Genomic DNA, 144,179 nt, shown 5'->3' on the forward strand with positions numbered 1-144,179 from the left:
CTGGTCCCAAGACCAGTCCCTGAGGAACTTCACTAGTAACCTCCCACCTACCTGACAGTTCACCTTTCTGTATGACCCTTTGGAGCTTCCCCTATAATCAGTTCCCTACCCACCTTTACATTCTTTTATTAATCCCCATCTTCTCCCATTTAACTAATAATTTCCCATGTGGAACTGTATCAAATGCCTTACTGACATCCAGGTAGATTAGATCGACTGCATTTCCTTTGTCTAGAAAATCAGTTATTTTCTCAAAGATTGTGCCAGGTCAACCAGGTCAACCATCTACCTTTTGTAAAACCATGTTGTATTTTATCCCAATTACTGTTTACTTCTATATCCTTAAATACTTTTTCTTTCAAAATTTGTTCTATGACCTTCCATACAACTGAAGTAAAACTAATGGGCCTGTAGTTTCCTGTATCACTTCCTGCCCCCCCCCCACCTCTTCAATATGGGTGCTATATTTCCAGTTCTCCTGTCATAGGTTACGATCCCCCAAGTTTGCAGATTCATTAACTATCCTTGCAACTGGACTTGCAATTTCCTGTGGCCAGTTCTTTTAATACTGTTGGATGGAGTTTATCTGGCCCCACAATTTGGCTCCATTATGCTGAGTTTGGCTTCCACCTCGGATGTGGTAAATTCTATTTCTATAACCTTGTTCCCATTAGCTACCATGTGATTGCCCCCAAACTCCTCATTACCCTTATTAAAAACTGAAGCAAAGTAGTGGTCTAGGTGTTGGGCCATACCTACATTATCTTTAATGTCCCCCCCATCCTCAATCCTTAGCGGTCCCACTTAAGAACATAAGAATGGCCATACCGAGTCAGACCAATGGTTCAGTTAGGACAGTATCCTGTCTTCTGACAGTGGCTGGTGCCAGCTGCACTTCTATCCTTGTTTTCTTTTTATTTATGTGGCTATAGAACCTTTTACTATTGGTTTTAGTTTCCTTGGCAACATCCAACTATGCTTGGCTTTTGGCAGGTCTCACTTTTTTCCTACACTTTAGTTTTCCTTGCTGATCCATCCCATCTTCCATTCCTTGGAGTCTTCCTGCTTTCTCTTAATCACCTGTTTGAGATGCTTGTTCATCCAGTTTGGTCTGCGATCTCTCCCTATGAATTTTTCCCCTTGCTTGGAATGCAGGCTCCAGATAGTTTCTGGGATCCCTCATGGCAGATTCCCCCGGGCTGCCTGTGCCCACTGTGATAAGATGCCCACAAGGGCCATGGGAAACATTAAGCTGATCTAGCTGGAAGCTGTCACCTACTTGGAGAAACCCACTGTGCTATTTTCTCTGGGAAATGTAAACAAAACTCAGGAGACAGAAGGACAAACAGATTCATCTGGAGTGATTGTTGGGGTACCAGCAAAATGAGGGGCACAAGCCTGCTCTAGCCACAGACACGGGCTCTGCTTTGTTAACAGCCTTCTCAGGACCCCCTCCAGTGCCTATCTGCTCTCTGGCAAAAAACAACAACAACAACAACAACTAGGCGAAGCGGTAGCAGCAGGAGAGACATGACAAACTCTCCAAGCAGGGCAGAAAAGAGATTCAGGGATTCCAAGGTCAGAAGGGACCATTGTGAACATCTAGCCTGATCTCCTGTATAATGCAGGCCAGAGGCCGGCCCCAAGACAATTCCTAGAGCAGAGCTTTGAGAAAGCCCGGAGGAATTAGTTGTTAACGCTACCTCCAAGCAGTGCCATTGGAGGGCCTGTTGCTGGGGGATGCAGAGGGAAGCTTATTTTCTGTCTGGGGAATGGTTATGAAAACAAGGTCAAACCTTCATAAAATGGTTGAATTTGACTCTCTTTCTACATTAATGTCACCTACGTAGGGTTTTTAGTATATCTCACTCTGCTGTATTGAAAATGAAAATTTCCCTTAATAATGTGCACAGCAGACGCTAATCCTAAACCTTCATTGGGTAACAAGGGAAGATGCTCATCGTGAGAGCGAGGGAGTGCCGATGCAGGCTTCATGCCTGTGGCAAAATATTATCCCCAGCCACTTGGAACATCATTGCTTGGGGGTGGCCCACTGGAAGAGCCAAGGTCAGTGTACAATTTCCTGCAGCCTCCAGCTGCCCTGCCATGCCTGCTGGGAGCACTCAGTCCCAGGCAGGGGCAGAACTGGGGCGTGGGCTGGGGGTACCTTAGGAAAGGAATAGCTAGAGCATTCTGCTCAAACCGGAATGGGCAGGAGCCGTCACTGGGTCCCAGCCAGGGTTGTGGGCTAGAGCAAGGTACTGTAGGAGGCAGCCTCTGATCCAGACTATGGCACTGCGGCACAAGGAGCACACGTCACACTGGCGTGGAGTGGCCATACAGGGGACGGGTCAGCTCTACCTCTCCCCATGCACCTGCCTGATGAGGGGGTGGGCAGGAAGGGGAGCCACCCTGGAGGACTGGGGGGGAAATCCCATCTCTGACTTACTGCAGACAGTCAGCAGTCAGCCTCAGCATTGGAGGGCAGGAATGTCACTCAGAGCAGGGACGAAGGATTGGTTGCAGGGAATGGGCTGGCACAGGAGCAGGAATACATGCTTACACCTGACCATGTTCTGGTTGCTGCATCAGCAGCTGGGAGGAGAAGGTCTGAGCACAGCCCGAACCTGTGGTAAAGGGATTGGACCAGGGTGCAGGATGGGGGCCACAGCTAGGCTGCAGGAGGAGCCCTGGAGGAACCTTAGCTAGCACAGGAATCATGGGGACCCTAAGAGCATCCCTACCAGAAGGCAAGAGGGTCCCTGGTATGTAGCAATGAGATTCTTATATTCTGTACCTAAAAGGGGTCAAGTGATCTGTCAGTGGGATAGCTCAGTGGTTTGAGCATTGGCCTGCTAAACCCAGGGATGTGAGTTCAATCCTTGAGGGGGCCATTTAGGGATCTGGGGCAAAAATTGGGGATTGGTCCTTCTTTGTGCGGGGGTTTGGACTAGATGATCTCCTGAGGTCTCTTCCAGCCCTGATATTCTATGAAGACACTACCTATGCTTATGGGAGAACATCTCCTATTGGCATAGGTACTCTACCTCCCTGAGAGGCAGGAACTGGGTCAATAGGAGACGCTCGCTTGTCGACGCAGCGCTGTCTACACCAGGGGGTAGGTCAGGATAGCTCAGGGGTGTGGATTTTTACAGTCCTGAGCAGCATAGTTATACTGGCATATGTTCCTAGCACAGACCAAGCTGAAAGCAGCACGAATAGCAGAACCCTGAGACATGAAGCTGAGAAGAAGAGGCTCATGAAGCGCATGTTTCCAGGACAGCTTTTCCAGGTCACATTGTCATGAGTGGTTGCTCTAAAAATGCAACTCTGCATTTCCCAGCTTCTAAAATCCTTCCTGGTGTCTGCAGCCCCTTCCCTGGCAACCCACACCCCACTCGTTCCATCTCTATTTCCCTCTCATAACTTCTGCCAGCAGATTATACATGTCCAAACCTACCCCTATAGTTTGAAGTTTATCTGGCCCATCCTATTTCTTCCTACCTCTTCTCCTTCCCTTGGCACCCCACTTGGGCAGTGCTTTCCCACTCAGGATCCCCAGAGTTTTTCCTTGACTGAATCCTGTGGAGAATATGGGGAAGTGGGAGGATTTGGCCCTTTGTGCTGATTAATTTTTGCCTTGGAAGATGCATCTGCATTCAGGACTGCAACATATTTGTGCACCGGGATGCAGAGCAGGCATATCTGACCCAAGAATAATAATGTAAGCAGGTCTGAATGAGCTCTCTGCTGACATCTAGTGATGAGCTGAGGAAGAGGCCTTCAGGAGCTGATCTCATTTGCATGTGCACACCCACCCTGCCTAGGTGCTCAGCATCATGGGAATGCTTGCCCAAATGATCACTTTTGGCAGATGTTGGATCCCCAATCCCCTTGTTATTGGGGCAGGGGTAATAAAAGGTTGTGGTCCTTGTTGTGTGAATCAAGGGCAGCAGAACTGTGCTTCACATACCCTGATTGAGGGACTCACCCTGAACTAAATGGCACTCGCTAGGCAGGAGACACTGTTTCCAAAGCCTAGTGTGTTGTGGTTAGTGGGTTTTGTGTAAGGGTGTTAGAGATGGATTGGGTCTCTTTTAACTGTAATAATGAAGCTAATTTAGACTCAATTGAGAGTCTTGTTAGATAGTGCAAAGCTGAAATCACTGGTGCCTAGGTTTAAGTCTTAGACCTACTTTAGGATAGTTTCTCTGATGGAAGAGATTGTCCAGTATGTACTAGTAGTGAGTTTTCCCCACTAACAGCTGAAATACTTGAGAGCTGTGTTAAGTGGTGGGACCTGATGATATCCTGGCAGATTGGTGATTGGCAGGCAGGGTGGCCAGTGGAGAGGTATGGTAATTAGCTAGCAAGGTAGCTGCCTGACAAGACTGGAATGGAGTTCTGCTGAGAGGCGTGGCCAGCAGAGAGGATGAGAGCGGAGCCTGGTGGAGAGGCGTGGCAGTTGGTTGGTGAAGAGGAGTGGCGAGTGAGTAAGGTGCCTTCTTTCCCCCACCCCCCAGGGTGGAAGGTGAACTCTGTAGATGTACCTCTGAACTCTGGGTCTGCACTGACCAAGGACAGCAAGGGACAGTGAAGGGATGGGCATGTTAAAGGGACTTTTGGTTGCTGGACTTAAGAACCTGAGGGAAAAGGACACTGCCTAACTTACTTGGGGTGGGTATTTTGCTCATGATTTATGTTTATGGACCCTGTTTGCAGTATTTTCCCAAATTAATGCCGAGTTACTTCCCCCCATTTTATTAAAAGTTTCATTTCTACACTTGGGCTCTGCTTGCGAGAGGGGAAGTATTGCCTCTTAGAGGTGCTCAGGGGGTGGTGTGTAATTGTCCCAGGTCACTGGGTCGGGGCTTGAGCCAGTTTTGTGTTGAATTGTTGAAAAGAAACCCCTGGATACTGAACTCAGCCCTTGTTGCTGCCAACTCCGACTCGCAGAAAGGTTATAATAACATTACTTTAGACCTTAATTTTAAAAGTGGTGCAGTATCCCCAAGCACTGAAGTGATGCTGTTGTGGTGCATTGGCAGAGAGCTGCACATGCATGTGTGCAGACAAGTACCAGGAGTGGAATAGCAGTGAGGCTGCATGTCCAGTTTGGAGCATACTGGCATTGCAAAGGGTGCTGCAGGTCACAGTTTAGCTGCTTGGGAGCTCAGGATTGGAGCAGCAGAGGGAACTGCACAACAGGACTGGAATGCATTGACAAAGCTCTGGATGGGCATGCTTGGGACCTGGGCAGGGGGCAGGACTGGAATTGCAGGGATGCTGTGGCTTAGGATTGATGGACTCTGGAGGGCTGAGGGCCCAGGGCTGGAATAGCGGGAGTTGCTACATTTTGGGCTCTTGCCACACCATGCCCGTGTGCTAGCACCATAGGCTGCCAATCACCCACCTCCTCAGCATATGTAGCCAGCATCCTTGCCTGGCCACTGTATGAACCTTCTGCAGCACTGGGAGTGGGGTCAAGAGAGGAGCCTTCAATCCTGCCTTCCTAACCACAACTCTCAGTGGTGCAATAAAGTAGCTGACTAGGAGGAATAGAGGCTTGAAGCTGGGATCTCTCATTATCATGCTGGCACATGCCTCTTTTCACCTGATCCTGAAGCCTGTAACCCAGTGTTGGGCAACTTGCAGCTGTCAAGGTTCCTCCCCCACTCTGAACTCTAGGGTACAGATGTGGGGACCTGAATGAAAACCTCCTAAGCTTACTTTTATCAGCTTAGGTTAAAACTTCCTCAAGGTACAAATTAATTTTATCCTTTGCCCTCGGAATATCCACTGCCACCACCAAACTCTAACTGGGTTTACTGGGAAACGTAGTTTGGACACCTCTTTCCCCCCAAAATCCTCCCAACCCTTGCACCCCACTTCCTGGGAAAGTTTTGGTAAAAATCCTCACCAATTTGCATACGTGACCACAGACCCAAACCCTTGGATCTGAGAACAATGAAAAAGCATTCAGTTTTCTTACAAGAAGACTTTTAATAGAAATAGAAGTAAATAGAAGTAAAGGAATCACCTCTGTAAAATCAGGATGGTAGATACCTTACAGGGTAATTAGATTCAAAACACAGAGAATCCCTCTAGTCAAAACCTTAAGTTACAAAAAAGACACACAGACAGGAATAGTCATTCTATTCAGTCATTCTGTTCTTTTCTCAGCCATTTAAAGAAATCATAATCTGACATGTACCTAGCTAGATTACTTACTAAAAGTTCTAAGACTCCATTCCTGTTCTATCCCCGGCAAAAGCAGCATACCGACAGACACAGATCCTTTGTTTCTCTCCCTCCTCCCAGCTTTTGAAAGTATCTTGTCTCCTTGTTGGTCATTTTGGTCAGGTGCCAGCGAGGTTACCTTTAGCTTCTTAACCCTTTACAGGTGAGAGGATTTTTCCTCTGGCCAGGAGGGATTTTATAGAATCATAGAATCATAGAATATCAGGGTTGGAAGGGACCCCAGAAGGTCATCTAGTCCAACCCCCTGCTCAAAGCAGGACCAATTCCCAGTTAAATCATCCCAGCCAGGGCTTTGTCAAGCCTGACCTTAAAAACCTCTAAGGAAGGAGATTCTACCACCTCCCTAGGTAACGCATTCCAGTGTTTCACCACCCTCTTAGTGAAAAAGTTTTTCCTAATATCCAATCTAAACCTCCCCCACTGCAACTTGAAGGGGTTTTAAAGGGGTTTACCCTTCCCTTTATATTTATGACAGCAGCCCATGAGGGTAATTTGATTATGGGCCACGAGACTTTTTGCTGACGTTGACTGTCTGCAGGCATGGCCTCCTGCAGCTCCCAGTGGCCGCGTTTCACCATTCCCAGCCAATAGGAGCTGCAGAAAGTGGCAGTCAGCACGTCCCTACAGCCCCCCCCCCACACACACTTCCCGCAGCTCCCATTGGCCGGGAATGGTGAACCGTGGCCACTGGGAGCTGCAGGGGGCCATGCCTGCAGATGGTCAATGTCAGCAAAATGTCTCGTGGCCTGCAATCAGATTATCTTGATGGGCTGCAGGTTGCCCACCACTGCTGTAACCTGATGCTTCTGTGCTGCCAGAGGGACGCCACGTCTCCGAAGCGAAGAAACGAAGAGTTTCAGTCATGGAAAACAGCTCTGGGAGACTGATTTATGTCTGCGATGTTCCATTGGTAGCCACTTTGGTTGGATTTAGATGCCGGTTGAGTGCTGCTCAGGATGACATATGCGGCTGGAGAAAGGGAAAACATAAGAAGTATAACTACTGGGCAAGGAGCAGATTTCAGCAGACTGTAACCTGAGTGTGTTGACCCTTTTCCTAAGTAGCACATGGTTATTTATAGATGCAGTAGTTGGAGGGATGGGTGATGTGGCCTCCCTTGTGCTTCTTTCTGTTGGCTTTAGTCCTGAAGCATGTGTGCTGGATGGTCACCAGGATGAATGCCAGGCCAGATACACAAGCTGTGCTGCAGTTCTCCCTGGCTCTCATCCTGGGCAGTCAATGCTCATATGTGAAAAAACAAACAAACACACACACACACACTCACACTCTTTCTCTCTCTCATAGAGATAGCGGGGGTGGGAGGGAGGCAGGCAGGAGGGCCAAGCCTCGAGGAATTTGTTAAGGACATGGAACAATTCCAGACTAGTCTCGCCTCAGGATCTGCTTTTCTAAGAACACTAATTAAGGGTGACAAAGGATGACTCCAAATCAAATCATCTCCAGGACAGCCAGACCAGGAGCAAAAGGCAGGAACTTTCATAGCTGTATGGTCTCAGGAGGGAATTGCAAATGCCAATTGACCAAGCCATGGGCTTCACACCCAGCTCCTGTGGTCTAACTTGCCTCCTTGGCTGAGTGTCACTGGGCTCTGCTGAAATGAGACCCTGACTTCACAAGCACTTTCCAGACTCTCTCTTTTCCCCAGCTCCTCTCACAAGCCCTGAGGAGCCTCCACATCTTCCTCTCTTGGTTCTCCCCACACTTTAGGTCCTGCGTGGCTGCAGCAACCATCTTTCTGGCCAAGTTCTCCTTTGGCAGGTCTCAGGGGAAAGGTGGCTCTTGGGTGGCTCTCCATGTTCCCACCTTCATAAGCAGGTAGTATGAGGCTCTCCAGATCTCCCTCCTCACTCACAGCCCTGCAGAGTGCCATCAACCAGTGCAGCCTGGTGTGGGTTGCAATTACAGTTGGAATCATTGTTGCCGTGGTATTTCAAAAGGGTGAAGGCTGTCCTGGGCTGGAAGGCTGGGCAGGGATTTGAGTGGGTTCTCTGCCCAGGCAGACTGGCCAAGTGGCATCCATGATACAATGGACTGACTGGATGAGCAAGGAGGAGCCATGGCTCCTGTGGGAGTGGAACCTGCAGGACAGGACGGGCGTAGGGGGTCTCCCCTTCACCCAGAGTGTGCTACTGAATCACTGGTTTAGCCAAAGGTGCCCCCAGCAGTGTGCTAGCTCCTGAGGAATCCAGGCTGCCATTGCAGGTCCAGGAGAGAGAAACACAACAGGAGTAGGAGAGTGTAAAAGGTGTGGCTGTGTTGCTGAGGCAGCTGTTAACTCCTGGGGTTGTGATGCAGCCACATGGAACATGTGTGCAAAGAGCCAGCTTTCAGGAAAGCACCAGCCAAAGCAGTGTAGCTTCCCTCTTCCCTCTGTTGGACAAGTGGAGACACCGGGCTTCAGACTCATCAGCATCTCCTCAGCCAGCGTGAGATAATATCAGAAAAATTCAATGTGAAGGGGAAAACATAGGAAGAAACCCTCTAATTAGCCTGCTGCTGAGCATACAGGAGACAGGAAATGGGTTGTGAGGAAGGAAGAGAGACAGTCATAAACTGTGACCCATGAACCCCTCAGTGCCAACTGGCAATGGTGTTACAAGAATATCCTGATTCTGGAAAGAACATTTTGGTTCACCAAAGACTGTTGTGTGAGGTCTTCAGTGAAAGCCAGGGTCATGCTGGTGGTTAATATTGGTGTGAAATGTATGTATAGCTATTATGTAAGGCATTATGTATGTACACTCTTTATCACAGCAGAGGTAGAGAAACAGGTTTTCTGTCCGACACAACCTGTCTCTCTGTAGAATACAAATTAAGCATTGTAGCTAACACAACTGATACTCACTTGATGAAATTATCAAAGGGATGTGAAGTCAACAGGGCAGCAGCACATAGGAAAACAAGTGTGTCCTGCCATTGAGTACAGACAATGACCTTCAGGGATAGAAGGAGAAGGCAAAGAGGATACCCCATATCCTGCACCTAGGAAGTAAACAGAAGTGCGTTTACATTCATGAAAATGGGTTTCAACCAACTTTGGTTGAAAATATAGCAGAGGACGTTGGGGGTAAGTAAATTTCTTCAGACAGGAGGGCTGTTAAGTTTAATCTCTAGAAAGTGTTATGATTTTGCTTTATATGTAGCCATTATCTTTTCTCACTATCTCTTGAATCTTTGATCCTAAACTTGTCAATGTTTTCACAATAAATATATCTCAGTGCTGTGATATTAAACCAGGTGCTGAACCCGAGTTAACTCATGCAAGTGGTGTGTGCACTGTTCCCTGGGGGACAGCAGACCTGGTATTTCTGTGATTGTTCAGTGAATACGGGGCCGGACATTACAGGGGAATGCTCCAAATAGGCTGGGGGGCTGGGGTGCACCTATTGCTAACATGAAAGGCAAAGTAAGGGCTGGCTGAGCTCCGAGGAGACTGCTCGGGTAACTCACAGACACTTGCTGTCATGGAGCTGACATCCAGTTAAGCACAAGCAAGTCTCTCTCATGCTGGAGGCAGGGGGTAACAAAATGATTGTCATGATTTTGTCATAACAAAATGGTACATCAGATGGACTGAGCATGCTCAATAACATCCACTGAAGCTGCTGCCCTCACTCTGTCTCCTCTCCCGCCCCCATCCCGAGGTACTGGTTGTCTCTGTCAAGAGCCGCTGGGTGGCAACAACTGTGTGAAGGGGGATAGAGAAGCCAGTGTTTGAGGAGTAGGAGGGGTGGGAGAGAGAGAAGATTGAAACCCATGGCCTGTGTTATACAGGGCATCCCTTTGGGCCTTAATATCTGTGACTCGCTGTGGGAGTCCTGATCTCACAGAGAAAAGTTACTCCCTTCACGTGGCGCACAGCCAGGGATTGGCTGAACCACCCAGGAGATTCATACCAAAAGAATCACTCATGGAGAACTGATGATTTGAACCTGTTCCGTTTTCCCTTTCCCTTTCCTCCCATTGGAATAAGCTGCTTGGAGAACTGTGCTTGGCTCAGAAGCAATGAGTGTTCTGTGCAAGGTGGGACTCTGTGTGTCCTAACGATGAATGCCCCACACCATCTGCTCCCATGTCCCTGCCCTGAGCTACCTGGAAACAAAACATCAGTTACAGCACCAGTCTCCACATGGCTGGGCTGCGTTAGCCTCTCCCACAGCCCATTATTCTCTCTGTTCAGTGATGAAGCAGCCTCAACGCCATTCCTACTTCCTGGCTTGAAGAGAGAAACAATGGACCCTGTATGGTCTACAACGAGCCACATGAAGCAGGGAGGAGCTTGATATGACTCCTACATCTTCATCTCCAGTCACCTAGTCCACCTTTCTACCCAGGCAGGTTTGGTCTCTAGTGAGTACTTATCAGCATTTTGTCTGAGTTGACTATAATCCCCAAGCCCACCCAAAACAGAATCCAGGTGTGAACAAACCGGGCTCCCCTCCCCTCCATCAGCCCCAGCCTCCGAGTAGCACGAGAAGTGTGAAAAGCAGAGACTGACAAATTTTTAGGCTCTTGCTTACTTTACAATATTGTACTAAAAGGCTATAAAGGTGACATATATTTTCTTTGGTAAGTTACAGCTTTGCGGCTCTTGGGTGAATGACCCAGCTGAGCCAGGTGAGGGATATTCGAGCACATCGCAAATGTTTATTGGGATGTATTTCGATACGCAGCTTTTATGACTCTATTTCTGGACTGGATCTTTAGATCTCTACAGTCTCTGTTTTCTGCTGAGACTGGCAGCCATTTGGGGCCAGGTTTTCAATCGACCTCAGCACCCAACACGTTGGGCTCCTGTGAAAAGCTGGCCAATCCTTTTGGCGTCTGAATTTGAGAGGAGCACATCTGGCATTCTGACAGTTGTGTTCAGCCTGGTGTGAAGGGTCACAGGGCAGACACACACTTTTCATCAAGATTTTACTTTTGATCTTTCTTGTTTTCTTTTTCTCCATCTAAAATAACAGCTGCTTAGGCTCCAAGTTGGTTGCAGTGTGTGAACAAATGCAACCCTAATGACACAAGCTTACGCAGAGACCCAGGTAAACAAAGACTGTAGATGAGGCCTCACAAAAATGCATTCACAACCTCCAGCTCAGAAAACAAAGTGAAACTCCCCACAGGGCCACCAGTGCCTGTACCCAGGGAGGATCCCCTTTAGTTCTCAGTATTCAGAGTAACAGCCGTGTTAGTCTGTATTCGCAAAAAGAAAAGGAGTAATTGTGGCACCTTAGAGACTAACCAATTTATTTGAGCATGAGCTTTCGTGAGCTACAGCTCACTTAGTAGCAGTGCTTATATCCGCTCTTTAGCCCTCTAGCCCCTAGAGAGGAAGGACAAGCAAACAGCCTCCAGGCCTGACGTGTTCCAGCCAGCAGAGTGCAGTGGTGCTAAAATACACATGGACAGTCCATTGCATTGACCAACTGCCCCAGCTCCGCCTCTCTTCTTTGGCAATTGGCATTCACTCCTTTACATCCAGAACTCCCCACCCTCAGCCTCAGCCCCTCTGTGTAGCTGGGTTTCAAAGAGATAGATACAAAACTGAGGCCTATTGCAGCAAAGAGCTAAAGATGACCCTGGCTCTGTGCAAGCACTAGGGGCCTGGACATCATAGTCTGAAGTTACCCAGGGCAATGGTGTGAATCAAGTCATGTCCATGTTGGTGTGTGTATTCCTGCCCAAGACATCACACTCCTAGTGCAGGCCCTGCTTCACTCCTCTCAGCAATGGTCATTTTGTGGACAGGGACCCAGAGCTTTTTTTATAATGCTGCTGCAGGTCTCTGTTGGGTTTGTAGAGTCCCTTGCACACAGGACTTGCCTTTCTTCCCCAGGTACAATTCTCTCTGTCAGAAACGGGGTCAGCTTACTCAGAAATCCTGTTTTTCTCTTTCTGTTTCCCAAGAACAGCAAAAGCGCTGCAGGGCAGCATGAGGCTCCCTGCCTAAGGATGAGTCCATCCCTGGGAGAACTGGACGCTCCATGCCCAGCAATGATCTATGCTTTCCGATGTTGCAGCGTAGGAGTCAGTGCCCAAGTGAGTCTGAAGATGAGATGAGACTTTCCTGGCTCAACTGGGCTCTGATTTAAAGTTTAGTTATCCAAGGAGATATTTTGTGGATCACTTCCCCAAACTTTGAAACTTGCAAGGACTCTGAGTCTCCCTGAATCGCCTGCATTAGAATCCTTTCTCTAGATTTCAAAATGGAATCTGCCGAATCCCCTGCACAGTGCCTAAGGACGTTTACCAGCGTGACAGGTTGCTGGAGAATGAAGTCCTCTGTTTATCCCCAGGACAGATATGACATGGGCACCACAGCTGGGCAGTGCGTGTCGCCTGTGTGCCTGTCTGGAGAGCGAGCACTCTGAAGGAAAGACCCTGAATTAGGGGCAGATTCCAGAGTGCACACAACCACCAACAGCTGGAACCATTCCTGTGGGGAGTATCTTATCTCCAGCGATGGGAACAATGAAGACCAGACCACAGCAACAAGGGAGAAGAGACCATGAGCCAAGAGGAGGGATTGTGGGCTCAGCACCTGAGAGTGAATCTGCCTCTGAAACGCCGTCGGAGACCAGGGAGCCCTGAGGAATGCAGAGTGGAGAAATCATTAAGACCCCATCTGCCTGAGATCAAGGAGCCTTTGCACAGCTCCTTAACTTTAGGTCTCACACCAAGGACAATGCTTGTTGCCAATCCTATCATAAATTATATGAAGATTTATTAAACAGGGAAAGGAAATTTGAGAGTTATTTACAAGGTTAAAACAAGCAAACAGACACGTGAATGAGTTACAGTCTTAAGTTTCAAAAGGTAATAGAGGCTTCTATCATCAGCAAGCTCTATATGTTCTTTAGGGCTAACCCAGGCTAAGCAGCTGGGGATATCTTGCTTATGCCTAGAAACCCTGCGCCCCCTCTCTCCGCTGCCCAGAGTTCAAGCTGCATAGATATATCTAGTTCTTTTTATTTGTGGGTTTTATCCCCCTCCTGCCATGTGCTCTGAGTTGCAAACTCAGCTGATGGGGGGAGTCCACTTGCATGACTCATCTTCATGGGGAGGAGAGCAGAACAACTGTAAGAGTCTTTAGTCCTTTTGTTGATGATTCCTCAATCCAGATGTGGGGAGTTTCCAGGTGTAAGATCCAACCAGAATCTGTTTGGTATGGAGGGGTCTCCTCTTTTAGGAAGGGTGTACACATTTCTGTAGAAGAGCAGCGCTTTACACTAGTTAATGCCTCTCTCCTGTCTGGTGATTTACAGTCACAGAGGCTCACACTACAGCCACTCACATATTATCTTTCAATATGTTACAAATGAGATTAATGCTGGCAGCAACTCACAAACATTCAATTGAGTCTAAAACTAAACACATTCATATAATTCTAATACCTATTTTATCAATATTAGATTCCAGCTCTGTATCTGTCAGTGTCCAGCGGAGACATGGGGATCATGGCATGAGCTGGTGCCTGGCCTGCCAGCGTCACAGGAGCTCCAAGAAATGCGTCCCCGCCCCTGTCGTCCCCCGTCCCCCCCCCCCACACACATACTGTGAGCCAGTCCGAATTTTACTTCAGCTCTTAATGCTCAGAGCGCCTTACCCAAAATGCTCGGATCAGGGGATTGAACATCAAAAAGCTGAACTATAATCAGGAGAATAAAGGTCACTTTACAAGGAAACATTTGTTCTCCATCCCTGCAATTTCCTTTCTCATGTATTATGTTTTCCAGGATGAATCTCTCATGTTTGATCACTGTCCTGGCTCAGGACTGATCATCACCCTCCTGACATACACACAGTCCAGATCTGAGAGCAGGTATATCACAAAATTATACCCTCGGAAGAAAACAGTGTTTTAAGAAGGAGGGGAGAAATCTTGGAACCACTGAAATCAATGGGAATTTTGCCACTGACTTCAGTGGGGCCAGGATGTCACTCTGTGGGCTAGAAATAAACTGAGGAGAGTCCCTGGGATTATAGGTTTCAGAGTAGCGGCCGTGCTAGTCTGTATCCGCAGAAAGAACAGGAGTACGTGTGGCATCTTAGAGACTAATCAATTTATTTGAGCATAAGCTTTTGTGGGCTACTGCCCACTTCATTGGGTGCATAGAATGGAACATATAGTAAGAAGGTGTATATATATATATATATATATATATATATATATATATATATATATATATACATACATACAGAGAACATGAAAGGTGAAGTAAGAGGCTAATTAATTAAGATGAGCTATTATCAGCAGGAGAAAAAAACTTTTGCAGTGATAATCAAGATGGTCCATTTAGACAGTTGACAAGAAGGTGTGAGGATACTTAACATAGGGAAATAGATTCAATATGTGTAATGAGCAAGCCACTCCCAGTCTCTATCCAAGCCCAATCCCTCAGACAAACACCTACAAGATCTCTATCAAACATTCTTAAAACTGCAATACCCACCTGCTGAAGTGAAAAAACAGATTGACAGAGCCAGAAGAATACCCAGAAGTTACCTACTACAGGACAGGCCCAACAAAGAAAATAACAGAACGCCATTAGCCATCACCTTCAGCCCCCAACTAAAACATCTCCAATGCATCATCAAAGATCTACAACCTATCCTGAAAAATGGTCCCTCACTCTCATAGATCTTGGGAGACAGACCAGTCCTCGCTTACAGACAGCCCCCCACCCTGAAGCAAATACTCTCCAGCAACCACACACCACACAACAGAACCACTAACCAAGGAACCTATCCTTGCAACACAGCCCGATGCCAACTGTGTCCACATCTTTATTCAAGTGACACCATCACAGGGCCTAATAACATCAGCCACACTATCAGAGGCTCATTCACCTGCACATCCACCAATGTGATATATGCCATCATGGGCCAGCAATTCCCCTCTGCCATGTACATTGGCCAAACCGGACAGTCTCTACGCAAAAGAATAAATGGACACAAATTTGACATCAGGAATCATAACATTCAAAAACCGGTAGGAGAACACTTCAGTCTCTCTGGCCACTCAGTAACAGATTTAAGGGTGGCAATTTTGCAACAGAAAAGCTACAAAAACAGACTCCAGTGAGAAACTGCTGAGCTTGAATTAATATGCAAACTAGATACCATTAACTTGGGTTTGAATAGAGACTGGGAGTGGCTGGGTCATTACACATATTGAATCTATATCCCTATGTTAAGTATCCTCACACCTTCTTGTCAACTGTCTAAATGGGCCATCTTCATTATCACTACAAACGTTTTTTTTCTCTTGATGATAATAGCTCATCTTAATTAATTAGCCTCTTACTCCACCTTTTCATATTCTCTTTATGTTTGTATGTCTATCTATATATATGTTCCATTCTATGCATCCGATGAAGTGGGCTGTCGCCCACGCAAGCTTATGCTCAAATCAATTTGTTAGTCTCTAAGGTGCCACATGTACTCCTGTTCTTTTTCCTGGGATTATAGGTGACATTAACAGTGTATAGGGAAAAAACACCCCAAGGAAAGGGTCATAACTATTTAATAATAATAACATTAAATAATATTCCAACCACTAGCTGGGTATGAATTGTTTCTATATTGCAAATAAAACTACAGACTTATGAACATACTAACAAATAGTAATCAAAAGCTTCAACCCTCAGGATAACTTGGGGTACAATAAAATGAAAAATAATCACAGTTTGTGGGAAAAACATGGGAATGAAGTTCTTGATCTAAAACACTTACTACAGATTAGCCAGAGAGCCCCAGTGACTCAGTGCTCACGAAAGCTTATGTTCAAATGACAGGTTTCAGAGTAACAGCCGTGTTAGTCTGTATTCACAAAAAGAAAAGGAGGACTTGTGGCACCTTAGAGACTAACCAATTTATTTGAGCATGAGCTTTCGTGAGCTACAGCTCACTTCATCGGATGCATACCGTGGAAACTGCAGCAGACTTTATATACACACAGAGAACATGAAACAATACCTCCTCCCACCCCACTGTCCTGCTGGTAATAGCTTATCTAAAGTGATCATCAAGTTGGGCCATTTCCAGCACAAATCCAGGTTCTCTCACCCCCTCACCCCCCTCCAAAAACACACACACACAAACTCACTATCCTGCTGGTAATAGCTCATCCAAAGTGACCACAGAAAGCCTGGATTTGTGCTGGACATGGCCCACCTTGATTACCATGCACATTGTAGGGAGAGTGGTCACTTTGGATGAGCTATTACCAGCAGGAGAGTGAGTTTGTGTGTGTGTTTTTTGGAAGGGGGTGAGAGAACCTGGATTTGTGCAGGAAATGGCCCAACTTGATTATCATGCACATTGTGTAGAGAGTTGTCACTTTGGATGGGCTATTACCAGCAGGAGAGTGAGTTTGTGTGTGTGTGTTTTTGTAGGGGGGTGAGGGGGTGAGAGAACCTGGATTTGTGCTGGAAATGGCCCAACTTGATGATCACTTTAGATAAGCTATTACCAGCAGGACAGTGGGGTGGGAGGAGGTATTGTTTCATGTTCTCTGTGTGTATATAAAGTCTGCTGCAGTTTCCACGGTATGCATCCGATGAAGTGAGCTGCAGCTCACGAAAGCTCATGCTCAAATAAATTGGTTAGTCTCTAAGGTGCCACAAGTACTCCTTTTCTTTATGCTCAAATAAATCTGTTAGTCTCTAAGGTGCCACAAGTCCTCCTGTTCTTTTTACGGATACAGACTAACATGGCTGCTACTCTGAAACCAGTGACTCCTGACATGTATGTCAGTACCAGAAGACAGCAAATGCTACAAATAGAAAATATAGTCAAGGAGGGAATGAAACAGCTACATCATCTCTAGGGCCTGATTTACTGCTTGCTTTGAGCGTTAGTGTGCAGGGGGAAAGGCTTGGGATCCTCACAGATAAAGTTACCATTGTCACTAGCTTTGATGGGAACAAAACCAAAGTTTTAAACCCAAAAGAGCAAAATTCCACACTGAGAAGCAAAAGCCGCTTACCTGGAGCTTGCACACTTTTCAAAATGGCCGAAGTACATGGATTTTGTTTATTTAAGAAATCTTTCCTTGTGTAAGCAGTGTCAGGATGAGCTCCACCCTGACATCTGGTGGTGAGGTGTGGCAAGTTGTGGAAAAGAACTTCAGGGGCCGATCTCATTTGCATAGGCACACCCACCACGCCTAGAATGAGACCATAGCTGCCCAAATGGTCACTTTGGCTGCTGTGGGATCCCCAGTGTCTCTGTTATTGGGGCAGGAAGAATAAATTGCTATTACCCTGATTATGGGAACTGTGCTTGGAACTGTACGTGGCCTTTTGTTATGATGGAGGGATTCACCATCAGTACACTGGCCATTTGCAGTGGTGTTGTGCTGGCTGGCTCCGAGGTTTGGGCTTCCCAAAACTCACTGGCAGCCTGCCTTTCTTCCTCCTCTCGGACCTCTTTTATCAGCTGGGAGTAACTTGGGGGATGTTCCCGTCGTTCTCTTAGCCGGAGATGAAGTAGAATCGGGTTCTGATACTGAGTTCCTCTTACAATTTGAGCCAGTCTGGTCTGATCCATCTGCTCAGCAGTCACTGCTCCCCTCATGATAGCTCTCTGAAGCAGTCTCTCCAGTCTCTGTATGTAGGCTGAAGCCTTCTCGCCCTTTTGTTGTCGGGAATTAAGGAACTTACAGTAGCTGTCTTCAGGGCCCTCTACGCTCCCAAAGTTGTGTTCAAGGGCCTCTAGGCAGTCCTTCACACTGACCCCAGGGTCAATGAGCTTCAGGGTGCGAATCACATCTAATGCTGGGCCGCCAAGGCTCTCTATAAGGCATCTTCGCTTTTCTGCATCTGGTACGGCCCACTCTTGCAGCATTTCAGTGGTATGCTCTAACCAGGGTTCAAACTCCTCCTCCCCAGCAAATAATCTTAACTTACGACAAGAGTCTGACTCAGCATGGGGAAGCACAACCTTTTCCAATATTTGCCCCAGAGCTTTTGTCCAATCATCAGCCGAGGCTGCAGCCTCTGAGCTAGAAGCTGCTGAGCCAGGGCCCAACAAACCTGACATATTAGCCATTATACAAACAGTAATTTCCTCAAAATATAAGCACAAACAAAAAAAATATAAATTGTTTCCCAATGTAGTGGATCACTCAACAGGTGCTTGCGAGGGGTACTGACCCAGGCGATCCCGGACGAGCCCCCAAAAATGTAACCCTTCTGCCCGTCAGAGTTGGCAGCAACAAGGGCCGGGTTCAATATCTAGGGGTTCCATTCCAATAACACAATGCAAACCGGCTCGAGCCCCCACCCAGTGACCTGGGACCAATATATACCACCCCCGCTGGGCGCCTCCAAGAGGCAATACTTCCCCTCTCGCAAGCACAGAGTCTGAGTGTAGCAAAAGTCTTTTAATAACAGAGAGAAACAATGTGGCATTATGTTGGGGAAACACCACCAACAGGATTCATAACACAACCCATGAGCAAAAACAACCCCACCCCAGGCAAATTGGGGCATGCCCTTTTCCCTTTGGTTCTTGAGTCCAGCAACCCCAAATCACCCAAAGTCCCAAAAGTCCAATGCCCCAAAAGTCTCTGTCCCTGGTCAGGGCAGCCCCAGAGTTCGAAAGTTTATCGGTGGAGCTTTACCTCCCAATCTGGGTGGAAATGGGACAGGGGTAAGAGGCACCTTACGTGATCTGAAGCTGACCGCCCCATAGCTCCATAGCGGCGCTCCGCTCCGCCAGCCGCCCCACGAACTCCTTCGCTCAGCTGCGCTCCGCTCCGCCAGCCGCCCCACGAACTCCTTCGCTCAGCTGCGCTCCGCTCCGCCAGCCGCCCCACAAACTCCTTCACTCAGCTCCACGGCCCACAAGCAGCTCCTGCCATCCACACACTGCTCCGCGTCGAACTGCTTCACCAGCCGTCCCGCAAACTGCTCCACAATATATCTTCAGGCTCCCCCACTACTTAACACAACACTCAGTGATTTCAGCTCTTAGGTGAATTCAGCTTATAGTAGGGGAGCCCCAGTGCTGGTGCACTGTCAGCCCAAAGTGAGCTCAGCAGCCTATAACTAGACTTCTAATGAAATCAAAATTAGCTCTGATATTCCACAGTGGAGAGAGGAGGAAGTGCAATCAGCATGTAAGGCCCTCACCAAGGGGCCCATGCCACCAAGTATTAATACTTGTCCCCAGCCTCTCTCCATTCACACAGTTTTGGAACCCATGACCCTTGCCTAGCGAGTGCTACTTAGTTGATGGTGAATCCCTCCATCATAACAAAAGGCCACGTACAGTTCCAAGCACAGTTCCCATAATCAGGGTAATAGCAATTTATTCTTCCTGCCCCAATAACAGAGACACTGGGGGTCCCACAGCAGCCAAAGTGACCATTTGGGCAGCTATGGTCTCATTCTAGGCGTGGTGGGTGTGCCTATGCAAATGAGATCGGCCCCTGAAGTTCTTTTCCACAACTTGCCACACCTCACCACCAGATGTCAGGGTGGAGCTCATCCTGACACTGCTTACACTTGTTATTTCATTCACTGATGTAATGTAGGGGGAAAGGCTTTCACTACAAATTATGATTGCGCACGGGGCGGGGGAGGTGGTAGACTCTCTCTTGCATCATTCTGCAAGAACACGGTGGTCACATTTCCCAGTAGTTCTAATTCCCTGTGGGTTCTCTCGAATTCTCACTAATTCGGGTTCCAGCAAGAGTCTAGGGCACTGCTTCCATACTTCGAAATCAGCTAGCTTTACCCGAGTTTCTTCAATATTCTGTTCTGCTAAATCAGCCTTTTTCTCCAAATCAGATTTTCCTTCAGATACGGAAGTGAGATTTTATCACAAGTGTTTTTCTTAAAGCCCCTGGCTGCTGGAGTCCTGTGAACACTGGAGAAGATGTATCTGGCTGATGAATCTTGCCCATATGCTCAGGGTTTAGCTGATCGCCATATTTGGGGTCGGGAAGGAATTTTCCTCCAGGGCAGATTGGAAGAGGCCCTGGAGGTTTTTCGCCTTCCTCTGTAGCATGGGGCACGGGTCACTTGCTGGAGGATTCTCTGCTCCTTGAGGTCTTCAAACTACAATTTGAGGACTTCAATAGCACAGATATAGGTGTGAGGTCTTTTTTAGGAGTGGTGGGTGAAATTCTGTGGCCTGCGTTGTGCAGGAGGTCGGACTAGATGATCATAATGGTCCCTTCTGACCTAAATATCTATGAATCTATGAATCTATGAATTTCAGCTTTCATTAAAAGAAAAAAAAAGGAGCCCTGCTGCTTGTGGATTAAAGCAGGAAAATGTGAGCCAAGTGAGATCCAAGGAGTCAGAAGGGAGCAGGCAAGTAAAAGCAACGTAAAACAGGTGACTTCTCTAAAAACATCTCCCAGACTCTAAGCCGATCGCATGTGTTTTTAACATAAGGGGCTGATGCGATTTTATAACCCACGCTTGTGGGTGAAGAGCTGTGTCAGGATTGCTCTGCATTGTGGTTCTGTGCTGGGAACACGTAGCTGGCAGAGCATAAGCAGACGGACCCTCCAGGAGGTTAAATCAGTGTCGAGACCAGGCAACAAAAAGCAAATATTGTTTCAGCTGCTTTGTCTCTATTTGCCTTCCTGCTGCTTCAGTGATGAGCCTCCTCCACGGAATTCCTGACCTACTGACGCCGCCCGGCCAGGCACAGACTCCACTGGCAGGGAATTACTGACAGCGCTAGCCCTCCTCTCATTGCAGGGGAAAGAGTTAGGCTCAGCCCTCTCCGCAGAAGGGATTTGTGGATTTCCTCATCCTGGGAATTGAGGGGAAAGTTTCTCTCCCTTCAAGTGACACCCAGCTCTTGACACATGGAAACCAGCTCCTCGGCTCCCCCTTGCAATATGGAAAAGGCCTTAGCACCCCAATCTGTCTGTCCGCCAACAGCAGCCAAACACCATGGTGCCCCATAACTCAATTGCATTTCCCACGATTTCACATGCTGGGCATGGCTCCACGCAGGGAGCCCGGAGCTGCTCAGCAAAGCCGAGGTGCTGTGGCAGCCCACAACTGTGTCACACTAGCCACAGGAAGGCAGCTTGTCCAGTCCCTAACATTTAGCCTCTGAGGTGACCTCCTTTCAATACTTAAACCTTTCTTCACTACAGGGCTTTATAAGGCTTCCTGCTTCCCCCTGCCTCCTCCCTGCAGCCTCTGTTCTCCTGGGATTCCCCACCAGTGGCATTTTAAGTTTTCTTGGGGCCCTGGGCCAGAGCAAGTGGGGGGTCCCTCCCCACCCCTTCAGCCTGAGGTCCCACCCCCATTCCTCGCTCTTCCACCTATGGCCCGCCCATGACCTCACATCATTCTGCCCCTTCCCCCGTGGCCTCACCCTGCTCCACCCAGGGTCCCACCCCATTCTGCCCCCCCCCCTGCATCCCTGCAACCTGTTTACTTGTTTCTGCCTCACCCCACTGGCCCCAAGACCAGAAAAGCTCTGTCCCCACTCCCCCTGTCAGGACACTGAGCCTTAGTGGGGAGTGAGAGCTCCCCCAGCCCTGAGGCCACGGCAGGGAGCCAGAGCTCCTCCAGTCCCAGGGCCACAGCTGGGGTCCAGGCGCTAGAGCTGCTCCCACCTCCTGGCACTTCTCCCAGGGAGCAGGGTCAGGGTACGGGGGCTTCCCCCACCCACCTGGCACTTCTGCAAGGGCTCCAGTCTTCCACCACCCCATAGAGGATGTCTTCTGGGGGCGGGGTGCCCATTTTTCCAGGCACCCCCAATTGGCCAGGGACTCTGGGAACAGACTCCATCAGCCCATTGGTTAATCTGTCACTGTTCCCTAAAGAAGCAGGATCCACCGCTTGCTGCTTGGGAGCTGTGACAGGTTGCCCCCCCCCACTCCGGGGTGCCACCTAATGTACTGGGGTACCACTGAGCCTGCCAGTTCCTCCTGTCTGGGTTCCCTTACACTGCCTTGCTGAGCCAGACCCCCAAGCCTCCTCCAGCACACACGCAGGTGGGGAGCTGCCACACCCAGCTGCAGAAAGAGACAGACACTGAGATCAGCTCTGCGTGGGGAGACAGATCAGGAATTGCCCAGCACTCAAGTGCACACCCCCTCTGGAGTGTAAACCCAAAATTGTATTGTCTTGCGCTGCACAGAAAACTGTACAGCATAAGCTCATGAAATTTGCTCCCACCCTCAATGTGGAGGAAGATATGCACAGCTTTTTGGTTCCTTCCCGCCCCCCGCCTCCCCAGTTATGAATTGCACAAACTGGTCTAGAGAAAACAAACACACGTTTATTAACTACGAAAGGTAGATATTAAGTGATTATAAGGGATAGCAAACAAATCAAAGCATATTACTGAGCAAATAAAACAAAAATGGCAACTAGCATCTTCAGAGTTCTATTGTTCTCCCTAATGGCCCATCCAAGCTGATTGCTTTCTGTCTGGTGGGCATTCCCCAGGTGTAAACACAGTTGTAATTGTTACATAGTCAATATTCCTAACTTCACATAAAGAAATGATACATGCATTCAAATAGGATAATCATAGTCAGTATATCATAACCTTTCCAATGATACCTCACATGACCCATCTTGCATAAAACATATCTTAGTTATGCCATATTCCTATCATATATCATATCAAATATCATAACAATATTTCTATGAAGAATATGGGGCATAGTGTCACAGGAGCAATGCCAAGTAGCTTCATAGAATCATAGACTTTAAGGTCAGAAGGGACCATTATGATCATCTAGTCTGACCTCCTGCACAACACAGGCCACAGAATCTCACCCACCCACTCCTGTAACAAACCCCTGACCTATGTCTGAGCTATGGAAGTCCTCAAATCATGGTTTAAAGACTTCAAGGTGCAGAGAATCCTCCAGCAAGTGGCCCATGCACCACGCTGCAGAGGAAGGCAAAAAACCCCCAGGGCCTCTTCCAATCTGCCCTGGAGGAAAATTCCTTCCCGACCCCAAATATGGGCATGTGGGCAAGACTCACCAGCCAGACACCCAGGAAAGAATTCTCTGTAGTAACTCAGATCCCACCCCATCTAACATCCCATCAGAGGCCATTGGGCATATCTACTGCTAATAGTTGAAGATCAAATAATTGCCAAAATTAGGCTATCCCATCATATCATCCCTTCCATAAACTTATCAAACTTAGTCTTGAAGCCAGATATGTCTTTTGCCCCCACTGCTTCCCTTGGAAGGCTGTTCCAGAACTTCACTCCCCTGATGGTTAGAAACCTTCATCTAATTTCAAGTCTAAACTTCCTGATAGCCAGTTTATATCCATTTGTTCTTGTGTCCACATTGGTACTGAGCTTAAAAATTCTTCTCCCTCCATGGTATTTATCCCTCTGATATATTTACAGAGAGCAATCATATCTCCCCTCAGCCTTCTTTTGGTTAGGCTAAACAAGCCAAGCTCCTTGAGTCTCCTTTCATAAGACAGGTTTTCCATTCCTTGGATCATCCTAGTAGCCCTTCTCTGCACCTGTTCCAGTTTGAATTCATCTTTCTTACACATGGAAGACCAGAACTGGAAATACCTTACCTGATGCATCCCAAGACTGCATTAGCTTTTTTCACGGCCATTTCACATTGGCGGCTCATAGTCATCCTGTGATCAACCAATACTCCGAGGTCCTTCTCCTCCTCTGTTACTTCCAAGTTCTTGTTAAAAATTCTTGTTATTAATCCCTAAATGCATGACCTTGCACTTTTCACTATTAAATTTCATCTTATTACTATTACTTCAGTTTATAAGGTCATCCAGATCTTCCTGTAGGATATCCCTGTCCTTCTCTGTATTGGCAATACCTCCCAGCTTTGTATCATCTGCAAACTTTATTAGCACATTCCCACTTTTTGTGCCAAGGTCAGTAATAAAAAGATTAAATAAGATTGGTCCCAAAACCAGTCCCTGAGGAACTCCACTAGTAACCTCCTTTCAGCCTGACAGTTCACCTTTCAGTATGACCCATTGTAGTCTCCCCTTTAACCAGTTCCTTATTCACCTTTCAATTTTCATATTGATCCCCATTTTTTCCAATTTAGCTAATAATTCCCCATGTGGAACCGTATCAAATGTCTTAATGAATCTGAGGTTAATTAGATCCACTGAATGCATTCCACTGAATGCATCCGATGAAGTGAGCCCCACTAAGGAATAACTGGGAAATCGCAACCCCACCCCCGCATGAGCTGCGAAAAGCACTGCGAGAGTTTTTAGAAGACATCCATGGCTCCCCCATCAGGGTACAGCTGGCTCTCCAGCCGTGGGGGGACTTTGACCAACTCCTCCAGGCCACAAGGACCTTTATAAAGGAGGGTAGAGGGAAAGGAAGGCACGGTGCTGTGGCCTACGGGCGGGCCTGCAGCTTCCGTGACGATTTACTCATTTACGGGATGGGTCACGTATTGTTGCGTGACCTGCCAGGGGCCGCGAACATCCCTGCCAACAAGGAACCCCCACCCCCCCCAGCCCTCCACATGACGCCTCTCATTATCGCAACTTTGAACACCAGGGGCTGTAGGATGGCTCTCCGCAGGTCCCAGGTGCTCTCTTACCTTCGGGAAGGGGGGTACTCTGTGATTTTCCTGCAGGAGACCCATACGGATCCGACCGCCGAGGACAGCTGGCGGCTGGAGTGGGGGGACGGGGTCTACTTTAGCCACTTCACGATTTGACAAGCTGGAGTGGCGACCCTGTTCTCCCCCAACCTACAGCCCGAGGTGCTAGGGGTCACTGAGGCCGTGCCGGGCCACCTGCTGCATCTCCGAGTCCGTATGGAGGGGCTCGTGGTCAACCTCGTTAACATCTATGCCCCGACAACGAGCCCGAAGCGGCCGCAATTCTATCGGCGGGTGTCTGACTTCCTCGGCACCCTAGATTCTCACGAGTGCCTAGTTCTGGGAGGGGACTTTAACACCACCCTCGAGGAACAGGACTGCTCAGGGGCTGAGCTGAGCCCAGCTGCCGTGAACATTCTCCGAGGAATAGTCGAACATCACTCCCTAGTGGACGTCTGGCGTGACCACCACCCAGATGACACTTCCACGTTCACCTTTGTCTGGGTGGAGGCCCATCGGTCACACCACTCTCGGTTGGACCGTATTTATTTATCCCGTTTCCATCTTTCACAAGCCCACTCCTCCAACATTCGGCCAGCCCCATTTTCCGACCATCATCTAGCCACCATAACAGCCTCCCTCAGTGCAGAGAGGCCAGGGCCGGCCTATTGGCATTTTAACAACAGCCTGTTGGAAGATGAGGGCTTCGTGACATCCTTCCAGGAGTTTTGGCTGGCCTGGTGAGAGCCGCGGCGTGCCTTTCCCTCAGCGCGGCGATGGTGGGATCTAGGGAAGGTGTGCGCCAAGCTCCTCTGCCGTGACACCCGGGGCACCAGCCGACGGAGAAATGCAGTGATAGAGCAGTTGGAACGGGAGGTCTTAGCGATGGAGAGGCATCTGGCCAACAGCCCCAAGGACCCGTTCCTCTGCGGAGCGTGCCGGGAGAAGCGGGAGGAGCTCCGGGCCCTCGAGGACCATCGGGCCTGAGGTGCCTTTGTTCAATCCCGCATCCACCTCCTTCGGGAGATGGATCGTGGCTCTCGTTTCTTCTATGCCCTGGAGAAAATGAGGGGGGCCAAGAAACATGTCATCTGCCTTCTAGCAGAAGACGGCACCCCGCTCACGGGTCCGGTGGAGATGTCTGGGAGGGCCCGCGACTTCTACACAAGCCTTTTCTCCCCGGATCCGACCAATCCTGGCGCTTGCAGGGTGCTCTGGGAGGAACTCCCCATGGTCAGCGTGGGCGACCAAGACAGACTAGAGCTGCCTCTCACCCTGGCCGAGTTCTCGGAAGCCCTCCATCGCATGCCCACCAATAAATCTCCGGGCATGGACGGGCTGACCGTGGAGTTCTACCGCACATTCTGGGACATCCTTGGCCCAGACCTAGCCACTGTCTGGGCTGAGTCTTTGCAGGGCGGGGTCCTCCCTCTTTCGTGCAGGCGAGCGGTGCTCGCCTTGTTGCCAAAGAAGGAGGACCTCTGCAATTTACGAAATTAGTGCCCCATCTCGCTCCTTAGCACGGACTACAAAATCGTAAGGAAAGCAATCTTGCTGTGGCTAGGGTCCGTGATGGCGGATGTGATCCACCCAGACCAGACCTACACTGTCCCGGGCTGCAGCATTTTTGACAACCTATTTCCAGTCCGAGACCTTTTGGAACTCGGGCACAGAGATGGTCTGTTGTTCTCCTTGATCAGGAGAAGGCGTTCGATAGAGTGGACCATGGGTATCTCCTGGGCACTCTGCAGGGATTTGGATTCGGACCTCAGTTTGTGAGTTTTCTCCTGGTGCTGTACGCTTCCGCGGAGTGTCTGGTTAGGCTCAACTGGACCCTGACCGAACCGGTCAGCTTCAGGAGAGGAGTACGGCAGGGGTTCCCCCTCTTGGGCCAGCTGTACGCTCTGGCGATCAAGCCCTTCCTCCATCTCCTCCAAAGAAGGTTGACAGGGTTGGTGCTGCGGGAGCCGGAGCTGCGGCTGGTCCTGTCGGCGTACGCCGATGACGTGCTCCTCGTGATCCAGGACCCGGGCGACTTGGCACGGGTGGAGGCTTGCCAGCCCATCTATGCGGCAGCCTCCTCCGCCTGAGTCAACTGGGTCAAGAGCTCTGGCTTGGCGGTGGGGGACTGGCGGCAGGTGAACTCCCTCCCACCCGCGCTTCAGACCATCTGGGTCCACTGCTCTACCTAGGCATTTACCTTTCTGCCATGCACCCTTCTCCGCTGGAGAACTGGCAAAATTTAGAAGGCGGGGTGATAGAGTGGCTCTGGAAATGGACGAGGGTATTCCGATGTCTCTCCCTCCGAGGAAGAGCACTGGTGCTTAACCAACTAGTCCTGTCCACGCTCTGGTACTGGCTCAACACCCTGGTCCCGGCCCCGGGTTTCCTGACCAACCTCCAGACATCGATTCTAGAGGTCTTTTGGTCAGGAATGCACTGGGCCCCTGTTGGGGTTCTTCATCTACCCCTGAAGGAAGGAGGGCAGGGCCTGAAGTGTCTGAACACTCAGGTCCGTGTCTTCTGCCTCTAGGCCCTGCAGAGGCTCCTTTATGGTGCAGGTAGTCCGGCTCACTGTTTACCCCTTTCTCCAGATCATTTATGAATAAGTTGAATAGGATTGGTCCTAGGACTGACCCTTGGGGAACACCACTAGTTACCCCTCTCCATTCTGAAAATTTACCATTTATTCCTACCCTTTGTTCCCTGTCTTTTAACCAGTTCTCAAGCCATGAAAGGATCTTCCCTCTTATCCCATGACAACTTAATTTACATAAGAGCTTTCTGGAAATCTAAGTACACTATGTCCACTGGTTCCCCCTTGTCCAAATGTTTGTTGACCCCCTCAAAGAACTCTAATAGGTTAGTAAAACACGATCTCCCTTTACAGAAACCATGTTGACTTTTGCACAACAATTTATGTTCTTCTATGTGTCTGACAATTTTATTCTTTACTATTGTTTCAACTAATTTGCCCGGTACTGATGTTAGACTTACCAGTCTGTAATAGCCAGGATCACCTCTAGAGCCCTTCTTAAATATTGGCGTTACATTAGCTATCTTCCAATCATTGGGTACAATAGCTGATTTAAAGGTCAGGTTACAAACCATAGTTAATAGTTCCGCAATTTCACATTTGAGTTCCTTCAGAACTCTTGGGTGAATGCCATCTGGTCCTGGTGACTTGTTACTGTTAAGTTTCTCAATTAATTCCAAAACCTCCTCTCGTGACACTTCAATCTGTGACAATTCCTCAGATTTGTCACCTACAAAAGATGGCTCAGGTCTGGGAATCTCCCTAACATCCTCAGCCGTGAAGACTGAAGCAAAGAATTCATTTAGTTTCTCTGCGATGACTTTATTGTCTTTAAGTGCTCCTTTTGTATCTCGATCGTCAGGGGCCCCACTGGTTGTTTAGTAGGCTTCCTGCTTCTGATGTTATTTTTGTTTATTTTGTAATTTTTATATTATTTTGATGTTATCTTTTTGTTATTACCATTTGAGTTTTGGGCTAGCTGTTCTTCAAACTCCTTTTTGGCTTTTCTTATTACATTTTTACACTTAATTTGGCAGTGTTTATGCTCCTTTCTATTTACCTCACTAGGATTTGACTTCCACTTTTAAAAAGATGCCTTTTTATCTCTCACTGCTTCTTTTACATGGTTGTTAAGCCACAGTGGCTCTTTTTTTAGTTCTTTTACTGTGTTTTATAATTTGGGGTATGCATTTAAGTTGAGCCTCTATTATGGTGTCTTTGAAAAGTGTCCATGCAGCTTGCAGGGATTTCACTCTAGTCACTGGACCTTTTAACTTCTGTTTAACTAACCTCCTCATTTTTGCATAGTTCCCTTTTCTGAAATTAAATGCCACAGTGTTGGGCAGTTGAGGTGTTCTTTCCACCACAGGGATGTTAAATGTTATTATATTAAGGTCACTAATTCTAAGCGGTCCTGTTATAGTCCCCTCTGGGACCAGATCCTGCGCCCCACTCAGGACTGGATCGAGAGTTGCCTCTCCCCTGGTGGGTTCCTGTATCAGCTGCTCCGAGAAGCCGTCATTTAAAGGATCGAGAAATGCTGTCTCTGCATTTCGTCCTGAGGTGACATGTCCCCAGTCAACAGGGGGATAATTGAAATCCCCCGCTATTATTGAGTTCTTTATTTTGATAGCCTCGCTAATCTCCCTTAGCATTTCATCGTCACTATCACTGTCCTGGTCAGGTGGTCGATAGTAGATCCCTACTGTTACATTCTTAGTAGAGCCTGGAATTACTGTCCAGAGAGATTCTATGGAACATGTGGATTCATTTAAGATTTTTATTTCATTTGATTCTACATTTTCTTTCACATTACTTGAATCCATTACTTGAGGTTTTTCAGCACATTCTAATATGACGAGTCACAATTATTTATTAGATTAAGTAATTCTAGACTAGATCCTCAGCGAATGTTAATCGGTGACATTCTATTGGAATCAATGGAGCTATAGCTATTTGCACTACTGAAGATCTAGCCCTTTGTCTTTTTTTAGTATTATTAGTGCTTCATAATAAAGTAATTGTCAAGTCAGTACTAAATACATCACTCCTGAAAGTAATTACATTCCTGAAATCGAGAAGAGCCGACAGGCTTTTAATTTATTTTAAATTATGTAGTGAGCAGGGAAATCTATAACCCGATACAGCAAAAAGAGTACTTTCAATCCGGCAGCTCATTTCCTATGACAGATACTAGGAAATAGCTCTCTGGGTTAGAAGGACATTTAATAATAGCTGTCAGTGTTGCTGCAAAGCTCAGGATGCGATCAGTTTATGAAACATGGCCTAACTACAATGTCTCTGGGTTTCCCTAGACAGGATGCTCTGACAGCAGCACACTAGGTACTAGCCTGCTGCTCTGGGAGCTGGGTGCTGCTGCATGTCAGACACATTTATTGGTTTCGCCAGGTGCAAGGGCCACGGGTCAACAGCTCCAGTTCTGTTTAGCCTTCTCTGAGCAATGTGGATTTCTCTTATAGCCCAGCCTTGCTTCAATCAAAAACTTCCCCCAGGTACAGAATAAATCAGTGCCACCTACTAGATACTTCCCAAGCTATTTTCCTTGGTTCCACATTACTAGACTCCATTCAGTGTCTAGGTTTGCAGCCCTGCTGCAGGCGCTGCCCACCTGCTCCCTGACTCAAACCCAGATTCATCATCTGGTCGATTAAAAATGCAACAAAGCTCTAGAACAGCACAGACCGGCTCCTGAGCTGGTGTAAATCAGCACAGCCAGTCACTGACATCAGTGCAGTGACACCAGCAATGAGCTGCACTGTGAATGACTGTCTGAAAGTCGCAGATCACCTCTCCCTTGCAGAGAGTGCTAGCACACACGCCAGGAAACAAGGGAAACAAAGAAGATTGCAACAGCATGAGGCCAGTTTGCTGTTATTCTAGCGCTGGGAGGCCCCAAGGAGGACTGCAGGGAGGTGAGGTGCCCTGGCATTGCCATGCTTGTGACCGTGCACAGTGTTACTGCCGCTGCAGGATGTCTGCAAGTCCCAGCTGCCTCTCTGATCATTTCTAAGATAACTGCTCTTCTGTTGAGCTCCTCCAGATGAAGTGTTGTGCCGAGTCCTTGTTGCTAGACCTTGCTCCTGGGTTTGGTACTCTCCGATGAAGTGAGCTGTAGCTCATGAAAGCTCATGCTCAAATAAATTGGTTAGTCTCTAAGGTGCCACACGTCCTCCTTTTCTTTCTATGACCTTGGACTCCCTGCCTTGCAGCTGTCACCCCTCCAGTGACTCATCCCCCTCTCCAGCTGCTGTGAGCTCTCTGTCAGTTCCTGTTGGCGTGTCCATCTGAAGGGCTGTTCCAGAGGAATAGGGTGGTGTGCTTTGCACCTACAAGTAGTCCAGCAGCCCTGCAGTTCCTTGGCTAATTGGAACCCTTCCTCCTGCCCAGGATCCCAAACCATACTAGTGCTGTTCACCTACCTCCATGTCCGCTGCAAAGTGCTGCACTCCTCTGGGGACTTTTGTGAATTTCCTTTCACAATACTTGGCTGGGCAGCTGAAGGGCTTTTCCGTTCACAGAGCTACGCAGTGTTTCTGGGTAGCTTGTCTCGTATATTGCAGTGGCGCCTGAAATTGAAATAAGAGCAGGGCTAAGCCAAAGAGAAAATCAAATCCGGCCGTCTGTTCCTGCATACTGCCTCGACTTGCGTTCCAGCTGTGCTCTGTGCACACTGGTTTCCCATCTGGTTCCTGTGCAATTCAAGGGGTTGGTTTTAATCTATTCAGGGACCACTTGGCTGCAAGGACCTTCTCCCCTACTTTGCACCATCACAACTAGCATCACATTAGGGACTTTTGGTGGCATGGGGAGGACCGGGTCAGAAAATTGTTGGGGGGCTGGGGGTTGCAGAAAATTTGGATGGAAACAATTTTTTTATTTTCACCAACATTTTCTGTGGAAAAAAATGACTTTTCATCTGAAAATGAAAACCCCAACCCCAAAGTTTTTCTGTTGAAAATGGAAGTGTCCAGGCGTTGGATTTCTGGTGCAAAAATCAAATGTTTTCAAGGAAAGCTGACACTTTTGATGCAAATTTTCATCTTGTTGGAAATCCAGTTTTCCATAAAAAGAAAATGTTGATGGAAAATTTTCAGGCTGTCCTAGCAACTCACCTCTCATAGAATATCAGGGTTGGAAGGGACCTCAGGATGTTATCTAGCCCAACCCCTTTCTCAAAGCAGGACCAATCCCCAATTTTTGCCCCAGATCCCTAAATGGCCCCCTCAAGGATTGAACTCACAACCCTTGGTTTAGCAGGCCAATGCTCAAACCACTGAGCCATCCCTCCCCTGGGTGCATGAGAGTAAATCCACTAAACACTGGGAGGGGCCCAGATAGTGCAGTAATGGAGGCCAGCTAAGGGCCTAGTATGGATAGATGGATTCGATCAAGGCCTCACTCCTACATCTGTTCTTCCCAGTCTCCTTATGTCTGAGTCCGAACGGATACATGTCGCATGCCTTTGGCTTCCCAGCAGTGGGTGCACTATGGAGGTAGTGGAATGAAATAGGAGCTACTTAAACGTTTTCAATACAATCCACTGTTTTATCCAGTCTGCCACCTGCTGGTGAAAGGTATGTTTGGGAAGGTTAGTATCGGAATCCGGTTAAAAATCCTATGTAAGAAATGTTTCTCCCTTCTGTTACACATTGGGCCTCATCTGATCATACTGATCCTTTTTACGCCATCAGCTGAGTTACCCTGAATTTACACCGGTGTAAGCCATCGGAGAGTCAGGGCCATTATCTTTACACTCTTTGGGCCACATCCTAAGTGCTCTGCCCTGCTGCTCTGGGTGCCTTGACAGCACAGACACGGAAGTGACAAGCTTCCCACTTTATTGATTGACTTGCAATGAGTCATGGAGAGGAGTCCAATCTTCAATTTAACAATTTAACCTGTTTTTGTCACTCTGGCCCTCTCTTCCCTTTGCTCCCTCTACTGGTCTTTCTGGTCTCACTTAGTGCATCTTGTCTCCCATTTGTCTATGTACCAGATACTGCTTTATCTATAAGGGTTTAGTTAAAGTGGGACCACCCTCCCCCCATCGTGGCCCCTGTTGCATTGGTATATAGGTGCTTATACTGGTCTAACTATTCCTGTAAGGCAGTGGTCCCCAAACTGTGGGGAGCATCCCCTTAGGGCAGGGGGGGCGTGATGGGACCCGGGCCAGCCCCCATGGAGGTCGGGGAAGAAGTGCCTCCCAGCCCCGCTCTGCCCCCAGCTCCGTTACTGCCTCACCACCTGTCCCAGTCACACCTCCCAGTCCCAGGCCCTGGCCTTCCTCCCGGCTGCAGCTCTGGCCCCGGCCTTGGCCCCCAGCTCCAACTGCAGCTTCGTTCCTGGCTGCAGCTCTAGCTGCGACCTAGATCCCTGGCTCCCAGCCTTGGTTCCTGGCTGCAGCCCCGCTCATGGTCCCAGACCCAGCCATGGCTCCGCTCCTGGCCACAACTTCAGCCACAGCCCTGGCATCAGCTGCCAGCTCCGACCCCACTCCTGACTGCAGCCCGTAGCCCAGCGCCCGACTGCAGTCTGCAGCCCCGGCTCCTCACCCTGACCATGGCTCTGCTCCCAGCCCAGCTCCCAACCATGGCTGCGGGGGGGCGCGGACAGATTCCATTCCGGGCAAAGGGGGGGCATGACAGAAAAAGTTTGGGGACCACTGCCATAAGGGAAGGGGACTAAGCTGTACCTATATGAGGCAGCTTTCTACCAACATTACTGTGGCACTTTAGGAGTGGTGCTGATTGAACTATTTCAGGAGGAAATCACAAGTCAGGACAAAAACAGAGTGTAGAGCAGACCTCAGCTTGGAGGCACTTTGGGAAGGTCCCCGTCTGTCTCATTAGTATCATTAGCGCATGATAAATGCAGTTCACCATGTTCCTGGCACAAGCACCCTGCACTGAAATGCAGCCACTTCTGGGGTGAACGGCAGCTCCAAAACATGTTTGGGGCCGAAGGGGATGAGATTGTATCCAGCTGAAAGTGGAGCGTGCAGGCGAGTAAAGAGAGTGTCATTACCCAGTGGGAATGTGTCCAAGTCAATAACAGTGCAGAAGAGAGCATGACTCACTACAAAGCAGAGTCCAGTTCCTGGGGTGGGGGCGGGGGAGATGGAAAATAACCTGTCTGTGTTCCTGCCAGCTCTGAGGATGGCGGCAGGAGGAGTTTTTTGTCCAGCTCCTAAAACGGTGAATTTTCTTGTCACTTCTGCAGGGGTCCAGCAGAAAACCCGGCGTGTTGATTACTACCTGCCCCTATGATCAACAGCCTGTTCCGCCCCAGCAATTTGCTGCTAGTTTCCCTTTGTTTTCCCTGCTGTTTTCCCCTTGGCAGACCAGTGGGACCACGTCTCTCTCTGCCGAGAAGCTATAAAGACATTAAAATTGCCTTCTTGTTCCCAACTCAGCAGAATCCTCCTCATTCGCTCTTTGGAAAAGCCAAACCACCCGTAAAAAAGCTTCACCGAGTTGACTCAAGGAAGCAATGACTGGGCAGTTCAGATCTGGGATTGGCAGCCAACTCCCAGACAGCTCCAGCACACCACAGTGCCCCCCGCCCAGAGTGCCCCACCTGTGACATCACTGCAGGAGCTCTCCAGCATGCAGATATTTTCCCTCCCCCAGAGCACACAGGATCCTCACTGCTGGACTGTGCGGCAGGGCATCCCAGCCCAGCCGCTTGTATACCAGCCCAACCGACTGCATCCCAGCCCAGCCCCCTGCATCCCAGCCCAGCCGCTTCTATCCCAGCCCATCTCCCTGCATCCCAGCCCAGCTGCCTGCATCCCAGCCGAGCCACCTGAACCCAGCCAAGCCACTTGTATCCCAGCCCAGCCCCCTGAATCCCAGCCCAGCCATCTGAACCCAGCCCAGCCGCCTGTATCCCAGCCCAGCTGCCTGTATCCCAGCCCAGCCACCTGAACCCAGCCCAGCCACTTGTATCCCAGCCCAGCCCCCTGAATCCCAGCCCAGCCATCTGAACCCAGCCCAGCTGCCTGTATCCCAGCCCAGCTGCCTGTATCCCAGCCCAGCCACCTGAACCCAGCCCAGCCGCCTGTATCCCAGCCCAGCCGCCTGTATCCCAGCCCAGCCGCTTTTATCCCAGCCCAGCTGCTTGTATCCCAGCCCAGCCCAGCCACCTGAACCCAGCCCAGCCACTTGTATCCCAGCCCAGCCCCCTGAATCCCAGCCCAGCCATCTGAACCCAGCCCAGCCGCCTGTATCCCAGCCCAGCCACCTGTATCCCAGCCCAGCCGCTTGTATCCCAGCCCAGCCGCTTGTATCCCAGCCCAGCCACTTGTATCCCAGCCCACCCCCTGCATCCCAACACATCCCCCTGCATCCCAGCACAACCCCCTGCATCCCAGCCCAGCCGCCTGTATCCCAGCCCAGCCGCTTGTATCCCAGCCCAGCCGCCTGTATCCCAGCCCAGCCGTTTGTATCCCAGCCCAGCCGTTTGTATCCCAGCCCAGCCACCTGAACCCAGCCCAGCCGCCTGTATCCCAGCCCAGCCCCCTGCATCCTAGCCCAGCCCCCTGCCTCCCAGCCCAGCCGCTTTTATCCCAGCCAGCCCCCTGAATCCCAACCCAGCCGCTTATATCCCAGCCCAGCCGCCTGTATCCCAGCCTTGCTGCCTGTATCCCAGCCGCTTGTATCCCATCCCAGCCCCCTTCCTCCCAGTCCAGTCACCTGTATCCCACACAGCCCCCTGCATCCCCGCACAAGCTCTGTGTTCTCTATTCTATTCTATCAGCGATCATGAACCACCTTTCCTGGAGGTTTCCTGGGCGTGTGGGTGGGGAGTCAGAGAAATGGACTGGGAGCGCGGGAGCCCTTAATGGACAAGTGTTTCTCCCAGCTGTGTGTCAGGCATTTGCACCAACTAGGTTTAACCAGTCTGACTAAAACCATCATGCCCTCTCGCGTCGTCAGGCTGGTGTCTGTGAGGGCATAACCTCGCTAGCTCTCCCCTCATCCAGAGAGACTACAATAAACACACTGGACGCCACTTGATTTTCCAGCGTAAAAATAGAAAAAACCTACTCTTCAAAGGCTCAGACAAATCCCCCTTGCAGGGCCCCTTCACCCTCCAGCCAGAGGCAGTACAATACAACACAATTCTTCTTCACCCCTTTGCAGGCCACCTTTACCAAGTGACAAGAGCAGAACTGCATTGAACAGCCCAATGAGAGACGCCTGCTGCAAGGTGAGGAATAACCCAGGTTGCTGCTAGCCTAATCTGGAGCCACAGCCCCCCCTTGGGAACAGACTGCTGCTCGGTATCTCTGCTCGCTGGGCTAGACAGACCCCTTAAACTTCGCATTTACCAGTGGTATTAGAAACTGAGGGGCCACAGTGGAGCTGTGGGCTATATTCACTTGGCTTACAGACGAGGGCTGTTTGGTCTGAGGAGCTTCTGTGCAGGGTCAGGAACTGAGTCTTGCCTTCCTATGCTCATGTCTAAAGAGAAGTGGGGCAGTGCTAAAAGCAGAAGTAACCTAAACTCAACTCCATAGTCCCCAGCTGAGAAGTGGGTGAACTCTGGTTACCCGTCTTCACCCTCAACTCCACGACTGCTGCCTGGCTTCATTGGCAGGTCCTGCTGGCTCAGGATGGCGCAGTGCGAGAGTGGTCAGCTGGCTGCACCATTCGGCATGGCTCTGGGTTGCTGGTTAATACATAATGCTCTGCCTGTCCTTTTGCCTCTCTCATATAGCTCTGGCCGAGCACTCTGTCCACAGACCTGGGACAGTTCTCAGCTCTCCTACTGGACCTTTCCCACAGCATGGATTGAACATTCATCTCCCTGATGGCCATGTAAAAACTCGGAGCGATTTCCAGGGTCACAGGCTGCTGTCTAATGACCCAGCATTAGGCTGGGAGCGCTTGATGGGCAGAAATTCCTCCCCTGCCTTTTGGCCTATGCACCACTGAGAGCTGATGGGGGGAATCCCATGGAGAGCTAGTGGGTCCATTAGCCAGGCCCCCTTTCGTCAGCCATATGGCTTGTGTTTGTTTGGCTCCCGTCATGTCCTCACAATTAAAGAGCACTGTAAGTAGCCAGCACATTTGCTTCCAGCAGTCTCAGAATCGGTGGGTTTGCTGCAGGAAGGCAAGCATTCCTGGGGGCAGGTGGGAGCCTCCGCTCCCAAAGGAGAATGGCTAACGGCTGCCAAACAAGAAATGAGTCTCTACATCCCTGGCTTAGGGCTGATGAAAGGCACTGTAGTGGCAGTCCTGGATACTGATGTTCTTTATTCACAGGACAGGCCCAGCATGGGCAGCAGCAGTGCAAACATACACATCCCAGCCTCTCACTCCTTTAGGGCCTAGCTGCCCCTCTGACTAAACCTGGCTTCTTAGTCACAATGGCAACTCTGTGACACCACACTTATGACCATGGCAACAGCCGGTGGACTATAAGGTGGATAGAAAGCTGGCTAGATCGTTGGGCTCAACGGGTAGTGATCAATGGCTCCATGCCTAGTTGGCAGCCGGTATCAAGTGGAGTGCCCCAAGGGTCAGTCCTGGGGCCAGTTTTGTTCAATATCTTCATTAATGATCTGGAGGATGGTGTGGTTTGCACCCTCAGCAAGTTTGCAGATGACACTAAACTGGGAGGAGTGGTAGATCTGCTGGAGGGTAGGGATAGGATACAGAGGGACCTAGACAAATTAGAAGATTGGTCCAAAAGAAATCTGATGAGGGTCAACAAGGACAAGTGCAGAGTCCTGCACTTAGGACTGAAGAATCCAATGCACCGCTAAGACTAGGGACCGAATGGCTAGGCAGCAGTTCTGCAGAAAAGGACCTAGGGGTTACAGTGGACGAGAAGCTGGATATGAGTCAACAGTGTGCCCTTGTTGCCAAGAAGGTAAACGGCATTTCGGGCTATATAAATAGGGGCATTGCCAGCAGATCAAGGGACATGATCATTCCCCTCTATTCGACATTGGTGAGGCCTCATCTGGAGTAGTGTATCCAGTTTTGGGCCCCACACTACAAGAAGGATGTGGAAAAATTGGAAAGCATCCAGCGGAGGGCAACAAAAATGATTAGGGGACTGGAACACATGAGTTATGAGGAGAGGCTGAGGGAACTGGGATTATTTAGTCTACAGAAGAGAAGAATGAGGGGGGATTTGATAGCTGCTTTCAACTACCTGAAAGGGGGTTCCAAAGAGGATGGATCTAGACTGTTCTCCGTGGTAGCAGATGACAAATCAAGACGTAATGGTCTCAAGTTGCAGTGGGGGAGGTTTAGATTGGATATTAGGAAAAACTTTTTCACTAGGAGGGTGGTGAAACACTGGAATGCGATACCTAGGGAGGTGGTGGAATCTCCTTCCTTTGAGGTTTTTAAGGTCAGGCTTGACAAAGCCCTGGCTGGGATGATTGAGTTGGGGATTGGTCCTGCTATGAGCAGGGGTTGGACTATATGACCTCCTGAGGTCCCTTCCACCCCTGATATTCTATGATTCTATTATCAGCACAGGATGATGACTTCACTCCAGCCTATGTGCAAGGCAGGGAACCAGAGAGAAAACTCAACGACCTCCATAGCAGCAAAGGGAATCCAGAAAAAGCTGCATTTGGGAAATACTCTTCTTTAGTTACACCTGCTGCATGGCGAGTGTCTCACTTGAGCTTTACGCTCCTTGTCCCTTACTATTATTTCTTATTTGTTTTATCACAGTGCGTAGGACTCACAATCATGGATCAGGACCCCAATGTATTAGGAGCTGTACAAACACAGAATAGGATGGTGGTCCCTGCTCCAAGGGGCTTACAATCTAAGTATAAGACAAGGCACAACAGCTGGGTGGAGACAGACAGACACGGGAGGAAAAGGACATGATGAGACATTACTGCTCAGCATGACAGACAGCGGTCTCAGCACACCAGTGGCCCAACAGTTATCAGGTTTGTTGTTGGGATCATGTCAAAGGAGAGCTTAAGGAGGATCTTGAAGGAGGATAATGAGGCGGTTTTGTGGACACTGAAAGGGAGCGTGAGGGACAGCAGTGGAGAAAGCACGAAGGTGTTTGAAAACGTAGCAAGCAGGTGATGGAAGCTGACGTCAGAGGCCAATCAGAAGCAGGAGCTGACTTTTTGAGAGTGAATGAAAACTGATAGGTCAGGTAGGGAAGGGCCACACCGGGCCTTGGAAGTGTAGACAAGCAGCTTATTTTTGATATGGCAGAGAAGGGGGAGCCAGTAGAGGAATGCAGAGAGCGTGACATGATCAAAGCAAGGGGACAGGAGAAGGATCATTGCAGCAGCATTGTGAATGGATTTGAGCAGGGCAAGACTGCATTTGTCAGGGCTAATCTCTGGCTTAGAAACTGTCAGTCACCCAATCAGGGAGTGGAGACAATACCAGGTGACTCGGGCGACCAGCCCACGACATGACTCATGAGCAGCAAAGTGAACACTCTGTGAACCCCCCACAGAGCCTTTGGCAGACACATGATTCCAGCGCAGAGAACTTGGGCTAGTTTGTAAACTAAACAGCAACCAAAGCAGCAGCCAGTGTTATTGATAAGGAGTAGCTGAGCCAGCGCCATTACCCTTCTCAGCTCTCCTTAAGCCCTGTCCTCACCAGGGCTTGGAGCCAGGAGGGAAAGGGTCAGGAGGACTGAGGGTTTCACATGATTTGCTTCCACACTCAACAGAGCTACCACCAAGGGTCATAGCCCTCCCCACTGTGGTGCAGGTACCCTACTGGGCTAGGACAGTGAGCACAAGCCACCACAGCAGCTGAGCACCCATCTCTGCCATGCTCTTGAGCACTTTCAAGCAGAGGGCTGGCCAAACTGCCCACTCATTCTCTGTTGACCTAGGGGTGTGACATGCCAGCTCAGGGGCATAGTTAGGTGTCCAGTCCCCTGCACACAGGCTGCCTTGCTTAGCAGCCAGATCCACTCCACTCAACACCGCTGGGCAGGGTTTGGTTGCCCATTAAGAATGATGCTAGACCCCTACTCTCCAGGCTAGCCTACAGCATGGCTTTGGCTAGTGCAAGTTGAAACATGTTCCTGTCCTCACTTTAGCACTGGCTATCACTGTGCTGGCTGCAACCCCATTTGGGACTCCACCTGGCACTCCTAGTGCTCACTGCCCCACCTACACTGTAAGGGATTATTTTCACAGGCCTTTCCCTGGCCATGTGGATTCCTCACTTCTGCAGGTTAATGGAGCTGCTGTGACCCCTGGTGCCCAAAGTCCCTAGCGACGGCATGAGTCTTTGCTATCTGGAGTGGGGCTTTTTCCTTGGCCAGCCACTTTCCCCACTCCTGTGGCACCTGCTTTTCCTTGGGTTTCAGGTGTGCTAGGAAACCTTTCGATCCAAGACTCTAGTTCTGTCTCGCTCTGCATTCCCATCACACTCGTTCCCACGTTACTGACGCACAAGCAGGACTGTGCTGGACCTGGCTCTATGCTCAATTTTCTTGGCTGGGTTTTTAATACCAGAAGAAATTAGATCAGGTTTTGGAGCAATATTGACTCTGTTATTAGTAACTAGCTGTTCTCCCTTCAGCTGTCCAAGCCAGTGCTGGCCATCAGAGACAGGGTGAGTGTAGCAGGAATGCTGGAGCCCAAAATATTTGTTGTAGAATTCTGTAAAAGGTGACTGGAGGTGGTTTATTTTATTGTATTTTAATTTTTTTTGCCAATCAAAAGGGCTTGTGACAGGAGGGAGCCAGCTGTGGGCCAAGGGAGCAGCTTGAAGGGTGCTAAGTGCTCCATTCAGGCTTTATGTTTCCCATCTCAGCAGGCAGGAGCAATCGCTGTCCAGTACGGGGAAGCAGGAGGCCTACACTGGGCCCCATGATTTCTGGCAGCGGTGGAGTGGAAGGTTTCCTTTGCGCTGGCCATTATACAGGCTGACTGGGGCAGTCCCAGGCAGCAGGATACACACTGGGCTTATTTGCATTTGTCCTGTTGTGGGCTGTGCTTGAAAACATTCCCGATGGAGTATGGGAAAGAGCACAGCTGCAGCCAGCTAATGGGAGAACATTGATGTGGCTCTTTGGTTTAGTTCACTGGCACATCCCCTGCACGTAGCACAAGAGGGCTATAAAACTGTGGTGTAGATGTTCGGACTTGGGCTGGAGCCCTCAGGGTCCCAGAGCCTACGCTTCCACCTGAGCCTATAGGCTCCCTACTTGAGCCCTGCGAGCCCAAGTCAGCTGACAGAGGCCAGCTGTGACTGTTTTACTGCAGTGTTGACATGGCCATAGGACAAGTCCCTGAAGAATTCACCTAGTTCCTACTGAAGGGACAGTCTAGAATGTCCTATGTTTGTGAGAGGCAAAACTGAGACACTTTGGGCTTGTACAGTGTTTGGCTTGGAAGAGATACTATTGGAGGAGAGCACTGTAGCCATGTATGCTGCCAGCAGCATTAAATGCCGTGTAACAAGCACAGAACATTTGGTTGACCTGCCAAATCCCGCTAGTCTGTGCCAAGCAAGTGCTTACAAATTACTTCACTGGATGAGCTTTTATTAACGAGAAAATCTCCTAATTTTTCCATTGCCTCTTTAGCTCATTGTTCTTTACAAAATAAAATTAAAAAGTGCAAACCAAAGGGCATATTTTCTCACTTGCTAACCAGTGCAATGCTGTGACCAAAATGGCTAATGTGATCCAGGGATGCATAAAAATGGGAATCTCAAGAAGAAGTAGAGAGGTTATTTTACTTCTGTATTTGGCACTGTTGCCACTGCTGCTGGAATAGTGTGTCCAGTTGTGGTTTCCACAATTCAAGGAGGAGGTTGATAAACTGGAGAGGGTTCAGAGAAGAGCCACGAGAATGATTAAAGGATTAGAAAACATGCCTTCTAGTTAGAGATTCAAGGAGCTCAATCAATTTAGCTTAACAAAGAAACGGTTAAGGGGTGACTTTATCACTGTCTCTAAGTACCTAGAATCATAGAATCATAGAATATCAAGGTTGGAAGGGACCTCAGGAGGTCATCTAGTCCAACCCCCTGCTCAAAGCAGGACCAATCCCCAATTAAATCATCCCAGCCAGGGCTTTCTCAAGCCTGACCTTAAAAACTTCTAAGGAAGGAGATTCTACCACCTCCCTAGGTAACGCATTCCAGTGTTTCACCACCCTCCTAGTGAAAAAGTTTTTCCTAATATCCAACCTAAACCTCCCCCACAACAACTTGAGAACTTTACTCCTTGTCCTGTCCTCTTCCACCACGGAGAATAGTCTAGAACCATCCTCTTTGGAACCACCTCTCAGGTAGTTGAAAGCAGCTATCAAATCCCCCCTCATTTTTCTCTTCCGCAGACTAAACAATCCCAGTTCCCTCAGCCTCTCCTCATAAGTCATGTGTTCCAGACCCCTAATCATTTTTGTTGCCCTTCGCTGGACTCTCTCCAATTTATCCACATCCTTCTTGTAGTGTGGGGCCCAAAACTGGACACAGTACTCCAGATGAGGCCTCACCAATGTCGAATAGAGGGGAACGATCACGTCCCTCGATCTGCTGGCTATGCCCCTATTTATACATCCCAAAATGCCATTGGCCTTCTTGGCAACAAGGGCACACTGTTGACTCATATCCAGCTTCTCGTCCACTGTCACCCCTAGGTCCTTTTTCGCAGAACTGCTGCCTAGCCATTCGGCCCCTAGTCTGTAGCGGTGCATTGGATTCTTCCGTCCTAAGTGCAGGACCCTGCACTTATCCTTGTTGAACCTCATCAGATTTCTTTTGGCCCAATCCTCCAATTTGTCTAGGTCCCTCTGTATCCTATCCCTACCTGCCACCGTATCTACCACTCCTCCTAGTTTAGTATCATCTGCAAATTTGCTGAGAGTGCAATCCTTACCATCCTCCAGATCATTAATGAAGATATTGAACAAAACCGGCCCAAGGACCGACCCTTGGGGCACTCCGCTAGATACTGGCTGCCAACTAGACATGGAGCCATTGATCACTACCCGTTGAGCCCGACAATCTAGCCAACTTTCTATCCACTTTCTACCCTGAGGTAAGTGGGCAAGCGGGATACCGGGAGGAAGCACAGGCAGGAACGTCTGTGAGGGGAGGGCTCCTACCTCATACTGAGAATGAGGGGTGATCAGCAGGTTATCTCAAGTGCCTATATACAAATGCACAAAGCCTTGGAAACAAGCAGGGAGAACTGGAGGTCCTGGTGATGTCAAGGAATTATGACGTGATTGGAATAACAGAATTGGTGGGATAACTCACATGACTGGAGTAGTGTCATGGATGGTTATAAACTGTTCAGGAAGGACAGGCAGGGCAGAAAAGGTGTGGGAGTTGCACTGTATGTAAGGGAGCAGTATGACTGCTCAGAGCTCCGGTACGAAACTGCAGAAAAACCTGAGAGTCTCTGGATTAAGTTTAGAAGTGTGAGCAACAAGAGTGATGTAGTGGTGGGAGTCTGCTATAGACCACCGGACCAGGGGGATGAGGTGGATGAGGCTTTCTTCCGGCAACTCGCAGAAGTTACTAGATCGCACGCCCGGGAGACTTTAATCATCCTGATATCTGCTGGGAGAGCAATACAGCGGTGCATAGACAATCCAGGAAGTTTTTGGAAAATGTAGGGGACAATTTTCTGGTGCAAGTGCTGGAGGAGCCAACTAGGGGGGGAGCTTTTCTTGACCTGCTGCTCACAAACCGGGAAGAATTAGTAGGGGAAGCAAAAGTGGATGTGAATCTGGGAGGCAGTGACCATGAGTTAGATGAGTTCAGGATCCTGACACAGGGAAGAAATGTAAGCAGCAGAATACAGACCCTGGACTTCAGGAAAGCAGACTTCGACTCCCTCAGGGAACTGATGGGTAGGATCCCCTGGGGGAATAACATGAGGGGGAAAGGAGTCCAGGAGAGCTGGCTGTATTTCAAGGAATCCCTATTGAGGTTACAGGGACAAACCATCCCGATGTGTAGAAAGAATAGTAAATATGGCAGGCGACCAGCTTGGCTTAACGGTGAAATCTTTGTGGATCTTAAACATAAAAAAGAAGCTTACAAGAAGTGGAAGATTGGACAGATGACCAGGGAAGAGTATAAAAATATTGCTCAGGCATGTAGGAATGAAATCAGAAGGCCAAATCACACCTGGAGCTGCAGCTAGCAAGAGATGTTAAGAGTAACAATAAGGGTTTCTTCAGGTATGTTGGCAACAAGAAGAAAGCCAAGGAAAGTGTGAGCCCCTTACTGAATGAGGGAGGCAACCTAGTGACAGAGGATGTGGAAAAAGCTAATGTATCAATGCTTTCTTTGCCTCTATCTTCACGAACAAGGTCAGCTCCCAGACTGCTGCACTGGGCAGGCAGAACAGCATGGGGAGGAGGTGACCAGCCTTCTGTGAAGAAAGAAGTGGTTCGGGACTACTTAGAAAAGCTGGACGAGCACAAGTCCATGGGGCCGGATGCGCTGCATCCGAGAGTGCTAAAGGAGTTGGCGGATGTGATTGCAGAGCCATTGGCCATTATCTTTGAAAACTCGTGGCGAACGGGGGAAGTCCCGGATGACTGGAAAAAGGCTAATGTAGTGCCCATCTTTAAAAAAGGGAAGAAGGGGGATCCTGGGAACTACAGACCAGTCAGCCTCACCTCAGTCCCCGGAAAAATCATGGAGCAGGTCCTCAAGGGATCTATCCTGAAGCACTTACACGAGAAGAAAGTGATCAGGAACAGTCAGCATGGATTCACCAAGGAAAGGTCATGCCTGACTAATCTAATCGCCTTCTATGATGAGATAACTGGCTCTGTGGGTGAGGGGAAAGCAGTGGACATGTTGTTTCTTGACTTTAGCAAAGCTTTTGACACGGTCTCCCACAGTATTCTTGCCAGCAAGTTAAAGAAGTATGGGCTGGATGAATGCACCTACCTGTAGAGCAAGTATTTAATAATGGGCTCTTCAGTCTAGCAGAGAAAGGTTTAACATGATCCAATGGCTGGAAGCTGAACCTAGACAAATTCAGACTGGAAATAAGGTGTACCTTTTTAACAGTGAGAATTGATCACTGAAACAACTTACCAAGAGTGGTGGATTCTCCACTGCTGGCAGTTTTTAAATCAAGACTGGATGTTTTCCTAAAAGATCTGCTGTAACCAGAATTTATTGTGGGCAGGTCTCTGGCCTGTGCTATACAGGAGGTCAGACTGGATGATCACAATGGTTCCTTCTGACCTTGGAATCCATGAATCTTTGAATTGCATTATCCAGAGATTGAATTCCCTTCTCCCATCCAGGGACCCGTCCAGGTCAGGGTAGAGGGGCTCTGACAGGGGCTTCCACTGGGTAGAGCACCTTGTTCTCCAAGGCTATCAAGCCAAGAGGTTTGTCCAGAACAAATTCATTCCCTCTCTAGCCACAGGAGCCTCCTCCCTTGGAATTCCTGATTATTTAGGAATAGCTTCAGCTCACTCTAATGGTGCTGAAGTTGGATTCCTGGCAGACTGGCTGCCCCATGGAAAAGCACCTCTAGCAAATAGGGCGTACAGTCCCAAAGAAGTGCAAGAGCTGTCATCAGTGTGTTTATGGAACACAAGCATTACAAATGGCTATGGGCCACAAGCCCGTACACTGAGGACACACAGACAGCACTAGGGCTGTGCTCATTATGAAGATAAATCTTTCTTTCCACTCGTGGTGCATCATCATTAGCCATCTGTATAAATACCATGTAGCTCTGCCATGAAAACAACAGGGAAGCATGGGATACAGAGCCTTGTGCCTGTAGGTCACCAGTTCACGTGGGACAGAGCTGAGAGAGATGGACTGATTGAAAGCTTTTACCATCTTGGGCAGCCAATGTGACATGAAGCAGGTGGATCTAGTTCGGTTGCTAGTGGACTGGTGTCCATTTCACTAGCCTGCCTTGCCCTGGGAGCTTCCTCAAGGGAGACTCCAAATCCTGGAATTACTGTACGTCTCAGCGGATAAGAAAAGTTAAAGCTGCTTTTTCAAATGCTTTATTTACACATGGATTTACTGGCCATTTTTATATCTGCACAAATAAGGGCCAGAGGCTGGTGATGTACAAAACAGGGCTGTCTCTACTCCTCCATAGATGTGTTCAGATACCCTGGGGATGGGCAGCTTTATGAACACCTAAACTTCAGGCTGCCTTGTGCTATTTGAGTTACTCTAACTGTTAAAGCCATGGAATGGTGTATTAGTTCCTAAGACGTAAAAATAGAGACACAGGATATAAAAAAGCATGGTTCTAATTTTAAACCTCTGTTGCAAGCTAATTTAGGCAGCTAATTAAACAAAAAACTTGATGAGCTTCTAATTTGCCAATTATATCCATCTGCTTTATTGCTGCTTTGAAAAGCAATCTGCATTAGGTGCCACTGTGTGAGTCACTGCGATCCGACAGAGAAAGCCCCAAGGGCAATATATATATATATATGCTAGGGGAATAGCTAAATGCAGCCCTTGGGAATCTGTCTGGTGGGCTTGTGTTAATTGTGGGCCTTGAGGGGATTACCCTGGGGGGAGATTCATGCTTTGTCTACACGGGGAATTTTACCAGCACAATTATACCGGCATCATTAAACTGCTACAGTTTTAGCAGGCTAACTCCCCCTGTGGACGCTCTCTTCTGATTTATCTTAAACCAAATCCAAAGAGACATAAACTAAACCCGGGAAAAGGCCCAGAATAAGAGTTTCCAGAAGGGGAGTTATACCGGTGTAACTAGACAGGTGTAATTACGCCAGTGTAAGCATGCTGGGGTAATTCCTCATGTAGATAAGCCCTTACTTCTTTAGCAATACAAGGGCTGCATGGTCATTTTGTACCCAGCTACTAGCGTACGTCCGCACTGCAGCTGGGAGATGCAATTCCTAGCTTGCATAGCTGTTCCCGTACTAGCTGTACTCAACCTAGTGCCTCAAAATAGCAGTGTGTCCATGGCAGCACAGGCCCAGGGCTAGCTGCCCTGAGTACAATCCCACCGGACGCACTGGGTATGTAGGCAGAACAGCCAGTCCAAGCCACTTCCCAGGCTGCTGCAGACACACTGCTGGCTTTAGGAACTATCTATGCAGGCTGGGAATCCCCGCTCCCAGCTCAAATGTAGATGTACCCAAAGCAGCACCCTGTATATAGGTAACAGGCTCTCATGGTCCTAAGGCCCACACCAGCTGTGGCTGTGACTAATAGAAGTACAGGTGTTTGCAGAACAGCTTGTGGGGCAAGGTCTAACAACCTGGATACAGCAGGGACAAGTATGGCAGACTCACTCATGCTGAGGGACATATCGTGGAAACCTCAGGCCCGCCAGTGCCTGACAAACGACCAAAACGTGAAACATCTCTTGGTTTTGTTGCATTATAACAAATGAACAGATTACAGGTTTTTAAAAAGCGAGTTTTATGCCTTTTTCCTCACTGTGTAAATGAAAAACTGGTTGTGTAAAAAGCCCCTGAAACTCCCCACCGTTCCGTCATGTACAAATGTGCTTGCTTCTGTAGCTGGGTTTGAATTCTGACTCTTCAGTTGCCCAGGACAGAGCTCTCCTACCGGAGCTAATACAGGGCTGTCATCCACACAGCCAGACTCTAGCAGGGAATATGACACACACTCGACCATTCAGTTACACACCCATGTTCTAAATAGAAGTCAACGTTAGGGTCAGGATTCCTGGGTTGCATCCCTGCCCAGGGGAGAAGAATGTGGTCTAGTGGTTAGAAGAGTCAATTACCATAGCACCTAAGAGTCCTAGTACTTAGTCCTAGTGTGCTAGGTGCTGTACAAATACAGAACAAAAAGAGTCCTTGTCCCAAGGAGCTTTCAATCTAAGTACCAGAGTAGCAGCCGTATTAGTCTGTATTCGCAAAAAGAAAAGGAGTACTAGTGGCACCTTAGAGACTAACCAATTTATTTGAGCATAAGCTTTCGTGAGCTACAGCTCACTTCATCAGATGCATTCAGTGGAAAATACAGTGAGGAGATTTATATACACACAGAACATGAAAAAAATGGGTGTTATCATACACACTGTAAGGAGAGTGATAACACCCATTTTTTCATGTTCTGTGTGTATATAAATCTCCTCACTGTATTTTCCACTGAATGCATCCGATGAAGTGAGCTGTAGCTCACGAAAGCTTATGCCCAGATAAATTGGTTAGTCTCTAACGTGTCACTAGTACTCCTTTTCTTTTTGCACTCTAAGTATAAGACACAAGACAACAGATAGATATAGTCAGCATGATACGCCGTGGTCTCAGCACACTAGCTGCCTAGCAGTTGTCAACTTTCATGCAGGCATCACAGCAAAGGACACGTTTGAGAGGGGACTTGAGGGTGGAAAATAAGGGAGCTTTATGGGGCACTCCTCCCAAATATGAGGCCGGTTTGGAGAAACCACAAAGGCGCTTGTTTGAAAATTTAGTAAGTGATGGAGGTGAGACAGACTGTACCCCTACGTTCATGATTTTTACAAAACTATGATCAGTTTTGTGCAAAGTATGTCTCATGAGGTTTTATTGTCCTGGTAAAAATATTTGTGGCCAACATTGTATATAAAGTTATAAAATTCTACTGTATGATGTTACTAAGGCATATTCCAAATCTAGGGAGAAGCCCAAAACAGTTCCTCAGAGATAAAGTCAAACTGATGCTGTTGACAAAATCAAATGAACTATCACCTGGTTAAGCAGCTACTCTTTGACAGAAAGAAGGGTGTGAGCAAGAAATTTACATCTGAGAGGGAGGTTCCTAGGTAAACAGAGTGACTGTTCCTTTGGAGAGGATTCTCAAAGATGAGGAAGAGATATAAAAATGAGGAACAGAGGACACAAGTCACCTCTTTCCCCTCATCTCTACTCACTGTCTCACCAATGTTTGAAAGACCAAAGAAGCATCACTGAACTGGGGGAGTGGCCCTGCCTGAGGGAATCCAGGCAGACTGCTGTGAGCTTGTGGTGAATTGCGTTAAGTTAGGTATTAGATTATATTTTACAGTTTATTTCTTCGAAACCAATTCTGGTTTTTATGTCTCATTACTTGTAATCACTTAAAATCTATCTTTCTGCAGTTAATAAATTTGTATTATTGTTTTATCTAAACTAGTGTATGTTTGAAGGGCTAGGAAACTTCCATTTGCAATAACAGGGTTTGTGCATATCATTTTCTATTAATGAAAGGATGGACTTTCTATGAGCTTGTGTTGTCCAGAAGGAAAGAGCTGGGCAGTACAAGACCCAGACAGTCACACCTTTCTGGGGACAAGAGAATTTGCTAGTGTCATTTTACAGTATAATTCAGGAGTGGCTGGCTAGAGCACTCGTATCATTCAGCTGGGAGTGATTTTGCATGCTGGAGGTTGAGTGGTTTTTCTCACAGTGAAGTAGTGTAAAAGGCTCCCCAGGTTGGAGAGTTAAGAGGACATAGCTGTTCAACCATCCTGATTGTACTTGGGGAACGTCATAGGAGGCTAGTGTCATGGGCCGCTCGGAGGTGGGAGTCTACCTCTTGATAGTAAATGAAAGATGACAGGTAGGGATGATTGTGAAGGGCCTTAAAAATGAAGACAAGTAGCTTATGTTTGATGTGATAGAGAAGGGTGAGCCAGTTGAGGGATTCAAAGAGCGGGGGCTAAGCAAAAGGCTAGGAAAATAATCTTTGCAGTAGCATTTCAAATGGATATGAACAGGGCAAAATTGTATTTGTCAAGGCCGAAAGAAGGTTGTTGCTGTAATCCAAGTGTGAGATGAGAATAACCTGGACAGGAGTTCAAGCTGTGTGGGAGGCTAGGAAAGGCTGAATCTTAGAAATATTCTGCAGAAGGAATTGGCAAGATTTAGACATTGCCTGGATGGGAGACCCTAGCTAGAGGTCCAGGTCAAAGAGGACACCCAGGTTACAGGCCTGAGTGACAGGTAGAATGATTGTGCTGTCTGTCCCCAGTGATTGTGAAAGCAGATAATCAGGAGGGTGTAGGGGAAGATTAGGAACTCTGTTTTAGTCAGATGCATTAGCAGCTAGACATTCACACGGAGATGTCAGAGCCAGGCTGAGATTTTAGTTTGGACAGAAAGAGACAGGTCTGGCACAGAGAGGTATGTGCTGCGTAGAGATGGTGGTTGAATTTGTGTTTGTAGATGAGATTACCCAGAGATAAAGTGTGAAGGGAGATGAGAAGGGGGGACTAAGGACAGAGCTCCATGGAACCCCACAGAAGGCTGGAGGGTAGATGAGGAGAATCCTTCAAATGACAAGCTAATGGAGCAATGAGAGTTAAGAGGAGAATCAGGAGAGGATATAAGTGAATAGATTTGGCACATTCCATTTAGAAAGCAAACAAACCAACAGTATCTTCAAAATAGAGAGAAAGGAATATTCCTAACTCTCCCATGCATCCCTCATTTAGGAGCCATACTTCAGAGTGGAAGGGTGACTTATCAAATTATTTTTAAGTTAAATGTAAACTAATTATCCGAAATCTGGCTCCACCCTGCAAACAGGACGGCTCACATACATCAGTACTGCACCTGTTCAGCGCCTATATTAGCAATAAATAGGGCCCTCCCAAATTCACAGCAGTGAAAAACACGTTACGGACCATGAAATCTGGTCTTTTGTGTACTTTTACTCTATACTATACAGATTTTAGGGGGGAGACCAGCATTTCTCAAACTGGGGATCCCCTACCCAAAAGGGGGTCGCAATGTTATGGGGGGGGTTGGTATTGCCACCCTTACTTCTGCATTACCTTCAGAGTTGGGTGGCTGGAGAGTGGCAGCTCTGAAAGCTGCAATACAGCAGTAGCGGTGGCTATACCAGACCAGGCCACCCTTCCTTCTGCCCCGCTGCTGGTGGCCATGCTGCCTTCAGAGCTGGGTTCCCGGCCAGCAGCTGCTGCTCTCCAGCCACCCAGTTCTGAAGGCGGGGCTGCTGCTGGTGGCCGCACTGAAGTAAGGATGGCAGTACGGCGACCACCCCTGCCAGAACCTTGCAACCCCCCCACAACCCACCTTTGGGTCAAAACCCTACAGTTACAACGCTGTGAAATTTTAGATTTAAATATCTGAAATCAAGAAATGTACGATTTTTAAAATCCTATGACTGTGAAATTGACCAAAAGGGACCATGAATTCGGTAGGGCCCTAGCCATAAGCCACTTCGGGGCTGCAATAGTTGGCTACTCACGCACTTCTTGTGTGGCGGAGGCGATTCAGCCACACCACACCCTGCACTGCTCCCCTTGCGGTGCTTGCTGCTGTTGCAGCATTCTGCATTAGAAAATTGCTGTAACGTTCAGCACTTGAGTGTGCAGGTCTAACCCATGCCTATTTGGTGTAGCTCTGGGGAACCTAACCTAGCTAGAGACTGATGAATCTGCTACAGCCTTAGTTTAGAGCCATGTGGCTTTTAGCTCATGCAGCATAAACTCATAAACTAAGCTTCAGAGGTCTTAGGTTCAATCCCACCCATCAGCGACCGGGGTCTGTTGGCATTACGCAGGCAGCGGCCTACAACATTATGCTTCGTTTTTGTTTTGATTTTGCTTAGTTCTAATTGCCACAGCTGCTTATTTGTCAGTCTCACAGCTGCAAGGCTTCAGCTTTCTTTGTTCCCCCACGGCTTTGTCTGCTCAAGTGCTTTTACTCTGGCCCCAATTGCTTTTATCATCCCACAGTCCTGTTTGTTTCACTTTCAGCCAGACAGAACACCTGGACATTCGCTCTGTTCATTACCCTCCAGAATTAACACAGGTTGTTGCGGCTGGCAGAGGAGGAACCACCATGATGTCATTAGCTACAAAGAATGAAAGTCACTCAGTGAGAATGGTATCTTTCTTATCAAATGAGAAAGGAAACCAGTCTGATAGGCAAAACAAGGGTACATTGTGATTTGCCTAGCGAGTGGGAAGTTCATCATCTCATTGACTGAGCAGTGATATAATAATATCTGTAGTGCTGGACAAATCAGTTTGAGAGGTAACACGCACATGTACAGGTCAGAACACAAATTGTCGACTATCTCCCTTGTGCTGAAGAGGCACGTATATTAACCCAGAGCAATCAGCTGCTGGTCCTCAGAGCCCCAGGGCAGCAGCTTGTCACCTGAGTTGCTGAACTGCAGGAATGAAGAGCCAGAACTATTGACCAAGAGAACACAAAAGGCTGTGATAGAACAGGCTTCCCTCTGAACTGGCTGCCCACTTCCTTCACCTGAGGAACCTGCTGGCTGCAGGGGAGTAGAGTGATAGCTTCCCCTGGGAGGGGGCATAGCTCTGGTAGAGGTGGAAGTGGCTGATCATGCTCCTTGCTCCCAGGGCTTCGAAATGAAGAAATTGAGGGGGGAAAATAAGGAACTCCTTGGGAATTCTCCAGTGATACAGTTTAGGTTTGCAGATCATGCATCTCACAGCAACTGTCTTTAGGGAAAGAGCTTGGTATCTTTGCCTGATGCAAATAGGGTTGTAAGGGAAAGCTCCATAGCTGAGGAGTTGTATAATGCAGCAGTTGTGAGTTTAAATCCCAGTGAACTAGCAAGAGCCTTCTCTTTCTTGAAAATTCACCAACCTCTTTGAAGCAACTTGGTGGAAGGTGACAATGTGCAGTTCAAAGGAACTTGCTTTTTTTTTAAACGCAAAATGTAGAGAAGAGTAGCTATCTCACCTAGCTGGCAGCGCAAAAATAAAATAATTTGTATTTGAATTTCACTTCTGTCAGACATCGGCACTTATTCCAACCTCTATGATTCTAGTTGCTATGCACCCCTCCCTTAGGAGGACTGATTAAATGCCTGGGCCTTCTCCAAGGCAGAGGCGTTCAATAAATAGTCTGTGGTGGGGGGAGGGGGAACCAAAACAGATGATATCATATGATGGAACACTTTCCATTCCAGCAATAACTCAGGAGGATGTTAAACAGTAGCTGCTAAAGTTAGACATTTTAAAAATAGCAGATCCAGATAATTTACATCCAAGAATTTATAAAAAGCTGTCCAAGGAGCTCTCTGGAACTTAATGTTGATTTTCAATAGGTCTTGGAAGGCTGGAGAAGTTCCAGAGGACTGGAAGAAAGCTAATGTTGTGCCATTACTTACAAAAGATTAAATGGGACAACATGGGTAATTCTAGCCCTGCCAGCCTGACATCAATCCTGGGCAAAATAAAACTTGGTGCCACATGACATTTTGATTAAGAAATTAGAAGGATACAAAATTAACATGGCACACATTAAAATGGATCAAAAACTGTCTGACTGATCTCACAAGAAGAAAAGGAGTACTTGTGGCACCTTAGAGACTAACAAATTTATTTGAGCATAAGCTTTCGTGAGCTATAGCTCACTTAAGTACTCACTTAAGTGCCACAAGTACTCCTTTTCTTTTCTTTACCTGATCTCACAAGGTTATTGTAAACAGAAATCTATTTTGAGTGTGTGTTTCTAGTGGGGTCCAGCAGGGATTGATTCTTGAACATAAAAATGTTAAATTAGTATATCACTGACCCAGAAGAAAAACAAGATCATCACTGAACAGCATGATTAAAGGATTAGAAGAAACATGCCTTACAGGGTTGAATGCTCAAAAAGAAGTTAAACTCCTAACTTCCTAGGAGCCTAACAGCCATTGGCATCAATGGCTGTTAGGAACCTAAACTTCTTTTGAGCATTCAGCCCATAGAAAGTTGATCACAGTCAATAAATACTAATATGGGGAACAAAATTTGATAAGGCACTCTATAATCTAGCAGAGAAAGCTCTAACAAGATCCCATGTCTGGAGGTTGAAGCTAGACAATTTCAGACAAGAAATAAGGTGCAAATTTTTAAACAGGATAATTAACCATTGGAACAACTTATCAAGGGGCATAGAATCATAGAACAGGAAGGGACCTTGATAGTCATCTAGTCCAGTCCCCTGCACTCAAGGCAGGACTAAGTATTATCTAGACCAACCCTGGCAGGTATTTGTTGAACCTACTCTTAAAAATCCGAAATGATAGTGATTCCACAACCTCCCTAGGCAATTTATTCCAGTGCTTAACCACCCGGACAGTTAGGAAGTTTTTCCTAATGTCAAATCTAAATTGCCCTTGCTGCAGTTTAAGCCCATTGCTTCTTGTCCTATCCTCAGAGGTTAAGAACAATAATTTTTCTCCCTCCTCCTTGTAACAACCTTTTATGTACTTGAAAACTGTTATCATGTGCCCTCTCAGTCTTCTCTTCTCCAGACTAAACAAACCCAATTTTTTCAATCTTCCCTCATAGGCGCGTTTTCTAGAACTTTAAACATTTTTGTTGCTCTTCTCTGGACTTTCTCCAATTTGTCCACATCTTTCCTGAAATGTGGCTCCCAGAACTGGACTCATTACTCCAGTTCAGACCTAATCAGCGCGGAGTAGAGTGGAAGAATTACTTCTCGTGTCTTGCTTACAATATTCCTGCTAATACATCCCAGAATGATGTTTGCTTTTTTTCCGACAGTGTTACACTGTTGACTCATGTTTAGCCTGTGGTCCACTATGACCCCCAGATCCCTTTCCACAGTACTCCTTCCTAGGCAGTAATTTCCTATTTTGTATGTGTGCAACTGATTGTTCCTTCCTAAGTGGAGTTCTTTGCATTTGTCCTTATTGAATTTCATCCTATTTACTTCAGACCATTTCTCCAGTTTGTCCAGATCATTCTGAATTTTAATCCTATCCTCCAAAGCACTTGCAACCCCTCTCAGCTTGGTGTCATCCGCAAACTTTATAAATGTACTCTCTATGCCATTATCTAAATCATTGATGAAGATATTGAACAGAACCAGACCTAGAACTGATCCCTGCGGGACCCCACTTGTTATGCCCTTCCAGCATGACTGTGAACCACTGATAACTACTCTCTCGGAACGATTTTCCAATCAGTTATGCACCCACCTTATAGTAGCCCCATCTAGGTTATATTTCCCTAGTTTGTTTATGAGAAGGTCATGCAAGACAGTACCAGAAGCCTTACTAAAGTCAAGATTTTCCATATCTACCACTTCCCCCCATCCACAAGCCTTGTTATCCTGTCAAAGAAAGATATCAGGTTGGTTTGACATGATTTGTTTTTGACAAATCCATACTGACTGTTATTTATCACTTTATTATCTTCTAGGTGTTTGCAAATTGATTGGTTAATGATTTGCTCCATTCTCTTTCCGAGTACAGAAGTTAAGCTGACTGGTCCCCGGGTTGTCCTTATTTCTCTTTTTATAGATGGGCACTATATTTGCCCTGTCCAGTCTTCTGGAATCTCTCCCATCTTCCATGACTTTTCCAAGATAACTGCTAATGGCTCAGATATCTCCTCAGTCAGCTCCTCGAGTATTCTAGGATGCATTTCATCAGGCCCTGGTGATTTGAAGACATCTAACTTGTCTAAGTAATTTTTGACTTGTTCTTTCCCTATTTTAGACTGTCTGTAATTCCTTGGGTTGTCCTTATTTTTCATTTTATAGATGGGCACTATATTTGCCCTTTTCCAGTCTTCTAGAATCTCTCCCGTCTTCCATGACTTTTCCACCCTTGTTGAGTAACAGGCCTACTCTGTCCTTGGTCTTCCTCTTGCTTCTAATGTATTTGTAGAATGTTTTCTTTTTTCCTTTTATGTCCCTACCTAGTTTGATCTCATTTTGTGCCTTGGCTTTTCTAATTTTGTCCCTAGATAATTGCATTATTTGTTTATATTCATCCTTTGTAATTTGACCAAGTTTCCACTTTTTGTAGGACTCTTTTTTGAGTTTCAGATCATTGAAGATCTCCGCTTAAGCCAGCGTGGTCTCTTGCCATACTTCCTATCTTTCCTATGCAGTGGGATAGTTTGCTCTTTTGCCCTTAATAATGTCCCTTTGAAAACTGCCAACTGTCTTTAGTTGTTTTTCCCTTTAGACTTGCTTCCCATGGGAAGCTAACTCTCTGAGTTAGCTAAAGTCTGCCTTCTTGAAATCCACTGTCTTTATTGTGCTGTTCTCCCTCCTACCATTCCTTAGAATCATGAACTCTATCATTTCATGATCACTTTCACCCAAGTTGCTTTCCACTTTCAAATTCTCAACCAGTTCTTCCCTATTTGTCAAAATCAAATCTAGAACAGCCTTCTCCACCTTCTGAAATAAAAAATTGTCTCCAATACAGTCCAAGAACTTGTTGGATAATCTGTGCCCTGCTGAGTTATTTTCCCAACAGATGTCTGGGTAGTTGAAATCCCTCATCACAACCAAGTCCTGGGCTTTGGGTGATTTTGTTAGTTGTTTAAAAAAAGCCTCATCCACCTCTTCTTCTCCGGCACAGGCAATTTTAAAATCAAGACTGGATGTTTTTCTTAAAAAAACAAAACAAAACAAAAAAGCCTGCTCTAGCAGGAATTAATTCAGGTTAGTCTTATGCTGTACCAATGTCAGACTAGTTGGCCTCTTTTGGCCTTATATTTTACGAATCAGTTGCATAATTTAGGTTTGCAGTTCTTGCTTGATTCCAAAGCAAATTTCTTTAAGAAAAATTGTATCTAGACATGATGAGGAAGACTGGTCTTCTCAGGCTCCGTAGTGGAGGATTTAGAGTGCTGGTTTTTTAAAGGTTTCAGAGTAACAGCCGTGTTAGTCTCTATTCGCAAAAAGAAAAGGAGTACTTGTGGCACCTTAGAGACTAACCAATTTATTTGAGCATGAGCTTTCGAGGCTGAGAGTTTAAATTTTCCTGAAATCTTATGAAGGGCTCCTTTACTGGAAGACCATTGTCCTTGTGATTTGTGTAAGCAATCTGGTTGTCCATGGTGGTGTCTTAGACACCTACTTTATTTATCCAATTTTTTTGCCATGTGTAATAGCAGCCTCGCTGAGCAGGCTGTGCAAAATGATAGCAAAGGTTCCAGAAGTGGGATTCAAATCCACACAGTGATGCTCATTATCACTTGATCCCAACACCTGACCCACTCAGTAACTCTAGTTGCCATTTCAAGTTTTATAAAAAACACATTTTAAGTAAACTTGACGTCGAGATATGCAGGCCCAGCTTGACTCCTCTGTGATCTTTGTGTCCCCTTTGAGGGTTAGCAGTGACTTTTGAGGTTCTCTCCTGCAAGAGTTAGAGCAGTGTTCTTAAAACCAGTTATTGCAAGTTCAGATCTCAGTGCAGCATTTTGAAAGCTTCTCTTTCTTGCAGGGCCAGATTAACCCATAATAAGGCTGTAGCCTTAGGCCCTGATATTTTAGGCCCTACTGTAGGCCTTCCATTCCATAATGAAGTAACAGCTGAGTGATGATAGCAGGGCAATTGGAATTTTTTTGTCTCATTAGATATTTCCATCAAGATTGTGAATTCAATTTATGGTGGTTGTGATTTTGTCTTTGTAGGCTAAGTAAGTGTTTCTACACAGTAGGCCTACACTGGACAATAGAAAGCCTGTCGAAGAAAGGAGGATGTTTGTATATGTGAAGCCTAACAGATTGGCAAGCGAGAATGGCTCATGTATTCACCTTCTAAAAAGAAAGTGAACTGTTTTTATTGCCACCTGTTTTCTGATATCAAAAAGTGGGGAATGTTCTGTGAAGGCTTCAATGATTGGAAGAATACTACATATTATTACCAATTATGCAATGAGTGACCAGCATACATTGTCAGTTAGCAGCTACCATGCCCGAAAGAAAGTTAGTGGCAGAATTGATAACCAAACGGAAAACCAGTTTTTGGAAGCTTGTGCTTATTGGAAGAATGTTCTTGGATGCCTTGTTGAAATGATAATTTTTCTTGCTGAGCACGGTCTGCTATTCCGTGGCTCAGATGAAACTGTTGTATCCAAACACAATGGCAATTACCTTGGCATTCTAGAGCTAATCACTAAGTTCACCCTTTCTTAGCTCAGCACATCAATGAGCACACAAATCAAAGACTATTTGTGATGAATTCATTGCACTGCTGGGAAAGATGACATTATCAGCCATTGTAGATGAGATCAAAGATGTGGGAGATTTTTCAGTGCCTGTTGTCTCAACACTGGATGTGTCATATGTAGATCAGCTGACTATCATCTTGTGTTATGTGTTACCCAGAGGACCAGGTGAGCATTAATGCATAAGAGTTACCTCCAACATAGGGTTGATAGGACTGCTAGAAAAGATGGGGTGCACCTGGCCAAGAAAAGGGAGAGAGTCTTTGGACACCCACAAGTGAGGAAGTCTTTAAATGAGGTTCAAAGGGGGCAGGTGGATATAAAAAGGTGGCTTTGACAGAAGGATAGATGTCAGAGAGGCGGGTAATGGAAGATTATAATAGGGCCATAGGAGCAACAAGAGAATATAGTGGGGGAAATCTGTGCAACATCTTCAATGTCTGTGCACAAATGCAAAGTGTCTGAGGAACGGACAGGAAGTCTTTGTACACAAGCTAAATTATGACTTAATTGGCATCACAGAAACTTGGTGGGATAAATCTGATGACAAATTGGTGTAGAGGGATACAGCTTGTTCAAGAAGTGCAGGCAAGGAAAAAGGGAAGAGGTACATCAAGAATATAGACACTTGTTCTGAAGTCCAGAAGGAGGTGAGAAGCTGACCAGTTGAAAGTCTCTGGGTGAAGACAAAAGCGGAAAACAAACAAACAAAAAAACCCAGGGGTTATTATGTGGTAGGGGTCATCTATAGACCAAATTAGGAGAAGGAGGAGATGAATGAGGCATTTCTAGAAGATCAAAAACGTAAAACCTACTAGTAATAGGGGTCTTTAGCTACCCAGATATCTGTTGAAAAAGCAATACAGCAAAACAAAGTCTCCAGTAAGTTCTTGGAATGTGTTGAAGACAACTTCTTGTTTCAGAGGTGGAAGTAGTAACCAGAGGGACAGACATTTTAGACTTGATTCTGACTAACAGGGAGGAATTGTTTTGAATCTGAAGGTAGAAGGGAACTTGGGTGAAAGTGATCATGAAACGATAGATTTCATGATCCTAAGGAAAGGCAGGAGGAATGAGAGAAGAATAACAAGAACAATGGGCTTCAAAAAAGCAGACTTTAACAAATGTAGCAAACTGGTAGGTAAGGTCCCATGGGAAGAATATCTGAAGGAAAGAGGAGTTCAGGAGACCTGGCAGTTTCTCAAAGAGACAATATTAAAGGCACAACAGCAAACTATCCCTCCATGAAAGAAAGATAGGAAGAATAGTAAGAGGCCAATATGGCTCAGTCAAGAGCACTTTCACAATGTGAAAAAATCAAAAAGGAATCCTAAAAAAGTGGAAGTGTGGACAGTGCCATGGTTGTGTAGGACTTAGATATTGCTACTTCAATTATACGAAATGGTGCACTTTACAGAAGCACTCTCATTCAACAGGTAGGGAAAAAAATAACAGTGTTACCACAAGTTGAATCCAAGTCAACACAGACACTTGCTCATTGGTGCTACAGTTCAATGCCTTACTCACTCCTCCACTGTGGTTACCATGCTCATTTTCACTGACCAGAAATGAGGTAATCAGGAGCTCTCTCCAATGGCACAGTGCAATCTGCAGGCCTTGCTTGCTACCATAGCAATGATTAGCATCAAGTCATCCTAATGTGGAAAGTGACACAAAACCCTGTAGCTCAAATGTTAACAATACAGGGATTATGCTAGAGCTTTGGGAGGCCACTTCTGATGAGGTCCTTGTGGAAGTTTTCCTTCCCTAGAAACTGCTTCCATCTTTGTTTCAGTAGCTTGATGGCTGGTAGTAGCACTCTTGTGAATGAAACCTGCTTTAAGTATCAAAAACTGAATCAATAATTCCCTCATCTGAGAGGTGATGCTAGCATAGTTACCCAATTTTGAACTCAAACCCATAGGCACATGCCCATCAGGGTATAATGCCCACATTGTAACCACTCTTCCATTCCAAAAAGAAAAGGAGGACTTGTGGCACCTTAGAGACTAACCAATTTATTTGAGCATGAGCTTTCGTGAGCTACAGCTCACTTCATCGGATGCATTCCATTCCATTCCAGTTACTATGGCTACATGGCTTGAAAAAGAGAAGATGATTCTTGCGACTTCTCCATGTCCTACCTTGGCTTTGTGGTCTTGCTTAATTTAACGATGATCTTCTTGATGAAAGCCAATGCTCACGTGTGTTGTGGGAATAAATTTTGCAATAAAAGTAGAAAAGATAGCTGAAGCCTCATGGAAAGAAACTAATAAGCTGCTTATTTAGAATATACTTACTATTCTTCCCTCATTTTTTATTAATAGGGACATTTGTTTGAAAACAGGATCTTTCCTGTTTAAGCAAACATGGACTTGGGTTGAAGTGACCAGTGGAAACTTAAAGCCAATATTTATCTTGAGTGTTCCTAAACCCAAACATTTACAGTAATGCAAAGTCAAAGCACCTGATCTGGAAATCCTCTTGCAAAAAAAACCTCTTCTCCATTCTTGATTTCAATGGTATTGGGCCCACTGCTTCCACTGGTGCTTGCATTTTGGATGCCTTCTTTTGGAACGATCTGGAAATCTCTCCACTGTGACCATGAACTTCTTAAGTTCAATACGAATTTGTTTTTAAATTAACATTCTAAAAAGAGGAGAGTACATTAAAATGGCAAGAAAAAACAAAACCTATGTGTCTCCAGGAATCTGATCTGTATGGCTGGTTGGAGCATGAGCGGATTCAGAGGAATAAATAAAGAAGCACCCTGACCCCCATTTTACAGACATGAAAACTAAAGCACACAGAGCGAGGAAATTACTTGCCCAAAGTCACCCAGAGGGAGAATCAACAGGAGTAGCCAACTCTCATGAGCTCTTGGTTTGAGTTTGTCTCTGGGAAAGGGCTAGTCAGTTGTTTCTGGTCTGCTATCTTCTTGGTTGATTGGGTCATCTTCTCTTTCAAAACATCTCTATTTTTAATTTATTTTTGTACAATGCTTGGATCACACACCTGTAAGCAAGTTATAAACAAAAGTCCTGATCCTCCACAGGGATCTGTGAGCCTGGATTCTTAGCATTGCACAGAGACTGCCAGAGGGATTCCATGTAAGAATAAGTGCCCAGACGGGGGAACGTAGAGCCTTGATTCCTTCTTCCCCTTGCCCCATTTTCCAGTACAGGGCAACTTTGTATGCCCCTTCCAATCTGGGCACAAGTAATTTGGAATGAGTGGCACCTCTGCCCAGGAGACATACCAAGACTGGCATTGCAGACGGTACAGCAGTAGAGCTGGCTGAAAAACATAATTCCCATTGCACAGGAAATTCCAAGATTTTGAAGGTTTTGGGTTGCCTTGAATTGGGATGAAAAGCAGACATCTCAGAATTTTTCACAACACAAAATATTCCAAAGTGTTTCATTTCTACCTTATTGAAAAATTGTTTTGATAAGGTTGGAATGTTTCATTTCAGTAGTATAATGTCAATGATTATATATTAAATTAATAAAATTTGAAACAATAGAGTTGAAAAGAACTGTTTTGACCTTGTCTTAATGTTCTGATAACTTCCCAATGAAATTTGACAAACAGTACATTTCCAAAAATGTTTCAGTTCTGTTGAATCAGAATTTTGCAGAGGTAAGATGTTCCATCATAAAATTTTCAACCCATTCCGGCACTGAAGTGCAGTCACTGGTTACAGGGTTGTGGAGGAGATGACCAATGCATTTTCATATTATGTCCAGCTCTGGCCAGTGCTGTTATTCTTTATGCTCATGAGCACTAACTATTCACCCCATGAAAACAGATTGATCTAACATTACTCATAAATGACCAAAAAGAAAAGGAGTACTTGTGGCACCTTAGAGACTAACCAATTTATTTGAGCATGAGCTTTCATGAGCTACAGCTCACTTCATCGGATGCATACTGTGGAAACTGCAGCAGACTTTATATACACACAGAGAACATGAAACAATACCTCCTCCCACCCCACTGTCCTGCTGGTAATAGCTTATCTAAAGTGATCATCAAGTTGGGCCATTTCCAGCACAAATCCAGGTTTTCTCACTCTCCACCCCCCCACACACAAACTCACTCTCCTGCTGGTAATAGCCCATCCAAAGTGACAACTCTCTACACAATGTGCATGATAATCAAGTTGGGCCATTTCCTGCACAAATCCAGGTTCCCTCACCCCCCTCCAAAAAACACACACACAAACTCACTATCCTGCTGGTAATAGCTCATCCAAAGTGACCACTCTCCCTACAATGTGCATGATAATCAAGGTGGGCCATTTCCAGCACAAATCCAGGTGGAGAGTGAGAAAACCTGGATTTGTGCTGGAAATGGCCCAACTTGATGATCACTTTAGATAAGCTATTACCAGCAGGACAGTGGGGTGGGAGGAGGTATTGTTTCATGTTCTCTGTGTGTATATAAAGTCTGCTGCAGTTTCCACAGTATGCATCCGATGAAGTGAGCTGTAGCCCACGAAAGCTCATGCTCAAATAAATTGGTTTCAGAGTAACAGCCGTGTTAGTCTGTATTCGCAAAAAGAAAAGGAGTACTTGTGGCACCTTAGAGACTAACCAATTTAGTCTCTAAGGTGCCACAAGTACTCCTTTTCTTTTTGCGAATACAGACTAACACGGCTGTTACTCTGAAACCTGTCATAAATGACCACAATCCATTAGCTGGGATGTGAGCAATATGCCATCACTGCTAGATTTGTGATCACATGCATCTTGCTATTAGACCCAATCCTAATGTGTTTTTTTCTTCCAAAAGTTAGACTTCAAAAACAAAAAAACCATGAACACTATACACATCTTGGCTGCTACCCTACCCATTCTCTGCAAAAAACAGTCTGAGTTCATAGAATCATAGAAAATTAGGGTTTGAAGAGATCTCAGGAGGTCATCTAGTCCAGCCCCCTGCTCAAAGCAGGACCAATCCCCAACTAAATCATCCCAGCCAGGGCTTTGTCAAGATGGGCCTTAAAAACCTCTGAGGATGGAGATTCCAGCACCTCCCTAGGGAACCCATTCCAGTGCTTCACCACCCTCCTAGTGAAATAGTTTTTCCTAATATCCAACCTAGATTTCCCCCACCACAACTTGAGACCATTGCTCCTTGTTCTGTCATCTGCTGCCATTAAGAACAGCCGAGCTCCATCCTCTTTGGAACCCCCCTTCAGATAGATGAAGGCTGCTATCAAATCTCCACTCACTCGTCTCTTCTGCAGAGTAAATAAGCTCAGTTCCCTCAGCCTCTCCTCATAAATCATGTGCCCCAGCCCCCAATCATTTTCATTGCCCTCCACTGGACTCTCTCCAATTTGTCCACATCCGTTCTGTAGTGGGGTGCCCAATGTGGCCTCACCAGCACTGAACAGAGGGGAATAATTGCTTCCCTCGATCTGCTGGCAATGCTCCTCCTAATGCAACCCAAGATGCCGTTCGCCTTCTGGGCAACAAGGGCACACTGCTGACTCATATCCAGCTTCTCGTCCACTGTAATCCCCAGGTTCTTTTCTGCAGACCTGCCACTTAGCCATTCGGTCCCTAGCCTGTAGCAGTGCATGGGATTCTTCCGCCCTAAGTGCAGGACTCTGCACTTGTCCTTGTTGAACCTCATCAGATTGTTGACAGTTGTCAGATGACACTGTAACCCACGGCACCTTACCTCGTCCAGGGGCTTCACATAATGAGTGAACAAAAGAGGAAGTGTTTGAGAGCTGATGGCAGCTTGTCCTCTTCAGATATTAACAAACAGCTGCTGCTTTTCACTAGCGCTCACCAGATGCGAGGGGGAAGGGTCCCGATTCCCAGGTGGTTGGATGGATTTTCGCCAGCACATCTAGAATTTCTCACTGGGACACCCTTGTGCCTTGAAACAACTATCACAGCTCAGGGATGGGACCTGAGCAGCTCTCTTATCTGTGAAGTAGGCTGAAAGCAACGGTCGGGAGTTGTGTGCCCCCTCATCCCCCTCTCCTTTGTTCTAGGCTCCAACCTTTGCTTCCATGGGAAGAGCTCTGTGCCTCCCCATTCCTCTCTTTTACCTCATGCCTCTATTTCCCCTCAATTCCCCCTGCCAGGGGCTCCATCTGCCTCCTTCCTTCCCCACATGCTAAGGGCTCTGTGTCCCCACTGCCCCCATACCAGAGTCCCCATTCCCCCCACACTAAGGATCTATATGCCCCCATCCCTTACCCATTACATGTTAAACTCTACTAGGAGGATGAGCAGAAATGAGATGGAGTGTTGTTATGCTGGAAGACATTCATGGTGCCATCGCCCAGCTGTCTGAGCTCTACAGAATTGTAGAAGTGCTTGAAGCTGTGGCTCTGCTAAACAGATTGCAGGAGCTCCACATGGCCTCTGCTTTTCCCAATTTAGTCTTCACATTTTCCCCCAAATCAATAGGGTTTCTGCCACTGATGCCTAGAACATTCCCAGAACTGATCAGCTGTGACGCTCAGAAGTTATTACAGGTTTCAGGGTAGCAGCCGTGTTAGTCTGTATTTGCAAAAAGAAAAGGAGGACTTGTGGCACCTTAGAGACTAACAAATTTATTTGAGCATGAGCTTTTGTGAGCTAATGCTCACTTGGATGCATTCAGTGGAAAATACAGTGGGGAGATTTATATACACAGAGAACATGAAACAATGGGTGTCACCATACACACTGTAAGGAGAGTGATCACTTAAGATGAGCTAATACTAGCAGGAGGGGGGGGGACCTTTTGTAGTGATAATCAAGGTGGGCCATTTCCAGCAGTTGACAAGAACATCTGAGGAACAGTGGGTGAGGGGGGAATAAACATGGGGAAATAGTTTTACTTTGTGTAATGACCCATCCAGTCTCTATTCAAGCCTAAGTTAATTGTATCCAGTTTGCAAATTAATTCTAATTCAGCAGTCTCTCACTGGAGTCTGTTTTTGAAGTTTTTTTGTTGTAATATTGCGACTTTTAGGTCTGTAATCGAGTGACCAGAGAGATTGAAGTGTTCTCCGACTGGTTTATGAATGTTATAATTCTTGACATCTGATTTGTGTCCATTTATTCTTTTATGTAGAGACTGTCCAGTTTGACCAATGTACATGGCAGAGGGGCATTGCTGGCACATGATGGCATAAATCACATTGGTAGATGTGCAGGTGAATGACCCTCTGATAGTGTGGCTGATGTGATTAGACAATATGATGGTGTCTTCTGAATAGATATGTGAACACAGTTGGCTACAGGCTTTGTTGCAAGGATAGGTTCCTGGGTTAGTGGTTCTGTTGTGTGGTGTGTGGTTGCTGGTGAGTATTTGCTTCAGGTTGGGGGGCTGTCTGTAAGCAAGGACTGGCCTGTCTCTCAAGATCTGTGAGAGTGATGGGTCGTCCTTCAAGATAGGTTGTAGATCGTTGATGATGCGTTGGAGAGGTTTTAGCTGGGGGCTGAAGGTGATGGCTAGTGGCGTTTGTTATTTTCTTTGTTGGGCCTGTTCTGTAGTAGGTGACTTCTGGGTACTCTTCTGGCTCTGTCAATCTGTTTCTTCACTTCAGCAGGTGGGTATTGAAGCTGTAAGAATGCTTGATAGAGATCTTGTTATTACGTTACAGACAGACATAGAAATGCCATCAAGCTGAATACAGGGGCCTTGCAAGCTTGGTCAATGCCATGCCTTGCTGAGTGAACCCCAAACTTATCTGGAGCTCAGCACCTCTGCGGGGACTGCATCAAGTGACTGCCACTGTTTAGCAAATCAGAAGATCTTCAGTTTTCTGGTGGTTTCATCCTGTCTAGCCCCTATTTTCCCATATTACAAAACTACCATGCCATTCAGAATGACAGAACCCTCCTTAGGAGAGCAGCGAGAAAGACTGAGTTGTCTGGGTGTTCACAACTAAGCCGGCAGGGGTGCTGTTGGTCAGTACTGATATGCATTTATAGGGCTGTATATTGGGTTGAAAATTTTCCACCAAAGCCTTTTTTCCAATCAGAAAATGGGATTTCAACTAAATGAAGATTTTTGCATAACTGCTTTCCTTGAAAAGTTTTGATTTGTCAGAAATACAAAGACCTGACAACTGAAAAATTGTGGCTGAACAACATAATTTTTCAGTTTCTGCCAGTTTTCAGATAAACATTTTGGTTTTTGGAAGTTTTGGGTCAAAATTTCTCAGTCGCCAAAAATGGAAGCATTTTTGATGATAGAGTTTTTGGTTTCATAGAAATCATAGAATATCAGGGTTGGAAGGGACCTCAGGAGGTCATTTAGTCCAACCCCCTGCTCAAAGCAGGACCAATCCCCAATTAAATCATCCCAGCCACGGCTTTGTCAAGCCTTACATTAAAAACCTCTAAGGAAGGAGATTCCACCACCTCCCTAGGTAACACATTCCAGTGTTTCACCACCCTCCTAGTGAAAAAGTTTTTCCTAATATCCAACCTAAATCTCCCCCACTGCAACTTGAGACCATTACTCCTTGTTCTGTCATCTGCTACCACGGAGAACAGTCTAGAGCCATCCTCTTTGGAACCCAGGTAGTTGAAAGCAGCTGTCAAATCCCCCCACATTCTTCTCTTCTGTCGACTAAACATCCCAAGTTCCCTCAGCCTCTCCTCATAACTCATTTGTTCCAGTCCCCTAATCATTTTTGTTGCCCTCCGCTGGTCTCTTTCCAATTTTTCCACATCCTTCTTGTAGTGTGGGGCCCAAAACTGGATACAGTACTCCAGATGAGGCCTCACCAGTGTCGAATAGAGGGGAACGATCATGACCCTCGATCTGCTGGCAATGCCCCTACTCATACATCCCAAAATGCCATTGGCCTTCTTGGCAACAAGGGCACACTGTTGACTCATATCCAGCTTCTCGTCCACTGTCACCCCTAGGTCCTTCTCTGCAGAACTGCTGCCGAGCCATTCGGTCCCTAGTCTGTAGCAGTGCATTGGATTCTTCCATCCTAAGTGCAGGACTCTGCACTTGTCCTTGTTGAACCTCCTCAGATTTCTTTTGGCCCAATCCTCCAATTTGTCTAGGTCCCTCTGTATCCTATCCCTACCCTCCAGCGTATCTACCTCTCCTTCCAGTTTAGTGTCATCTGCAAACTTGCTGAGGGTGCAATCTACACCATCTCCAGATCATTTATGAAGATATTGAACAAAACCGGCCCCAGGACCGACCCTTGGGACACTCCACTTGATACCGGCTGCCAACTAGACATGGAGCCATTGATCACTACCCGTTGAGCCTGACAATCTAGCCAGCTTTCTATCCACCTTATAGTCCATTCATCCAGCCCATACTTCTTTAACTTGCTGGCAAGAATACTGTGGGAGACCGTGTCAAAAGCTTTGCTAAAGTCAAGGAACAACATGTCCACTGCTTTCCCTTCATCCACAGAACCAGTTATCTCATCATAGAAGGCAATTAGATTAGTCAGGCATGACTTGCCCTTGGTGAATCCATGCTGACTGTTCCTGATCACTTTCCTCTCCTCTAAGTGCTTCAGAATTGATTCCTTGAGGACCTGCTCCATGATTTTTCCAGGGACTGAGGTGAGGCTGACTGGCCTGTAGTTCCCAGGATCCTCCTTCTTCCCTTTTTTAAAGATGGGCGCGACATTAGCCTTTTTCCAGTTGTCCGGGACTTCCCCCGATCACCATGAGTTTTCAAAGATAATGGCCAATGGCTCTGCAATCACATCCGCCAACTCCTTTAGCACTCTTGGATGCAACGCATCCAGCCCCATGGACTTGTGCTCGTCCAGCTTTTCTAAATAGTCCCGAACCATTTCTTTCTCCACAGAGGGCTGGTCACCTCCTCCCCATGCTGTGCTGCCCAGTGCAGTAGTCTGGGAGCTGACCTTGTTCGTGAAGACAGAGGCAAAAAAAGCATTGAGTACATTAGCTTTTTCCACATCCTCTGTCACTAGGCTGCCTCCCTCATTCAGTAAGGGGCCCACACTTTCCTTGTGCCAAACTTTTGGCTGGTGTTTGATTACAAGTCACTCTAGTGTTTGATTGCAGGGGTAGTGACATGTCGTTATCCTAACTGTATGAGTAAAGGGCAGGCCTGTGCTTAGCCTGCCCTGACTGAGGGGATCCCCTCAACTGAGCCTCAGTTGCTAAGCAGGGGGTAGGGGTGCCAAATCCAGCGAAGAGGAGAGTAGGGACAGGTGTTTCTACCTGGTGGTGTGGATGCTGCCATTTGACATGCCTGTCTCCACTCTTTAGAGACAGCTGATTACATTGAGAGTCTTGGTTTCTGGTTGGTGGAGCTGACCTCACTACTGAGCAGGCCTAGGGTCTAAGCCTCAGGCTTTGTGTGGGGACAGTGCTGGAGTGAAAGACAACACAGGAATTACACTGGCAGTGAGGCTCCCCACTACCTGCTGACCTCACTGAGAGCTAAAATCATCAAGAACTGGGCTAAGTGGTCAAGCCTCAGAACATGACGTGTCGAGAACAGCGGCAGAGAAATGGCAGTGACAGCAGCAGCTGGGAGCCAGTTGCAGAGGCAGCAAAGGCATTATTCACTTCCCCCCTGCTCAGGGGTGGGAGGTGAACCCCCATGAACACACCTCTAAACTCCGAGTCTTCACTAACCAAGGACAGCCAACTGGGGGTGGGATGCCACAGAGGAAGAGTGAAGTGGCCTGTTAAAGGGACATTCATTCATCAGATTTCCCCACTGCAAAGTGGGAAACTGAGGCAAAGGACACTGCCCAACATGCTGAGGTTTGGTTCACTTATGGTCACATGCTTTTGAATGTGGTTGTGTTTTCCCCAAACTAATGCTGGGTTCCCTTCCCCTTTTATTAAAAGTTCTTTTTTGTTACACACAGTCTCAGTGCTCATGAATGGGGAAATATTTCCTCTTAGAGGTATAACCTTTGGGTGGGCTAGAGTTCACTTCATTGCCCTTCTCCAATCCCTAAAAACCCCAGCTCCCCTAGAAAAGTAACTAGAGATCCAGAGTTCAGTCTCTTTAAGGATTTCCAGGAAGGATTGCAGAGGGTCAACATCTCCCCCTTCAAGTCCCCAAAAGAACTAAAGAAATGAATTTAATTAAAAAACTTGATCAAATCTTATGATAAAGAAACAAATAATATAATTTTACAGCATAACATGCCTATTTTATAATCCATAGATATTACCTTCAGTTATACATAAAGAAAACAAATTAGAATCTGAACTATTCAGACCCCACAGAAACCCAGTGAGAACAAACAGAGAGTTCCCAAAAACTTAGGTTTAGTTCACCTAAGTCTCAGTTAGAGACTTTGATCACCAAATCTAGACAGTGTGCTGAGTCTAAAACAACACCTTCCCTCCACTTGCTTGTTGGAATCTTCAGTTGGATCCAGGCAGACTCTTCCTCTGCTGAAATCACTGCCAGCCAGTCAGCTGATGGATTAACCAAGCCACTCAGTTACATGTACAGATTTAAAGAAAACCCAGCTGTAAAATGCTTCAGAGTTAGGGACAACAGCTTGCTTTCTGCTCCTGCATTCAGCTTCTCCCTACTCACATGGCCCTTTTATAAAGCAGCTGCCCTGACCTCTTGCACTTGTAACCCATCTGCCTGTCAGAGTTGGCAGCAACAAGGGCCGGGTTCAGTATCTAGGGGTTCCATTCCAATAACATAAGGCAAAACCGGCTCGAGCCCCCACCCAGTGACCTGGGACAAATTTATACCACCCGCGCTGGGCGCCTCCAAGAGGCAATATTTCCCGTCTCACAAACTCATGGCGATCGGAGGAAGTCCCGGACAACTGGAAAAAGGCTAATGTCGTGCCCATCTTTAAAAAAGGGAAGAAGGAGGATCCTGGGAACTACAGGCCAGTCAGCCTCACCTCAGTCCCTGGAAAAATCATGGAGCAGGTCCTCAAGGAATCAATTCTGAAGCACTTAGAGGAGAGGAAAGTGATCAGGAACAGTCAGCATGGATTCACCAAGGGCAAGTCATGCCTGACTAATCTAATTGCCTTCTATGACGAGATAACTGGTTCTGTGGATGAAGGGAAAGCAGTGGACGTGTTGTTCCTTGACTTTAGCAAAGCTTTTGACACAGTCTCCCACAGTATTCTTGCCAGCAAGTTAAAGAAGTATGGGCTGGATGAATGGACTATAAGGTGGATAGAAAGCTGGCTAGATTGTCAGGCTCAACGGGTAGTGATCAATGGCTCAATGTCTAGTTGGCAGCCGGTATCGAGTGGAGTGTCCCAACGGTCGGTCCTGGGGCCAGTTTTGTTCAATATCTTCAAAAATGATCTGGAGGGTGGTGTGGATTGCACCCTCAGCAAGTTTGCAGATGACACTAAACTGGGAGGAGAGGTAGATATGCTGGAGGGTAGGGATAGAATACAGAGGGACCTAGACAAATTGGAGGATTAGGCCAAAAGAAATCTGAGGAGGTTCAACAAGGACAAGTGCAGAGTCCTGCACTTAGGATGGAAGAATCCCATGCACCGCTATAGACTAGGGACCGAATGGCTCGGCAGCAGTTCTGCAGAAAAGGACCTAGGGGTTACAGTGGACGAGAAGCTGGATATGAGTCAACAGTGTGCCCTTGTTGCCAAGAAGGCCAATCGCATTTTGGGATGTATAAGTAGGGGCATTGCCAGCAGATCGAGGGACGTGATCGTTCCCCTCTATTCGACACTGGTGAGGCCTCATCTGGAGTACTGTGTCCAGTTTTGGGCCCCACACTACAAGAAGGATGTGGAAAAATTGGAAAGCGTCCAGCAGAGGGCAAAAAAAATGATTAGGGGACTGAAACACATGAGTTATGAGGAGAGGCTGAGGGAACTTGGGATGTTTAGTCTACAGAAGAGAAGAATGAGGGGGGATTTGATAGCTGCTTTCAACTACCTGAAAGGGGGTTCCAAAGAATCATAGAATATCAGGGTTGGAAGGGACCTCAGGAGGTCATCTAGTCCAACCCCCTGCTCAAAGCAGGACCGATCCCCAACTAAATCATCCCAGCCAGGCCTTTGCCAAGCCTGACCTTAAAAACTTCTAGGGAAGGAGATTCCACCACCTCCCTAGGTAACGCATTCCAGTGTTTCACCACCCTCCTAGTGAAAAAGTTTTTCCTAATATCCAACCTAAATCTCCCCCACTGCAACTTGAGACCATTACTCCTTGTTCTGTCATCTGCTACCACGGAGAACAGTCTAGAGCCATCCTCTTTGGAATCCCCTTTCAGGTAGTTGAAAGCAGCTATCGAATCCCCCCTCATTCTTCTCTTCTGCAGACTAAACATCCCCAGTTCCCTCAGTCTCTCCTCATAAGTCATGTGTTCCAGGATGGCTCTAGACTGTTCTTAGTGGTAGCAGATGACAGAACAAGGAGTAATGGTCTCAAGTTGCAGTGGGGGAGATTTAGGTTGGATATTAGGAAAAACTTTTTCACTAGGAGGGTGGTGAAACACTGGAATGCGTTACCTAGGGAGGTGGTGGAATCTCCTTCCTTAGAGGTTTTTAAGGTCAGGCTTGACTAAGCCCTGGCTGGGATGATTTAATTGGGGATTGGTCCTGCTTTGAGCAGGGGGTTAGACTATATGGCCTCCTGAGCTCCCTTCCAACCCTGATATTCTATGATTCTATGAGTGTAGCAAAAGCCTTTTAATAACAGAGCGAAACAATGTGGCATTATGTTGGGGAAACACCACCAACAGGATTCATAACACAACCCATGAGCAAAAAACCCACCCCAAGCAAATTGGGGCGTGTCCTTTCCCTTTGGTTCTTCAGTCCAGCAACCCAAAATCACCCAAAGTCCTGAAAGTCCAACAACCCAAAAGTCTCTGTCACTGGTCAGGGCAGCCCCAGAGTTCAAAAGTTTATCTGCAGAGTTTTACCTCCCAACCTGGGTGAAGATTGGGAGGGAGGCGGGTGAAGGGGCATCTTATGTGGTCCAAAGCTGATGGCCCCACCTCTCCATGGGGCTCCGCTCTGCCAGCCGCCCCATGAGCTGCTCTAGGCATCTGACAAACTGCTCTGCTCCACCAGCCGCTCTGCTCGCCGTCCCACAAACTGCTCCGCCATATGTTTTCAGGCTCCCCCACTACTTAACACAACGCTCAGTGATTTCAGCTCTCAGTAAGTTCAGCTCTTTTGTGATTTCAGCTTGTAGTAGGGGAGCCTCAGTGCTAGTGCACCATTAGCCCAAAGCGAATTCAGCTCAGCAGCCTGTAACTAGACTCCTAATAGAATCAAAATTAGCTCTGATATTCCACAGTGGAGAAAGTGCAATTAGCATGTAAGGCCCTCACCAGGGGGCCCATACCACTAACTATTAATATCTATCCCCAACCTCTCTCAATTCACAGAGTTTTGGAACCCATGTCCCTTGCCTAGCGAGTGCTACTTAGTTGATGGCGAGTCCCTCCATCATAACAAAAGGCCAAGTGCAGTTCCACTGTCCTTGATTCACATAATCAGGGTAATAACAATTTATTCTTCCTGCCCCAATAACAGAGACGTTGGGGATCCCACAGCAGCCAAAGTGACCATTTGGGCAGCTATGGCCTCATTCTAGGTGGGGTGGGTGTGCCTATGCAAATGAGATCAGCCCCTGAAGTTCTTTTCCACAACTTGCCACACCTCACCACCAGATGTCAGGGTGGAGCTCATCCTGACTCTGCTTACACAATTATGGAGCCTGACCCCAGCAACAGGGAACCTACTGGAGCAGATCCAAAACTATTACACCCAATTCCAGAAACTTCTGAATGTGGAGTGCTAAATCTGCCTAGCAACAATGACCCAGACCCAACTCACTCCTACCTTAAAGGGATATCTCCCTATTCGGCACATGGGTTACAGAGGCACTCAGGGTGGTGTTAAATTGTCCCAGATTCCTGGGTGGGAGCTCAAGCTGGGTCTGTTTAATATGGTTAAGAGGAACCCCTGGATCTTGAACCTGCCCCTTGTTTTTAGCCAACTCCACCTGGCAGAAGGGTTATGCACATGGGGGGAGGTCTCCAAACCAACCAAAAGCAAGCTCTTCTCTCTCTTTCCCTTGCAAGAAAGGGGAATCAGAGTAGAAGAAAAGAAAGGTAAACATGGACTGGCTCTTATGCAGTCTTTCTGGGGTCAGCCCCTTGGGCCTTTCCTTATCAGCAGGTCTATGTTCTTATTTAGGGTCTACCTCCAGTCCCTCCTCTTGGGGCACCCTGCTTCATAGCTGGTCCATGCAGCTTCAGGGGCAGCAAGGCCTGTGACTATCTCCCTCATAGCTGAGCTGTCTCTGTGGTTGGTAGGCTCTGAGGTACAGCAGTCTCCTCCCTGTGGCAGGCTCCCACTCCAGAAGGAGCAAGCCTTACAGCTGCACGTTGTTAGAGCTGGACAAGCCCAGGAGAGGTCTTTAATCTCCTCTTCAGAGTAAATTACTTTAATTGATGCTGGGACTCTGCAGCTAAAAGTAGGTGCAATTTCCAGAGATGGCAGAATGAACAATATGACTGTGGCCATAAATTGAGGTGTCCCCTGCCTACTCTCACCCTGGGAAGAAGAGCAGGTTGGGAGAGGCCCACCATTCAGGTGAGACATTCACCCTTGGACCTTGGCAGCTAGGCCACTCGTCCTCAGCAGGCACTGAGGAGTATGCTTGCCTTGCCCCCACCATAAACCCAATGGCCACACTTTATACCTCTACAGTATAAGGCCTCTCCTAACACACTAACCTCCCTGCCTGAGCCACTCCCGTAAGTGCTACAGATCCTCATTCTCTCTTCTCGCCTGCACTTTAGTATGGAGCTGCCATCAGCTCAAAGCCAGCATAAGGGGACTGTTGCCCCTTCCTAACATTCAGTGGGGGTGTTTTAGTTGCTAGCTCCCAGTACTAAAAGGGGGAAGGGTCGATGGGGAATCAGCACCCTGAGACTGACAGCCCCCAGGAACAATGGGGAGAGGCCAATGACAAGGCGGGCAGGCTAATCGGGGAGTCAGGAGGCCAGGGAGGTCCTGTCCTCCTTGTGAGCTGGAATGGTCGGGGTCAGACAGAGTGGGGCCGAGCTAAGGAGAAAGCAGGGGTCTGAGCTGAGCTGGGGGGCAGAGCTGTGCCAGATCCAGAGGGATCAGAAAAGCAGCCCAGAGAGAGCAGACCCTGTGCTGGGAGCAGAGCTGCAGCCCCAAAGCCAGAGGCACAGCCCAGAGAGAGCAGACCTGCCCTGGGAGCAGAGCTGCAGCAACCAGAACAAGAGGGGCCAGAAAAGCAGCCCACGAAGCAGGTCAGTGCTGGGAGCAGAGTCACAGAAGCAGCCTGCAGAGCAGACCTGTCCTGGGAGCAGAGCTGTAGCAACCAGAGCCAGAGGGACCAGAGAAGTGGGCCAGAGAAGCAGCCCAGGGAGCTTGGATCATAACCCCGACAGGGTGGGGGCGACACTGGGCAGAAGGGTCCTACCACTTAGAGCCTGAGAGCGTGTGGCCACCACCAGAGCAAGCGTCCAACCCCCAGCATCCCTGCAGCACGGCCAGGGCCGGAGACGGGGCCTGGGACTTACAAGGAGCAGACTGTGAACTGCCCTGACATTCCAGAGACACTGTTTGTGATGTTCCCAGCCACAGAGCGGGGTGATGTGTTTCCTTTAATCTTTCCCATTTTTCCTTATTCTTTTTAAAATTAATTGTTGATTAAATAACTTGCATTTGCTTCAAATTGTATGTAGTGGTCAATGGGTCAGAGAAGAACCCAGGGCAGAGAGAGTACCCCGGAGTGGGGACACCCTGGCCCTGTCCTAGGTGACTACAGCAGGGTTGGGAGTTGAGCCCCCCAGAAATCCTGGGCCCAGCCTTGTTGGGATTACGAGGACTCTGCCAGATGGGAGAGTGGAAGGGGAGTCCTCAAGGGCAGGGAGGCCCCTGGGTAAAGGAAGTGGGAGCGAGGACTCAGATCCTTTCGCTAGCTCACTTCACCGGGGTCGTGCAGGAGCCAGGAAAGTTCCCCACAATAGCGGGACTATTCCCCCGCTTACACCAGGGAAGCCTGCCCTTTGAGCTGCCTTCCCCTGCTGGTTCCCCACATGAGGCGTGTGGGAGTGGGTGTGTGTAGGTGTGTGTGTATGTAGCCCCAGCCCCATACAGGGACTGGCAGGGCAGAATGATAGTGCAGGCAAAGGGAGAGGGGTGGTTTCCAACCTGGAGGACATATAGCCAGTCAGGACATTAAGTAGGAATCCTGAGCCAGTTACCTAGAAGCAAAAACAGACCCTCTTTCTCTGTCAAAGCACCCCCAGGAAATGGCCAATCCCATTCCCGGATCACCATCACCTCAGAAGTGGTCTGTGTCCCAAGGGTTAAACTGAGGTCTCTTCTAAGGACTCACATGACACTTCTGAAAACGACTCATGGACAATCACGGTGGAGGGGAAATGAGGGGGAATAGGAGTGTTGGAGGGGCTTGGGGACATCTCCTGAGGTAAAAACACAGATTGAGATATGGGAGCCATTGTCTATAAATCACCCTGGGATTCTGGGAGCAGTGCTGGACAAACACACCCCAATTTCTAGTCCCTCTGCTGTTCCTTCTCACCCCTTGCTTGTGGCAACTCTTTACTAGCAGAAGGTAGGGGTAAAGCCACTAAATGCTTAACACTGTGTCTGCCCCACATCCAGACGCTAGACCTCTCACAGGATGGATGGACAGAAGTAGCTGGTTTTGCACTTCCCCAGGGTAGTAAAGGACACAAGCACTCTTTGCAGATGCCTGAATTAGCACATCCAGGCAGTGAGTGCTGGCACAGCTCTCCTCCTGATGCCATCTTGTCTTTGTCTTTCAAAAGAACTGAATCCCTTCTTGGAGCTCATTTGCATCCCCATCCAGCCTCCTGGAGATGTACCCACACACAGCACACTCAGCCGGCTGCTGCGTGGAAGGTGGGGATGACACATGCAGCAGCTCAAGCTAGACACATGGGGAATGTGAAGAGCTCAGAAGAGAACAATGTGAGCCACACAGAAAGAAACATTCCTGTTTCCACCCTTTACTCCCATCCACATCCTCATCCAGACCCGGGGACTGAGACTCTTCCTCTCCAAATTGCCAAATAACCCTCTGATCTCACCTGGGATTGGTTACTGAAAGGCACAGGAGTTGGTTTTTCTCATTCCTCAAGACCCACAAGAACAATGATTAATGCTGAGTCGGTTGGGATGGTTCTGGATTAATGGGAGTTTGTGAGGAAAGATTACTGAGATTTCTGTTTTAAGGGTTTTTGTCTTTAAGTTGTGAATATATTTAGTACTGACAGCTGACACAGAAGGACTACCGGGCCCTGACTCAAACCAGGCACAATGCAAATGTTTTCTGGACAAACTTTCCCCACCTTGCACTACAGACAGTACACAGTCCTGACCAGGACCACACCCCACTATGCCAGTCCTGGACCCCCAGTCAGTGCTGGGTTTACAATGGGTCCAGTGGCTCCATGGAGCTGGTCCCATGCTGAGAAGGGGGGCTTGCTCTGCTTGTACTGCACCCCGAGACCCTGCTGGCTCCCCCCACCCACCACTTGCTCCTCTCGGCCTGCCCGCTGGCTGGCCGAGGGTTCCTCTCTACTCCCTGGCCCCACCCCAGGCTGCTCCTCTCAGCCCCCTGGCCGGAGCCCAGCGCACCCCCGGCTCCGGGCACTCTCTGCTTCCCGCCACCTGTGGGGCCCTGCCTGTCTCCCCGGAGCTGAGCCGCCTGGGACTGGCGCAGAAGCCTGGCCAGTCTTGGCCAGTTGGGGGACAGATGGTGTGCAGGGCTTGGCTGGGCCCCTCCAGGCAAGTGCATCTTGAGGGAGCCCGGCCAGGGCACGCCCTGGCCTGGCTGATCGTGCCTGAGGGGCCAGAGCGATTCCTCTGTAAAGGGTTAAGAAGCTAAGATAACCTCGCTGGCATCTGACCAAAATGACCAATGAGGAGACAAGAGACTTTCAAAGCTGGAGTGGGGGAGAAACAAAGGGTCTCTCTGTCTCTGTGGTTTTTTTTGTCAGGAACAGAAAAGGAATGGAGTCTTAGAACTTAGTAAGTAATCTAGCTAGATATGCGTTAGATTCTGTTTTGTTTAAATGGCTGATAAAATAAGCTCTGCTAATGGAATGTATATTCCTGTTTTTGTGTCTTTTTGTAACTTAAGGTTTTGCCTAGAGGGATTCTCTATGTTTTGAATCTGATTACCCTGTAAGGTATTTACCATCCTGATTTTACAGAGGTGATTCTTTTACTTTTTCTTCAATTAAAATTCTTCTTTTAAGAACCTGACTGCTTTTTCATTGTTCTTAAAATCCAAGGGTTTGGGTCTGTGTTCACCTATGCAAATTGGTGAGAATTTTTATCAAGCCTTCCCCAGGAAAGGGGGTGTAGGGCTTGGGGGGATATTTGGGGGAAAGACGTTTCCAAGTGGGCTCTTTCCCTGTTATATTTGTTAGACACTTTTGTGGTGGCAGCATAAGGTCCAGGGACAAAAGGTAAAACAGTTTGTACCTTGGGGAAGTTTTAACCTAAGCTGGTAAAAATATGCTTTGGGGGTTTTTCATGCAGGTCCCCACATCTGTACCCTAAAGTTCAGAGTCGGGAAGGAACCTTGACATGGTGGTAGCCGTGGGATTTTAAAGGTGTTTACCCTTCCCTTTATATTTATGACAAATGCCAATCTATAAAAAGGGTAATAAGGACTACCCAGGGAATTACAGACCAGTTAGCTTAACTTCAGTGCCTGGAAAGATAATGGAGCTAATAATCTAGCAATCAATTTGCAAAAACCTAGAAGATAGTAAGATAAGTAACAGTCAGCATGGTTTTGTCAAAAACAAATCATGTCAAACCAATCTAATAGTTTTGACAGGAGAGGAAGACTTGTGGATGGGGGGAAGTGATAGATGTGGTATATCTTGACTTTAGTGAGGCTTTTGATACTGTCTTGCATGACCTTCTCATAAACAATCTTTCTTCTTCATGTAGAGAGCAAGTGCCCCAGCAGGTGAAGTAGATTTATGGATGAAACCTTTGGCCAAATTCTACTGGAGGTGACAACTGAGGTGCATTGGAGACTCAAATAGTAGATGGCATAGTTATGTGATTTGACTGAGACTTGATAAGTTTATGGAGGGGATGGTATGATGAGATTGCCTTCAATGGCATGTGACCCAATGGCGACTGCCAGTAGCAAAAATCCCCAACTGCTGGAGATGGGACTCTAGATGGGGAGGGCTCTGAATTACTACAGGGAATTCTTTCCCAGGTAGCTGCTTGGCGGATCTTGTACACATGCGCAGGGTCTAACTGATTGCCATATTTGGGTTGGGAAGGAATTTTCCCCCAGGTCAGATTGGCAGAGATGCTGGAGGGGTTTTGCCTTCCTCTGCAGCATGGGGCACTGGTCACTTGAAGGTTTAAACTAGTGTAAATGGTGAATTCTCTGTTACTTGAAGACTTTAAATCATGATTTGAGGACTTCAGTAACTCAGCCAGAGGTTAGAGGTCTATTTCAGGAGTGGGTGAACATCTGTGACCTGCAATGTGCAGGGGGCCAGTCTAGATGATCGTGATGGTCCCTTCTGACCTTAAAGTCTATGAGTCTAACGTTGCACTTGTGGGATGCCTTTGCCAATACACCTCAAAGCCTGACGAGCAGTATTCCACTCCTGGGTCTCATCACAACCCTACTGAGGCACCTGAATCAGAGCCCTCTCCCCCCACACTACTTCTCTTTAGCACTGTCTGTCTATTATTGTTTAATTGTGACAAACTGTATGTGGGTGGGGAGGTGTTTGTGATATGCACAAATATTTACTAAGGACAAGAATGAGAAACCCTGAAAGCTCATGTCTCTTAGAGCCAGGTTCAGTATTTGAACATAAATCTCCCCGAGTGAAAGACCAATGTTTCCCCCAGAACTAGTCTCCTGTCTTTGCTGCAACACAGTCAACTGTCATTTTGCCCCCCACATTACAGCTGTGGGACCCTGTCTCCTCCCTGGGCCACACAGTATTCCTGTCTTGCTTTCTTATCTCTCTTTGCTTCCCCTTTTAAAGATGCCATGGGATATGCATCCTTTTAATATTTCCCTGCTTTGTTGCTTGAGATCACAGGTGCATTTGTAATACGTGGCGAGGCAAAGTTTGTCAACTAGTTTTGGAAACAATTAGTTTTTGTTCACTCCAGCTGCAGTTATTACATTTGTTTCCTGCCTGTATGGAAACTATGCTCTCCCTCCTCCATACACACACCATGAACTCCATCAGCCCAACCAAACATCCATCTATTCCACCATGACAAACAAACAGCATTCCCACTCAGGTCCCTCTGATAGGAGCCATGGAGCATTTTCTCTTCTGGATTAAGCTGCAGTTTATATACAAATTATATGTACCGAAGAAGAAGAAACATCTTCACAACATACACCAAGGAAACCCAACAGCCTCCACTGAAATAGGAATACAGTGATATCATAGATTTCCTATTTGGTTTACAAGGAAAACAGCTGTTTATGCCTCTTTGTTTTGTTTGGATAACAAGATTGTGACAGAGTTACTTTGCTGGCTGCAGAGTGAGGGAATGTTTCTTGGCACAGTTCTGAACTGATTTGGGGATGACCACCTGTAAAGAAGCATCCAGGGAGAGATCTCAGAAACTCTGGCTAAGGATGGAAGCAAATCCTACCCACAAGGTAGTTATGGTAAATAATGCTAGAGCAAAGGGCATGATGGAGACATCACTGGGAAGGTCTGACCTGCTAGTGGCATTCTCTTTTGGAATCACACAAAAGGCAGCAATCCTGGTGAAGAGACAGGTCTTTAATGGTATTAGGTGCCTGAAAATCCCACTAGGTGCCTATCTGCATCTTTAGCCACCTAAATACCTTTACAAATCTGGCCCTAGAAGCTCATATTTTAAAAGTCACAATAAGCTAGGGGAGTCTCCTAGTTCTGAATATAGGGGAATGGGAAGTGATGAGGGAAAATAAATAGGAAGGCTCCAAGAAGCTCTGGGATATGAAGTAGCTAATGGAGGCACTGCAAGTGAATGAAACCAGTGGTCACAAAACAGATTCATTTCAAACAAGCTGGAACAGCATACTGCAGTATTTAGCCAGCAGGATTTGGATGAGGTGGGAGTCAAATTAAACCGATACAGCATCACAATAATACTGATAATGGTCAGTAAATAACAGTGGGTCCAAGAAGGGTACCTATGCACTTCTAGTCTGCAGTTGAGGGGACTGAAAGAGAAGCAGGCACACCCATGCTTTCATCTCAGAATTACTTCCTGAGCCTGGAGTTGTTCCCACATAGATGGAACCACACCTTTTTGGGGGCTGCTTGTGTGTGTGCATCAGTGGAAACTCAGTAATCAGCTGACAAATAAGAAAAGGTTCAGGAAATGTTTTGAGGTCTGAAATCCTGCCCTACAGTAAGAGACTTAAGGAGCTCAGACTAATTCATTTATTCTAAAGAAGGTTAAGAAATCACTTGATCACAGACTATAAGCACCTCCATTGTGTGATTTCTAAAGGTAGAGGGATCTTGATTTTACCAGACAAGAGCATAATAAGATCCACTGGCTGGAAACTGAAACTAGGCAAATTCAAGCTGGAAATAATGTGCACACTCTTAACAGTGATAGTAATTAGCCATTGGAACAACTTACTGAATGAAACTTGGAGGGAGGAGCACAGGTTGCAAGAGGGAAGAGTTTGGAGGAGGCACCAGAAGTCAGTCTGTGTACACCTAGCTGTTGCAGCCCCTCTGTAAATAGTTCTCTTAATAAAGAGCCAGTTTAGTTTTAGAAACATGTAATCCTCTCGTTTTATTATCCAGTGCATAGTACATGAACCATGGTGGCAGCAGTCAGAACTAGTGACATCCACAGCAGGGAAGAGAGTGTGATTAACAGGAAAACAAGGCCGCATCTCTTTCTTTCTTTCTTTCTTTCTTTCTTTCTTTCTTTCTTTCTTTCTTTCTTTCTTTCTTTCTTTCTTTCTTTCTTTCTTTCTTTCTTTATGATTTCTCTATATCACGGACCCCAACGTGCTAGCTGCTGTCCAAACGTAGAACCATAAGATGGTCCCTGCCCCAAAGAGGTTAAAATCTAAGGATAAGACAAGAAACAACAGATGGATACAGACAGACAGAAGGACAGCTGTGGGAATATAAGGAAACAATGAGACAAAGATTGATTTCCAGACCAAAAATCTGCAGAAGCATGGAAGCTGCCGAAGCAAGAATTAAGTCTGTCTACCGAGCTAATCCAGAGGGATAAAGGGGAGAAAATAAAGATAAAGCTTTTTTAATCTCTCATTTGGATGAAAGGATGAGAAGTGAGTGAGTCACTGTTGCCAGAAATAATACCCGAAACAGCTGATAAATGTGTTGAGTACTGTGACCCCAGACAGAATCAAACTGTGGAGAGATACTGTTTATTTTAGCCAAAACTAAGAAGTAGAAGAGGGAATAGATACTTATATTACAGAGCAGGGAACTTTGGTGTCCACATGGAACTTCCAAAATATTCAAGATTCTTTGATTAGAGACATGATCATTTGTGGGACATGTGATTCCAGTTTACAGGAGAGATTGTTGAGAGAAACAACTCTAACCCTAGAGAGATGCCTCCAAATAGCAAGGGTGGATGAACTGTCCAGAGAAAGGATCAAAACAATTGTGCCGAACAAGTTCACAGGCTTAAGCTAAAGAAACTTATGAAACAGGGCAGAGACAGACTGATCTATAATGCAGGCATCACTGTCCAGTGGATATACTGTGGAAAGCAACATGAAAGGTGGAAAGAAAAATGGCCAGTCTATGGGCAACAATGCAAGCAGTGTCAAAACCAGAATTACTTTGTGTGCCAATATCACAGCTACCTCAGGAAGAAAAAAAGCAGCAGTAGATGCAGTGATTGAGAACTGAAACTTCCTATGGGGAGGAGTGTATGTGCTGTGTGACTTCAAGAGACCAGAGACTCTCAATATGCATGCATTGCCAGCCATTCAACTGCCCTACTTCCAACTGTGTGACCAATTTGATTCCAAATGATTTGTGGAGCAAGTGGCAATGTAATCCCAGAAACTGATAAGCAGCAATATTACACTGGAGGAATGTAACCAAGCACTAGTGATGAACAATAACATCATTCTGAGGCCTCTGGGCCAATGCAGGCTGTTGATAAGAAATCCACAAAACAAACAATAAGTAATCCCAGAATATTTAAGAGTTGGCATCATAAGACGGATACATGCTTCACGCCTGGGCATAGAGACATGCCTGAGATGAGCGAGGGAGTGTACCTACTGTTTCAGAGTGGTAGCCATGTTAGTCTGTATCAGCAAAAAGAATGAGGAGTCCTTGTGGCACCTTAAATTTGTTAGTCTCTAAGGTGCCACAAGTACTCCTTGTTAAAATAGCAAGGTTAGTAAGAGAAAAATAACCCTATTTCATTGCAATGTGAGGCACTGGAAATCTGAACGCAATCTCCTTACGTAACACACAAAGATCCTTGCCTTTTCTCTCCCTAGGAATGTATTAATCTGGAAACTGAGTATATAAATAGGCCCAGAAAAACTATATGAGTCAATGAAAACAGCCAGTTGTTGAGCATGTTCCCTCAGGGGCAACTATGCAAATTCTTCCCATCTTTCTTTTTGTTGTAAAGAAAGTTACAATACTTTTTTCTTAAAAACCATTTCTGGAATTTCTGCAAACAGTTGTTCCAAGGAACTGCCTAAGGGCCTCAGCTGTGGACGCTACAAAGAATCACAGAAACATGCCTAGGAATAGACACATTAGTTCATCCAGTTCATCTCCCTGCCAAAGTGGGATTGATCTCTACAGTATATTCTTGTCAAGTCAGAGCTCCCTCCAGACACCCCTGTAAGGGGTCCAGGCCTTGGTCGGAGCTCCCTCCACACAGCCCTGTGATGGGCCAGGGGCTGGGGCCCAATCAGAGCTCCCTCCAGACACCCCAGTGAGGGGCCAGGAGCCAGGGGCCAGTCAGAGCTCCATCCAGCCACCCCTGTGAGGGGCCAGGGCCTGGTCAGACAGTGGTGCTGGAACAATTTGTATAGTGGTGGTACTGAAAGCCATTGAACCAAAATATAAACCCTGTATAGAATGGAAACTACTTTAAGCCAGGGGTGCAGCAACACCGCTAGTTCCAGCACCTATGTGGTCAGAGCTCCCTCCAGTGTGTTTTTTTCACACCCCTGACTGACAAAACTCTCACTGATAAAAGTGTACTGTAGTGTAGACAAAGCCTAAGTGCGAAAGGGATTTTGAGGTCCTCACAGATCTTGTGTCTTCTAGCTTCCAATCCCAGCTTCATAGACTAGCACCCACTAAATCACTGATTTCAAAGTCCAGAATCCTAACTATGACACTATGGGACCAACAGCCAGCTGTGGGCAGAAAGACACACTAAGAAGCAGCAAACAGTTTCTTCACGCACAAGAGCGAAAAGCATCCAGGCTCCAGGAAGGAATTAACCCCATTTCTTAGGCTCCGGAATCCTAAGTGAAGTCCTTACCTGCAGAGGTCTGTCCCTTAGCAAGAAGAAACTCCAGTCCCATGAAAGGAGAAATATCACCCAAAGGCTCCTTCCTTGTGGCTCCAGTGTTTGACACCAATTCCACTCGGAGAGAAAACACTGAGATCCTGCAGTGGAGGTCATGGTGCAGGCCTGTGTGAGGTCACTTCAAACAACTCCTTCACTGATCTCGTAGGATGTTGTGCCTCCCCATCACTTCCGCTGCTTTCTTGCCCTGGGCTTCTCTGAGGTCATTGCCTCATTGGAGAGCTGCTGTCCTGCAGGCTGGGCTCTTCCTGTGGCAGGGTGGGTACTTCCTATGGATATCTCCTTTGTGTCTGATGGAGCTTGTGCTTCATTCCTGTGGAGCTAGCACAGGGGTGGGAAAACTTTTTGGCCCGAGGGCCACATCGGGGTGTGAAACTGTATGCGGGGCCGGGTAGGGAAGGCTGTGCCTCCCCAAACAGCATGGGCCCCGCCCCCATCCGCCCCCTCCCACTTCCCGCCCCCTGACTGCCCCCCTTAGAACTCCCGACCCATCCAACCCCCGCCCCGTCCTTGTTCCCTGACCACCTCCCCTGGGACCCCTGCCCCTGATCGCCCCCCAGAACCACACCCCCTATTCAACCCCCCTGCTCCCTGTCCCCTGACCCCCCCAGAACCTCCACCCCATCCAACCCCCCCTGCTCCCTCTCCCCTGACTGCCCCAATCCCATCCACATCCCCACCCCTAACCGCCCCCCCGGGACCCCACCCCCTATCGAACCCCCCCACTCCCTGTCCCCTGACTGCCTGGACCCCTATCTGCACCCCCACCCCTTAACAACTCCCCCAGGACTTCCACACCTATCCAACTGCTCCCTGTCCCCTGACTGCCCCCGGGACCCCTTACCCCTTATCCAACCCCCCCGCTCCCTGCCCCCTTACCATGCTGCTCAGAGCAGCAGGAGCTCGCAGCCCCGCCACCCGGCTGGAGCCAGCCACACCACCCGTGCTGCCCAGCAGGAGGGGCGGGCCAGAGCACTGGTGGCATGGTGCACGGAGGCTGTGGGGGATGGGGACATCAGGGGAGGGGCCTGGGGTGAGCCTCCCTGGCTGGGAGCTCAGGGGCCTGGGCAGGATGGTCCTGTGGGCCAGATGTGGCCCGCGGGCCATAGTTTGCCCACCGCTGAGCTAGCAGGATGCCCTCATGGCAGACAATAGCTACTATCCATGCTGCTGAGTCCCTGCCTGAGCACCAAATCTCCTCATATCCACGACTATCAGCAGAGCATAGGAAGTGCCAGCCTGGATGGGACATGTGGTCCATCTAGCCCAGTATCCTTTCTCTGACAGTTGCCAGCACCCGCTGCTGCAGAGGAAGATGCAAGAAACCCCATTGATGGGCTGATGTCAAATAATCTGTCCCCCCACAAAGGTCTCATCCTAATCCCTAAAGGCTAGAGATAGTTATAATTATAATTGTTAGTGCTAGCAAAAATGTTTGGAAGGGATATGTAAGTTTAAAACAATTATATAACTCTGGATATTCTTGTTATCCATGCAAATGCTCAGATTCTCTGAATCTTGCTAAATTCTTGGCTTTGATGATATCCTGTGGCACTGTGCACCACATTCTAATTATGTGTTGTGTGAAAGGGCAAGATAATAGGACATGTGGGACGGCTTGTAGCAGATAATAATACCCACATTTTCAATTCCTCACACAGCTTCCCTTTCTTGACTCCTGTCCCTGTGCCATCCATACACCAAGATCTAGCTTCTTCTCTTGCCTTTCCACACAATTTCTCCACAGAGGGTGCAATAGCTTTCTTCTCTGAATCTCATACCCTCTGCAACAGCCTGCCTGTATCTATGCAAATGGGGCAAGTCACTCGAAGCCTGTGTGTGGCATTTTCTTCATCTGAAAAATAGGGCTAATAAAAGTGAATGCCTCTCAATTCCGTATGTCTAATTCTACCTTCCATCCCCACATAACTTTGTGAAGGGGAAGCTGAGGGTGCAGATAGATATGTGTGGTATGAATGAATATGACCTTTCCAGGACCGTTGCACTAAAATAAATAAATAAATAAAATAAGATCCCATGACAACCAGCACTGGTTGGGAATTTTCCATTGAAATGATTTTCTGATAGAAAATGTAGTTTCCATAAAATTGAAATTTTCCACAGGAAAATTTTGATTTTGTGGAAAAACTTTGATTTTCTGTCAGGAAAGTCAAAATGAAATATTTCATTTTGGCTTGGTTTGATCCAAACTGTAAAATATTTTATTTTGAACTGATCTGAAAGGTTTTGTTGAGTTTCTCCTTTGGCCATGCAAGTTGTCAGCACAGCACATGCCACGTCATGATGACTTTATACAACACACATCAGGCCATGTAGCATGTACACAGCAAGCATCGCCATGCCAAACAGTGAGGCTGATTTTTGTAATTTTTTTTATAAATTGTTTACTATTAGCATATGTCCTAGATTTGAATAGTAGTTATTTGTATGCAAATTAGGCTATTCTTTTCACTTGAGAAGCAGTTCCTAATCTATTTAACAGTGTGGGCCCCATCTTCATAATAATTATAATAATAATTATTACACCCCTACTTCACAGGGGCGTTGTGAGGATAAATACATTAAAGATTGTAAAGCAGTTTGAGATGTTGAAAAGCACTATATGAAAGCAAGACATTATTATTATTAGTTAGCGAGATTATCTCATGGACCACTTGCCCTTCCATTGCTATCCCACAGATTACCTCCCTTTATACTTGTGGCCCCTTCTGTCAGGCTCTGTGGGCTGTCTGTCACTACTTCACAGTTGTCTTTGCTTTCATCTCCACCACTGTCCTGAGTCTGTGACCTGAGAATCCCACTGCAGCTTGGACTGTTGCCTTTTGCCACTGCTTGTGTGGCTAGTTGATGGTTGGACCCAGAACTGCTCACCTGTGCATAGTGGCCTTAGGACCTTGTCTCCTTTGTTGTAGTGGGCTGCCTGCTTAGCTTGGTGTTCTCTTAACTGCTTCTTTGTCCTATCTGCATTCCTCCACTGGGCTGAAGGACACTATCCCTCATGGAAAGCAAAGTCTTAGCTCTCCAGTGCATTAATCTCTGTGCTGGGAGGCTATATTGCAATGGTCCAGCGTTGCTAGGTAGGGATCCCTTCCTCTCTGTTTGCATTTGCCATCAATCTCTTGGCTGTTTATACTGCCAACTCTGCCTCCATCTTGTGCTCAAGTTCCCCTTTGGTTCTGAATCGTTTGAATTTGGCTGCAGTGTGTGTGGCTCATTGTCTGACCGTAGCATATCAGATATGTCTTACCTTGCAAAATGTGCCTTCACTTGCCTGATCATAGTTCTTGCCTCCCACAGAGAGTCCAACTCCCAGAAATCGGAGAAGTAATGTACTATAACCCTGCGGCCAGCTAACACTACAGTGTGATGCCTCAGAAGGAGGCTTAGGATCAGCACTGATGCAGCGCCAGCAGCCCATAGCATTTGCTAGTAGGTCCCTCACAGACACAAAGAATGCTAGCTGCAGTTACAGCATCTCTGTAAATAGTTCTCATAATAAAGAGCCAGTTTCGTTTTGGAAGTGGCACATGAAACACAGACAAACTTTATACATTTTTCCCATGTTGAGAGATTCTATTGGTTTGAGATGTTTCTTAAAATAGAGAATCCTAGCATAACTAGTCGTAACTCCAAATGAAACGTTGTAACTGCATATCTCAGGGTATCCACAGCCCTCTGTGGAGATAGAGGTGGTTAGGGACTATTTAGAAAAGCTGGACGTGCACAAGTCCATGGGGCCGGATGAGTTGCATCCGAGAGTGCTGAAGGAATTGGCGGCTGTGATTGCAGAGCCATTGGCCATTATCTTTGAAAACTCGTGGCGAACCGGGGAAGTCCCGGATGACTGGAAAAAGGCTAATGTAGTGCCAATCTTTTAAAAAGGGAAGAAGGAGGATCCTGGGAACTACAGGCCAGTCAGCCTCACCTCAGTCCCTGGGAAAATCATGGAGCAGGTCCTCAAAGAATCAATCCTGAAGCACTTGCATGAGAGGAAAGTGATCAGGAACAGCCAGCATGGATTCACCAAGGGAAGGTCATGCCTGACTAATCTAATCGCCTTTTATGATGAGATTACTGGTTCTGTGGATGAAGGGAAAGCAGTGGATGTATTGTTTCTTGACTTTAGCAAAGCTTTTGACACGGTCTCCCACAGTATTCTTGTCAGCAAGTTAAGGAAGTATGGGCTGGATGAATGCACTATAAGGTGGGTAGAAAGCTGGCTAGATTGTCGGGCTCAACGGGTAGTGATCAATGGCTCCATGTCTAGTTGGCAGCCGGTATCAAGTGGAGTGCCCCAAGGGTCGGTCCTGGGGCCGGTTTTGTTCAATATCTTCATAAATGATCTGGAGGATGGTGTGGATTGCACTCTCAGCAAATTTGCGGATGATACTAAACTGGGAGGAGTGGTAGATACGCTGGAGGGGAGGGATAGGATACAGAAGGACCTAGACAAATTGGAGGATTGGGCCAAAAGAAATCTGATGAGGTTCAATAAGGATAAGTGCAGGGTCCTGCACTTAGGATGGAAGAATCCAATGCACAGCTACAGACTAGGGACCAAATGGCTAGGCAGCAGTTCTGCGGAAAAGGACCTAGGGGTGACAGTGGACGAGAAGCTGGATATGAGTCAGCAGTGTGCCCTTGTTGCCAAGAAGGCCAATGGCATTTTGGGATGTATAAGTAGGGGCATAGCGAGCAGATCGAGGGACGTGATCGTTCCCCTCTATTTGACATTGGTGAGGCCTCATCTGGAGTACTGTGTCCAGTTTTGGGCCCCACACTACAAGAAGGATGTGGATAAATTGGAGAGAGTCCAGCGAAGGGCAACAAAAATGATTAGGGGACTGGAACACATGAGTTATGAGGAGAGGCTGAGGGAGCTGGGATTGTTTAGCCTGCAGAAGAGAAGAATGAGGGGGGATTTGATAGCTGCTTTCAACTACCTGAAAGGGGGTTCCAAAGAGGATGGCTCTAGACTGTTCTCAATGGTAGCAGATGACAGAACGAGGAGTAATGGTCTCAAGTTGCAGTGGGGGAGGTTTAGATTGGATATTAGGAAAAACTTTTTCACTAAGAGGGTGGTGAAACACTGGAATGCGTTACCTAGGGAGGTGGTAGAATCTCCTTCCTTAGAGGTTTTTAAGGTCAGGCTTGACAAAGCCCTGGCTGGGATGATTTAACTGGGAATTGGTCCTGCTTCGAGCAGGGGGTTGGACTAGATGACCTTCAGGGGTCCCTTCCAACCCTGATATTCTATGATTCTATGATTCTATGTCTTCACGGCATTGGCAGGTGTGACAGCAGCTCATGCAGCTCGCTTTAGTCTAGCTCACTTGGGTACCAGGGTAGTGAAGCCACTCTGCCTTCAGTCTATACAAGCTGCAATAACAGCACTGATTGCAGTGCAGACATTAGGGTGACCAGACGTCCCGATAAAATCGAGGCTGTCCCGATATTTAGTTGTTTGTCCTACGTCCCGACTGATGTATGGTCGGGACGCCATTTGTCCCGATATTTTGCATCGGCTGCACTCCGGCTTTTTTTTTTTTTTTTGCGCCTGGGGAGGCAAAAAACTGAGAGCCGGCCCTGGTGTGGGGTGAGCCTGTGGCTGCCACCCCATTTGTCCCAATATTTTGTTCTTGTCATCTTGTCACCCTAGCAGATATATTCTATAGCCACACCATCATCTTTAGAGGTAGTCAATGTTTTCAAATTTTGAAAAAATTTTTTGCAAGAGGTTTGCTGCCTTTTTAACCTGCTTTCTGTGATGGTGTAAATGAGGGATAGATGTTTTACTGGAACACGTTTGTGATGACTGCGCTACTTGTGAGTGGCAAGACCAGAAGTGCATTATGTAGGTCATCTCAGATGATGACCAATAAAACCTTTACGCCTTGCCATGCCATCAAGCACTGGGTGTGTACCCCATAATGCTGTCAAAAATGTTGCAGGGAGCCTTAAAACAAAAATTAATTGGGATTATTTTATAGCTCTCCTATGATACGTTATCGCTCTCCTGAGATATGTACATGCAATTTTTTCATATGGCATTTTATTCCACACCAAAATAGTTGTATTACACACAACTAGCGTACTTTATAAAATACAAAATATACTAGTTTAAATGTTGCCCACACAGCCTTAATTCTGTCCCTTTATGCATATGAATTATGATACAGACTTTAATTGCATAATCATGTACTATTATTTCTGCAGGCTAATTGGAAGTATTTAAATCTTAACATTGTTAACCACAGAGAGCTTCTCTCTCTTGTTCTTTTTTAAATAAAACCAAGACAATGAAATGCAAAACAGTGTGCTAATGCACCAGTTAGGTTGCACAGTTGAAATAAAAAAAGGCAGAAAATGCAAAAGTTATGGTTCCAGTATCAATGGGAACACCTCTTCATTCCAAATCATATTTTTCATACCCATTTTTCATGTTAAATGTGCAGGCTAATATATTACAATCTATGTCATAAAATTTATTCCATAAAAATGCAGAATGTGAAATGCACACAAGTTAGAAACTTAGCTATTAGAATCTTAGCTTTTGTATTTCTTGTTCCTTGTGATATTACCGTAACTATTCAACCTTAACATTGCATGAATGTAGTTTTTTGCAGATAATATCTATAAAAACTATTCAGAATAATGAATTCATAGTTAGTGTTAGCTTTATTTATAGAACCTCAGACATGGAATAGAAAATAGATTTTGAACTATCAAATAGTTCCCCTTAACATTGATATGGCTTCACTAGTAGAAACACAAGCAGCTGCTTCTAGCATTATGGGAACAGCCTTATTAACTGGAATTGCTTGTGATGGATGGGAAACTAGACAGCTTTCAACATGTTATAACCTAAATCACCTTCACTTAGTTGTTCTCTTTGTCTCATTTAATAAAAATATGGATTGCAACCAGAATATGATCTGTATTTGTTACCTTATATTTATAATAAAGCTTAAATGCTTTTGGCCTGAGAGAGCCATGGATTTCTTATTTATGAAACAATAGCTCTAAAGTTCATCAGGAACTGCCTGGCTTCACTCCATGAATTTGATTTTGAATCTGTTTGGTGCTCATAGGTTCAAATTTAGGCAGAAAATGGAGTTTTCTACTATGGTACAGGTTCCAACCACATTTGGATCTCTGGTGTGGCTAATAGCAGCTGCAGCAGCTCAGAAATAAGGTAGGTCGCTACTTCGAGCATTCCTACTCCCAACTGCTAGGAGTATGGGGAAAGGTCCAAAAGCCCTTTCCTTAGGGACTGGGGGAGAACAGCGGAGATGAGAAGTGTACTTGGGAGTCCAACCCCCAGACAATGTAGTTTGTGTTTGTGTGTGGGAGGAGTAGACTCTCTCTGGAGAGCTGAACCTGCAGGTGGTGGAGTGGGGACAGAGAGAGGAGACTGTCTCTCAAGAATGCAAACCCTTGGTAAAGGGTTGAGATGGAGACAAGAGACCTACATCTTGAATGGCTAATCCTCATGTAGGGAGAGAAGAGACCCCCTAACCGCACCCGCCTAACTAGCCCTGGGGTGGGAAGAAAGAGAAGAACTCCCACCCTGGCAGACCACACTCCAAATAGGCTCCCACATCCAGCAATCCAGATCCTAATTCCCACATCCTGGCTTGCCTTCCCTTCCCTCCTGCAGTGGCCCTGGGTCCTTGCTCAATCAGAGACCTAATTCAAAGACCTCAACTATGTCCCACATGACCTACCTGCGAAGTATTTGGGGGAATGTCCCAGTAGCTTGTAAATTACACCCCCACACACACGTCCCTTCGCACACATCCATGTAACCAGTCAATCCTCACAGGGCTCTCTGGCAGAGCACAAGGCAGGGCCACGCCTCAGCTCAACAGGATGCTGGTTTCTCAGAGGGACACCTCCAAAAGGCAGGGGTGGGGCCACAGCGGCTCAGTTCCCAGCTGGTCCTAGCTCCATCAGAGGGAGAAGGGGACAATTATCACGTCCATGTGCATGCATTTGTGTGTGTTCTTCCAGTGCTGACTGAATGCTATAGAGCCAGACACGAGATGTAGGCGCCCCATGGCAGCGGGAGTGGTCATGGGGCCCTACAGCACCACTCCCGCACCCCGACGAAGTGACACTGGGTCAAGGATATCCCTCTGCAGTCACTGCAATGTTGTCGCAATATTGTGACATATTCATCATGACAGCAAGCAGCTCTGAGGACATAGGCTGCCTAAAGCATAAGAGACCTATGCATGTCCTGGTTTCCCCCCTTTATTACTGAACCCTAACTCTAATACAGAACAGTAATCCTAACCTTAATCTCACCCTAACATACACCCTTAACCCTAACACTAATTCTAGCCCAGTTCTAATTCTACCACTCGCCTCCTCTGATCTAACCCTAACCGTGTGCCTGAAATTAACCACAACTCTAACATGTAACCCTAACACCACCCTTAATCCAAACACAAGCCTAATACTAACCTTGCCCTAATTTTAACCTTAACCTTAACCCAAAGGTAATCATAGAATCATAGAATCATAGAATATCAGGGTTGGAAGGGACCCCAGAAGGTCATCTAGTCCAACCCCCTGCTCAAAGCAGGACCAATTCCCAGTTAAATAATCCCAGCCAGGGCTTTGTCAAGCCTGACCTTAAAAACCTCTAAGGAAGGAGATTCTACCACCTCCCTAGGTAACGCATTCCAGTGTTTCACCACCCTCTTAGTGAAAAAGTTTTTCCTAATATCCAATCTAAACCTCCCCCACTGCAACTTGAGACCATTACTCCTCGTTCTGTCATCTGCTACCATTGAGAACAGTCTAGAGCCATCCTCTTTGGAACCCCCTTTCAGGTAGTTGAAAGCAGCTATCAAATCCCCCCTCATTCTTCTCTTCTGCAGGCTAAACAATCCCAGCTCCCTCAGCCTCTCCTCATAACTCATGTGTTCCAGTCCCCTAATCATTTTTGTTGCCCTTCGCTGGACTCTCTCCAATTTATCCACATCCTTCTTGAAGTGTGGGGCCCAAAACTGGACACAGTACTCCAGATGAGGCCTCACCAATGTCGAATAGAGGGGAACGATCACGTTCCTCGATCTGCTCGCTATGCCCCTACTTATACATCCCAAAATGCCATTGGCCTTCTTGGCAACAAGGGCACACTGCTGACTCATATCCAGCTTCTCGTCCACTGTCACCCCTAGGTCCTTTTCCGCAGAACTGCTGCCTAATCATTCGGTCCCTAGTCTGTAGCTGTGCATTGGGTTCTTCCGTCCTAAGTGCAGGACCCTGCACTTATCCTTATTGAACCTCATCAGATTCCGTTTGGCCCAATCTTCCAATTGGTCTAGGTCCTTCTGTATCCTATCCCTCCCCTCCAGCGTATCTACCACTCCTCCCAGTTTAGTATCATCCGCAAATTTGCTGAGAGTGCAATCCACACCATCCTCCAGATCATTTATGAAGATATTGAATAAAACTGGCCCCAGGGCCGACCCTTGGGGCACTCCACTTGATACCGGCTGCCAACTAGACATGGAGCCATTGATCACTACCCGTTGAGCCCGACAATCTAGCCAGCTTTCTACCCACCTTATAGTGCATTCATCCAGCCCATACTTCCTTAACTTGCTGACAAGAATACTATGGGAGACCGTGTCAAAAGCTTTGCTAAAGTCAAGAAACAATACATCCACTGCTTTCCCTTCATCCACAGAACCAGTAATCTCATCATAAAAGGCGATTAGATTAGTCAGGCATGACCTTCCCTTGGTGAATCCATGCTGGCTGTTCCTGATCACTTTCCTCTCATGCAAGTGCTTCAGGATTGATTCTTTGAGGACCTGCTCCATGATTTTTCCAGGGACTGAGGTGAGGCTGACTGGCCTGTAGTTCCCAGGATCTTCCTTCTTCCCTTTTTTAAAGATTGGCACTACATTAGCCTTTTTCCAGTCATCCGGGACTTCCCCAGTTCGCCACGAGTTTTCAAAGATAATGGCCAGTGGCTCTGCAATCACAGCCGCCAATTCCTTCAGCACTCTCGGATGCAACTCATCCGGCCCCATGGACTTGTGCACGTCCAGCTTTTCTAAATAGTCCCTAACCGCCTCTATCTCCACAGAGGGCTGGCCATCTCTTCCGCATTTTGTGATGCCCAGCGTAGCAGTCTGGGAGCTGACCTTGTTAGTGAAAACAGAGGCAAAAAAAGCATTGAGTACATTAGCTTTTTCCACATCCTCTGTCACTAGGTTGCCTCCCTCATTCAGTAAGGGGCCCACACATTCCTTGGCTTTCTTCTTGTTGCCAACATACCTGAAGAAACCCTTCTTGTTACTCTTGACATCTCTGGCTAGCTGCAGCTCCAGGTGCGATTTGGCCCTCCTGATAACATTCCTACATGCCCGAGCAATATTTTTATACTCTTCCCTGGTCATATGTCCAACCTTCCACTTCTTGTAAGCTTCTTTTTTATGTTTAAGATCTGCTAGGATTTCACCATTAAGCCAAGCTGGTCGCCTGCCATATTTACTATTCTTTCGACTCATCGGGATGGTTTGTCCCTGTAACCTCAACAGGGATTCCTTGAAATACAGCTAGCTCTCCTGGACTCCTTTCCCCTTCAAGTTAGTCCCCCAGGGGATCCTGGCCATCCGTTCCCTGAGGGAGTCGAAGTCTGCTTTCCTGAAGTCCAGGGTCCTTATCCTGCTGCTTACCTTTCTTCCCTGCGTCAGGATCCTGAACTCAACCAACTCATGGTCACTGCCTCCCAGATTCCCATCCACTTTTGCTTCCCCCACTAATTCTACCCGGTTTGTGAGCAGCAGGTCAAGAAAAGCGCCCCCCCTAGTTGGCTCCTCTAGCACTTGCGCCAGGAAATTGTCCCCTACGCTTTCCAAAAAACTTCCTGGATTGTCTATGCACCGCTGTATTGCTCTCCCAGCAGATATCAGGAAAATTAAAGTCACCCATGAGAATCCGGGCATGCGATCTAGTAGCTTCCGTGAGCTGCCGGAAGAAAGCCTCATCCACCTCATCCCCCTGGTCCGGTGGTCTATAGCAATCCTGTCCTCAATTGAATGTTAAATTTGTCACTAACTCTAACCCTAACTCTAAAATCCTAACCCTAAATTTAAAGCTAACCCTTATCCCAAATCTAATGCTACCCAAAATCTAACCATAACATTAATCATAACATTCAATTTTAGATGTAAACCTAAACTCTAACCCTAAACCTAACTTTTAACTTAACCCAAAACCTTAACCCAAATTAATCCCTGACCCTAAACCACAACCTTCCCTATCCTTCACCCCTTAACCTAACCCTAATCTAAACATAACATGAACCCTAACCTAACCTTCTCCCTAACCAAAGAGAACAAAACAATGGGGAAAGAGACAAGAAAGAGAGAAAAGGAAAGAATTAAGACAGAGAAGATGAGAGAGAGAAACAGAAACTGGAAGACAAAGTGAAGGAAAGTGAGGGAACATTGAGAAACTGACAGAGAAGGAAGAAAATTGGAGTGCAGGGAGAGATGAAGAAAGAACAGAAAACAGAAGACATGGTGACTTAGTGCCGAGAAAAGTGTGGGGTGGAGGGAAGGGTATGTCTAAAATCCACTGTATACACATGTATATATACATGCCCAAATGCACACACTTACCTGCATATGCACACGTGAATGCACACACACTTTTCTGTGGAATTGTGCATGGAAATTCAAGCTTGTACACATCTTGTAGTTAATACGTGGGCATGTTGTGAGGCCCCTGTTTGCTGGTGGATCTGGGTCGCATTTCATCTTGACCCATCCCTATCTTGACTCATTCCTTGAAAAGGGGCCTCTAAAACACTAATGCTACCTCTTCTCTAGTCCCTTTTTAGTCAGGGGTGGTATCAGCCTGGCACTCAGAAGAACAAGCCTGGCAGTAAGGTCTTGGGTGGGCACAAAGAGGCTGAAGGCTCTATTCTTGGCTCTGGAGCCTTGAATGTGATTATTTAGCAGTTGTGTCTGTTGCTCTCAGCACATTGAGTTAGAATAGACTGTCACCGCAGCATGGGTTTGAACTCTTGTGGAGTCAGCCTATCTAAAATGGAGAACAGACAGGGCAAGGGCTTGTTGCTATTACCAGCTAAGAAATTGCATCTCAGACAAGGCCAGAGTCCTGTATAGTTGGAGTTGGAGGATCAAGGTTCAATTTCCTGTCCCAGGTATGTGTGAAATTTGTCTGATTAACCTATGTATTTCCTGTAGCCCATGTATTCATTATGAGGCACACATATCTCTCTCATTTCTCTCCCCCGCTGCTTTGCTTCCTTGGTGAGGTTTTGGTTAGGGTGTATAGCTCTGGGAAGCACTGTGGGAGACCCTTTGTATAGAGAAAAATCCAGCACACAGATCTGCATTATATTCAGATGTGCCCTTCCACCTCCATTCTCAGAATTGCTCAAGGAAACAGCAACGGTATTTGCTCTTGCTAGCACCAGATTGCCCCTTGCCACTGTGGGGCAAAGTCCCAGAATCTTACCGCCTTTGGCCTGAACAAAGTCTCCTCCAAAGGCAGGGATTACATCTAGGGCTGCCAATTAATTGCAGTTAATGCAAGCGATTAAAGCAAAACAAATTAACTCGATTAAATAAAAAGTCACGATTAATGGCAGTTTTAATCACACTGTTAAACAATAATAGAATACCAATCGCTAAGACAAACAGGTTTGTTTACATTTATGGGAGATAATGCAGCCCGCTTCTTATTTACAAGGTCACCTGACAGTGAGAACAGGCATTCACATGGCACTGTTGTAGTCAGCATTGCAAGGTATTTATGTGCCAGATCTGCTAAACATTCGTATGCCCCTTCATGCTTTGACTTGTAGTCTCTAAAGTTTTACATTGTTTTGTTTTTCAGTGCAGTTATGTAAAAGAAAATTTCTACATCTGTAAGTTTCATTTTCACGATAAAGAGATCTCACTACAGTACTTGTATGAGCGGAACTGAAAAATACTACTTTGTTGTTTATCTTTTTTACAGATCAAGTATTTGTAATCAAAATTAATAATATGAAGTGAGCACTGTACACTTTGTATTTTGCATTGTAATTGAAATCAATATATTTGAAAATGTAGAAAAAACATCCAAAAACATTTATAATCAATTTAACTGGTATTCTATTTTTTTTAACAGCGTAATAAAAACTACGATTTATTGAGGGTTTTTTTTTGGTCATTTGACTACCTGTGTGCCTCTGGAGGAGCAAGTCACCCAAAGGGTGAGGTGGAGATGGGGTCTTGGGCAACTCACCCTGTACTGGCTTATGGAGCTGCCCCTGCCCTGCATGGAGCAGGCTGTCCCATCCCTTTGCCTCGGGAAGTATAGTTCCACCAGCGGATCTGCAGGGAGTAGTGTGGTCCTGCACTGCCAGCCACGCAGGTCATTGTGTAACTGGACTAGGCTTGCCCTAAGAGTGGGACATTCCATTCTCTGAGCAAACACTCCACATGGGACATTCCTATCATTCCTCTTCCTCGCTCTGTACCACTGCAAGGCAATAACCCAGAAGCTGCCTAAACGGATTACACTGTTATTAGCACCAGAGCACAATCAGTGTGGAGCTGAAGGCAGGCAAATGTGGGAATAAACCATCAAGCCATTGAGTTTCTGGAAAGAGCACAGGATGGGAACAGAGGCAATCAATGCTGCCTCAGCACTTTGCACAGGCTGGAAGGAAGCAGCCCAGCCAGGAATGTGAATCTGCTCTGTAATAACAACTCATTACTGCACTCTGCACATGGGAACATACCAATTAACACGCTAGGTCCGACCACGGCTCCTGTGTCCATCTTGCTCACAAGAAGGCAACTGCCAGCCAGGGGATGTGTGAACGGATTTGTTCCATTTAGCTTCTGATAACGTCTCCCCAGTCTGAAGGGAGCATTTGATCCAGTGATGGGCAACTGGGGAAGCTACACAGGTTGGGGTTTTCAACAGCACCTAAGTGATTTAAGAGCACTATTATATTGACTTGCAATGGGATTTGAGTCCCTAAATCACTCAGGATCTGTTGAAAATCCCATTTTGTTTCCCATTTAAGCTACAACCTTTTCTCTGAACCATCACCAAGGGCAGAAGAGGAATCACTTCATGGATGGCAGTGCTGATGCTTTGTTCCTGTGTAGGGTCTAGCCCAAAGTGCAAGGGGTTAATGTTTTCCAAAACACTGTACCTGTCATTTAATGCAACCTGGGCCATCCCAAGGATGGAACCATGTGTTCTCCAGCAGTACGGGCTGAGCCCAGAGCTAGGTGACTGTTGGCATGGAGGTCCTAGCAGTATTCAGAGAGGGGATGAGTCCATCCAGAGGCAAGGCAAGGCAATCACCCCAACCTTCTCTTCCACTTGGGGGCAAGAACTGTAGCCCTCCCAGTCATGCACTCAACTGATTGCGCAACAGAGAAAAATGTCCTGCCCCCAGCAGCAGTCAGTTTATGCCCAGATGCATGAGATTGGATGGCCCTGAGTTTAAAAAGTGTTATTATTAGCCATGAAATTGTCCAGCTCCTTAGCCAGCTGCTCTTGCTAGCTGTCTGCCCTCAGCAGATGTGAATCCCATGAACTGATGAGGTATTATACTAAGTGCCCTGCCCCTTACTCTGTGGGCCCGGGGAAAAAGGAGGAAGGCTGATCATTGTTCACTGTCCTCCTTACAATCTATTAAACCCTGCCAATCCCCTCCAATAATTCTTCTTCCCAGGCTAAATCATATTTTGATTCCCTGAGGAGTCAAGGCTTCGCCTCCTTTATCATGGCCTTGTCTGGCCATAGGCTAGCTCCCCTCTCTGGCTGTGCAAATGGAGGCCTCTGGCCACTCTTCCCTCTTTCACAAACGTAGCCACTAGATCGGAGCCATTCCCTGGTGAGCAGCCCACCCTCTGTAGCACATGGGATAGACTGGTGGTGAGGGGAGGAAGCTGGCGCCCTGCAGCTTGGGCCTTGCCGAATTGCTCAGACTGGCCCTGTGTAGATAGGATTTGCCTTTGGCAAGATATTTAAATGTCAGGGTTATTTAGCCCTAACCCCCATGTGGAGTTTGCCAGCTCCTGCATCTCTGGACTGGGGCTCCCACCCCATGGACTACAACAATAATGGCTACCAGCACCGCCCTTTGACACCATCTCCCAGCCTGTGTGGAGTCGGGGGGTGGGGGGAGGTGGGGGCGGAACACACCTGGGCTAGAAACTCCTGCTGAGGCCAGTAGGAGGATTCTCCTTGGGGTGATACAGTCAAGCAGTTTGCTGGGCCAGTGATGAGGCCGGGCCGCTCAGCCCCTTAGGGGAGGGAGTAGCCTGGCTCAGAGACAAAGGGTCTCGGGGTAGTGTCAGGTTGGATCTGGCAGCTGAGCGAGAAGCAGAACAGCTCAGTGAGTCTCAGAGGGGGTCTTTGCACTGCTGGCGGATTCCAGCCCTGCAGTTCCAGCCCTGCAGAGACCTGCTGCCAGAGTGGCAGAGATCTGACCCAGCGCCGGCTACTGTGAGAAAGAGGAGGTCCCCACAGGACTTCAGGGAACCAGGAGCCTGCCCCACCCAGAGGTGAACATGCTGTAAGGGGACCACTTTTTTGTGTAAGCTGGCCATTGTTTACAGCACGGCAGCACTCCTCCCCAGACTCATCCCCAGCATACCATCTGTCTGGGAAGGTGCCAGAGAGGGAGCTGGCAGTGTAAGCAAAGGATGGGAGGAAGGATCCTCCCTTTGCTTTTAGCTGTGCTGCCATATGGTTCCCCCCTCCCTTTAACCCCTGTCCTGCATCTCCTTCTTGCTGGGCTGATGGCAAGGGCCAGGTGATCGCGAGGTCACTGGGTCCTCACCTCTGGCTTCCTGGCTTTACATGGATTCCTAGATGTCTGAGGCTTCTGGCTGAGCTGTTCTGCTTTGCTAGGGTAATGTCAAGTCTCTGAAGTCCCTATCTCAGCAGCTCCAGCTGGCTGGGCAGATGTAATGTTCACTAGCTCAGCAGCTTTACTGAGCTGGGCTGAAGCCAAGACAAAGCTCAGCCCTTTGAAAGGCCATTAGTCCAGCTTCTGTGTTGCACCTCTCAGGAGGCGCCTGTCAGGTGGCAGAACCCAGGTAGTGGGAGCCCGGTGTTGGCATTAAGCCACCTTTTGGCCTCCCTAATTCTAGGCTTCTCTGAGGCCTGTACAGCTGCCGATGGGCTACTTTGCTTCCCAGATTTGTTAGAGCACAAAGCACTCCAGCTGTTCCACTTCCTGCCCCTGCTCATATTTCTGGGGTGTCCTTGCACTGGATGCTGCACTAGAAGGAGTGAGGTGTACCCTATGCCAGCCCTGTGCCAGATGGATTCCCTAGAGGGGCACTTTGCCTGCTTTGCACACCTACACAGGGCACAGCAGGAAATAGGGAATGTTCAACTGACTGAGCATCTCTAGCTTCCAGGTCAGTTTTCAAGGCACAGGCCTCTGCTGCTGTCACTGGATCAGCACCTCTAGCTTGCTGGACTGATGTGAAAGCCCAGGTTTGGGAGGGCTCTGGCTAGTGACAACTGTGAAATTCCTGGGTCGCTGGGATTTGTTACAACATAAGGGCCTGATGAAATCCATGGTGAAAACTTCCACTGAGGGCACTGGGAGCAGTGTCTGGATCCAAGCAGCCAGCGGTGTGCAGTACTAGCCATGGATGCTGCTTGGAGGATAATTTAACTTGTGCACCTGGTATTTCCCCAAAAGGTGCAGCATTTCCTGACCTGCATTAGCTCTCTGCCCAAGCTCAGGGCACTGCTGCATTTCTTCCTCTCTGCACCCTTTGCTGACTGACACAGCACACCCCAGCACCAGCACCATGTCCCAGCCAGGAAATGCTCTCCAGGAATGCCCTTTTAAGGAGCAGTTAGATCATGCAAGCTGAATGGCGGAGGAAGTATAGACAGGGCCTTTCCAAGCAATATGAACTTATTTGTAACCGAAAAACAAACAAACAAACCCTCTTCTCTTACAGGGTACTATCTTCCTTGCAACTCTTGAGAAAACTGACTGCAATTTTGTTCACAATGCTGCTCTGTCCACCATTCTGTACCCCTGGAAGCTGGAGGAATGGCATGTTTGAGAGGCATAGACCAGCAAGCACCAGTGCACAGGTGACACTGCCCACATAAAGATGCCAGGGCTGTCCCTTTCCCATGTTTGAGCATCTCCTCCTCATCGTTCCAGTTGCATCCGCTCCTAGAACCCTTCCTCTCCCATCAGGAGACCAAGACAAACTGGTGTGCTCTCTGACACTCATGCTAGTCCCCAAGTACTACCTGGAACTGGAATGAACTCTGCTCCTCAGGGAACTGAGTAAGCAGGAAATAGACTGGAGACGGCACAGCTAGAAAGAGAACTCTCAGCGTGGGAGGAAAAGATTTGGCACTTGGGCAGTTCAAACAATCAAGTTTTGGCAGTTCCTCAGCCTAGTCCCTGAAGGACAGTTAGTGTATTTGTGCACATACATATCAACAACATGTAGCATAATTAGCAATCTCAGTTCTGGCATAACAGGGTGGGGCAGGTCACAAATGAGGGATATTCATGGATTCCAGGGCCAGAAGGGACCATGGTGATCATCTTGTCTGACCTCCTGAACAACACAGGCCAGAAAACGCCCCCAAAATAACTCCTTTTGAACTAGAACAGATCCTTAAAAATAACCATCATCCAATCTAGATTTTAAAACTGCCAGTGATGGAGACTCCACCCTGATGCTTGGTAAATTAATCCAATGGTTAATTAACCTCACTGTTAAATTATTCTCTACTGCTGATATTGACAGAGCTGTTGGGGAGCTCATGAGTACAATAGCCAGTCAGGACTGAGGAACATCAGCTTGTCTAGGGCAGGGGCCAGGCCTGGAATCATGGATAATAATAAAGTCATGCAGGACAGGATTAAAGTGCACTGGGGGAGTCATACTTACAGGTGTGCAGAGCACTTCCCTCTGTTATTGCTGGTTCTGACTAGTGCTGTCAGCCCTGGTCTTCTGGAAGCACTAAAATCCACCCCCAACAGTAAATATCAAATAGAGGAAGACAATATGAGTATTTGTCCACTTACAGCGAAACTTGCAGCTACATCAAGGAGTCAGAGTGTCCCCTTTGAAAAGCACATCCTGACCACTGTGGTGGGTTTGGATCCCATCTCTGAAATAACACACTGAACATCTCTCAGTAATTAAAAGTGAGACTCAACCTTGTGGCTCAGCTTCCTCAGGTGGGTTTGAAATGTCAGTAACAGAGTCAAATGTACTTTCCAAGTATGTGTTGAAAAGGTAGCAGGGCCAGTCTCTGTTACCCTACATCCCAGTGGCACAGCATGTTCTGATTGTTCAGACTGAGGGAACAATAAATGCTAAAGAAGTGGGTCGGTATACGTCTGTACATGTCTGTATTGAGATGTGACCTTCAACTGACATTGTAACTACCATTTTGAGTATGTAAGGGCGGGTTTACACTTGAGTCTTGTGAGTTTTCTGTATCCATGTTAAGTTTTTTCCTAACAACTGTTGTGTGAGCATTGTGTCCCATCATAAATGTAAAGGGAAGGGTAGCCACCTTTCTGTACACAGTGCTATAAAATCCCTCCTGGCCAGAGGCAAAGTCCTTTTACCTGTAAAGGGTTAAGAAGCTCAGGTAACCTGGCTGGCACCTGACCCAAAATGACCAATGAGGGGACAAGATACTTTCAAATCTGGAGGTGGGGAAAAGGCTTTTGTCTGTCTGTGTGATACCTTTGCTGGGAACAGATCAAGGATGCAAGCCCTCCAACTCCTATAAAGTTAGTAAGTAATCTAGCTAGAAAATGCGTTAGGTTTTCTTTGTTTTGGCTTGTGAAATTCGCTGTGCTGGAGGAAATGTGTATTCCTGTTTTTGTGTCTTTTTGTAACTTAAGGTTTTGCCTCAAGGGATTCTCTGTGTTTTGAATCTGATTACCCTGTAAGATTATCTTCCATTCTGATTTTACAGAGTTGTTCTCTTATCTTTTTTTGTTCTTCTAATAAAGTTCTGTTTTTTAAGAATCTGATTGGGGTTTTTGGGTCTTAAAAATCCAAGGCTGGTTTGTGCTCATCTTGTTTATTCTCAAGCCTCCCCAGGAAATGGGGTGTAAGGGCTTGGGGGGATATTTTGGGGAAATAGGAACTCCAAGTGGTCCTTTCCCTGATTGTTTGTTAAATCACTTGGTGGTGGCAGTGTTTACCTAATCCAAGGGCAAAGACTTTGTGCCTTGGGGAAGTTTTAACCTAAGCTGGTAGAAATAAGCTTAGGGGGTCTTTCATGCGGGTCCCCACATCTGTACCCCAGAGTTCAGAGTGGGGAAGGAACCCTGACATGTCCACACCACATTGTAATCCTGTGATTAAGCCACTTTCCCTTCCTGCTTTGAAGCTAGGGGCCCTTGGGAACAATGTATATGTGTGTAAGGCTTTAATACTGATTTCTGCACGTGTTTATGTGTAGGGATGCAAAGAATTGATTACGCTGCATATGTGCATTTTATCAATACATGTAGATATTTTACTATACATTTTGTGGTGGTTTCACTAACATTTGTGTGGATTTTAATATGGAGCATATGTGGATTTTATTATAGTACTTGTGGATTTTATGATAATGAAAGGGGGGATTTTAGTCAATTATGTGAGACTCAAAACCATGAATGTCAAGACAGTTTGAATGGCTTGTTAATAAATTAGTTACTACACCAAGTTGAACACTGTGAGTAAACGTAAAAAAATTTTATTGAACATATGTAACATTGTGCAAAGTTAACACCCATTAAAAATTAATAAACTGTTGCATGCAGACAAGTTTTTGCTTTCAAGGTCACAAATTTGTATATGTGTGTGTGCAGGGTTTCAAAATGTCCCCTTTATCTTGGGGGATGGGATGTCCCCTTGCAAGTTAGGGGGATGTCCCAGTGCTTGCTGTTCCCTTAGTTATCTTGTGGCATGGTTGTGCTGAGAAAAGAACCTGTTTCTGGAGCTGTAGCAGTGACAGGTGTATCCCAGAATGCGAGGTGTCAGAGGGAGAGGGCTGCAAGGCATACACAGGTTGCAGTACAGTCCTTGACCATAGAGCGACTATGTTTTCGAGAAGGTCTGCTTGCCTCTCCATCATCCCCAGCCACTGTGGCTGAGGGATCCTAGCCATTTCCTGGTCCTTCCCTCTCTCTCGCACTTTAGGAAACCTTCCCCTCACTCCCCTAGCTGTTTGTCACTCTGTTAGGATGTGCACCTGAGTTCTTTGAACATGTCATCTCGAGTTCCTCTATCTCCAACATGGATTGGATGGGCTCAGTGCTAGCAGCTCCATTCGTGGTCAGCACAATGTGTCAGGTGCTCAGGGGAAAAAGAAAAAGGACAACTAGCTATTGACCAAGTAGCCGCCTCCATGCCAACAGTGATCAAATGTTGCCTTTTCCTTGATTTTGGCATTCCATTCCCAGTCCTGGGTAAGCTGGGAGATGGTAAGGCATTTGCACATCTTTCCTGTTTGTGTAGGCCCCCTTGGCCTATGGTGGAAGGAGAGTGTCTGGGGGAAGGGGATGGGGTGGGGAGGTTGTTGTGGCAACTTGTGGGAAAGGATTAATAAATGCCTGGCTGGACATCTGTGCAGGCTGTGGGTGCTAAGGGGGGTGGCCAGCTAAAGAGGGGGGAAAAGAGTTAGGCATACAATTGCATGGATGCCTCTGCAGGGGGCAGCAGCAGAGGGCTGGCGGGGGCAGGGGCCTAACACATCACATGTGCATCTCTACAGGCCCTCCTTACAATGCGGGATGTTACCCTGACATGTGTCCCCAAAAGGCCCAGAAGGGGGGAAGGATAGCTCAGTGGGGGGAGGGATAGCTCAGTGGTTTGAGCATTGGCCTGCTAAACCCAGGGTTGTGAGTTGAATCCTTGGGGAGGCCATTTAGGGATCTGGGGAAAAAACTGGGGATTGGTCCTGCTTTGAGCAGGGGGTTGGACTAGATGACCTCCTGAGGTCCCTTCCAATCTTGATATTCTATGATTGATTCTGTTCAAAAAGGCAAGGAGCAAAGCAACGAGAGATGTCAGGCCGCTATTTGACAGGAGGGTGCCTCCACAGAGGGTGCAGGAATGGAAGGGACCCAAAAGCTATTTGGCAGTGCTAAGAGAGATGCACTGTCATGCCATCTCTGTTCACAGTCATAGCACTGTCTTTGGCTTAAGTCCTCTTTTTTAACCCCTGCGGATCAGCGTTAAGTGCACTGCAAAATAAATACAGTTCTGCAGGAGCACAAAGGGGAGTGATTACCTTAAAGTGCCTTGTGATTCACAACTGTGTGCTGTTTGACATGTCTGGGCAGCATGACATAGGCAGTTTACCCCATAATACCTCATGTTGTCTCAAAGCTGAGGGTGTTAATGAAACTGTGAGGCAGGACAATGTTTCTAGTGGTTTTTCTTTTCTATGTCTGCCTTCCTTCAATTCCTTCTTTCCTTCAAACTGTCTCCATGATAACCCATGCGATGCCACCATTTTGGGTGGGGGAGGGGAGTTTGCGTGTGGAAGGGGTTTGGCCAGGCAGGAAAGAGAGCAGGAAGTGCTATGGTAGGGAAGTGTGGGGCAGGACCCCATAAGCGTAGGCCATGGCTTTATAGGCCCTCCCTGTTCCTGCCCAGCTGAGCCTGCAGAGATAATTGGCCTGTCTGGCCATCTTAACCCCTGTCAGTCCTGTGTGAGGTGGACATGCCATCACGTGGTCACACAGCAATTCAGCTGGGTTTGGAACAAGCTGAAGATGCCACCTTGTTCTTTGGTACGGAGCACCTTGATCATCTCTTCCACATAGGATCTCAGGATGCAGCTATGCCCAGTGACAACAGCTGCTGTTGGTCAATGCTTTTCTTCATCCAGCTCTGACTCTCCTAGCTTAAACGTGGGCGAGCTAACAGCTGCTCTCCAACAGTTAGAGAAAAGCATCTGAGACCCATTAGAGCTGGCAACTCTCAGTCTTCTATCCTTGAAGCAGGGCTGCTCAGCACAAATATTTACCTCTACGACTGGCAGCGAATGAGTTCAAAGAACAAAAAAATGTACAAATGTCACAATCTGCTGGCGAATATTTTGCAGAAGCAGCAGTGATATGCAATTATTTGTTGAAATTATTCCTGAGCTCCAGCCATAACTTATCTTAACCCCCATTTTCCTTAACAAAGGGAGTGTCTGGGACACCATATTGGGTCAAACACTAGTGATGTTTGAAGGTAATATACATGTGCACAGAGTCTGTAGTGGACATTTTTTAACACAGTAGCGAATAAATGAATCAATGAATTACATTTATTTCCCTGTTCTCATTAGAGTCTGCTGCATGGAGATTCCTTTTGCTCCTCTGTTTTTGCCTGGGGCTAAGCTCAGTATTTGAGAGCAAGTCTATCAGGCTAGCTGGAGCGTGCCTTACCAGCTCCCTGTTCCATGATTGGTGCTTGGAGCAGCCCATGCAAAGTGCTGGGTTAGAGGTGGAGGAGAAGGGACACTGAAAGTGCACTGGAACCTAGCATGGCAGGTCAGGATTTACCAACCGTCTATTTCTTTTCTTGGAGCTTATACCCAAACTGGGCCCTGGCCAGGTCCAGGGGTCACAGCTGCTGTGTGAGGCAGAGGGATTTGTGACAGATCGATGACATTGACACAAAGGAGAGAACAGATGTGAGAAGTGGAATAAAAAGGTGACTTCTTGTATTGGGATTTCTCAAGGTACTGGCAACTTTCCTTCAGTCTGTCAGCTTCATCTGAGCTTAATGATCTCCCATCAATCCTTACATAGATCTCAGTGTCTCCTCTGCTTCCTGGCAAACATGCTTCCACCCTCAGATGGCCAGGACACCTTGTCCTAGCAGCAGCTGCCCTGCATTTGCTGTACAGTTCTTTGTGAAGAGCCTGTGGGGAATTTTTTTCAAATCACATAATGGTTCTGTAGCGATTTCAAATGCAGATACAGGATAATTCTGTATAAAAAGCAAACACGTGTTTGAACAGCATAAGGCTGAGACAGCGCACAGGGATATTTACCTAGCCAGAGGACTGCCCCGTCAGAAACCAGTGCCTTGCCACCAACCTGCAGCTGCTCAGCCTTGCCATTGCATTAGTCACAGACACAGAGAAATAGTGGAGGACTTAGTATAAAAAGGACAGGGTAGAGGATGGGAGGCCAAAAACATGACCTAGCTTCTGTGTCCAAGCATCCTCTCCCATACGGCCCACCCAGTGCTTAATTTGTAATGAAGGAGGTGTTGGGGCTCAAGCAATTTTTTTACTTTCATAACTGATGCAGCAAGCCCAGATGTGCTGGGGCTCTGAACTGCCAGGCCCAGAGGTGTCCGGGCTCTGAGCTGCCAGGCCCAGAGGTGCTGGGGCTCTGAGCTGCCAGGCCCAGAGGTGTCCGGGCTCTGAACTGTGAGGCCCAGAGGTGCTGGGGCTCTGAACTGCCAGGCCCAGAGGTGTCTGGGCTCTGAACTGCCAGGCCCAGAGGTGTCCGGGCTCTGAACTGCCAGGCCCAGAGGTGTCCGGGCTCTGAACTGCCAGGCCCAGAGGTGTCCGGGCTCTGAACTGTGAGGCCCAGAGGTGCTGGGGCTCTGAGCTGCCAGGCCCAGAGGTGCTGGGGCTCTGAACTGTGAGGCCCAGAGGTGTCAGGGCTCTGAACTGTGAGGCCCAGAGGTGTCGGGGCTCTGAACTGCCAGGCCCAGAGGTGTCGGGGCTCTGAACTGCCAGGCCCAGAGGTGTCCGGGCTCTGAACTGCCAGGCCCAGAGGTGTCCGGGCTCTGAACTGCCAGGCCCAGAGGTGTCCGGGCTCTGAACTGCCAGGCCCAGAGGTGTCCGGGCTCTGAACTGCCAGGCCCAGAGGTGTCCGGGCTCTGAACTGCCAGGCCCAGAGGTGTCCGGGCTCTGAACTGCCAGGCCCAGAGGTGTCCGGGCTCTGAACTGTGAGGCCCAGAGGTGCTGGGGCTCTGAGCTGCCAGGCCCAGAGGTGTCCGGGCTCTGAACTGTGAGGCCCAGAGGTGTCTGGGCTCTGAACTGCCAGGCCCAGAGGTGTCCGGGCTCTGAACTGTGAGGCCCAGAGGTGCTGGGGCTCTGAGCTGCCAGGCCCAGTGGTGTCAGGGCTATGAGCTGCCAGGCCTAGAGAAGGTAGGGCTGAGCCCTGGCACAAATTAAGCACTGTGCCCACCCAGAGGATGCAGCTTGAAGCTTGACAGGACTGTCACGATTGCACCCCAAGGGTACAGAGTCTTAGTTGTCTTGCAATGAGCTACAAGTCTGAGAAAGGAAGGATGGTGTTGCAGTTAAAGCACTAGCTCAGGCCTTGGGAGATCAGGGCACAATTCACAGCTCTGCCAGAGACCTCCTCTGGCCCCCAAGGCAAACCACTGAAGCTGGGTTGTTAGAAGAGCCCAAGGGGGTTGGGTCCCCACATTCGATGACAGCTGGATCTTTCAAAAATCCCAGCCTAAACCTCTGTTTTCACTCTCCATCTCCTGAGGAGGTGGTGTTCCATCCCCCACCCTTTGTGTTTCTTTTCTGTTCAGAGTGCAAGCTCTTCAGGGAGCGGGGGGTCTCCATGCAGTGCCCTGAACAATGGGGCCCTGATCTCAGTTGGAGCCTACATGCTATGATCATGATAATAAATAGGTTTTGCTACGCTCTGCGTCTCTGTTTCAGATGCTCATCCAGCCTGGCTAATTGGGTCAGGCCGATGTAGCCATACTTGACAGCTTATCTGGGTCTCAGGTCTCCAAAAGAAGTTTTGAGAAGATGTGCCCTTAAATATGATCTAGGAAGGATTTGTGTGATATTTATTATCATTATATACAAACCCTAAAGTCATACGGCAGCAGGATCATGAAATAAGGAAACAGTCACAGCACTGCTGAAACGACCGTGTTTCCTCATGCTGTTGGAACATTTGTTACAAAGAAAGAGAAAAGATCAGCTCAGCAACACTTACCTGCCTACTGCCTTTGCCAGACTGCCCCTCAGAGGCTGCCAACATCACCAGCCACTGTGTGTGAGACTGAGATGTGATCCCAACCCCAAGTGTTCAGAAATCATGAGTTCAGCCAAAAAATCACAAGTTTTTTTTTTAAATACTACATATTCTTCTGCTTTGCCTTCTGGTTTCTGAGCCTTCATCACACCCAGACCATATTTTCACGTGTTTCTCTCCAAGAAGGAGTGCTAGTACCCTTCTTTCCTAATGCAAGCTGAGACTTTCCTGCATTCACATGACTCCAGGAGCTGGGACTTAAAGAATACTAATAAATATTGTGAAACACAATAAAACAGTGAGCGATATGTGACAGGGTCAGGCCAGATGGCTACAGGAGAGTGTTCCTATTGGGATCTGGGAAGTGGGCGGGCAAAGCCCACTGCTGAAAGATCCCCCCCCTCAGCCTAAGAGGGGGGTCCACAGAACCTGGACACCAAATGGGTACGGGGGGCAACTAATGAAACAACAGGGACAGGAGTGTAGTCAAATTGTCAAACAAAGGGAACCAGACTGGGACACCTAGCAGAGAACCCCAGACAGCGCCCACTGCTCCTCAAAGGAGTCAAGGGAGTCAGTGGACGCCGCCCAGAGGAACTCTGCCCGGATACATGAATGGATGGAGGATCAGAAATAGGTCCCACAGTCACAGGAGACTCCATCGGCCAACCTCCTCACCCTGGTTTTATAGATGGCCATTTTTGCCAGGGCCAGGAGGAGGCTGACCAAGAGATCCCGTGACTTTGTGGGGCCACGGATAGGGAATGCATAAATGAAAAGGTGAGGGGAAAAGTGCAACCAAAAACGTAATAAAATATTCGTGAGGAGCTGGAATAGGGGCTGCAGCCTGGCGCACTCCAAGTATATGTGTGCCAGGGTTTCCCTCACACCGCAAAAGGGGCAGGTGTCTGGGATGGGGTGAACCGCGCCAAGTGCTCATGGCTCCATGAAGGAGCCGACAACTGATATCCCCAGTGGGCCTCGGGACCAAGGTGGAGTACAGACTGACCCACCAGGGCTCCTCACCCTCCAGAGGTGGCAGGAGGTCCCACCATTTTGAATCGGGGTGGGATGCGAGGGTGAGAATGTGAAGGCCGTGGAGCATGAGCGTGTATAGATGTTTCCTTGGCGTGGTCTGGAAGCAGGCCAGCTGCAGCTCGTGCAGCCGGCTCACAGTGAAGGGGCGGGGGGGGTTGGTTGGGTCCACGGGGCATGGGCCCGATGAAAAAGTCCGGCACGGGCCTGGGGTGGAGGGTGGGCGGGGTGCGCCCTCGAGCAGGACCCGGTCTAGGTAAACTCAAGCAGCGGGCAGCAAAGCGGCCCTCACCTCCTGAAGTACACGCCAGGGAATACGAGATCTGGAGAGCCCCATGCACTGAGCAAGCATCAGGGGATCCAGCCAGTCTCCCCAGTCATAGTCCAGGAAGGCTCCGACTCTTGTGACTTCTGTCAGGACCAACCTCTGGCACACCGAGGGGGACTCCACCACCTGCACACGGAGCTGGAGGTTGTGTAGCAGGGGCTCCGCGAGGATATCTGCCCCCTCGGTGTCCGCCACAGAACTGGTCGTTGAAAGCAGTTTCCAGGTCTGGAGGAGGTCCTGGTAGAAGACCGGCAGCCCAGAGCGGTCTCGCAGAAGACCTCTCGGATGGAGATAAAGGAGCTGCCGATTGTATCAGAGCCCTCGGAAGCGACGCAGAAAGGCATGGGCCAGTATGCTCCACGCCGGACTACCTGCACCATAAAGGCGCCTCTGCAGGGCCTGGAGGCGGAAGACATGGACCTGGGTGTGTAGACACTTCAGGCCCTGCCCTCCCTCCTCCAGGGGTAGATGGAGAACCCCTGCAGGGACCCAGTGCAGTCCTAACCAGAAGAACTCCAGAATCTATGTCCAGAGGTTGGCCAAGAAACCCGGGGCCGGGACCAGGGTGTTGAGCCAGTACCAGAGCATGGACAGGACTAGCTGATGAAGCACCAGCACTCTCCCTCAAAGGGAGAGGCACTGGAGTAGTCCTGTCCATTTCCGGAGCCGCTCTATCACCCTGCCCTCTAAATTGTGCCAGTTCTCCGGAGGACAGGGATACATGGCAGAAAGGAAAACGCCAAGATAGAGCAGCGGACCTGCGCTCCACCGAATGGCCTGAAGCACGGGTGGGAGGGAGCTTGCCTGCCAGCCGTCCCCGACCACCAGGCCAGAGCTCTTGACCCAGTTGACCCGGGCGGAGGAGGCTGCAGAATAGATGGCCTGGAAAGCCTCCACCCGCACCAAGTCGCCTGGGTCCCGGACCACGAGGAGCATGTCGTCGGCATGCTCCAACAGGACCAGCCGCAGCTCCAGCTCCCGCAGCACCAACCCCATCAACCTCCTATGGAGGAGACAGAGAAAGGGCTCCATCGCCAGAGTGTACAGCTGGCCCGAGAGGGGGCACCCCTGCCATACTCCTCGCCCGAAGCTGACCAGTGTTAGGATATAGATATTCAGGCCTGTCTGTAAAGGCCTATACTCTAAGAATTTAGGTGTATTCCTATCACTTGGCTAGTTAGAGGTATAAAAGAAAGAATCAAAATCACTGTCTGCCAGTGTAAGGGCCTTCTCTTACTGTGACAGTCTGAGGCCCTGTTCTTAGGCTAAGGCCTTTGGCTAAGCGACAGAGGCAGCCATAAGCTGGGAAGTGAATGGTCACATCCTCACATTCCAAACTAGTCACATTGAAATAAGGTGCTATTGGGCTGTTAGGAATTTAATCCTGTCCTTATAGTGCCTATCACCTCCAGAGAAAGGGAAGTGCCTAGAAGCTGTAAAAGGAAATTGAGGTTGATAGTTTTCTGTCTGGTAAGAACTCACTTATCAATAGACACAGCTGGGAAACTCTTATGTCTTTACAGATGTAGTTGTGAAATCCTCACTTCTGTATTGTTTTGTCATTATAGTTCCCACTTTGCTATTGTTTATTGGCATGGTCTCTGTCTGGTTCTGTGATTGCTTCTGTCTGCTGTATAATTAATTTTGCTGGGTGTAAACTAATTAAGGTGGTGGGATATAATTGGTTAGCTAATCCATGTTAGGATTGGTTAGTTAAATTTTAGTAGAATGATTGGTTAAGGTATAGCTAAGAATATTACTATATAAATTAGGGGCAAACAGGAAGTAAGTTGGGATTCGAAAATAAGGAAAAAAGGAACTTGTATTTAAGCTTGCTGGAAGTTCACCCCAATAAACATCGAATTGTTTGCACCTTCGGACTTCGGGTATTGTTGCTCTCTGTTCATGCGAGAAGGACCAGGGAAGTAAGTGGGTGAAGGAATAAGCCCCCTCACAACCAGTTCGGTCAGGGTCCAATTGAGCCTGACCAGACACTCTGCGGAGGCGTACAGCACCTGGAGAAAACCCACAAACTGGGGTCCGAAGCCAAACGCTCGCAGAGTGCTCAGGAGATAACCGTGGTCCACCCTGTCGAATGCCTACTCCTGATCCAAGGACAGGAGGGCAAACAACAGACCGTCCCTATACCCGAGTTCCCAGAGGTCCCGGACCAGATACAGGTTGTCAAGGATGGTGCGGCCCGGAATGGTGTAGGTCTGGTCTGGGTGGACCACGTCCGCCAGCACGGACCCTAGCCGCAGCAAGATGGCTTTTGCCATGACTTTGTAGTCCGTGCTGAGGAGCAAGACGGGATGCCAATTTTGTAAATTGCGGAGGTCCTTCTTCGGCATTAAGGTGAGCACGGCTCGCCTGCACAAAAGAGGGAGGACCCTGCTCTGTAAAGACTTGGCCCAGACGATGATTAGGTCCGGGCCGAGGACGTCCCAGAACACGCGGTAGAACTCCATGGTCAGCCCGTCCATGCCCGGAGATTTATTGGTGGGCATGCGATGGAGGGCTTCCGAGAACTCGGCCAGAGTGAGAGGCAGCTCTAGCCGATCTCGGTTGCCTGCACTGACCATTGGGAATTCGTCCCAGAGCACTCTGCAAGCATTAGGATCAGTCAGATCCAGTGAGAAAAGGCTTGCGTAGAAGGCCCTGGCCCTCCCGCACACCTCTGACGGATCCGTGAGGGGGGTGCCGTCCTCTGCCAGAAGGCAGGTGACATGTTTCTTGGCCCCCCCCCTCCTTTTTTCCAGGGCATAGAAGAAGTGAGAGCCGCGATCCATCTCCCAAAGGAGACGGATGCAGGATCGAACAAAGGCGCCCCGGGCCCTATGGTCTTCGAGGGCCCGGAGCTCCTCCCGCTTCTCCTGGCATGCTCCACAGAGGGGTGGATCCTTGGGGCTGGTGGCCAGATACCTCTCCAGCTCTAAGAACTCCCATTCCAACTGCTCTATCGCCGCATCCCTCCATCAGCTGGCGCCCCGGGTGTAGTCACTGCAGAAGAGCCGGGCGTGCACCTTTCCCAGGTTCCACCACCGCCACGCCAACGGAAAGGCACACCTCTGCCCTCGCCAGGCCAGCCAGAACTCCTGGAAGGATGCCACAAAGCCCACATCCTCCAACAAGCTGTTGTTGAAATGCCAATAGGCCGACCCTGGCCTCTCCATGCTGAGAGAGGCCGTCACAGTGGCTAGATGATGATCAGAGAAAGGGGCCAGCCGGATGCTGGAGGAGTGGGCCTGTGAAAGATGGAAACGTGATAAATAAATACTGTCCAACCGGGAGTGGCGTGACCGATGGGCCTTAACCCGGACAAAGGCGAACATCGAAATGTCATCCAGGTGGTGGTTGCACAAGACATCCACCAGGGAGTGATGGTCAACTATCTCCCAGAGGACGTCCGCAGTGGCCCTGCACCGCTCGGTCCCCGAGCGGTCCCGCTCTTCGAGGGTGGAGTTAAAGTCCTGGACCAGGACCAGGCACTCACGAGGATCCAAGGTGCCAAGGAAGGCGGACGCCTGCTGATAGAATTGCAGCTGCTCCGGGCCCGATGTCGGGGCATAGACGTTAACAAGGTTAACCACGAGCCCCTCCATATGGACCTGGAGGTGCAGCAGGTGGCCCAGCACAGCCTCGGTGACCCCCAGCACTTCGGGCTGTACAAACTGTGAGATGGCTAAAGTAGACCCTGTCCCCTCATTCTGGCTGCCAGTTGTCTTTGGCGGTCGGATCCATATGGGTCTCCTGCAGGAAAACCACAGAGTACCACCCCATCCCAAAGGAAGGAGAGCACCAGGGACCTGTGGAGACCCATCCTACAGCCCCGGGTGTTCAACTTTGTGAAGATGATTGGTGCCATGAGGAGGGCTGTGTGGGATCCTCACCAGCAGGGACGCTCAGGGCCCCCATTGGGCCACGCAGCAAACCATGACCTACCCCATAGATGAGCAACGAGTCACGGAAGCTGTGGACCCGCTGGTAGGCTGTGGCGGCCTGCTTCCCGGTCCTTTTACCCTCCCCCATAAGGGCCCTTGCGGCCCGGAGGATCTGATGAAAGTAACCCCCATCACTGGAGAGCAAGCTGTACCTTGTTGCATCTTCAAGAAACTCCCACAGCTCCTTTTGCAGCGCATGGCGGTGTGGGATTACTGGCTCCTGACCATCCTCTGATGGGGCCCCTGACACAGCCCCATGGCCCACTGAGACGGGCAGGCAAGGGGCGGACTCCCAACGTGGTGCCCGATGGGCTGGTGCCACGCAGCCCACCTCAAACCCCAGCTTTGTAGGGGGCAGCGGAGGGAAGATAGCAGCCCTTAGCGGGTCGGGGCAGGGAAACACAAAGGCCACTCCCTGGGGGTCATCTGCTGGAAAAGGGAAGGAGACAGTCCCAGGGACGGCAATAACATTGCAGGAGATGGAGGGGATTGGGAGAGGGTCGGCATCAGGGGCAGGGCAGGGGCAGGGGCAGAGGTGAGATTCTGGGCTCCAGAAACCAAGCAACTGGCCAGTTGCATCTCTCGGTCAAGTTCAAGGGTTCGGAGGGTGGGGAGGGGGCTCTCAGCGATGCTGGGTGTAGGCTCCATGATGGGTTTGGCAGCCACGGCACCAGGAGGTGGACTATCTTCTGTAGGGCCCCCGCCCAGGAAGGAGGTTGATTGCTCCACACCAACGAGGGGTGCCCCTGGTGGCTCAGGCCCCGGCCGCGTGGCACTGGCCGTCACTTCAACGGGCTCGGTGGCCAACAGCGGGGTGCCATCTGGGGCCTTCCTGGTCTTCCGGGGGGCCTCCGTGTCTGATGGAAGGAGCGGAGCTCGAGCCTTCCGCTTGCCCCGCTTCCCCTGTACTATGGCCCAGCCCTCCATGGCATCATCTGGGGGCTGGCTAGCAGTGGTCAGGTCAGGGGGCAGAGGTGATGGCTCAGGGACTCGGGGGGGTAACGGTGGGGCAGCACGAGGGAGGGAAGATTCCCCCTGGGGCAGGCCCTCTCCCATGCCCGGCGGTGGCCCTGCCCCTCCCTCCTCCACAGGAGACGAACCAAACTCTTCTGTTGCTGTTCTGTGGCTCTTCTGTTGGCCCATCCTGTCAGCAGATGTTAGACTCCCTGTATAAAGCTTGTTAACTCTGCCCAGGATATAAGGCAGGTGGGAGTGATTCTTGGGGGTAGGGGGAGCCAGAAAAGGAAACAAATGAACAGGAACTAGGAGCGGGGAGGCCTTGTAGGGAGAGCCAGGCTATAGCAAAGCTCAGGGAGGAAGCTTCTCAGCCGCTGTTACCAATAACCCCAAAGCCCAAGTCAGGGGTGAGTTTGGACACTAATTAAGGGCCTGTGTGCTCTGGTGGGGGTGGTGTTGTGGGGCACAGTCACTATTAGAGCACCCCATTGTATCAGAACATAGTGTTCCAGGTATTCTTGGCTCCAGTGTGTCCACAGGCCGGCCGCCTCAGTCTGGGCCTTGTGTGCTAAGTCACAGAAGACTTCACAGTTCAATCCCCTCCTGGGGTCCTCAAAATCCCAACATAACAAAAAGTCCTTTGCCCCTTCTGAGCTGAATGCACAGTACTTCCTGGGCTTCTCTTCCTTATAGGCCCAGGTTCCCCAACAGGAGCCTCCCCTGCTCCCTGTGAGTTTTTTCTATTCTGTGCTCCCTTCTGGATCACCGGCCCCATGACTGTCTCCCAGGTGGCCTTGCCCCAGTTCCAGGGCCCCACCACAGGACTTAGCTCCACTCTCTGGCTCAGCTCTCCAGCCCCAAACTGCTAGGCTTCCCTAGTCTGCATACATGGCCCAGGGGGCCTAGTGGTTCATCACCTAATTCTGCCCCCTCTGGCCAGGAGGTAGTTATCCCACACCTGTGGAATATGTCCCCCTTTCTAGCAGATGATGGGGAAACCCCACCCCAGATGGCTTTGGGACTGAGCCTATTCATACCACCCTCTCCAAGACCCACAGGAATTTTTGTTCGTCCAGTTCTCCTTTGAACAAAGTTTTTCAGATTAGAAGAGCAAATGAAGCGCGACATCCATGTTAGTCCCGTGCCGACCTGCCAGTTATTTCAACACTGATTTCAAAACAAGCAAAAACTTGGGGCTGAAACCACCAGTTATTTGACAGCCACTATGGTGGCCTTGCTCTCTGCACTGCAGTAACAAAGCAGCCCCTGTGTTTTCACCACGGCATTGGGCATTCACCCAGCTCTGCTCAGACCTCACTGTGTCAGGTCCAGTTGCACTGAAATCTGTTCTCTGGCCAGTATCACTATTTTCACTCCCATCCAGCAGACAACAGGGAAGTGGTAAGGCCCAACCAAGCATTGCCCAGAGCTCAGGCTGCCCTGTTGTGCCTGTAATTAAACTGGTGACTGGGCTTTCTGGCCGACGGGCCAGGACACCGTCCTCCATGTGATCACATCATGGCACCCTTGCCCAAACCTCCCTGCTCCATTCAGTGTTGAGTACATGCATTGCGAACAGGGCTCTCTATGGAGTTCTGCACGTGGTTCCTGCTGAATTCCCTCTCTTGTCGTGTTTCTTTTCTTCAGATGACTGGAATTCAGGGTCCTTTATGCAGCAGTGTTTTTTGCATATCTGATTTGGGGTGTCTGGGGCTCCAGGATACACCTGGCAAAATCCTTCCCTACTCCTTCCCCCGTAACTGTAAGGCATCTCCTGATGCCTAGTCTTGCTGGAGAGAGGAATCCACAGGCACTTCAGTGTGCAGTTTGGGGAGAGAGTGGCAGGTGTCTGGCGTTGTGCATGAACCTGAATAGCAAATACCAGACTGCACCAATGAAGCGTTTTTCAGACCCTAATGAAAGGACATTTAGGCCCTAATTATCTATGCCCTGCCTCCCCTCCCTCTTCTTTCTGCCTGACCATCCAATTGTTCATCCTGGCTATCTCATTCCCCCCTCCCATGGTCCACCCTGTTTAATACAATCCAATGGTCCATCTCAGCTCCCTTCACTAATTTCTTCTGGCTTCCTTCCAGCCCTCTAATATCCTCAGTTCTCTGCTGTCTCCTTCCTGCCCCCAACATTTAAAACCCCACCGGCTGGCCCAGCAGGTCTAGCAGCCTCTCTGGTTTTCTAATTGTTTCCATTTGCACATGCTCTGGCACAGGACATTGCAGTCCCCACACAGCCTCTGTTCCCAGACAGCAGGTGTTTTGTGTGCAAGCTCCCATGGGCTGCCCCAAGACAGAAAGCTGGTCTCATTTCCGTCACAGCGATTAACAGGATCTCTTTGAAGTACATGGTTACAGGGTGTTCCTGTGCTCGCAGGGGAGAAATACATGTCTACACCTCCCTCGGGAGCTGACCTCAGAGCTGGGTCTGAGAGACCACAGCCAGCGACCTTACCAACCCTCAGGCCCAGAAAGAATTAAACATTTGCATGATGCACCGTTTGGAAACATCCTCAAATGGCTGCAGGGCCTGGTCAAGAGCCTCCCTGTGCAGACAGCAACTGAGCAAAGATGTTCATCTGCTCCTGCAAACAGTGTGGAAACACAGGCCCGCACACAGCTCGCAGCTTTGGAGGGCATATCTACACTAGAGCCAGAATGTGTCACTTCTGGCTGGAGCAGATGTACCCATGCAAGGTCTGGTTGAGCTTGTGTGCTGAAAATAAAGTGTAGCCATGGTGGTGTGAGTGGCAGGAGGGACTAGCCATCCCAAGTATGATCCTGTCTAAGATTACCTTCCAGTTCTAGAGTAGACATACCCTAAGTGAGGAAAGCAGTGTCTGTGCTGGGTTCCACAGAGAAATGACCCATATTTGTTCACAGTGCATCGAGAGCTTCCTCCATCCCTACTGCTGTGAGAGAGGCTTTTGTGCAGGAGTTTCAGAAGGAAGGTGGACAACAGATCTGACCCAGTCTGGAATCCCTGTGATGATCCTGTGGGCTACACCTGGGAGCACTCAGGTGCTGTAAATTCCTCCCTTTAGCTAATTAGCAATGGAACAGCAGAGCTAGAAAGAGGTTGCTAGACCAGTATTAAGGAAAACTTGCTTAGAAGGAAGCGGGTGAGAAAAGGAGTTCTCTCTAGAGAATCCCTGCAACTGGTGCAGGCTGGAAGGAGCCCACAGGAGGTGGAGGAGGCCTGCATGAGGGCTTGGAGTTGACAGTGAGAACCCCAAGGGCACTGTTAGGATCTCAGGGGGATGGGAGTCAGTGTTGGAGCTCTGCTCAGTAGGCACTGGAAAGAGAACTGACACAGATCTCCAGCTCGGAGAGTTCTACAGGTGGAAACAGACTCTGGGGACTGGAATATGAAGGAGAGAGGTCTAGCAGAATAAACCCACAGGGACCAGAGTAGACTCCTGCAGGGAAAGCCCTGAGTCAGGGCCTACAACAGGTAGAAGAAACCCCCAGGGGAGTGGGTTAGGCTCTTGTGGGAGAAGTCTTGTAAGTGGGAACAGGGAGAGCCCACATGTAAACTTCCAGAGGTCTGGGGGGAGGGAGGCAGCGTGTGGAATCCTGCTGGAGAAGAAGTGGGGGGGATGGGGCTGAAGAAGAATTGTTACTTTGGATTTATTAGGTCTTTGGTTTGGCCCTTTTTATTACCCCTGAAGGGGTTTGGACTGCACGTGACTTGGCCCAAGCTCTGAGCCATAGAATCATAGAACCACACGGTTAGAAGGCACTGCAATGGCCATCTAGTCTAATCCCCCTGCCAAGATGCAGGGTTTGTTGTATCTAAACGATCCAAGACAGATGTCCATCCAGCCTCCTTTTGAAAACCTCCAGTGAAGGAGCTTCCACAACCTCCCTAGGCGTCTGTTCCATTGTCCTACTGTTCTGTAGTTAGGACGTTTTTCCTGAGATTCAATCTAAATCTGCTATGCTGTAGTTTGAACCCCTTGTCTCGTGTTCTGCCCTCTGTGGCGAAAGAGAACTTTTCTCCTTCTTTTTTACAGCAGCCTTTCAAGTATTTGAAGACTGCAATTATGTCCCTCCCCAACTTAATCTCCTCTTTTCAAAACTAAACATAGCTAGTTCATTCAGCCTTTGCTCGTATGGCTGCATTCCATCCCTCCGATCATCTTTGTCGCTTGCCTCTGGATCCTTTCCAGTTTCTCTACACCCTTTCTGTATGTTGGTGACCAAAACTGGACAGAGTCCTCCAGCTGAGGCCTAACCAGCACTGTGTAGAGTGGTGTCACCTCCCATGACTTGCATGCCATACCTCTATTAATGCAGCCTAAAATTGCATTTGCTTTTTTTGCAGCAGCATTGTGTTGCTGACTCGTGTTGAGGTTGTGATCCAGCACACCTCCCAGATCCTTCTCAGCAGTGCTGCCAAACAAGCTGCCAAGGAAAAACTGCTAAGCCAGTTGTAACCATGTCTCAGTGGGTCACAACTTGTAGGCATTACCCCAGGAGTAAACATTTGAAATCCAAGTATAGAGTCAATACTTATAACTTCACATACAGAAATGATACATGCATACAGATAGCAGAATTATATTCAGTGACTCATAACTTTTCCACAGACACCTCACTTGACAGCCTTTGTACAAGATTTGTTGCAAATATATAACAGTGGTTGCAACAATTATCTAGCTGGTCATATTTTAATCAGATAATGTCACACCAGTTGTCCCCCATTTTGTATTTGTGCATTTGGTTTTTCTTCCCTAAGTTAGCACCTTACATTTGTCTTTGTTGAATTTCATTGTGTTGTCTATAGCCCAGTTCTCCAGTTTATCAAGATCCCTCTGAATTTTAGCTCTATTCTCCAGAGTGTTGGCAACCTCCCTAGCTTTGTGTCATCTGCAAATTTGATCAGTATGCTCTCTAGTCCTACATTCAGGCCATTAATAAAGATGTTAAACACCAGACCCAGAACAGATCCCTGTGGAATCTCACTTGAGACCGCCCTCCAATCCAACATCATTCCATTAATGGCTGCTCTTTGTTTGTGGTTGTTTAACTAATTATGTGGAAGACCTGGCAAGAGGCAGACAGCCAGCAGGAGGCATCAGGGATGAGGACCCCTTGCAGCATTGCACCCTGACATTAGGGGACACTATGGGTGGTGAGCACAACACCCTACACTGTCATGCAGGTTGGGAACCCAAGATTATGAACCAAATTCAAAATTTTTGGCCTTGGCAACCAGTTGGTTATTTGGGGAGAGCCAAACTTTAAAGAAATGTCTGATACAATAATAACTAATTAGAGCAACTGGCCATCTCTGTGTGGCCCTTAAGACTTTTCTTATGTAAAGCAGCAAATCTTTGGGGTTTTCCCCTTCCATGTCCTTGGGAGTGCAGTCAAGTTATGCTTATACTGTCCCATGTTATGAAACATTCAGGTTTGTTTGGTTTGGTTTTTCACTGTAATGTTCTTTGTGGCTAAAATCCAAACATTGTGGTGGAATCTTCTAAATCAATAAGAACATTATTGCAAGGCAGAGACGATTTTCTGCCGGTGTCCTTGGGGCTGAAGGGCTCCTTTGCAGGCAGAACCGGCAGAGAGGAGCTTACAGCCTTCTTCACATTCCATCCCTGTAGTCCTGCACCTTTGCTAGCTCAGTGTTAACACTAGAGCCGGGACTTGCAGAGTGGTGGGTCGAATGGCACTGTCAAGTTGTCCTGCAGTGGCTTAAGAGCATGAGCAGTAACCTCAGGGCAGACTGTGAAGAACTAGGGCACAAACCTCACAATGGCTGTGAGCTCTATACTTAGATTTCACCAACCAATTATCAAGTGTAAACTCCTCAGGCACCACAACAGCCTAAACCTGGAGTCACAGACAGAGAGTCTCCTTGGACACTCTGATCAGCCGCACCACCCAAGTGAGCCTGGCTTTGTGACAGACAGTCCCTTACACCAAATATCACATCAATATTCAGGTTACTCCCAGTCCCGAAGGATCAGTCACTTACCCAGGTCAACAGCACTTTAGACCTCACACCAATGACAATGACAGTAGCCAATCCTATAATAAATTAAGATTTATTAAATAGGGAAAGGAAACAAGGGAATTATTTATAAAGTTCAAGCAGGTAAACATACATACACAAATAAGTTACAATCTTAAATTTCTAAAGGTAATAAAAGCTCTTATAATAAGCAGGCACTGGATGTCCTGGAGGGCTAACCCAGGCTAAGCAATTGAGATCCCTTGCTTATGCCTAGAAAACCTTGCCCCCAGAGTCCAAGCTGCATAGAGATCTAGTTCCTTCTTTTTAAGGGTTTTTATCTTCCTCCTGCGTTGTGCTCTGAGCTGCAAGCTCAGCTGATGGAAGGAATCCACTTGCATCTTCATGCGGGGGAGAGCAGAGCAACAAAGTCTTTTGTCCTCTTTAATGTTCCACAATAGTCCATCTGGTGTCGATGGACCTTCCTTGTTGGCCAGGACATAACCCCTTCCTTTGGAGACCAGCATTTTATGCTAGTTAATGTTTCTCTCCTGTTTGGTGATTTGCACAGTCAGAGAGGCTGGCAATCCCAATGCTCAAATATTACCTTAAACTATGGGGTGCGGATGTTGTAAGTGAGAGTAATGCTGGCAGCAACTCACAAGCATTAAATAAAGTCTAAACACTAAACACATTCTTATAGTTCTAATACCTGTTTTAACAACTTCTAACAGACAGGTGAGCCAGACTGGTTCCAGCTAGGTGTTTGTCAGTGTTCAGTTGAGAGAGGGGAACTTTAGCATGAGCTGGCACCTGGCCTGAATGCAAGAAGACAGGAAGAGGCAGTGCAAAACATTCAAATTCCTCCTGATCTGCAGAGAAGTGAAAGAGGTGGAGGCTGTTCCAGTGGGTTGTGACGCACTGTGAAATTGCACCTAGGTTCCACTCCTCAAGGTGGTGCTGAGGAACAGCCAGAATGCCAGAGCGACAGTAGCTTGACTAGCTAGCTACTCTCTTTTCCACTGCTCAGGAAGCCTCTTCTTTTCCAACTTTATAGACAACTTGCGTCAACTCAAAAGTTGGGATAACTATACACAACTTCATTTCTGTGCAATTATCCAGTTCCAGGTCCCTGCAGAGGCTTCAGGCAGAACAGCTACAGTACCACCAGAGAGGCTAGCTTTGCATGTTGTCACCTGACCAGAAGCAGTAATCTCAGGAGACAGCCTGTTCCCACAATATCCCCAGGCCCTTTTGAAGCCTCAGGAAGTCTGACACAACTGTTTGAATCAGCATCATAACATCTTCTTGCTAGGGTGAGCCCAATGTTTGGTAGCATTTCCATATCTAACTCCAAGCACAGACATCAGTTACTGTCTCAGCTCATTCACCATCACTCTCTGATAGGGGGTGGGGATGGGAAGGATGTTTTGTAAGTGCCAACATGGTGATCATGAAAGCAAGCATCTGATAATGCTCAATGCCTAGATACTGCAGTGTTCAGGTCTATAGAAACCCCACACTCTGGATAGATTACACCAGGGAAATGCTTATCTCTAGGGCACATGCTGCTGCACCATAGTCCAGCCTCATGTCATCTGTGCTGTTCTAGACTCTCCAGGACACATGTGGCCACCTGTGACTGAATTGATTGGTGGTTTGTATTGTGGATGGATGGCCAGCAGTAGCTTGTCTGAGATACCACCAGGCTCTCCTCGGTTTGAAACCACAGTAGGTGGAAACCATTAACCTGAGATTCTGTTTGCTAAACACTATTTGCACCTTATCCATTTGTCTTCACTCTGCTCGACCGTGTTCAGACTTGGCCTAGATCCAAACTTCTGTCCCTGCTTTTGTTTAACTTGGCAGCCTTGGATGTCTACATGATGCTAAATTTAATCACATTGTGGTTGCTCGACCCAAGTGGCTGAGGCCCTTTGAATAAGATACTGATATCTTTCCCTTTTGAGTTCAGTTTTACATTTCAGGAGGGCTAGGTCCAAAAGTAACACCTTCCCTGCCTTTACCAAGGGTCACTAGCTCAGTACTTGGTAAATACTGTATTTCTGAAACTGTGTCCAAATCAGACAGCTGGAACCCCCAGAGGAGAGTTATGGCACTCCATACGAAATAATAGAATAGCCATAAAACAGAGCTTAGATTAACATAATGGGGCCGAAAGAAAGGGACTTAACCCATTTGCTATCACTGAATCACACAAGGTTGGAGCTTTGAAATTACTGTTGCCTTGCTGGATGTCCATGTCTTTTCCTCAGGAACTCAATGTAACTCAATTGAACACACGCAACAGAGGCACAGGTATAACATATATTTCCATCCAACACAGTTTCCAATGGAACATCTTGCCATTGGAATTCAATGTCTGAATGGTTTAAGAACTGTATAATTAACTCTGAATGAAATGTATAGTAGACGGACCCCAGGGGGAAGGGGGGCCAGTGTCCAGCAAGGAGAATGATGCAAGAGAATTCTGCTTAAATTCACAAGGATCATTCCCTTGTAAAACATAAGCCTGGAAAAGGTAGGTAGTCACTGGAGGGACTAGCAAGACTTCACTGTGCAGAGGATTAGCATAAAGCATATGCAATACTTAAGCTGTGAGGGGCAGAGCCTCAGAGTAGTTTGTCATAGCTCCATTGAGTTTACTTTGCACCAGCTGAGGAATTAAGGGGACTTAAACGGAGTCTAAACATTGGCCGTCTGCTCAGGGGTGAGATTTGCTCTTGTAAGCAGAGTCAGAATGAGCTCTACCCTAACATCTGGCGGTGAGTTGTGGTGGGTTGTGGAAAAGAACTTCAGGGGCCAATCTCATTTGCATAGGCACACCCACCCCGCCTAGATGGTCACTTTGGTAGAAGCCCCAGTTTCTCTGTTATTGGGGCAGGAAGAATAAACTGTTATTTTCCTGATTATGTGAATCAAGGACAGTGGAACCGTACTTGGCCTTTTGTTATGATGGAGGGACTCACCATCAACTAAGCAGCACTCACTAGGCAAGGGTCCTGGGTTCCACAACCCAGTGAATTGAGAGAGGTTGGGGATAAGTATTAGTACTTGGGGGGATGGGCCCCAGTGAGGACCTGAAACACCAATTGTACCTTCTCTGCTGTAGAATATCAGAGCTAATTTTGATTCTATTAGGAGTCTAGTTACAGGCTGCTGAGCTGAATTCCCTTTGGGCTAATGGTGCACTAGCAGTGAGGCTCCCCTACTGCAAGCTGAAATCACTAAAGAGCTAAAATTACTAAGAGCTGAAGTTACTGAGTGCTGTGTTAAGTAGTGGGAGGGGCCTGAAGATATCTTGCGGGATGACTGGAGTGGCTCACGGGACAGCTGGTGGAGCAGAGTGATTTGTGGGATGGCTGGAGTGGCTCATGGGACGGATGGTGGAACAGAGTGGATTGGCTGGCAGAGCAGAGTGACTCATGGGATGGATGGTGGAGTGGAGCCCCACGGAGAGATGGAGCAGTCAGCTTTGGAACACGTAAGGTGCCCCTTAATCCCCCCATTTCCACCCAGGCAGAGGGGGTAAAACTCTGCAGATAAAATTTTGAACTCTGGGGCTGCATTGACCAGGGACAGAGTCTTTTTGGTTGTTGGACTTTTGGGACTTTAGGTGACTTTGGGGGTTGCTGGACTCAAGGACCAGACTGATTGCAGACTGATTGCACTCCCACTCAGTCTCACTCTTACTGCATTCTGTTAGGGGGCTTATTCCTTCACCCACTCACTTCCCTTGTCCTTCTCGTATGAACAGAAAGCAACAATACCCAAAGTCCAAAGATGCAAACAATTTGATGTTTATTGGGGTGAACTTCCAGCAAGCATGATTCCAGTTTCCTTCCTTAGTGTTGCCCTTCCCAGCTCTGACACTACAGAGCATTACCTGTGTCCCTGTTCCCGTTCCCCCCCCTTAGCAAAACATGATTCCAATTTCCCCACCCCATTCCCTGTTCCCATTCCCCTCCATTACTTCATGATTGACTGCAGACTATATAGTAAAACTTGAGCTCTGCTTAGCTATACCTTAACCAATAATATTCCTGAAATTTACCTAACCAATCCTAACATATTGTAACATAATTATTTAACCAATTATATCCCACCACCTTAATTAGTTTACACCCAGAAAAAATAATTATACGGCAGACAGAAACAATCACAGAACCAGACAGAGACCATGCAAATAAACAATAGCAAAGTGGGAACTATAATGACAAAACAATACAGAAGTGAGGATTTCACATCCCAGCTATTGATAAGTGAGTTCTTGCCAGACAAGACGCTATCAAACGAAGTTTCCTTTTACATCTTCTAGGCACTTCCCTTTCTCTGGAGGTGATGGGCACTATCAGGACAGGATTGTATTCCTAACAGCCCAATAGCACCTTCTTTCAATGTGACTAGGTTGGAATGTGAGGCTGTGACCGGTCGCTTCCCAGCTTATGGCTGCCTCTGCTGCTTAGCCACAGGCCTTAGCCTACGAACAGGGCCTCAGACTGTCACAGTGAGAGAAGGACCTTACACCGACAGACAGTGATTTTGATTCTTTCTTTTATATCTCTAGAACTAGCCAAGTGATAAGAATACACCTAAATTCTTAGAGTCTAGGCCTTTACAGACAGGCCTGAATATCTATATCCTCACAATACTAGCATGTGAGGAAGCGCTTGGTCTCAGGCAGGCAGGTGCTGCACACTTCCATTGCAGATTGGCTCACACTGTTCACTGTTAAAGGGGGAGGGGAAGAGGGAAATAAACCCAAATAGAAGTAAATGTGTATCGCAGGTGGTGTGTCCTTCCCAGGGACAGGACTTTACCATGTAGTGTTCATTGCTTGGGAATGACTTGGATAGTCCAGTGGTGGGTGTTAGAGAGAGTACAAAGACAGGCACGCAAATCTGGATTGGGGCATCATTTCAGAAAAATTATTGGGTAAGGAATTTGCTTTTCAAATGGCCCCATCTAAAATCAGGGGCATGGGGAACCAGTGGACGCCCATATGGAGCATATAGACCTGTGAAAAGTGGGGGGGGGCAAGGTTTGGGGGCAGCAGTTGCCACCCTTGCCCCATAGCCAATGACTCTGCTGATCTAAATCCATATTCACTGTCCCATTTCCCAGGAAACCTTTGAGTGACTTGTTTCAAACAGGCAAAAAAACAAAACAAAGCACAATTCACCTCTATCCTGGGAAGAAGCAATATAATTTCTGGGCAATGTGGAGCCTTTTTATAAAGTTGGAAGAATGAGGCAATAAATACACACCTTGTCACGGAAGCTTGGTTGTGACTTAGGTATGGGCACTGACCAGGGCCCATGAAACTCTCAGCTAAATCTTAGAAGCTTGAGGAAAAAGAACTATTCTTGGAGACTGTGCTGAGTATAAACGTTAGACCTGCTTTGAGACAATGTCTCTGCTGCAAGAGACTGCCCAGTGTGCACCAGCAATGAGGCCCCCCCACTAACAGCTGAAATCCCTGAGAGCTGTGTTAAGTGGTGGGACCTGAAGCCGTGGCGGGGAATTGGCAAGCGGCTGGCAGGGAGGCTGGCGAAGAGGAGTGGCGAGCGAATGCCCAGGCAGTGGAGCGAGTGAAGTGCCTTCTTCCCCCCACTCCACCCAGGGTGGAAGGTGAACTCTGTAGATGCATCTCTGGACTCTGGGTCTGCACTGACAAAGGACAACAACTGTGAATGGGGAGCAGTGAAGGGAGGGGCACGTTAAAGAGACTTTTGGTTGCTGGATTTAAGAATCTGATGGAAAAAGACACTGCCCAACTTACTTGGGGGTGGGTCTTTTGCTCATGGTTTATGTTTATGGACCCTGTTTGCGGTGTTTCCCCAAATTAATGCTGGGTTAGTTCCCCCCCTACTTTATTAAAACTTTCTTTTCTACACTCAGACTCTGCTTGCGAGAGGGGAAGTATTGCCTCTAAGAGGCATGCGGGGGTGGTTTGTAATTGTCCCAGGTCACTGGGTGGGGCTTGAGCTGGTTTTGTGTTGTATAGTTGAAGAGAAACCCCTAGATACTGAACCCAGCCCTTGTTGCTGCAAATTCTAACTGGCAGAAGGGTTACATGAGTGTAATCTGGATGATCTGATGCATCTTTGTGGGAAGCACAGAATCCAGTCTGTCATTCAGAAAGGGATCAACATTCAATCAGATTGCTGCTGCCTCATGGGAAATATGCTAGCTCCCAAAATCTGAATTCAAATGGTGAGAGGTCGGTTCAAAGCCCTGAATTTCGGTGCCCATTTGAAACTGACTTTAAGAAGCCACCAGAAAAGGAATAGTGTACAGTAATGGTATTTTGCAGTTTCCTTCTGTTCTTTAAGTGCATTTTAATGCAGAAATTATTGTGTGCGCAATAGCATGGAGAGGACAAAGTGTATGGCACAAACAATACAGCATGGGTGTTATACAGCCTGCCCTGGCCTTAGTGGAGGAATAGCATCTCCTTGTGGTTCCTGTACAGAATTCATTGATACAACACTGAAAGCATGCACGTGCTCCTGTGCAGTCTATCAGTGAGATCCTTCAGGTGTCAGTTTAAACATCGACGCTCTGATCAACAGCAGGAATAATCTGGACTCTGATGTCTGTGATTTACAACACGTATCAAAAGATATTTAACAGCAATGAAGGGACATCCAGTGGGAAGAGGAGCCAAAGGGAGCTGCTGGAAGGCAAAGCACAGGGAACAAGGAAAAGAGAGGGACTGAGAGAGACGCAGGCACAGTGCAAGGGACATCTGGGAGTGAGCAGAGCAGGGGAGGGGGAGGAGAGCCTGAAGCTAGTGAGGGAATGATTGAATGCTCCTGGCTGTTGAGAAGCCCCAGCAGCAGCTCTGAGGGGCATGGGGACAGCACCCTGGGGCAGAATCTGAGAAGACACCATGGCACTGTGAAACTGAGGCCTGGAGACACCAAATCCCACTGCCCTCTCACTCAGGGATCTATTTTGTGACAGAACAAAGCCACAGCTTCAGTGATCAAGGACAGTTCTACAGGCCTTGTGGTCCTCCCAGCAGGGCTTCTGAGAGCAGAAGAGGCTCTTGGCTAGCCAGCATAAATCAAAAAGGAAGGGGGAGTGCAGGGACCTCGATATTCTGGCAGACAGACTTGAACTCCTGAGTGGCCCTGGAGCAGTCCCACCAGTGGGATTATGCAGGGTTCTGCCCTGTACCTCTCTTATCCAGTGTGTGTCCAACCTCCAGGGAAACACCTGAGATACAGTGGGCTGGACATGGCACTGGGGCCTGCTGCTCTTTTTCAGATTCACAGGAATGTTCTCCAGCTGTCCCAGGCACTGAAGGAAATAAGCAGCTTGACAAAAAGAAGCTGGGTCAAGCAGAGCCACGGTACAAAAGAAAGAAGCTTTTTTTGTTGTTGTTGTTGCTGTGGGGAGAGATAGCTCAGTGGTTTGAGCATTGGCCTGCTAAACCCAGGGTTGTGAGTTCAATCCTTGAGGGGGCCATTTAGGGATCTGGGGGGATTGGTCCTGCTCTGAGCAGCAGATTGGACTAGATGACCTCCTGAGGTCCCTCCCAACCCTGATAGTCTATGATTCTATGAGTGATGGGAAAGATAAAGCATTCTGAGGAGTTATGTCCTCACCCCTTGGGTCTCCCAACCGTCAATGTGAGGTGGAGTCTCTGGGTTCTGTTAGACTCAGTGGTCACTTCAGCTGGCTAGGAGACTGAGCCCTTCCTGCTGGAGCCTTATTGATTGTAGCTAGAGGTCGAAGTAGGGCTGTCAAGAACGATCATCCTAGTCACTGAAAAGGCACACATTCAGGGAGGCTTCTCAAATAGCCTGGATCCACCTCACCTTATAACCACCAAGTGACAGCCCACCTGCATCCCCAGTTATTTAGGAGCCTCAGTCCCATCCTGGCAGATGATGGCCTGGCCTCAGTTATTAAGGCTTCATCAACTCTTGGCTGGACTAAAGCAATCCAGTATACCTGGGCATGAAGCACAAAGTGCATAGGCAGCTCCACCTAGAACAGATTGCTGCAGCGCATGTCCTCAGCAACACAGGTTACTGCAAACACATCAGGATCTTGGTCCCTGTCTTTGAGACACTCAATGGAATTCTCTAGTGTCAGGGTAAAGCTCGACAGCACTTTCTCAAAAGCTGGCCTGAGACTGTGGAAAGATCCCTACCATCCCCAGAACTGAGGAGCATCCCAGACCTCCTCACCTCCTGTCAAGGTTCCTTCCCCACTCTGAACTCTAGGGTACAGATGTGGGGACCTGTATGAAAAAACCCCTAAGCTTATTTCTACCAGCTTAGGTTAAAACTTCCCCAAGGTACAAACTGTTTTACCTTTTGTCCCTGGACCTTATGCTGCCACCACAAAAGTGTCTAACAAAAATAACAGGGGAAGTGCCCACTTGGAAACGTCTCCCCCCAAGCACTACACCCCCTTTCGTGGGGACGGCTCAATAAAAATCCTCACCAATTTGCATAGGTGAACCCAGACCCAAACCCTTGGATCTTAAGAACAATGAAAAAACAAGCAGGTTCTTAAAAGAAGAATTTTAATTGAAGAAAAAGTAAAAGAATCACCTCTGTAAAATCAGGATGGTAAATACCTTACAGGGTAATCAGATTCAAAACATAGAGAATCCCTCTAGGCTAAACCTTAAGTTACAAAAAGACACAAAAATAGGAATATACATTCCATTCAGCACAACTTATTTTATCAGCCATTTAAACAAAACGGAATCTAATGCATATCTAACTAGATTGCTTACTAACTCTTTACAGGAGTTCTGACCTGCATTCCTGCTCTGGTCCCGGCAAAAGCATCACACACACAGAGAGGACCCTTTGTTCCCCCCCCCCCCGCCCAACAGCTTTGAAAGTATCTTATCTCCTCATTGGTCATTTTGGTCAGGTGCCAGAGAGGTTATCTTAGCTTCTTAACCCTTTACAGGTGAAAGGGTTTTTCTTCTGGCCAGGAGGGATTTAAAGATGTTTACCCTTCCCTTTATATTTATGACACCTCCACTGAAAGGTGCACTTCTTCAATTTTGCCTTCTCTAATGTAAATAAAGAGCAGCCCTACCAAAACAAAGCACTGCACTGCACAGACTTCTCCCCATGAGGAGACGGTGAGAGAACAAACGCTTAACAAATGTTAGTCAGTGTGACCGAAAGCACCACTGTATTCACACCCTACACACTACTGTAATAATTGTTGTGCAAAATAAGACTTGTTAGGTACCATTTAAAAATAACACACTGATCATCAATATTCTTGTGTAATGGGTGTACAAAATATGTATTAAGAGTTATGAACATAAGCTGAAACTATGACTGCCATGTGTTTACCAGACAAGCCTGGGGAGGAGATAAGTGGTTTCTCAAAGACAAAGGACAAGCTGATGCCTCTAGCCAGGTGTCATCAAAGTTTATTGGCCATCATCTGTCAAGTGGCCATTCTTCAGCAAAGAAGTGGGGCAAGAACAGAGTGAACTGCATTTTTGTAAGCCACAACAGGGAACCTCTTTCATTCCGAGACGCCATGTCTCCTTCCTCACAGCTGGAATGAACTTTATCCTGGGGTAGCCCTCAGGAAAATGCATTTCAGTGGGTGACTGGACTAGAAAAGGAAGGGCCAAAACCACCCTAGACACGCTCTCTCTCCCTCCCCCGCCCTTTTACCTAAGAAGACAAAGGAACAAGCCCTTTGATTTTGGGGTCAGGGGGTGGATCCTGACCTGAGAATTTGGTCAGCTATGTTGCTGGGAACATGTGTAAAGATTCTACATCAAACCAAGTCTAGCTTGTTAAGTTTTAGCTTAACCATTTCTGACTTTAATGCCTTATCATAGAATCATAGAATATCAGGGTTGGAAGGGACCCCAGAAGGTCATCTAGTCCAACCCCCTGCTCAAAGCAGGACCAATTCCCAGTTAAGTCATCCCAGCCAGGGCTTTGTCAAGCCTGACCTTAAAAACCTCTAAGGAAGGAGATTCTACCACCTCCCTAGGTAACGCATTCCAGTGTTTCACCACCCTCTTAGTGAAAAAGTTTTTCCTAATATCCAATCTAAACCTTCCCCACTGCAACTTGAGACCATTACTCCTCGTTCTTTCATCTGCTACCATTGAGAACAGTCTAGAGCCATCCTCTTTGGAACCCCCTTTCAGGTAGTTGAAAGCAGCTATCAAATCCCCCCTCATTCTTCTCTTCTGCAGGCTAAACAATCCCAGCTCCCTCAGCCTCTCCTCATAACTCATGTGTTCCAGTCCCCTAATCATTTTTGTTGCCCTTCGCTGGACTCTCTCCAATTTATCCACATCCTTCTTGAAGTGTGGGGCCCAAAACTGGACACAGTACTCCAGATGAGGCCTCACCAATGTCGAATAGAGGGGAACGATCACGTCCCTCGATCTGCTCGCTATGCCCCTACTTATACATCCCAAAATGCCATTGGCCTTCTTGGCAACAAGGGCACACTGCTGACTCATATCCAGCTTCTCGTCCACTGTCACCCCTAGGTCCTTTTCCGCAGAACTGCTGCCTAGCCATTCGGTCCCTAGTCTGTAGCTGTGCATTGGGTTCTTCCGTCCTAAGTGCAGGACCCTGCACTTATCCTTATTGAACCTCATCAGATTTCTTTTGGCCCAATCCTCCAATTTGTCTAGGTCTTTCTGTATCCTATCCCTCCCCTCCAGTGTATCTACCACTCCTCCCAGTTTAGTATCATCCGCAAATTTGCTGAGAGTGCAATCCACACCGTCCTCCAGATCATTTATGAAGATATTGAACAAAACCGGCCCCAGGACCAACCCTTGGGGTACTCCACTTGATACCGGCTGCTTATACTTGTACTCACTTAATCTATCTCTTTGTAGTTAAGTTAACTCGTTTTGTTTTTTAATCAAAACTAATCCAGTGTTGTGTTTAAACTGAACTGCTTGATAACTCTGGCTAAAGTAGCAAACTGACACATGTTGACCCTTTACAGGGCAATGGACTTCTATATCTGAACTGTCCAGGAGAGGGCCAGACAGTGCAGAATGTACATTTCTGGGGAAAATTCAGGAGTGGGAGTGCATTGGGGTCACCCTACAGGTAGTAACCAAGGCTAGTGGAAGCCAGACGTGTGGCTGATGTGTTGCTGACAGGCTGCTGGGGTCAGAGTTGCTGAACCAGAGCTGTGACTATATACAGATACTCAGGGGGTGACCTGCGTGCTGGCAGGCTGTTTGTGAGCAGCCCTAAGTTGGGAGCTACCGCAGCGAAGCATTTTGAGGTACCTAAGGTTGCAGGGCAGGCCGTGACACAAACCCTCGCTGGTCTGAATTCTTTTTCTTCAATGCTTAGCTGAATGGTTGGCTGTAGCGATTGTTTGCCATTTGGTCTGTTCCTGTGCAGCCGCAAGGGCTTGATGGGCCAAGAGTCCAATGTCAGAACAGACTCGATGCACCCATGTGGTAGGGAGTCGGCCTCTGGGACACCTCCACCCCTCAGTTGGTGGAAATTTATCCTGAATGTTACAAACCACCCAGAGAACGGCATTCGCCGGAACGTCTGGTGACGTGTCCAAAAAGCATAAGATGCCATCTACAGACAATGGCTCCAATAGTCTGTAGACCAGAGCGACCATAAACATTGTGTTACGAAAGTTGTTCCACTTTCTGCCCAATAAATGACTTTGGCATTTTGTGTGGAAAGACTCCAGTTTCCCCAGTCTCAGTGACATAGTGTGCATGTTTTGCAACCGTACAGCAGTACGAGGAGGATACAGCTTGAATAGATCCCGAACTTGTTGTCATGCTGAAATTATTAGTTGTAAACAACCCATGGCAGATGCTGCAATGCCAATCCAGTGAAGAACCTCTGTGTGAGAGTCAGAGGAACTGGTGAGTATAGAACCCAAATAGCAAAATCTGGAGACTGCTTTCACAGTTTCATTATTCAAAGAGATTGGAGTCACAGATGGACCTGATTCTAGGTTTTACAGCTTTGTCTTTGACCATGAAACATGGAGACCAACCTTGGCTGACTCCTCCTCTATTTGCTGGAGTGTCTTGCGAAACCTGTCAGGGCTCTATACTAGAAGAACGACGTCATCAGCACAGTCAAGGTCTGACAGCAAGAGATCACTGATCTTAATACCTATGGACTTGATGGAATGCAGCATTAGAAAATCTATTGCCTGACAAAAGAGTGCAGGGGCCAAGACCCAGCCCTTCCTGACACCGGACACTGATTTCAAATGTGCTGACATCTGATCCCCATGGTCTGGATTGTCACATTCCAGGGTGCAATCACGTCACTTACTGCACTGCTGGAAGGTGCTCAGATGCTACAGTGATGAATGCAGTGTCAGAGCCTCTAGAGAACAGAATTGAATTATTGCATCACCTAGTCCATTTCCTTCTGGCCAGCACAGGACTGTGCCTGCTGTGACATTTTCAAATGTTTTACCCAGTCGAGCTTTGTAAGTCCCCAGCAATGGAGTATCTATTCACGGTCCCTGCATTCATCACAATGTGGGTTGGACAGGCCAGCTTTCCAGAAGCTAGAAAATAGCCCAAATTCTTGGTGAAAACAGACACTGCACATTGGCACCTTCTCCAGTTCCAGGTCAGCTTCAGCTCCTGGTTCTAATCTTTAAAGCTGTCACTGGTCCAGATCACCCACCACTGCCACAGCCATGATCAATGTGTACTTTGCCTCTGGTTTCGAGGGTGAACATTCAGATGGCTTCATTCGCAGTGCAAGGACCTTGGCTGTGAAATTCCTTAGCACCAGAGGCCAGGGTAGGTCAAGTCTCGCCACATTGAGGGCGCAATGTATGTTCCATTTCTTTGCTCAGACCTGGTCTCAGCAACTCTTGCTACAGGATGGCCCAGTAGTGACTTATCCTGGAGGCAAGAAACAAGAGTAATCCTACTTCAAATTAAGAAAGCTGCAGAAAATAAAGGAGGGTAACGATCCTGTCTGGTTGGATGAAAGTGAAACTATTCTGCCCCTAGATACCTGGGTAATAATAGACAGATGAGTAGAAAGGCATATCTGGTGAGAGACATGTCAGGTAATGACAAAATGAGACACTCCCAAATGTCAGCCCTTCCTGTTGAGCAAATTGTGATTTTCTGCTACATGCATTGTCACCAACCACAAAAGTTGTGGATGCAGAGGTTTGCTGGAAATTGTGCTGTTAATATTTGAGGCTAAATAGAATCCAACTTGTTTTACCCCAGCTCTGTTGTTTCCTTATGGGACATATGGATAAACCAAGCAGCTCTGCCTCAGACAGTGGAGAGGGCTGCAGAAATCCGAGAGGAGTGCTAAACAGTCACGAAGGGGCTATTAGAGTCCAGAGGGTTTTCTCTGAGCACTAACAAGTGGCCATTATTACAATCATTTTTCTGAGTATAGCAGCTATTTTCACCAACACAGAAGAAGAAGAATTAAAAATAATAACCTGTTGAACTCAAAGGAGCATCTTGCAGAAGCTCTTTGACATGAAATCAATTATAAAAGGCTATAAATAGATTATTACTCTTACAGCATTTGAATTATATAACTGGACCGGCTGTACGGGAATAAACTGCTTCAGTAACAGACAGAAGGAAGGCAGAGGAAACGTGGAGGTCATTGGGTATTACATATACACTCAGTGAGATGAAGGAGAAAGCAGGATTTGAGCTGTGACTTTTATAACCTTGTTACTTCACAAATGACGGCAATGCTAGCAGAAACAAACTATTTAAAGGGACAACACACACACTTAATGAATTTTGGTTGAATTTAGACCCAGTCAGACCTCTCAGTGAAAATGAATGATGATCTTCATTTTCATGACTCATCCGTTGGTGAAGTCAAGAAAATGATGTCAGTGCATTGTCTGTGTTACCGTGTATGTCTAACAAGGGATTGTGTAACAAAGGACCGCAGGTAAAAAGAGCATCTAGGGATACAAGGAACCGGTGAGAGAGTCCTGCAGGGCACAAAATTAAAAATATTAGCCCCCGATCCTACCAACTCATCCATGAGCAGCCATTTAGATCCACTGAGTGCATTCAGAAAAGGAGGACTTGTGGCACCTTAGAGACTAACAAATTTATTTGAGCATAAGCTTTCATGAGCTACAGCTCACTTCATCAGATGCATTCCTTTTCTGCTGGGCTAAGAGTATAGCTGGATAGATTAACAATATTGCTGGGTGGGTTAAGGGAACCACTGTTGTGGCCCCTTGTGACATGTAGTAGTTTAGATAGTTTAGTGTCCTTTTTCTTTTGTAGAGAAGCAAAGTGTGTGTTGTAAATGGCTTGTCTAGTTTTAGTAAAATCCAGCCACGAGGAAGTTTGTGTGGAAGGTTGGTTTTTTATGAGAGTATCCAGTTTTGAGAGCTCATTCTTAATCTTTCCCTGTTTGCTGTAGAGGATGTTGATCAGGTGGTTCCGCAGTTTCTTTGAGAGCGTGCGGCACAAGCTGTCAGCATAGTCTGTGTGGTATGTAGATTGTAATGGATTTTTTACCTTCAGTCCTTTTGGTACGATGTCCATCGGTTTGCATTTGGAAAGGAAGATGATGTCTGTCTGTATCTATACAAGTTTTTTTCATGAAGTTGATGGATTTCCACTCCATACGGCTAAATTCAGTGCCTTGCATAATGACAGGTTTCAGAGTTTTGCGAATACAGACTAACACAGCTGCTACTCTGAAACCTGGGTGCATTCAGTCACAGCTTGTAAATTTAGGGCCCTGATTTAGACTCTTTAGAAAAGCTCTAAAGGACTGGCACAATATTTCATACTTTTAAGTTGCTTAAAACACTGTTCTAAAAGCCCATGCCTTTGTGGGAATAGGGGACTGTAAGAAAGCAGTATGATTGCTTAGAGCTCCAGTATGAAACTAGAGAAAAGCCTGTTGAGAGTCTTTGGGTTAAATTTAGAGGCGAGAGCAACAAGGGTGATGTCGTGGTGGACGTGTGCTATAGACCACCGGATCAGGAGAATGAGGTAGACGAGGCTTTCTTTAGACAACTAACAGAAGTTTCCAGATCACAGGCCCTGGTTCTCATGGGGGACTTCAATCACCCTGACATCTGCTGGAAGAGCAATACAGCAGTGCACAGACAATCTAGGAAGTTTTTGGACAGTGTTGGGAACAACTTCCTGGTATAAATGCTGGAGGGACCAACTCGGTACCGTGCTTCTCTTGACCTGCTGCTCACAAACAGAGAAGAATTGGTAGGGGAAGTAGAAGTGGGTGGCAACCTGGGCAGCAGTGATCATGAGATGGTTGAGTTCAGGATCCTGACAGAAGGAAGAAAGGAGAGCTGCAGAATACGGACCCTGGATTTCAGAAAAGCAGACTTTGACTCCTTCAGGGAACTGATGGGCAGGATCCCCTGGGAGAATAACATGAGGGGGAAAGGAGTCCAGGAGAGCTGGCTGTATTTTAAAGAATCCTTATTGAGGTTACAGGAACAAACCATCCTGATGTGTAGAAAGAATAGTAAATATGGCAGACGACCAGCTTGGCTTGACAGAGAAATCTTCGCTGAGCTTAAACACAAAAAAGAAGCTCACAAGAAGTGGAAGCTTGGACAGATGACTAGCGAGGAGTATAAAAGTGTTGCTCAAGCATGCAGGGGTGAAATCAGGAAGGCCAAAGCACAACTGGAGTTGCAGCTAGCAAGAGATGTGAAGGGTAACAAGAAGGGTTTCTTCAGGTATGTTAGCAACAACAACAAGGTCAGGGAAAGTGTGGGACCCTTACTGAATGGGGGAGGCAACCTAGTGATAGAGGATGTGGAAAAAGCTGAAGTACTCTGCTTTTTTTGCCTCGGTCTTCACAGACAAGGTCAGCTCCCAGACTGTGGCACTGGTCAGCACAGTATGGGGAGGAGGTGAGCAGCCCTCAGTGGTGAAAGAACAGGTTAAGGACTATTTAGAAGAACTGGACATGCACAAGTCCAGGGGCCAGATGCAATGCATCTGAGCGTGCTGAGGGAGTTGGCTGATGTGATTGCAGAGCCACTGGCCTTTATCTTTGAAAACTCATGGCAATGGGCGGTGGTCCCGGATGATTGGAAAAAGGCAAATATAGTGCCCATCTTTAAAAAAGGGAAGAAGGAGAATGTGGGGAACTACAGACCAGTCAGCCTCTCCTCAGTCCTCGGAAAAATCATGGAGGAATCCAAGGAATCCATTTTGAAGCACTTGGAGGAAGGAAGGTGATCGGGAAAAGTCAACATGGATTCACTAAGTCATGCCTGACTAACCTGATTGCCTTCTATGATGAGATAACTGGCTCTGTGGATATGGGGAAAGCAGTGGATGTGATATACCTTGACTTTAGCAAAGCTTTTGATATGGTCTCCCACAGTATTCTTGCCAGCAACTTAAAGTATGGACCAGATGAATGGACTATAAGGTGGATAGAAAGCTGGCTAGGCCATTGGTCTTAATGAGCAGCGATCAATAGCTCGATGTCTAGCTGGCAGCCAGTGTCAAGCAGAGTGCTCCAGGGGTTGGTCTTGGGGCCGGTTTTGTTCAACAGCTTCATTAATGATCTGGTTGATGGGATGGATTTCACCCTCAGCAAGTTTGCGGATGACAGTAAGCTGGGGGGAAAGGTAGATACACTGGAGGGCAGGGATAGGGTCCAGAGTGACCTAGACAAATTGGAGGATTGGGCCAAAAGAAATCTGATGAGGTTCAACAAGGGCAAGAGGACAAGTGCAGAGTCCTGCAAGAAGGATGAAAGAATCACATGCACTGCTATAGGCTGGGGACCGACTGGCTCAGCAGCAGTTCTGCAGAAAAGGACCTAGGGGTTACAGTGGACAAGAAGTTGGATATGAGTCAACAGTGTGCCCTTGTTGCCAAGAAAGCTAATGGCATATTGGGCTGCATTAGTAGGAGTGTTGCCAGCAGATCGAGGGAAGTGATTATTCCCCTCTATTTGGCATTGGTGAGGACACATTTGTAGTATTGCATCATTTTGGTCCTCCCACTACAGAAAGGATGTGGACAAATTGGAGACCGTCCAGTGGAGGGTAACAAAAATTATTAGGGGGCTGGGGCACATGATTTATGAGGAGAAGCTGAGGGAACCTGGCTTATTTAGTCTGCAGAAGAGAAAAGTGAGGGAGGGATTTGATAGCAGCCTTCAACTATCTGAAGGGGGCTTTCAAAGAGGATGGAGCTAGGCTGTTCTCAGTGGTGGCAGATGACAGAACAAGGAGCAATAGTCTCAAGTTGCAGTGCAGGAGGTCTAGGTTGGATATTAAGAAAAACTATGTTACTAGGATGGTGGTGAAGCACTGGAATGGGTTACCTAGGGAGGTGGTGGAATCTCCAACCTTAGAGGTTTTTAAGGCCCGACTTGACAAAGTCCTGTCTGGGATGATTTAGTAGGGATTGGTCCTGCTTTGAGCAGGGGGTTGGACTGAGGTCTCTTCCAACTCTAATCTTGTATGATTCTATATTCATTAAGCTGGAAATCCTGAAAAAAGTGGTAGCATTTTTGCCCTGAACTTTTGTCTCTCTTATTTTGGGGGTCAAATCTTGCAGCTCCATTGGTTTCAGTGGCAGTTTTTACAGAGATTCATAGATTCCAAGCCCAGAAGGAACCATTGTGATTGACCAGTCTGACCTCCTGTATAGCAAAGTCCACACAGCTTCCCCAAAATAATTCCTAGAGCATAATTGGTTAGAAAAACATCCAGTCTTGATTTAAAAATTGTCAGTGATGGAGAATACACCACAACCCTGGGTAAATTGTTCCAGGGGTTATTTACCCTCACTGTTAAAATATTTATGCCTTATTTCTGGTCTGAATTTGTCTAGCTTCAACATCCATCTATTGTCTTGTGTTATACATTGCTCAGCTAGATTGAAGATCCCATTATTAAATATTTGTTCCTCATGTACATACTTATAGACTAACCAAGTCACCCCTTAATCTTCTCTTTGTTAAGCTAAATAGGTATAATTCCTTGAGTCTATCACTATAAGGCAGGTTTTCTAAACCTTTTAATCATTCTCATGGCTCTTCTCTGAACCCTCTCCAGTTTGAATTGTGGACATCAGAACTGGACACAGGATTCCAGCAGAGGTTGCAACAGTGCTGAATACAGAGGTAAAATAACCTGTCTACTCCTACTCAAGATTCCCTTTGTTATGCATCTAGGGATCACATTATCCCTTTTGGCCACAGAGTCGCACAGGGAATTAAAGTTAAGCTGATTATCTACCACAATCCTCAAACTGTTTTCTGAGTCACTGCTTCCCAGGATAGAGCCCTCCATCCTGTAAGTGGGGACCACACCTTTTGTTCCTAGATGTGTACATTTACATTTAGCCATATTAAAGTGCATATTCTTTGCTTTACCAAGCAATCCAGATTGCCCTTATCAGTGACCTGTCTTCTCCATTATTTACTACTCCCCTAATTTTTGTGTCATTTGAAAACTTTATCAGTGATGATTTTACGGTTTCTTCCAGGTCACTGATAAAAATGTTAAACAGCATAGGGCCAAGAAACAATCCCTGCAGGATCCCACTGGAAACATACTGGTTTGATGATGATTCCCCATTTACAATTATATTTTGAGACCTATCCATTAGCAGCTGTTAATCCATTTAATATGTGCCATGCTAATTTTATATCTTTCTAGATTTTTAATTAAAATGTCATGCGGTAACCAGTCAAATGCTTTACAGAATTCTAAGGATATTATATCAATATTATTACCTTTATCAACCAAACTTGTACTGTCATCAAACAAAGAATCATAGAATCATAGAATATCAGGGTTGGAAGGGACCCCAGAAGGTCATCTAGTCCAACCCCCTGCTCGAAGCAGGACCAATTCCCAGTTAAATCAAGACATCAAGTTAATTTGACAGGCTCTATTTTCCATAAATCCGTATTGTCTGGCATTAATTATTTTACCATCCCTTAATTTTTTATTAACATTAGGCATTGTCCATACTGGAATAAACAACTTCTGGGTCCAGTGTGAGTCATTCATTTTAGGAGGATACAGGATTAAATATTTGAAAGAAATGTAAATAACTGAGGAAAGTTTTAAATACTTTTAGAGAGATTTTCAGAAACTGTTGAAAAGCAAGTTTCATGGGACACACAGGAAGATGCCTCAGTCCATTTAAGGCATTTCTATGACTCTCATTATCCTAGTAACTGAACCCTTCACATGCGGCAATGGCTGTATCTTTACAACTCCTCAGTGAGGCACGGAAATGCTATTATCTCCATTGTACATATGGGGCATAAAGATTTGCCAGAGGCAGAACAAACGATTTCCTGAATCCTAGACTTGTGCCTGACCCACTGAACCAGCCTGTCCCAGTTTCAAGGAAATTGCACCATTAACTCCCTCCATGGTCTGCTCCAGGAATGCCCGCTGGGGCCTCTCTCTGGATAGGGACCCACGTCCCTCTCCCATCTGACTGAGGTGTTAGGCTGCAGCCCCGTGCTCTGTACTGTGGTTCTCTCCAGCAGCTCTGGCAAACATCCAGCCCGTGCTCCTTAGTTTCTCTCTAAGGACAATGACCGTGTTCTCGCCAGAGACCAGACAGGCTTCGTGAGGATACATTGATTCAAGGATAAACAGTGTTCAGAGAAGACATAAAAAACAATAAAACGGTCTAAACACACACTAAATCTTAACAGCAATGAAGGGCCCTGGTAGGTATCAGTCTTTCAGATCCCTCAGCTGGGTTTACAGTCTTGGTGACAAGTTCATACAGTATCAGGTTTGAGAACAACCTTGGGACAATTCAGCCATTTCTTTATCCAGTCTGGATCTCAGCTCTCTGGCCTCCTGTCATAGGTAACATCAGTCAGTCACCCTCTCTTTAGGGGGCAAAGCTTCCAAGGCTGGTCTCCTGCAGAACTGGGTGTGATCCTTAGAGCACCCCCCCCCCAGTTCAAATGGCAAAGGGCTCACTGTTCTGTAACTACAACTGCCAGGTGCCAGGCCTGACAAACTCACTACACCTAACACACAGCTGTCCTAGTATTTATCCCCAAAGTATCTTGCAAGGTATCAGGTGAAAAATGATGATATTATTGATATTATGATGTGATGTTTGTATGGTTAGTGTGTAAAGAGTTATGTATGTGTGGTGGAAATATGTTCCTAAAATAACAAGCAATCTGAGTAGGGTGGATAAACAGGGGTTTGTCATAGACAATGGAATGTGGATTTGTCAGTCTGCCTGGGTCAAGCTTTGTAAGCAGAAACAATGAAAGTACATTTGCACATAAGGTAAACAAAGTAATCAAATCAACCAAAAGAGCTAATTAACAAGAGCATGAAAAGAGACATGGCACCTGCCCTGGGTGCCCCTCTCGCCACCCAAACTGAGGAACAAGCAGCAGGGTAGAAGAACTTTGTCTGGGGTTACTTTTAAAACATACATTTCAAAAGTTTTCTGAACTATAAGAGAGGGGAAAAGAGGTTGTGGTTATCATAGAACATCAGGGTTGGAAGGGACCTCAGGAGGTCATCTAGTCCAACCCCCTGCTCAAAGCAGGACCAATGCCCAACTAAATTCCCAACTATCCATCACTTAAGGGGAAACTCCAAGAATCCGTGAAAGGTGGATTCCCCCAGCCATGTGGGCTGAGAAAGCTGAGAACTGACTGTAAATGAGAAATTGCCTGAGAACCAAGAACTTTGCAATTATTGTATGTATTTGATTTCTTTAACCAATTTTAACTCTCACCTTTCTTCTTTTTATAAATAAACCTTTAGATTTTAGATACTAAAGGATTGTCAACAGTGTGATTATTGGGTAAGATCTGAGTTATATATTGACCTGGGTGTGTGGCTGATCCTTTGGGATCAGAAGAACTTTTTATTTGATTAAATTAGTTTTAAAGAGCCACCCATCTTTAAGTCTAGTGTTTTGGTGGTGATACAAGGACTAGCATACCTGAGGATCTGCTTTTCTGACTCCTTGCTAGCCAGTGTGGCGAAATAGAAGTTCACTGTTGCTGGTTTGGTATATCCTGTGAGGAGAATAACCACCAGTTTTGGGATGTGTCCATCCTATTTTTCAGCAGTTTGACCTGACTTTGGTATTCTCAGTTGTGACCCATGAAGGAATGGTCACACTGACACACAGTTTAAGTTCCCGCAAAGCTATCTTTTGCTGAGGGTGTGTGTGTGTGTGTGTGTGAAACATTGGCTTGTGGTTCTGGGTGCCCCAAGACAGTGTCATAGTGGTGTTGGGGAATTTGCATTAACTACCCACAGCGAGTCCCCAGGAAATCCACTTAGCAAGCCAGGACTCCAAAATCACACTTAACACTTATTGTCCCCCAAAGTCCATGCATGTCTGGCACATTTCAGTACAATATCCTTTGAAGTCCTCAGCTATGAGAGATGGGAACCATGAGGCTAGTGTCTGACCCACTGGACCCCTTTTTTCCCCACACACTAGGGTTGCCAGGCATCCAGTTTTCGAACATAACGCCCTGTCCAAAAGGGACCCTGGCAGCTCTGGTCAGCATCGCTGACCAGACTGTTAAAAGTCCAGTCCGTGGCACAGTAGGGATAACGCAGGCTCTCTGCCTGGCTATGCACGTCTCCTGGAAGCAGCCAGCATGTCCCTGAGGCCCCTAGGCGCAGGGGCGATCAGGAAAACTCTGCACGCTGCCCCCCGCCCTGAGCACTGGTGGGATCTGCAGCCAATGGGAGCTGTGGGGGTGGCGCCTGCAGGTATGGGCAGTGTGCACCATGCAGAGGCACCTGGCTGCCCCTGCGCTTAGGAGCCGGACTGCCGTCCACTTCTGGGAGCCACACAGAGCCAGGGCAGGCAGGGAGCCTGCCTTAGCCCCACTGCACCATGGACTGGGAGGCACCTGAGGTAAGTGCCACCCAGCTGGAACCAGCACCCCAAACCCCTCCCAAATCCCAACTCCCACTCCAGGTTGGAACCCCCTCCTAGAGCCTGCACCCCAACCCCCTGCCCCAGCCCTGAGCCCCTTCCCACACCCAAATTCCCTTCCAGAGCCTGCATCCCCTCCAGCACCCAACCACAGCCCTGAGCCCCTTCTGCACCCAACCCCCTCTCAGAGCCAGCACCCCACAACTCCTTCCACACCCACCCCAGCCCTGAGCCCCCTCCTGCCCCCCAAACCCCTCATCCCTGGTCCCATACCAGAGCCCACATCCCCAGATGGAGCCCACACCCCATCCACATCCCAAATCCCCGCCCCAACCCAGAGTGTGCTCCTGCACTCCCAACCCCTTGGCTCTAGCCCAGAGCCCCTTCCTGCACCCCAACTCCCTGCCCCAGCCCAATGAAAGTGAGTGAAGGTGGGGGATAGCAAGCGAGCAATGGAGGGAGTGGGGGCTGGGCCTTGGAGAAGGGGCAGGGCCTCAGAGAAGGGGTGGAGCCTCGTGAAGGGGGCAGGGCAGGGGCAGGACAAGAGTGTTAGGGTTGCCAACTTTCTAATCCCACAAAACCAATCACACACATTTAATATGATGTTAGGCTACAGATCCAGAAGTATGCTGTCCAGGAGACCTTTTCCTCAAGCAGAGCTGCTCCCAGTGGGCATAGAAGAGAATAATGGGGGCTGATTGTTGCAAGGAGTTTAGTTAGGAGCTAATCCAAGGGCCATTGACATCAATGATCTTTGTATCAGATTCATGTTTAACAGGAGGCATCAGAAAGTTGGGAGATATGTATTGCAATCCTTCCTTCATGCAATAGGGTCCTGAGGATGGAATGAACCATTGCTAGATCAAGAACTCAACAAATGTGTTCCTACCACTCCACATTCTTGCAAACAGAAGGGAAAAAAAGTTAGGAAAATTATCCCTTTAAAAAAATCAACGATCAGGCATATGCCAACTAAAACACAAGCCACTTCTCAAAATTGAACTTGAGCTGCAAAGATCTTGTTGGATATCATCCAATGACAGCAAAGCAATGAAGAGATAGCTGGAATGAAGTGCAGGATAAACAGGCCTGTAGCCACAATAGTCTGAAGATTAATGGGATTTAGAATGAAACATTGTCACAAATCTCAGTTTTCCCATAACTTGGGTTACAATAACAATGTTTTAGTCTTGCATATTATTAAAAAGAAAAGGATTACTTGTGGTACCTTAGAGACTAACAAATTTATTTGAGCATAAGCTTTCATGAGCTACAGCTCACTTCATCTATATCTCACGAAAGCTTATGCTCAAATAAATTTGTTAGTCTCTAAGGTGCCACAAGTACTCCTGTTCTTTTTGCGAATACAGACTAACACGGCTGCTACTCTGAAACCTGTCATCTTGCATATTATGTTAACTTTTGACTGAAACTTCTGCCAATTTCAGTTTCTCTATCCTTACAATATTTTCACACACACACACACAATCTTGCAAACTCCCTTAGCTCAGTTGTCATGCAGAGACAATGTAGGAGCAGGGCCAGCTCTAGGTTTTTTGCCACCCCAAGCAAAAAATTTGCCACCCCAAGCTCCGAGAACGCAACTGCCCAAGGAAAAAAAGAAAAAGGGTGGCGGGAATGCTGCCCCTGGAATTGTGCCCCTGCAAGCACGTGCTTGCTTTGCTGGTGCCTAGAGCCGATCCTGTGTAGGAGCATGCTACTTTCAGCACATAGCTCATTGCCATTCTTATAGGCGCTGCCTTTGTGGAGATAATAGGAAGGAGATAACTAATGCAGAATCAAACAATAACTTATCTCTAGGCTCCCCCCTCTGCTGGCACAGGATTGAGGCTCTCCATAAAATATACTTACCATTTTTCAAGTAGCTCTACTAATTACTGAGCTCTAGAGATACACTTTGCATATGCCTCTTGATACGAAGAGAGATTCATTATCTCCAAGGAATTTCTCAGTTTCTTTCACAGAAGAGCATCATACAGCAAATGCAGTGGGGGCCGGGGGAGGAGGTGGTGTTTAATAGGTAGGATTCATCATACAGCAAATGCAGTGCGGGGAGGGGTTAATAGGCTGTATTCATCATTT

At 47.5% G+C, this 144,179-nt stretch overlaps 1 long non-coding RNA gene across 2 annotated transcripts; it reads right to left on the bottom strand.

Moving 5' to 3' along the window:
• Window positions 1-6,976: 6,976 nt before the first annotated feature.
• LOC140899148 (uncharacterized) lies at window positions 6,977-96,294 on the bottom strand. Of its 2 annotated transcripts, XR_012155237.1 has the most exons (5): window positions 96,166-96,294; window positions 82,810-83,178; window positions 30,821-30,967; window positions 9,128-9,264; window positions 6,977-7,230 (listed from the first exon to the last, which is right to left on the bottom strand). It is a non-coding gene; the product is annotated as an uncharacterized lncRNA (long non-coding RNA). The 2 variants fall into 2 exon arrangements; XR_012155236.1 differs by lacking the exon at window positions 82,810-83,178.
• Window positions 96,295-144,179: the final 47,885 nt, after the last annotated feature.

The sequence above is a fragment of the Lepidochelys kempii genome, chromosome 16 (genome assembly GCF_965140265.1).
Source record: "Lepidochelys kempii isolate rLepKem1 chromosome 16, rLepKem1.hap2, whole genome shotgun sequence".
NCBI classification, from domain to species: Eukaryota; Metazoa; Chordata; order Testudines; family Cheloniidae; genus Lepidochelys; species Lepidochelys kempii.